Consider the following 144,179-nt stretch of genomic DNA (forward strand, 5'->3'; position numbering starts at 1 on the left):
GCCTGGAATCAACATCGAATGAGATGAGGAAATGAATCGCCCAGGAAACAGACGAACAGCACACTGAACGACTGGCTAAGCGCCGCAACCTAGCTAGACAACCAGACTAATCTGGACTTGCAATCAAGATTACCCAAGGCTAACCGTGCTATGCCTTAGCTTTTGCTACTTATAACCTGGCATAGCCGAGCTAAGCCACTGCCAATTTTTAACTTATTCTCAACAACAATCTAGTAGCCATCGTCATCTTCCTCCCTCATCATTTATATATGACGTGCTCCGAGATTAGAAGGAAATGGAAGCAGAATAAAAAAATGAGCCTCTTCGGCTAATCCATTGGTCCAAATGGTTCTCAGGTCTTTCGCTCGCCGTCTTACACATTGTTGTAGTGGACCTAACCTCGGTCTCTATATGGTGGTGACCTGGACATGATTGTATGGCGAGCACGACACTATGAGCAAGGCCACGAACAAGATATGAACCAGCGCAGAGGGCCCCGCCGCGCTGCAGATTCACCTGCCCTCTTTATGGCCACAAAATCCGGCAGCCTGGTTTACTCAGACGGCGCGCATCTTTGACCATCGGCGTATTACCTCATAGCACGCGAGGTTCCTCCACGCTGTCTCAGCACTATCTACACAGGTGGCTGAGGAATTCCAAGATGTTGCGTATATACCCCATGACACCACCCCCCATGACCACTTCAAAACGACAGTGCTGCAAGGCAAGTCCAGCTCTGTACTCAGGCGCCTCCAGCAGCTTCTCAACGAAGAGCTCGTCGACCATTGTATGCGGCAGCTTCTCAGTGACTGTAGGCTGGCCACAAACAGCCTGATGCTGCGTGAACTGTTCCTTGAGTGCCCGCCGCATAGTCTGGTGGTTTCCTTGGCCACCACACCAGAAGACATGTCCCTCCACAATCTTGCAGAGCTGGCCGACCGCATCACTGACTATTCAGCTAGAGGTACTGTGGCAACAACGACCGTTCAGCTGCTGCACCTCGAAGATCGGCAGTGTCGCCTTGAGCAAATGATTGACAAACTTGCCAAGACCATTACTGCACTATGGTCCTCGCCCGAACTTCGTCGGCATGACTGCGATTACCGTTCCAGATTCTGTTCCCGGTGCAGCTCACATTCTGGCCCTTGTTGCAGCACATATTGCTGGTATCACAACAAATTCGGTGCCAGTGCACGTCAGTGCTGTTCCTCTTGCAGCTGGCAGAGAAACATGCCACAGTCCCTGATGACGATCGGTGACTCTTGCCGTGCAACAAGCCGCCTGTTCTTCAGCACTGACAGGATTGCAAAATGATTTCTCATGGACACAGGTGCAGTGGTCAGCATCGTTCCTGCCACGCGATTAGATCGCCAGCATGCAAAAAAACATGCCCCTTCAACAGCCAACTGCTCGTTGACACATATAGATAGCGATCTCTTGCCATTGACTTGGGTCTGCGACACACCCTCCGATAGATGTTCATTGTTGCAGATGTAGGTATGGCCATATTGGGCATGGGTTCTCTGATCTCTGTGCTCGTCAACTCATGGATACAACTAGGATGTCTATACAAGGCATCTTCGCACCTGTGATATCAACCACTAGAATGGTTTCGCAGATATCATCCGCATTCACCTCAATTCTCTCCGACTACCCATCCATTACACAACCTTCTAATGTTGAGTATATCACAAACGTATATCACAACGTCGTGCATCATGTTGTCACTACACGCACCCCAGTATTCTACCGACCCAGACACCTCGCTGGTGACCGCCTTGCCATCGCAATGAGAAAATTCAACCACATGCTGCAACTGGGTATCATCCGTCCTTCATTGAGCTATTGGTCTTCAGCTCTCTACGTGGTACCATAGCGTGACCCAGGCGATTGGCGCCCATGCGGCGACTACCCTGTGCTCAATGCGTGCACCTTCCCTGATCCCTATCCAGTCTCTCAAATTCATTACATTGCAGCAAACCTAGCTGGAATGGTAATATTCAGCAAGATAGATTTAGTGAAGGCCTACCATAATATCCCTATCAAGCCAATGGACATCCCAAAGATTGCAATTTTGACACCACTCGGGCTTTTGAAGTATGCCTCCATGCTGTTCGGAGTGAGAAACGCTGCTCAGACGTTCCAGAGGTTTATCAGCGAGGTTACCCAGGGACTCCCCTTCGCATGCCTCGATGACCTCCTGGTGGCTATTCCCCTGAGCAGCTTAGCAACCATTGCACCTGCTGTTTTCTCAGCTCCAAGAATACAGCTTTCTCATCAGCCCCGCAAAGTGTGTCTGGTGCACACGACATTTTCTCTGACACCGCGTGGCTCCTAAAGGAATCGGACCGTTAGAAAAGACAGTTGAAGCCTTCTTGCCAACGTCACTGCAGAAGCTCCGTGAGTTCCTTGGGCTGCTCAACTTCCACCATTGTTTTCTTCCCAACATTGCCCGACTCTTGAGCACCACTGCTCTTCTCCTAAAAGGGTGGAGCGCCCTAGCAGCCATTGTCATCTTCGCCGCCTTTTATATATGGCACACGCCGGCGTGTGTGTGTCTCATGCCTCATGCTGCGAGATTAGAAGGAAATAGAACAAATAAGAGCTTCTGTGGCTCCTGCCATATCAGTCCAAACGGTTCTCAGGTCTTTTACTTGCCGACTTGCTCATTGTTGTATTGGACCTAACCAATCCCTATAAACACATTTAGCATATTCGCAGCAAGAAACAGAGGGCACAAAAACTTGAATGCCAAGTCATCCGAGCAGTGCATTTGTTCACACTGGCAGGTATGGCCACCGTTGCTTATTCGCTTCAAGCGTCATAAAACTGCACAGCCATGACACGAAATAATGATGAAATATTGCAAGACATACTACATTGCAAATACGAGCACCATTACATCAGACTTACCATGACGTGCTGCATTACCAGAGTGATTGGCAGCTTGACACAATCTTGGTATGAGAAGGCAGTATGCTTCCTCATACACGCACAGAACCCAAGAAGCATGTGTGGCCATCCTGACGACTAAGCTCCTAAGAACCACCATATCTTCAATGACTATGGCATCAACCATGTCTTCATCGAGATTGCGCCTAGAGACTGTGGTGATCCCAGCCTCAGCGTCCTCAACATCTACACCTCTGCTTCAACCGAATGGATCAACTTCAACCGACTAGATCGCCAAAACGAACAGCTAACAGGCTGTAATGGACAACTCATCCCAGGTGGGTTCCATGCCATGCATGCAGCATGGGGCTTGCAAAGTGTGGGGCTGCACCAGAAGTACGACCAAAGGCACGTCATACAGGAGCATCAACTCACCATTATCACTGATTTGCAACACCCTACAAGAGTGGGCAACAGCATCAATTGAGAAATGCGTCTTGGCAAAGCACTAACTTGCCGATTCCCGCAAGCCGAATGGTGCAACACAAACTTCCCACGTCGAAGAAGCTGCACCACCAAGCTAACAGACTGGATGGACTTCAGACAAGATCATCTGACTACTGGTCTTATCACGATCGAAGACTTTGAGGAATGGCCAACGCCAAAAACATAGCACTCACTACAAACAACCAACAATTGATCCACACCTCCTGCACCTTTGGAAACCTGTTGTGAACAGAAGGAAAAGTGTGCCAGAACCACGTGGCTGCAAATAGAAGAGTTGCACCGAGCAACGGTAACCAACAGGCGTGCAGTCGCTGCGCTCGTTATATTATAGTGCCGTGAAACCAAAAAGGAGACTGCCGTACACACAACCGATCATGGACCGACTACGCTGTCAGCGCAACGTCATTTGAAGCACCGCTACCCCGAGTGGCTGCCACCACAACGGAAGCCTTGCAAGAAACCAAACTGATGCTTACCAACTTGCAAGTGCTTTTAAACGAATTCAACGACAAGGTCCGTTGCCTCACTGAAATTAACAGCCAAATAGAAGAGCTCATGACTGATGAATACGAAGCTGAATTCACCGAAGCACTTGATTACAATAAGAAGATATGTCAAACCATGGCCCGACTTGATTTTTGTCTCGATTCCTGCGCCGACATTGGATAACTATTGACTGCTACCACCCCTTTGTGAGGAAAGCATGGAAATTGACCATCACCGTCTAAGCAGCTTTAGGAACTGCAGCCCCAAATACAAATTACCAACAAAGTTGAGGCCTTCTACAGCATTCGTCTTCAACGACAAAAGATGCAACGGCTGCCACAGGGATGGCTATGTTACCGTTAAAAAAGGCCATCAAATGTGGCTTTGCCTGCAGTTCACGCCACCATAGTACGAGCACTACTTTTCTGCCAAGGAAGACAACCACTACCTGTTGTCCAATTCATACATTCAGCATGTCCTATTCACGACTGAGTCATTTGTGAGAGTACCAACAGCTTCCACCTAATGACTCACCTTCATAGACCTATTGCACTATTTCTTCTCAACTACACCGGCAAGTCCGCCACTGCCAGAAATGCCCAATGACTCCTCATTAGATGACCAGTTAAAGTCGACCGAAAGTGTGCAACGGCTCTGGTACTGTCGTGATCTACCGCATAGCACCGCACCAATCAACCAGAGAATGCCTTCATGGCCTCTGCATTGACAACCAGGATGTTTTAGACGAAGTATTTATAAGATGTGACAGATTCTAGTGGAACATTGTTCAAAAGATAAGTAGGAGAACTGCTAGTGTTTTGGGCGACACACATAATCTTACATTTTTGTACGTTCCATTTGCCATGTTTTACGCCATTTAAGTGCAGCAAATATGTCAGATTGGAGAGTGCTAGTATCCCTATCGGTATTAATTTCACGGAAAATTACAGTCGCCGGCGAAGAGAAGGATGTCAGAGGAAACAATGGAAGCCAGATCATTATAGTAAATTAAGAATAGAAGGGGTCCAAGGATGGACCCTTGGGGAACGCCAGAATGAATGCTAGTGAAGGATGAGTTATGGCCATTAGCACTAACAAATTATAGTCGGTTAAGAAGAAAGGATTCAATCCACTTAAAAAGGTTAGGGTCAAGGTTGAGAAAACTTAGTTTGTGGAGTAGCAGCTGATGACACATTTTGTTGAATGCCTTAGGGAAGTCCAGGAATAGGCAGTACGCACTGGGTGATTCGTCAATAATATGGTGTAATTTATGAGTAAATGACAAGAGCTGAGTTTCACACGAGTATGTTTTACAAAAGCCATGTTGTGCAGATGTGGGAAAAAGCATTATCTTCAAGAAAACTAACTAATGATTTAAATATCACATGTTCAAGTAGTTTACAGCATGTGCTAGTGAGCGAAATGGGGCGATAATGAAAGGGTGAAGTTTTATTGCCGGACTTATGGAGCAGAACCACCTTCAAAATTTTCCAGTCTGTAGGAAAACTAGATGTGTCAAGAGATAGCTGGAAAAATTTTGTTAATATAATGTAACTATAGAGTGACATATTATTTAAAAATTTAGTGCATATAGAATCGTAACCAGGAGATGCGCTGTTACATAATGAATCAGCTAGTTTATTTAGGAACACTAGGAACACCTGGTACATCAACAAAGACAGTATACATAAAGGAAAAATCAATGTGGTACAGATATGGTAGCTGTACATTTAAAACAGGGCAAAAGTTTTTAACAAACACGTCGTTTAATGTTGCAGCACATAAGTAGTAAAAAATGCTATCACCATTATGGCTTTCAAGTGAAATGAATGACTCACATGCTGGGTTTATGAGATGCCAAAATTTCTTAACACTGCCCTTCAGCAGAAATGGAACAGCTGTTGACATGAAGATAGCCTTAGCGGATTTGAGCGCTTGTACGTAAGCCTCAGAGGGTAAGTGATAGGGGCCCACCTGCAGTTAATCTGCGAGAATTTAGCTAAACGAAAAACATAAAATAGGGCGATACTGAAACTTGGTAGCTCCGAGATATCATAGTTCTTCACAAACCTAGTAAAGTGCTATGTTCCAAGATAAAATAATGTGGGGAAGACTACTTTACAGTAGCACTGGGTCGCTTTACTTTGGAAAAAATAAGAACAATTTTTCCACTTATCAAACTGAGAAACCCGTATGGTTGATGAAGTAGTGGTAGGTTTTAAATTGTCAGTGATAATAGAGCAGCCAACAGTGTTCCAAATGTAATTTCATAGTTATTCTCAACGTTGACTGGAAGCCCAGAAGTTTAAAGCAGAGCAGGCAGCGGTAACAGAACGAACACTGCATACATTCTTGCACGTGGTAGCTGCTGTTTGCACTAGACTCCAAAAATCTTGCAGCGCAGACAACAATTAGGCAACATTTACCTGAAGATGCACAAGTTTACTCGCCAGCATGCCTGAAGACTGCCATACGATGCCCGTAATCCTGGTACATAAGTTAGGCCGTATGTAGAAAATCACTATTTGCCATTGCATATCCGTAACTTGCATTTCCTGTAGGTTACTAATAGCAGTAGCCAAATACCTCAATGTTGTTCGCAGTAAAAAATATACCCATTTTGATGCTCAACATTGATTTCAGGAAGTGTTTGCTATTACAATTCAGCTATTAGTAACTGTTGATGGCCTCACGATAAGGTAATACCTAAGACGATAGTAATAAAAATTCCTCTAAATATTCAACTAGGAAATATCCTACCTAAAAAAAAACAATTTGTTAGGTTTGTCTGTCGTCTTTCTATTTCTCAAGACATATATCCAAATGTTTGCATATTATCAATGTTAGGGCCCATATAATTCAGTATTATTTCAATGATCTTGTAGAAGGGTAGAACCTTTCATGTCAGTTAAACATTTTGGCGATGGCACCGTTATCTTTTAATTTTAACTTGTGTCGGTGATCAGATTCTTCTGAATGGAAATATAAGAATGCCAGAAATTTTTTAAAGGGAATGGTCTATGGTTGTAAACATTGATAAGACTCTACTTGTGTGTAACTAACAACATTAAAAACTGTACCTACAGTCTCCATGATTCCAGTTAACTGGGAATTCCAGCTGAACAGCACCTTGAGATAGTACTACAAGAGCGTCACAAGCACACTCACCCTATGAATATATTATTTTCCAAGATTGATCTCTAATTCATGTCCCGAGAATTATGTACTTCTAACTCCTTGTGAATATGTTGTTCAAAGCGAAAAGCTTTATAAATTTAAAACTATATATACCATGGCTGTGTCCCTACTGTGGTATGACGCATCCAGCTTTTCAGATGTGGTAATGTCAGTGTAGTACGCAGTCCAACTAACTAAAATGTTCCCCTCTCCTGTTTGATGTTGGCGTGAGGTCATGTAGATGGAGACCAAACCCTTTAGAAAGGGCTGTTTTATTGGCAATGACACTTATTGTGTACTAGGGTGTTCTGATACGGCAGTTTCAGCAAGTGTATTGTAAAGCAGTGTTCCCAGTCTGTGTACAATATTTCGAATTTAAAGAGGGTCAGGCTGCCTTTCAAAGATGTACATATTAGATTATAAAACAAAAAAGCAAGCAAAATTGCTGTGCTTTAGAAATTCACTTAAAGCAGTGCTCTTAAATTACACTTTTAGCTTGCACAATGCCATTATAACAGCTTTCCACCTCCAACATTTTTTATCCCAGTTGTAAAAAGATGGGAATTTCTTTTTGAACAGAAGTTTTTAATCTATATTTAACATTCTAACAAAATACATTATAAAAGTGGCATTTCGCATCTGCAACACGGCCCGAGAGAGTTCTCTGCAATTAAGTGAAGAAATTGGCACATACCTGCAACATTTATTTATATCTAGAGCGAACTCTTAGCATCCAACACAATATAGGCTCTTTCAGGACTGTCTATAACTTTTTGTGGCAGCGCACATACGTTAAAACACTATTCAGTGCTTTCACGCCGTGTCGATGAATGCCGAATTGTATTAACAGGACGTGAGCAGCACAGTAATCGCAAGGGCGTTTTGTTTCCTCTTGAGGGCATCGCGCTGCATATTATTAGTAGTAGTGGTGGAATACGACTGCATCTCACAAGTTCCGATCTTGTCGGCATGGGTTTCGCCCAGCGATCCTCGCAGCGTAAACTGTCGCACCACCGTAGGTCTCGATTCCGATCAATCGGCAGGACGGAGAGGGCGCTTCGATGGATGGGACGGAAAGTCGCGTCAACCGCTCGGCTCGCGACCGCGCTAGCACACAGCTACGCCAGTTTCGCATAGCCCGCGTCCTGCGTGCCAGCCACGACAAAACGTTGGCCATGGCGTCGGCCACGACCCACAACAAGCTACGAGAAACCGCTGGTGATGAGAGTACGTTGTTAGGCATGACGCCACGGCGCGTCCCCGCAGGCGGCAGCCAATAGCGTGGCGCTGCGGTTGCCATGCGTTGTCCCTGCTGGATGTTCCAAATACGCCGCCCGGCCCGCAGGAACTTTCATGGCGGCAAAGGGGCGGAGCAAGGTCACATGCCACCGTTCAGCCTATCACTGGCGTCGTCGGCTGGATCAAAGCTTGTCGATATTTTGAAATTATTGAAGGATTTTAAGGAGCCGAGCCAGGCGAACATCGGAGCAGACCAATCACAGGTCAAGCCGGTGGGTGGGGGGCGGGAGGGAAAGCGGACTGAGGTATAGGATCAGGAGGTATAGGATCAGGAGCTTTGCTGGCGCGCTCCCTTTCTCCTCATGGCTTCGGCACGGTGCCGGCGGCGACGGGAGCTCGTATGAGAGCGGCAGCACCAACGTCACTTAAATCCCGAGTTTCGACAGCCAGAAGCGCAACCCAAGCACCGGTGGAGGCAAGCCAGCCCCCAACTTCGACAGTAGTAAGACTAGCACAGACGTCGGCGCTGATAGATTCTTCCCACAGAAGGTGCCGATAGATGGTTAAAGAAAGAATTCTTCGGCTGTGACGGCGACCACAGCTTCAAGCTGTGTGATAGACTGTGGTTTGATTACAACTGAACAGTGTGCGTAATCCGGAACCGAAGATCGAATCTAGCAACACGACGATAACGAGACAAAAGACTTTTGTGAAAATCGCGCAAAAGACGAATTAAACTTAAAAAACGACCACCACATTCGCGGTTTTGGCAACTTTTACTGCTTTACTTGTTTTGTAAACGGCAGGAAGTGCATCGAAAACAATTCTAAAAACCGCTACTGATGCGCTGAGGTAGGAATACGTGCAAAAATAGAAAATTGGAGCATTACTCTCAACAATAAGGTGTTAATGTCGTATTGTAGCACACCTAGTCCAGTTCCAGCATGTGTAGCCTATTTGCATCTGAGGGCTTACACCGATGTGGTGTTCTCTGTTTTTTGTATTTTTCGTCTGACATTGTATATATATATATATATATATATATATATATATATATATAGAGAGAGAGAGAGAGAGAGAGAGAGAGAGACTGCAAGCGTGCAGGTTTCCGCGCTTCGTCCTTCCTCGTCGGCGATATCCGAATGTAGCCGCGAGGTAGCCGTCTTGCGATATGCGGTGTGACGGCTTCAACGGGCGAATTTGTGTGAAACGTGTTTAGAAGCGCGAACTTGCGGGCGCCACTGTGGTCGCTTTTTGACGAGTCACGAGTGCTGACGCATCTGCCCGGTGGCGAACACAACAAGTTCTTGTTTTTTCTGGGCTGCACCTTTTCGTGGCCAATCTACGTTGTTTCTTTCTTTTTACGAACGGTGTGTTCTACCGTAGATGAGCGTAGCAGAAGACGCCCTCTACCGAAGGAGACCGGCGAGACGAAAATGGGGAAATTGATTTCCGTGTTATAAACGAAATTCTGCCCGTCGAAGTAGCCACGGCGCATATCGCAAGAGGGCTACCTCGCGGCTACATTCGGATATCACCGGCGCGCAAAGAGGAAGCGCGGAAACATGCACGCTTGCAGTCTTGGAGGGACGCGCATGCGAGCAGGTGTCGGTCTCGACACCAGGCGTTCACCGCTAGAAGGGGAGGATGGTCGATTTGCCACGCGCTAGGGCGTTCCGCAACCTTTTGCTGTTGACTATAGATTCCGTAGCTGCTGTTTGCATATCCTAATAAAAGGGGTCGAGTGCTGGTTAACGCGGTAGCGTTAACGGCTATTTGTAGCAGGAAATCTAGTGTCAACATCTCGCGCCGGGCCCTCGTGAGCAACAATTGCCGTAGCATCATCATCAGCAGCAGCATCATCAGCCCGGTTACGCCCACTGCAGGGCCAAGGCCTCTCCCATACTTCTCAAGCTACCCCGGTAATGTATTAATTGTGGCCATGTTGTCCCTGCAAACTTCTTAATCTCTCCGCCCACCTAACTTTCTGCCGCCTCCTCCTACGCTTCCCTTCCCTTGAAATCCAGCCTGTAACCCTTCATGACCATCGGTCATCTTCACTCCTCATTACTTGTCCTGCCTATGCCCATTTGTTTTTCTTGACTTTAACTAAGATGTCATTACCTCGCGTTTGTTCCCTCACCCAATCTGCTCTTTTCAAGTCCCTTAACATTACACCCATCATTCTTCTTTCCATAGCTCGTTGCGTGGTCCTCAATTTAAGTAGAACCCTTTTCGTGAGCCTCCAAGTTTCTGCCCCGTACGCGAATACTGGTAAAACACAGCTGTTATACACTTTTATCATGAGGGATAATGACAACCTTCTGTTCATGATCTGAGAATGCCTACCAAACGCACCCCCAGCCCATTCTTATTCTTCGGATTATTTCAGTCTCATAATCCGGATTCGCGGTCACTACCTGTCCTAAGTAGACGTATTCCCTTACCACTTCCAGTGCCTCACTACCTATCGTAAACTGCCGTTCTCTTCCCCGATACTGTTAAACATTACTTTAGTTTTCTTTAGATTTATTTTATAACCCACCCCTCTACTTTGCCTCTCCAGGTCAGTGATCATGCATTGCAATTGGTCCCTTGAATCACTAAGCAAGGCAATATCATCAGTGAATCGCAAGTTACTAAGGAATTCTCCATTAACTCTTATCCCCAATTCTTCCCAATCCAGGCCTCTGAACACCTGTAAACACGCTGTGAATAGCATTGGAGAGATCGTATCTCCGTGCCTGACGCCTTTCTTTCTTATATACGTTGCCATACACATTTATATATATATATATATATATATATATATATATATATATATATATATATATATATATAATATGTTACGCCGTTCTGGGCGATAGGCGGCATATGCAGGTTATATTGCCGCACTGTTCTAACACTAAAGTTTCTGATATCATGTCATACATATTGTCAAAGCTATTCTTCGGAATCTTGAGAATGACAGTCCAGAAACCAATGTCATAAAACGAAATACACGCTGGGCAAGTCTCTGGTGTGAAGTATTCTCAAGGTGATATAATACAAGTGCGAAAAATTCACAGAAATTTGAATGTGATGTAATTGTTTGGCGTGGCTGTGGGCAACCTCCGCGATCCGCCCACGCAAGAGTGAGTGAGTGAGTGCATAAAATTTTATTTGGTCCAGCAAAGCGCGATAAAACGCGCACCCGGTTAATCCCACGATGGGACTGCAATAGACCGCTTTTCTATCAGAAAGCTTCGTCTTCGAGTATAGCATTCGCCGCCAGCGCTTCTCGATAAAAATTACTGTTACAGGAGCTGCAGTTGCCGAGAAGCTTCTCATGCTAACGAAGGGTTCTCATGCTTACGAATTTCATGGAGTATTATTTTTATACAACTTTAGGTTTAGCTTATTGCTACGACTCACAGGAAATATTTATATTGCAAATGAATTTTCACTGCAATGATATTGCAATGATATTACAATTTAAATTGCAATGAATTTTGAGAACTGTATGAACAAGTGAATTTGCCTTTGTGTGTCAATACTGGTTACATATTCTGGGCATTCTGAAGTGAAACACCAATTTAGATGTACTCGGTAGTGAAACAGAGTTATAGATTCAGTTTTCTGTTTCTTTTTTCAGAGGCTTCACTTCGAACAAACTCTCACCACGAGAGCAGCCTTGTTTCCTTCCCCATACGATGCAGATATTTGTGGTCAGAGACCTATTGTGGCCTTTCGGCATCTTATGCCTCGGAAATCGGCTCCGTGATCTTTCTGAAAAACCGCCTGCGTCGACCGCTTTAGTCAGAAGGGCTGCCTAGAACAAATGATAAAAGGGTTATAAACGACCTTTATGTCGGTTCACTGCCCACTCTTGTCCAAATTCACCAATAACAGAAATAAAAGCTTCTCCTGACTTAGCCTTAGGGCATGCCAAGCGAGCCTGCCTTTTTTGCCTTCCTTCTTTAGCCTCCCCATCATCTGCGTCACTTTCCTATACCTATGCCTCCGATATACCTAACCACGAATTTCCTGGCCCTGCGAGTGCATTCTACCAAGCCCATTGGTCTCTCAACATGTTAGCGTTTTCTCGCTGAATGCCAGTTCAAATTAATCTAGATAAAATGCCCTAATCCTAAACGCAAATTCAAGGCTCAAGGCTGGAGCACAACAGTTGTAAGCATCCAGCAATGGCAATCGTCTCAGCGGCACCGGCCCGCGGCCACCAGCAACGCAGTTGCAACACCATTCCTAATGCTGCCGGGCGCAGAAGTCACGTGGCGCGAGTTGGCGCCTATGGTGCTCGTTCTGTGCGCGCGTTGCAGTTCATAGCTCTTCTGTCAGTGTTCTCGACTTCCTTGAACGCGTCCGTAGCTGGCGGAGAAGCGGGCATGGACAACAACAAGGCTTGCTCGGTCCCAGACTCTGTCCTATTGCATTGCATCAATTATGGCTGCGCGAGGCACTGCTTACTGCTTTGCTTTGGCGGCAGCGCGAAAAAAAAAGACGAAGAAGCTGTGTGATCCATTCGCTTGGCGGCACATTACCACGCAGCCTTGTGGGAAATCTGCCGTGAAAAGACGAACACGAAAATGGCAGGTCGCAAGGCACCGCACTGCCAGCGTTTTCAAAATACTAAATAATAGGGTTCCGTTAATCATGTTTCCTTTATGCGAAATGCTTTATGGGATAAATGACAAAACGTTTTCTCTGCCTCGTTTACGCAAAAGACGCAAAAATAACGAAAATTTGTTCCATTTCAAAGCTTTATTGCGTATCAACGCGCGCGCCTTAAGGAAACACGCCACGGACGCAGCCAAGAAGAAAACGTGCAGGCTACCTCCATAGCCCGAAAAAGACACACAAGACATCTATTGACCAGAACCTGGGCGTGTGTTTTCACGGTTGTCAACAGTGGCAATCAAGTATCCGTTAGCCAGGGCAAGCAAGAGGGACCTCAAGGCATTTCGATCAAAAGTTAACCTATAGCCAAATTTTGGTTGTAGGCTGACGTATATCCAACGTGGAACAGAAGTCGCGCCGTCTTTTCCGAGTACGTTTATCCTGGTATCACTGGATATGGCATTGTGTCCGTCGGCAGGCATAGGTCCAATACACAAATAAGTTCATTAAAGAGCTTGGAACTTTAGCGCTGAGGGCACTTCATCAGTGGTGATGACATAATATTTAAAGGCTCTTGTAGGATACTGTGGTAAGCTATGGTCATGGCACACTGTGCACGTTGTCTTAAATTAATCCACTAAGGCACTTCCATGCAATGCCCTTCTCCCACCAAGTGCAGTAAATTATTGACACGGCTGAAGAAATGATGACGGATTCACAGATAAATACTAGTCTGGCCTTAAACTATACAGCGCAATGCTCAGTATGTGTTGTACGTGTGCGTCTTTAGTGAGAGAAAAAGTCATTCATTATTAGGCAGTTCGGCTTATTGGTGAAATATTAAAGTTCAAAGTTCTGCAACGCATCAGATGCGTGTCCGCAGTAAACACAGATTCTCACCGTGATGCTTCACCGCTATAGCGCCTAGAATGAAGTCAGCTGGTAGTATTCACTTCCGCAGGTTACCTGTTGCCATGGAGGAAGGAGACCTGTCCTACCAGCTGTGTTGCAGCAGCGAGAGACGCCGCCAGGCGCAAGAGCTCACCACGCTGGTTTGCCACCAGCATGGTGCCTAGGACAAGGCCAGTGCAAGCCACCTATAATTGGCTGGTTTCATGATCTCCACTGACCTGCAAACCAAACCGAGATGGAAAAATATACATAAAGGCAGGAAAAAGAAGCAAATGGCTGGGTTGGAAAGAGGAAGAACGACTAGTGTCGCTCAATTAATTCCCCAAGAAATTCATCCCGTCTGCCATGAAACACGCAAGATGGGCCGCAACGGCTTGGCACGTTCGGCAGCCGAATTTGGTTTCAACGGCAGCGTACTTTGTGTTTGCGTTTATGGGGCACGGGATCTCGAGGGCACGTACATCGAGGCACCCATGGTGCCATAAATCTTGGATACCGTGAAATTCGCTAATACTCTCTTCACAAAAAATTCTTACTGGGACATCCTAATCAATACTTAGAAAAGGTATGGCTGGGCAAATTAGGCAAGCATTTATGCGCGTTTTTTTCTGAAATTAAGATTGAATGCCTTCTGCTGTCTATTTTTGGCCAGCTCCAATTTGATGGCGTTCGTAAACAATCAACGCTTCACTTTCTCTTGTTCAACCTGTTCTTATTTGAGCTTTAGTTCAATAACGAAAGAAGGTACTCCATATTTTTTTTTGCTGCCTTTAATGTCACAGGTGGAAATAACTTTGTCAAGCAAACACGTAACGGAATTTCTTTATACCGCAAGACGCATCAATATGCCCCTGATCGTCGCTGGGAACTGTATCATCGATCATCTGCTAATCTAACGCAAGTGTATTTCCAATTTGATAAAGTACACAGTCATACGGTTCTTGATTTATGCTCTCGTTAATTATGCAGTCGAGCCTTCGCAGTCCTGTGTCAGCTGTCACGTAGTGGGGCAGGTTCCGGAGCGCACCGCCGATGTTCGCGCCGAGGGTAGGAGCGTTTTTCTTGGATTTTGTGCCGAATGGACGTGCTTTTCGGGGCTCCGTGGCAGCGACGATATCAAATTATTGTGCATGCTTTGAGCTTGCTTCTGTTTTATATTTGCTGATTTTTGTGCCTTTAAATAGCGATTGGGTGGTTTTCTTTTTCTTTGCTTTTTTGTCTCTCGTATTTCGGGTGCACGGGTATGCTTCGTGTACAATTGGTTTTGCAGGATGGTTAGAGCGTCCTCTCGTGCCACGGGCCCCAACACGTGCAGCCGGTTGGGACGTTGAGTGTTGGTAGTCTTTAAATGGTAGCTTGGAAGTGGCATGACAAATAGCTATTAGTGGTTATGCAGCGTGTGTTTGGGTAGGAAAGTGAGAGCGTGGCAGCGTGGTTGAACGCGTACGAGCGCGTGTTATACCTTCGGTCTCCGCGGCATTGATTGATTGCTTTTCAGACAGCGGTGAGAGTTTTTGCTAAAACGCACGTGCTACGCATTGATATAGTTCTATAGTATTTGCATCAGTAGCAGCCTTATTATAGTATTATAGTATTTGCGAAACGCCGTGCAATACATGGCGAGAAAGACGGGAAAGCAGGCAGTGCGCCGGGGGTCCCTCAAGGCAGATGAGGAGACGCATGAGAATGGAGAAGGCATCGAATTAACTGGCACACAATGTGATGTCGATACTAGGCGGCAGAAAATGGAGTCTTTCCAGGAAGAGCTTCTCAACCAGGTTCAAGGGCTCAAAAATGAGCTAAACAGGGAGCGTGATGCATGGAAGGTAGTTGAAAAGAGACTTGAAGCAGCCGAGGAAAAGCTGAACAGGGCCGCCATTGTGAACCAGAGTGTGCGTGACAATGGAACGCAGACCCCCGACGCGACAGGCGCGGGAGTGTCAGCAAAGTATGTGGAATGCATGCAGCGTGATGAAGACTTAGCTGGAAAGAATGGCACCTACCTTGAGGCCGCCACGCGGTAAAAGCAGGCGCCCAGGGGACAATGCCCCGTGTCGAGTTCGAATCACACGGAAAATGACAAAGGGAAGCGGGGAGACTTACGAGAGAGTGAAAGGGTGGTTATCGCCGGTGACTCAAACCTGACTGGGTGCTCAAAAGCAATTGTGGAGAGGGTGAAGGGCGATAAAAGAGTGGCGGTAGGGGTATTTCCAGGGCAGACACTGGGTTCTGTCATGGAGCGTCAAAAGAAAAGCTTGCGGAAAATGCCCACGTACGCAACCTTGTCATAGTAGCAGGTGGGCTAAATGACGTCCTGAATAGGAAAGTGACTGGACTAGCCCAGCGCTTGGCGAAGGGGGTGGACGACTTGCGCGAGCTAACCCTTCTGTTGCAGATCGCGGTGTGCACGGTCTCGGAAGTGCCTGTACGTGACAGTCACGTACAAAGAGCCATAGTGGCTGCTAGAGAGGCAATATGGAAAATGAGCCGTGAGAAAGGCTTCGAGGTTGGAGAATTAAACAGGGAAGTGAGAAGGTGTAGTTGTTTTAAACGAGACGGGATCCACTTCAATTACAACCTGGCACGAGAACTGGGCTGGCGACTTGGTGGCGGCGCTGTCACTTTTTTAGGGAGCCCGCGGGCGCTCAGGAGGCGAAAGTAGGTAGTAATGAAGAAGGTTCCCTAGGAGAACCTCAGAAGAGCATCGCCGTGAATAACAGAAAATGGAGGAAAGCAAGAAAGAGAGCTCGTCATGCAATAGGCTACATAAACATGCAGGGCGGGAGAAGAAAGGAAAAGTGGGCAGAGATTGAGGAGCAGTTATGTAGGGAAGAAATGGGGGTGTATGCGGTTACAGAAACGCACCTTCGAGACTCAGAAGAGCCGCCAGTTATTGAGAATTACGTTTGGGAAGGGTGCAACAGAACTAAGTCGGAAAGAAAGGGAGCGAGAGTCGGAATGCTCATTCATCAGGGAGCCAAATGGAAAAGAGTAAATTCAAAATGTCAAGAGCATGTTTTGTTACCAGCTACAATGACTGGGAAAAAAACTTGGCTAGACGTTACGTATTCGTGGAGCGGAAATAATCGCACACAGAAGAACGAAGATTTAGTGGAATGCATAAGCGCTGATAATAAGTGTTTCGGGAATGGTGCTGAAATTGTCCTATTAGATTACATGAATGCCCACATACAGGATTTAGGTGGCTGTACCGACAACAACGGGAAGTCAATGCTAGACCTTTGTGAGCAACATAACCTCGTTATCGTGAACACAGGGCCTAAGTGTGAAGGGCAGATTACGTGGGTAGTGCGAAGCCGGCAATCGACCATTGATTATTGTCTGATGACAGAAGGAATTCATAAGTTAAGAGAAATTGTCATTGACGAGTATGGGTATAGCAGCATAAGGAGTGACCATAAACGCATCATCTCGAAAATGGGATATGTAGTTGGAAAAGAGATCAAGGAGCACAAAATGGCCAGTCCAACTTTGAATGCTGAACAAATAGCAAATATAGTCACTAGACTAGAGGAAGAACTTGGCAAATGGCCAATTAAAAAGTGGGAATATGGTGAGCTTGTTAGTGTGATAACGAGAGAAATACGGAAAGAGAAACATGTTCGTTGGAAAGGAAGAAAGAAACCGAAAAGCTGCTGGAATAGGGAGATACGAGAAGCGAACGCCGAACGACAGAAAGCATCTCGACAGCACAGGTAGGCAAAGAAGGCGCAGTTGCCACAGTATGAAGTAACCAGTAAACGGGAAATATACCGGGAGAAAAAGTCTATGGTTCAAATACTGGTGCAAGCAAATTTAAAAGGTTAAAGGGAACGTTGGTTGACAGAAATACGTGATAAAAAGAAGACCGCAGCTAGAATATTTTGGAACCACATATAACTATTAGGGAGGAAGTCAATAACAATACAACATATCCAAGACGAAAATGAAAACAGACTGGAAGGAGAAGCGACAATAAATTACATCCGAAAACAGAGCCGAATCTTTCCAAGCCAACGACGAGGTTGTATTTGAAGAAAAAAAGAGCATGAAAGAGACCCGTTGGAAAAGGAGCTGGTGCTGACAAATTTCAACTGGAAGAAAGCGGAAGAGAAAATTCTTAAGCGTACAGCCACGGCGCTAGACGAGGTTCCCGTTAGGCTGATTAATGAACTATGACCAAAAAGTAAAGAAGCTCTGGTGAAGGCAGGGGAAAAAAACTTTAAAAGATAGAGGAATACCAGACAGTTGGCGACAAAGTAGAATGAATTTAATTTATAAAGGTAAGGGGGAGAAATGTAGAATTCACTCATATAGACCGTTGACCATTACACCGGTAATATACAGGGAGGCAATGCAGGCAATCAAATTAAAACTTCATGCATGGGCAAAGAATAAGGGCATTTTGAGAGAACTTTAGAATGGCTTCAATATAGGTAGGCGTTTAGATAACTTGTTTGTTCTTACTCAGTGTATTGAAATATCAAATGTAGAAAAGAGACCGTTATATGTGGCCTTTTTAGACATTACAGGAGCCTATGACAACGTATACCGCAACAGTTTGTCGGATATTCTGGAAGGGGAAGGCTGAGGTGACAATTGTCTGCAGCTTTTGAGAGAGATTTACCTAGAAAATAACGTTTGCGTTGAATGAGAAGGGATGAGGAGCGAGGAGAAAGTTCATATAAACAAGGAACTGAGGCAGCGGCGACCTTTATCCCCGCTGCTGTTTATGATGTACATGGTGTGGATGGAGAGGGCGCTAGAAAGAAGTAACATCGGGCTTAATCTCTGATACAAACAGGCGGGTACAGTAATAGAGCAGAAGCTCCCAGGTTTATTTTATGCGGACAACATTGTGTTGCTAGCTAACAAGCAAAGTGATTTGCAACGTCTCGCTAATATATGTGGGCATGAAGGCAACAATTTAGGTTTTAAATTTAGTGTTAGAAAATCAGGTGTTATGGTATTCAATCTAAACAGTGGACAGTGGAGATACAGGGCCAGGAAATACCTGGGGTAACAGAATATAAGTACCTTGGTATATGGATAAACGAAGGCAATATATATAGGGAAATTTAGTAAAAAACAATAACAGGGAAGGGGAAGAGAAATGCAGCCATAATGAAGCAGAGAGCGTTATGGGGATACAATAGGTACGAGGTCCTCCGAGGTATGTGGAAAGGTGTAATGGTTCCAGGACTTACTTTTGGAAATGCGGTTGTTTGCTTTAAATCAGGGGAACAATCAGGACTCGATGGCAACCAAATGTCGATGGGTAGCCTGGCATTGGGCGCTCCCGGGAATACTACAAATGAAACTGTGCAGGGTGATATAGGCTGGACTAATTTTGAAGTGAGGGAAGCTCGCAGTAAAATTGAGTGTGAAAAACGGCTGAGTAATATGGAAGAAAATAAATGGACTGGGAGAGTGTTCAGGCATCTGTACAGGAAAAACATTGATTCACAGTGGAGGAAAAGAAGTAGGAAGCTTACCGGCAAGTATGCGGCCTGTAGGGTGGGCAACACAGCAACAAGGAAGGTCAAGCGGAAAGTCAGAGAGGCTGAAATAATCCCATGGGTGGCGGCAGTGGAAAAGAAACCTGCCATGAGTAACCACTTAATAGGAAAAAACGAAATCATGAAAGAAACAATTTATGATAACTCAAAGGGAAGCTCATCTCTTTTCGAAGCGAGATCGGTCTGCCTTAGAAAACGCACTTATAAAGCGAGATATAAGACGGAAGAAGAAGCATGTGCTTGCTGCGGTAAAGCTAGGGAGACTATGGAGCATGTCTTATTAGAACGTGAAGACCCAGCGGTCGATTTAGGCACCTATGGCCTGCTTGAAGCACTTGGGTTCAGCGAGAGCAGTGGTAAACATGTCCGCAATAGGTATTAGTAAGAGGCTATTGGAGGATGGGTGGAAGAAATGTAGAGAAACGAAAGAAACCTGCGACGTACAAAAGCACAGTTCGAAAAAGGGGATCAGAAAATTTTCGCGTGGTAGTTCACCGTGTTTTTTTTTTCTTCTTTTATTATTTAATATAATAGCAAGAGCTTGGTGGCGCAACCCACCATCCAGTTCCAAAGGGGATGCTTATAACATCCATCCATCCATCTGGGGCCCCGCTGAGATGAGTGCGGACCAATCAGAGGTCATTCCGGGGGAGGGAGGGTGGAGATGGCTATTCAGAGCGCAGGCCGGTGGAGTGGGAGGACCGGGGTATAGGAGCAGCTGTTTCGCCGGCGCGCTCTTTCGCACGATAGATTCCGCTCGGTGCGAGCGGCAACGGGATCTCGCATAAAAGCGGCAGCGTCCGCGTCGCTCAAATCTCGAGCTTCGGGAGTGAGAAGCGTAAGCGAAGCGCCGGTGGATGCAAGCTAACCCCCAACTAAGGCACTAGTAAGAGACGTCAACGCAGAGAGATTCCTCCCAAGGAAGGTGCCGATGGACAGTGGAAGAAATTCGTCGGCTTTGAGTGCGACCACAGCAGCAAGGTGTGTGATTGACTGTGGTTAGATCACAACTTCACATAACTGAACAGTGCGCGCAATCCGGAACCGAAGGCCGAATCTAGCAACACGACGACAACGAGACAGAAGACTTTCATGAAAATCACGCAAAAGACGAATTAAGACTTGAAAAAACGACCACCAGATTCGCTGTTCTGGCAGATTTTACTGCTTTCCTTTCTATGAAAATGGCAGGAAGTGCATCGATACCAATGTTAAAAACCGCTAATGACGCTGCTGAAGTAAAAACACGTGCAAAAAATAGAAAATTGGAGGATCACTCTCTACAATAAACTGGTAATGTCAGATTGTAGCACACCTAGTCCAGTTCAAGCATGGTTAGCATATTTGCATCTGAGAGCGAGAGCTCACAAGGGTGGTGTTCTCTGTTTCGTCATTTTGGTCTAAAATTATATATATATATATATATATATATATATATATATATATATATATATATATATATATATATATATATATATATATATATACATACATACATACATATGTATGTTGTTGGGGACACATGCTAAGTATATTGCATAGATTCTGTTTGCATATCCTAAATTGGTCGAGTGCTCGTTAACGTGGCAGCGTTATCGGCCCACTGTCGCAGAAAAGTCAGTGCCGACGTACGGCGCCGGCCACCGGTGCGCGAAAATTGACATATATATTTAAGTACACCTATATGCCACGCGATGCTATATGATATGCGGTATATGCGGGTTATAATGCCACACCATTCTATCACTAAAGTTTCTCGTGTCTTGTCTTACATTCTTGACCAATTTATTCCTCAGCATTTTGAGAATGACAGCCCACAAATGAGCGTCATGAAATAAACCCCCTCTGCGCAAGCCCTTCATGTGAAGCACTCTTATTCCAAGACTGAAATATTAAAAGTTCTAAACAATAACCGAAATTTGAATATGATGTAATTGTTTTGGTGCGGCTCTGCCCAAACTCCGGGATTGGCCCATGCAGGAGACCACGTTTCTATCATAAAGCATCGTCTTCATGCATAGGGTTCGCCGCCAGCGTTTCTCGGTAAAAATTACGGTTACATGAGCTGCAGTTACCGAGAAGCGCGAGAAGCAGTCAAGGATCTTTGAATGTTATCCCGTTGCACTTTCAAAGGCGAAGCTTAAGAGCCCACTATGCTTTTTTCGTGTAACCACCGCGTCGGCATTCCTATATTTCAACACTGCAACGTGTTCAGTAACGCCAACAGTAAAACAAAAATGTTTTAGGCTTTCGCGTTCTGCCGCGTGCGTCATCTCCCTCTCCAACTACTGACAAAAAATGTTGAATGTTTGTGCTGATTTATATTTTCTTTTTGTCCTTTCTTCTTTCCGCATGCATATGTATAGCGGTGCCTGAAATGAAGCACTTAGTCATAGAGGCAATGCTGTGTCCGCCAGCCTCCTATCTGAAGCGCCGCCCTCTTGAAAATATGTTGTTTACAAAGATAACACGACCGAGGCATGTGAGCACGTGCTTGAGTTACCTTCTATCAACAACAATAGGAAGGCGTCAGAGTCCGCGTGAGATATTTTTCATGTATTAACAGAGTTTCTACAAACACATTTTATTGTAATCATATAACGTATATTGCAGACAACATATCCCTGCCGTTTATTTAAAGCGATAAATACCTACAGCGTCTGAACAGGAGAACTTAACATGAACAAGACATCGAATGAAAGCAAAGAGGAAGTACACCCAGCGCAAAAGCTCACGATCCGGCCAGAGAGGCATCTCAGATCTGTGCAACTCTATAATAGAGCGCTACAGAGGCCTCTCGAAGATGTGCCTGAAAAGCACCCAGATTGCTCCTACAGTTTCCACAGATGAGACGAATAGTTTAATTTGGTGACCGAGAAGACGTTTAGTACCTTAATGTGTACACACCTGTAAAAAATGAGCAAATGCAGTCGTTTTTTTCTCGTTTGTTTGTAATTGACCTATTCAGTTTTACTGAGGCCCTATTTAGGCGTTTCACAGGGATAAATATGTTCTGTTCTGCGAATGATAAACGGCATTTAAAAGGTGTTTTATTCCGTGTAGTGGGTGTCCCAACCCGCAATACAATACCGAGGAACGCGGTATCTCTAGCAGAAAGGTGGCGCGCGCGTGTAGCTCGCTTTAAAAGATTGCTTACGAAACCAGCAGTTGCGGCGGTAGAGTGACGGAGTGTGTACTATAATATAGATAGCTGAAGGCATATTTGTGTGAATGGGAAATGCGAACAGTATTTGGCCAACTGTAGCTAACTTTCGGTAGTTAACATGCGAAGCTCCATATTGAGCTAAGTGTCTCACGTGAGATTCAGTCCTCGAACGACATCACCTACTTAGGCAGGTACTTTTCCCGGAATGGCATTAGTACTCATTTTCATACGGGCTGATGAAAACTTCAGAAAAATCTCAGTTTTGCCTAGTTGGTGTTTACTGCATACCATATGGACCGCAAATAAAGACGGCGACAGCGGATGATAACATCAAAACGACACGGGTGGTATATATATATTGTGAGCATTATTCATACGCTTCATATTCTCACCTGTACATACTCATCATCACCGTTTTGGACCCTGGTGGCGCGGCTCTCACTCGGGAGAATAAAGAAGAGACTGGCTGCCTAAACCTCGTCTCACAAGTGGTGGAGTGTGCTGTCCGGTTCCTTCGCCCTCTCGCTCCCGGTCTCTCTCCAGCTTCACCTACGCTACATCTCTGGAGCTCCGCTCGGGTCGCCGCCTCTACCAACTGCACTCAACCATGTCGCAAGACCAGCAGACCAGTACCACGACATCCACCTTGCCTACTCCTGCGGGAACCCCTTCTTGGACAGTCACCACCCCTCAGAAGGATCCACCGCTCTTTGCTGGGCTTCCAGGCGACGACGTTGAAGACTGGTTGGAGCTATACGAGCGCGTGAGTGACTTTAACCACTGGAACGAATCAGCAAAACTTGCTCACGTCGCCTTCTACCTAACCGGAGTTGCGAAAACTTGGTTTTCCAATCATGAGCTCGATTTGGTCAACTGGAGCATCTTTAAACACCATCTACGCCAGATTTTCGCGAACTCGTCTGTCCGCTCCGATATCGCTAAGAAGAAGCTTGCTGAGCGTGTACAGCACTCAGGCGAGTCCTATACTTCGTACATAGAGGACGTCCTCGCCCTCTGCCGCCGCGTGAACACCTCGATGGCAGAGAGTGACCGTGTACGCCACCTGCTCAAGGGTATTGGGACTGCGGCAATCAATGCTCTTGTAGTGCTGAATCCAACTACCGTCGCCGACATCATCAGTACGTGTCAGCGTCTCGATGACCTTCATATGCTCCGCTTACACCCTGACACGTCTGATTTCAAGGCGTCCAACGACAGCGAGCTACGTGCTTTGATTCGCTCCATCATCCGTGAGGAACTGCACGCCCAAGCTTCGTCAAACCCTCCTGAGGTCCATCTGATGCCCCCTGGTCGCGGCCTACGCCATATCGTGAGGGAAGAGCTAGCTGCCGTGACCTGCCCGCAAATCACGAGCCCGCGCCCTATCCATACGCCAACGTACGCTCAGGTTGCCTCTATAGCGCCACCCTCCCAGCAGCCACCACAACAGGCACCTGCACCGCACATGTCCCTGAATCCTATTACTGCAAGGCCATCGCCTGTTCCATCTTATAACGCATGGAGCCCACCTCGACCGGTTTGTTACTACTGCGGCATCCGTGGCCACATTTCCAGGTTTTGCCGACGCCGTCAGCAAGATGAAAGACGTGGCTATGACGGCTTTGAAAGGGATCAGTTTTCTGGCCCTGTACCACGACGTCGGCGTTCTGACTACGATTATTATCCACGACGTTCCCCATCTCCACAGGACTTCAACACTGCCGGTTCATTGCGTTTCCCGCGTCGTCGCTCTCCATCACCGCTGCGGCGCTCTTCTTCCCCTCTACGACCGGCTACTTCGTCCTCCGATCACCGCCCGGAAAACTAAATGGTGCAGCTTCAGGAGGGAAAGCTGCATCTTTTGGACAACGTGAAACTCCTCCGGAGCGCCCGTCAAATGTACTTTTGGTGTGTGTTGAAGGTGTCCGAATCGAAGCCTTGGTTGACACAGGTGCTTCACTTTCCGTTATTAGTGCTGACTTGTGTTCTCGATTGCGAAAAGTGAAGACACCGTATAATGGCCCTCCCCTTCGTTGTGCTAATACAGTTCTTGTTCAGCCCTGCAGTGTTTGCACTGCGCGCGTTTTCATTGATGGCATCCTCCAACACATTCAGTTCGTCGTGCTATCTTCGTGCACTTACGCGATGATTTTGGGATGGGACTTCCTGTCCTCCGCCTCAGCTTTCATCTCTTGCCGTCAGCGAACTATTCATATGACGGACACTGAATCTTCGTCCGCTGTCAATGCTCATAGCCTGCGTTTTGTCACGTCTACCGACTGTTTCATTCCCGCGGGTAATGAGCATATTCTGACGCTGACTTCCGACACTATTATTAATGGTGATGTGTTCCTTGCACCGATCGGTTACTGCATTTCTGGTGGGCTTAGCCTTACTCCTAGCCTAGTACGGTTTCAGGATGGTAGAGCGTTAGTCGCTGTTCATAACCCTACTTCTTCGCCAGTTGTGCTCTCCCAGGGCTCTACTGTGACATGCTTTACTGACCCCGAACCTCTTTCGCTGGTACCGCTTCACACCGAATCACCACCTTTGTCTACCACAACTGATTATCACACTGCTACCGCTGCTTTAACGGCCGCGATAAATCCCGATTTGACCGCTGCGCAGAAAGAAGACCTTCTGGCACTCCTGCACAAACACAGAGCCTTATTTGACGTCCACTCCAAGCTTCTGGGGCGCACTTCCGTCGCAGTACATCGCATCGAAACCGAAGGCAGTTCGGTTGTACGCCGCCGCCCGTATCGCGTGTCTTCCGCAGAACGGAAAATCATTGCGGATAACGTTGATGACATGCTCAAGAGAGACATCATTCGGCCATCCTCCAGTTCTTGGTCGTCTCCTGTCGTGCTGGTTCGCAAGAAAGACGGCTCTGTACGATTCTGCGTCGATTATCGAGCCCTTAATAAGATCACGCGCAAAGACGTATATCCGCTGCCAAGAATTGACGATGCCATTGACTCCCTCCAGGGTGCAGAATATTTCTCTAGTCTAGACCTCCGATCCGGATACTGGCAAATCCCCATGCACGATGCGGACAAGGACAAGACAGCCTTTGCAACACCAGACGGACTTTACGAGTTCAACGTCATGCCATTCGGTTTATGTAATGCCCCTGCAACATTTGAACGCATGATCGACACAGTTTTACGTGGCCTTAAGTGGAAGACCTGTCTGTGCTATTTAGATGACATCGTTATTTTTTCTACAACTTTTCGTCAGCACCTTGAGCGCTTGGACGAAGTTTTCACATGCATTTCCAACGCTGGACTCCAACTCAACACAAAGAAATGCCAATTTGCCAGAAGGAACATCACAGTGTTGGGCCATCTTATCAGCAAAGATGGCGTTCGACCGGATCCCGAAAAGGTTGCTGCCGTGCTTCGCTTCCCTCGCCCTGAAAATCAAAAGCAATTAAGAAGTTTCTTGGGCCTGGCATCCTACTTCCGCGGCTTTATCAGTCATTTTGCGGCCGTGGCGTCGCCGCTACACAAGTTGCTCACGTCGGGCACTGCTTTCCCTTGGACAGATGAATGCGAACTTTCTTTTCAAGCCCTCAAGCAGGCATTAACCACCGACCCTGTCCTCTGTCACTTCGATGAGAACGCACCAACTTGCTTGCACACCGACGCTAGTGGCCATGGGATCGGTGCTGTACTTTTACAGCGTGATACCACCTCACGAGAGAGAGTTGTTGCCTATGCCAGTCGCGCACTAACACCTGCCGAAAAGAATTACTCGATCACAGAACAGGAATATCTCGCAGTAGTTTGGGCAATCCAAAAATTTCGACCATATCTTTACGGACGCCATTTCACGGTCATAACCGACCACCACGCCTTATGCTGGTTGTCGTCAATCAAAAATTTGTCCGGACGACTTGGTCGCTGGGTGGTACGCTTACAAGAGTACGATTTTGACGTTGTCTACAAGTCTGGGAAAAAGCATCAAGATGCCGACGCTCTCTCTCGCTGCCCGCTGCCACTATTAGCTTCGAGTACACCTCCCCATTGCTCGCCACTTGATGATGAGACTAAGTCGTCACTCCCGTTATTACCGTTATTACCTCTATCGGTTACTGACACGTTATCTTCCAATCGCGTCACTCACCTCGCCTCGTGTCAACGTTCTGACCCCTACTGCGACAGCATCATCCAGCGCCTGTGCGGAACTACATCTGCACCAAATGCCAGATTACGTCGACAGCTGCGACTATTTAAGCTTGACAACGATGTGCTATACCGCTACGTATACAACTCCGACGGACACCGCTGGGTACCTATTCTTCCACGTTCGATGCGCACACAAGTCCTTGAAGCCTTGCACGATGACCCATCTGCTGGCCATTTGGGATTCCACAAAACATACCACCGCGTTAGGAGCCGTTTCTTTTGGCCAGGCATGTCTACCTTTGTGGCCAAGTACGTCGCTTCTTGCGTTCAGTGTCAACGGCGGAAACGTCCGACTTCGCCTCCTGCTGGGCTTTTACAGCCCATTCCATGTCCCGAGACACCGTTTGCCATCGTTGGGATAGACCTAGTCGGCCCTCTGCCCATAACGCCAGCGGGTCATCGATGGGTCGTGACAGCTGTTGACCAGCTCACACGTTACGCAGAGACCGCTCCTCTACGCTCTAGTTCGGCCTCCGACGTTGCCACCTTCTTTCTAGATGCCATTGTGCTGCGCCATGGTGCACCTCGTGTACTGTTAAGCGACCGCGGCAAGACTTTCATGTCAACTATGCTAGCGGAAGTACTCGGAGCTTGTGGCACAGTTCATAAGACAACATCCGCATATCACCCACAAACAAATGGCTTAACCGAGCGATTTCATCGCACACTGATAGATATGATATCCATGTATATCGGGCCAAACCACGACAACTGGGACAAACTTTTACCTTTCGTGACTTTTGCTCACAACACCGCTATCCAACGAACTACGGGATACTCACCTTTCTACCTAGTTTACGGCCGTTCCCCGACATTCACCATCGACGCCGCTTTCTTCAATGCCCCAACTAACACCTCGGCCAGTATACCCGAACAGTTCGTCTCGAGACTTGAGGAATGCCGTCAACGTGCTCGCTTCAACACAGAAGTCAGTCAGCTAGATCGCAAGCAACGTTACGACATCTCTCGTCGCGATGTCTCCTTTCGTCCTGGAGAGGAAGTGCTCCTTTGGACGCCCATTCGTACACCCGGTTTGTGCGAGAAGTTTGAATCCGCTTTCTTGGACCCTATATTATTAACGAACAAACATCCCCCGTGAACTATCGCGTTACTCCCGTAGACGTTTCTTCCGACCATCGTTGTCGTGGTTCGGAGATCGTTCACGTTTCGCGCCTAAAACGATTCGTTCGGCGTTCCCCTCCTGGCTAAGTCGCGGCCTGGCTGGCCGCTTGCGCGTGCGGGGAAATTAGTGTGAGCATTATTCATACGCTTCATATTCTCACCTGTACATACTCATCATCACCGTTTTGGACCCTGGTGGTGGGGCTCTCACTCGGGAGAATAAAGAAGAGACTGGCTGCCTAAACCTCGTCTCACAATATATATATATATATATATAATGCGCGTGTGTGTGTGTGTGTATGTGTGGGGGGGGACGTGAGCAGGAAGTTGCGGACTGAGACAAACTTGGTCGCCCACACACTACCTTTGTTCTTCGTGTACCTCTTTCTCCACTATTACACCGTGCGTACTATTGTGCGGTTCGTCACACGATTTCCCTTCCCGCCGAAAGAGTCGTACGTATACGTACAAGAGCGGACGATGGCTTCATAATGTCCTAACAATTACGTGCAGCAGAGATCAGGTGGCCTCAGGGAGCCGTGGGAACTCAGGTGTCATTGCGGCTTGGAGACCTGCTTGAAGGTTCGGTGGACTGGGTCGTTTACGTAATGTCTCCATTGATTCGGTACGTCCGGAAATGTCTGTGTATTTTGGGTCCTACTGCATGACGTTGTAGGGGGAATCCTTGGCGTGGGAACAGTCCGGATAGGTGGTACTGTATGTGTATTCGACAACGTTTCTTTCTTGCGAAACCTCGTATTCGTTGCATTCGTCTTGGGTTTAGCGGCCTTGCGCACTGACGCTTTGTTTGCTGCATCTGTGCTTTTGGCGATGCACTCCGTCGTCGTGCGGGTAGAATTTGTCTTCGGGGTAGCTGACGTTGTTGCTGCAGTTGCGGATGGTGATCTTTGTAATGTTGTCGCAACAGTTGTGAGGCAGCGTACCTTAGTGAATATGGTTTTAATTGCTGGCGCTAATTGACGTAGACATGAATGAGTGGCGTGTATACTGCTCCTTTTTGTGAGATTTGGCTGGTGGCAAGCACAGTGTGGCAGCTTTCTCAGAGGGCTTTTCTGCGGCTGCCGCAACCACATGACGAATGGGCGCTTCGGTAATTTAACAGTGCGTGAAGCTGCTTTGCGTGTTCGACGCTTCTGCACTCGCGGCGTCTTGTTGCGGTGTAGTACGCATACGAAGGCTCGAGAGTCGAGAAGGAGCTAGATCTCTAGGTGTATATGGCTCCATATTGTCTTCGCCTTGAAAGATATGTGCGTTGACGCTGGCACTTGTATTCCGATTTTGTCTTGGCAGTTAGCAAGTTAATTCTTTAGGAGCGCTTGAGATGGGGCGTTGTTTGACAACCGATGAAGTGTCCCGTGACGAGACACTCGTTGGCGGGCCGCCCGTACACGATAACGGTGTGAGCACGTGAAATGTCGAGAGCGTAGATGGTGAAGATAGTTCCGCGGTCGTCACCGTTATGCAAGGCATGCATTTGTGCATCCTCTTCTCGGTTGGATGACTGCATGGTAAAGTTGTTGACGATGTCGTCATTCGTGGCTTTGGTTGGAACTGATGATGATTGCTAAGTGGAGTATGTGGGGGACTGCGGCGACCCAGTCCTAATGTTTCCAACTATTTGATAATGAGGGAGTATGCAGTGTATACCTTAAGTCTACTAATAATCTATTCCTTGAATTTGTCCCACGTTTTTTTTGCACATTGACGCAATGACCCCTTCCGAACACTATCGCGACAGTGCCGAAACAATAAGGAACATGCTGCGAAACACCCGTCAGCAGGATGATGTGGCTTTCTCTAGCAAAGTTGACAATGTGGACCTTCGAGCACCGCTGGCTGAAAAGGAGAAGTACAAGTCGTTTATAAAACTAAAGGTTCCTGATTGTATTCCAATATACGGATCCGCCTAAAGAAGTCACAGACTACCTTGCTCAATATAGTTTTGCAATTCTTCTTGTGTATAATCCATTCGCAGTATGCCTATTCTTATTGTTGCCGATGTGGCGTCAAAACATGGCACATACCCACGTGGTGGATTGGCTGCACTGGAGGGGATGAACACTAGACTAAACAAAAGTAACTTCAATATAACGAACAACCTATCAGGGAACGTTCCGTAACACAAAATTTCAACATTTTTATAGGACATACTTCACAGACAATTTGTTAGACTACTTAGGCTCCCATGGCAGCGAACTTTTAAATACACTTATTTATCTTTTACAAACGCGCCTAAATAGACCTATGGCTGCAGACAAACTAGCACGAACAGTAGGTAAATGGTAGAGTCGGTCCATGGTAATTCGCGGCCTCTTTTTTTTTCTGTGTGTGCAGTGTCACAATAAATATTCACCTGCGAAGGCCATCGCAACTGGCATGCATCGTTTAGCCGGGATTCTGCAATGCCATTTAGTGGGTATGTGGCATGTTCCGAGGTCATCATCATCATCATCATAAATATGTGTGCCCGCAGCATCAGCAACTGTCAGCGTGGCCGCGCCAGACGACTGCCCAAGATGGGTACACACGCGCGCATTTGTCTGAAGAGGTGACGGGTGTATCGTCCTCAATGCTTCCAGCGATGTGGCTTCAGGCGTCAAGGCATCTTGTTGCTTCTAAGCTACGATGGAGACATTTCAGCGATCCACGACAGCTGTCTACACTGCGGTGAACGAAATTGAGCATCTTGGTTCATCAGCAGGTAGGCAATAGAAGAAGTAAACGGTTACTAAAATTTACGGCATGACAACATTTGGGAAGACCACACATGCTAATGTTCGATAGCCGATTCCTAAGCTTATACACGTGTTTAGGTTTTCGCTGGAGTATAGATATTTTTTTCTTTCACTTCACACGGTGTCTGGGTATGTTTTCAGTCATCCCTCAGCTGCGCTGCATATAGTTCGCATTTGAAAAACCCAGCCACTGCTAGTGTTGCTCGTAAATGCTTTGTGTCGCTAACACACACACGCACACGCACACGCACACACACACACACACACACACACACACACACACACACACACACACACACACACACACACACACACACACACACACACACACACACACACACACACACACACACACACACACACACACACACACACACACAAACACACACACACACACACACACAGACACATATATATATATATACGTGTGTGTGTGTGTGTAGCTCTAATTATCTGTTGTCCGAGAAATGCTTGCGTTTATAAGGGGCGCTATAAGGTAAACCTATTCCTAACTTTTCTATTCCCATTCCCATTCCCATTAGGTGATCGAGTGAGTGGACCAACTTTATTTGGTCCACATTAGACGCGAGAAAACTCAAAGTCACCTGGCTAGTCCCACTCGGGGACCATCAGGTGAAACCTGACTGCCCTCTCGCGAGGCCTCTGATCTGCCAGGATTTGAGAGGTCTGGTCATGGCCCCTAATGAGCTTCATCATTTCCTCTTGGGTGAAAAGGCGACCGGCATAGGCGCGCCCCACAGGATATGCTCGAAGTAAACATAATCGCCCCAAAGATGGCCGTCCGGGCTTGGGAACTGTTCGGGGTACATTGCGTGCAGCGCCGCGGGTCTCGGGGGCTCGGGGAGGGGACGCGTTACCAATCGCACGGTCAGGCAAACCTCGTGCAGCTGAGTGCGCCTCTTCGTTGGGGTTGATCGAGGCACCCTGAATGGTTCCAAGGTGCGCAGGGAACCAGGCCAAAGAGTGATGTTTCATGTCTTTAGCACTTTGGATGATACGTGAGGCCTGGGGAGCCACCATTCCCATCTGAAAGGCCCTGACAGCTGCCTTGGAATATGAATAAATTATGTCATGTACGATGTCCGTCAATGCAAGAGCAATGGCAACCCGCTTGGCAACGCTTAAAGTGGAAGTGCGGATGGTAGCGCAGCTAAGGACTTTAGAATCACAGTTGATGACCACTGAAGGGAATGCTTCTTCTTGAACGGACGAAGCAACGTCTACGAAGCATGTTTGGTCCTTGTTCAAGTGGGCACTGGCGAGCAGAGGTTGACCCCTGGCTCGTCTTCGTCCTTCGCTGTAGGTGAGATGCATATTGCGTGGCATCTGGTGTATGTAAATTTTGGACCTTACGTCGTTGGGCCGCTTCACAGCCTCTGGACGGACGACCGTGGGGTTACATCCCAGCTTGCCGAGTACGGCTCAGCCCGCTGGGTTACCAAAAAGTCTGACAAACTGGGAAAACTCTTGGGCTTCAAAGATTTCTTCGAACATGTAAATTCCCAAATTGAGGAGGTCGGCGGTCGGTAAAAAAATTTTCGGGCTGCCCCCACTGTGACTGTCTGTTGTGCGACTTCAGGAAAAGCGCGAAAATGCCCTGTCTGATATAATATGTACACCCTCATTATGCATGGCTAGACCTAACGAAAGCAACGTAATTTCTTATTCGACGCCTTCCTCGCTAATGGCGAAGAAGGCGTCGTTTGGCTAAATTCTATTGGTCAAATGTTTTCGGGTTGCGCCCACTTCGTCTGTCAGTCACGTGACGTCGCAAAACCACAAAAAACTCACCACGTCAAAGTGACGTGTAAGCGTTAGCGACGCATTATTATGCCGAACAAAACTGAATATTTTCTGTATAGCCAGAGATTGCCCCTTGCCGGAAGCAATAGAGGAAGGCTGCCGGCCGATTGCTCTGGCGCTGGCTACTCGGAACTGCTGAGGGGTAAACAAGTTTGCGTGGAAGCATAACGTTATGAGGACCCTCCGGCACGTATACGATATCGCTCTGCCAACTCTTCTTTGCCCAGGATCAGTTTTTGCAAGGTTTTAAACCTTCTGTTGCACGCCGCCGCGTTTTTTTCACCAGCCCCTGCAAGCTAAGCAAAGGGAAGCGCACCAATTGCAGACGCTGGCACCACCCCCCTTATTCGTTTATCTACTTTTACTGTGATAGCTCGGTCACATCGAAACTCGATCCCCTTGAGCGTTCTCCTCACCTCTTGTCAGCCAATTAGATAACAAAAACTACTCAATGTTGACAATATTATTCGCTTTTAAAGCAAGGAATTAGTTGAATACTATAAACGAGAAGCGCGTTTTATTGGGCTTTTCATGCAACGCTGCGGGATACTGCCCGATGCTCGCATAGCTGGTTACGTAAATTTGACGTTACGAGAACTAAAAAAAAACTGATTGGCAGAATTCTTTGTTATAGTGCCCAAGCGCGCGAAAACAGTCACTTACGCATATTTCATAATTCAAAAAGAATCTTTCTGCATTAACAAAATATGCTTCAGGAGAACGACTTTATATCGCTATATTCTTAAACCATCACCTTGAAAGTTCTGTTTTTCTTCTTTTTTGTGTAGAAAAATATATTTTATCAAATTTTTTCGACGCACGGTCGTCTCCGCTCTATCTACACATTTGTGGGCGATGTGTTCAGTGCCGAGAATGCAAACTAATTCTTGCAGTAAACATGTTTATGTAGACATGTGCAGAAGTAGTCGTCGAACAACGGTCTGCACAACGTCGCTGACGAAGCGGTGCTAATTCTCCGCTGATCCTAATATCTACGTAGCATACTTGCAGCAATTATGAATGTATTTGAGCGGCTCATCTTTTTCTCTGCATATAAGAACATTAGGACTCCTTAAAGCACTTATAATCACGCCCGTTAGCGCGTAAAGCAAGCTGTGTTCTAAAAAAATAATGTTGTTCCCTCAAACAAGTAATCCTGTGAAGCATAAAAATATTCGAGAGAGTTCCGGTCCTGTCTAGCCTCGATGGCGTAGCAACTCAGTCGAGTTGATGAAAATGGTGTGACCGGTTAAACTGTTGCAACCCATATGTGCTTGTAGGTGGAACGCCTGCGTAAACAAAAAAGTGATATATACAGAGAACACCTAAGTTGCTCATCCTAACATAAAGTGTTTATAGCTGGGAGGCATCTTTTATGCAGTATACCAGCACTGATTAGATTTCCTACAGTCAATGTTACTGCTGTTCGTTGTAAAGCACATCTTTGAAGAGATAGAAGCAAAAATGCCGTACTGAAATCAACAAGTATTCTTGCACCACAATTTTCCTGATGTAGCTTGTTAGCAAACATTCAGTGCTGAAATCATGAACTATGTTGCCACCCGATGTTAATATCTTCCTTCTTTTTATAGTCCAGATATAACACGTTAAGTACATTTGTTTTATTAAGCAAAATCGTTCTCTTTTTTTTCCGCACTTAATCTGCAGGACGTCGGCCGCCGTTCCCTCAGATCCGCAAAGCCACGCCATCCGCGTCACCTTCAACTGGGAAAACGATGCCGGCAAATCACTAACATCGAATTTTTCGGAACTGCGGGAATTCGGAGGTATTCAACGGGACGGGAATCATCTGGTGTATATCATGAGTGCAATGCTATTGCAGTTCGTAGCTTGCTGGCTTGTACAAAACATTATCGAGGTACTCTAAAAGCAGCACGCGAAAGATTCGAGCGTGCATGAATACCGCCTTCTGAAGCCAAGCACGTTGCACACGTTGCGCACAAAGGCTGAAGGTGCGTAAATAGGGACGCTCAGACTGCTTCCACTCCTCGAGCACAACCTGTGAACCAACTGGCCACTGGCAGCGAGACTCCATATAAAGTATGGCCCTGCTCGCTGCATTGCGTCGCTCGCTGAGTACAGTGCTCCTGACGACTATTGGTGCAGTCCGCTCCTCTATACTGCTCATTCAGATTGGTCTCCTTATTCTGCTGAAAGGAAGAGCCGCTCTGATGCCTAGAGAACGAGAGGAACCAGAATGTCTCCAAGATCCGGCCTTCGGTGGCCACGACTTCATCACATTTGAGGTGAGCCAGTATTCATATGTGGCTCGGCATAAACAATAAGTAGATTTTCCATCGCTATAACTAAGTCCCCCATTTGCTGCCCATTATCTGTACATTCTCATGTGCATTGTAAGGAAATACATGTTTTTTCCCTCTTCCTAGGCTGTTAATGAATATTTAGCCAAAAATGTCGGCGCAAAGAAATCAGCCGCCCTAGAATGCCAACCTTTTCGGAAATTTGAGAAAAATATATTGGTCCTGTTATAAATGTAATCCCCAATTTTTTCAACATGAAATTATCGGCATGAAATATTCCTGCCGATAGTGCTACTTGACTGCATCTTCCAAAAACATGGTCTGGACGATGATTAGGTCAAAATTACATTTAGAAATTCTGGCATATGTGAAGTCTGTTATGCGCAACATAGCATACTCGGCATAACTATTTGGGTCATTGTCTACTTACAAACAGCACACACATGCCCACTGCTTTGATCGAGGTCCCTGTAGGTATCGCTACAGGTATAGAATACACTTAAATCTTGACGTAATAGTTCTGGTGAAACGCGTAAGGTGGAGAGAACTAATTAGTAAAGTGAAAATGACACATCCACCCAAACTCAGCTAAGTGCTACAAAAGAAGCCCATACGGGTTCCTCGAAAGAAAAGCTTCGCAGTTGAAGAAAAATTCGTGCCGGTGCTCTGAAGCTTTTCTTTCGAGGAATCCGTATAGGTTTGCTTTGAAGAACTTAGCTGCTTCTGAGCGGATGTCTCATTTTCCCTTTATTAATTACGTCTCTCCAGCTTGCAGGTTTCCGCAGAACTATTACGTTAAACTTGCCTTTGCTTCAGAGTTGCTGATAAATTCGACTTCGCCTGCTATCCGCTAGCCTCATGGGTAGCTGAGATGGTAGAGCGGCTGCCTGGGAAGGGCGGTGGTTCTGGGTTCGAGTCCAGGACCAGGACAAATTTTTCTCCAACTGCGAAGATTTTCTTTTGAGGAGCCTGTATGGGTTTCCTTCGTTGTACTTACCTTCGTTTGGGCGGATGTCTAATTTTACCGTTATTAACTCTTACATGCTGAGAAGTGCATCGCACAACGAATCCCGCCACTTTGGAGTGCGTTCTTACATGTAAAGAAGAAAATAAATTAATTCAGAGGTTTTGCATGCCACCCTTGTGATTTCCCTACAGGCCGTGCCGTAGTGGGCGACTCGTGATTATATTGACCAACTGGGCGTATCAAGCTATTTTGGACACGAGGGTTTAGTTCGCGTGTAACTTTTCAAACTTCCTGCGGTGACGCGTGGTGACGTCAACAAAAGTAAAAGAAAATGACCAAAAGCTATCCCTGCGCGTTGAACGACGCCACAATGCTCGCCCCGCCGGCGTTATCAGTGTTCTTGTTAAAGCGTAGCCGGTCGTCGCCTATAAATGACTTATCCTAAGAGCGGTTAGTCGTGACGAGCGATGATTGATTCTGGGCTTTTGATACGGTTATTTTTTTTCTTTATTCTTTTCGTTTTGTTTCTTTTTGATGCCACGGAGTAAACAGGCTAGGCTAACCATCAGAAGCACTCCGTGGCTGCCTTTCTTCATCGGCACACATTGTTAACATCCGAACATCGCACAGTGTCTACGAGAGACGCTTTCTTAGACGGCTTTTGATTTTGACCAATCGGTTTCATTAAGGTGCCCCCAATTATTTCGCTAGCGAATTTGCCATCCGCACCCATGGGTTACCACCGCAGCTACAAATCGAGATGTGCTTAAGTATTAAGCCATATACATGGATATACAAGTCACGACTCAAGAATTGAGCAAACTGTCTCTCTGTCACCGCAGGGTGTGAGACCGGAGTAGTTGGTATTCCGTGCTGAAGTGACTAGCGCAAGAATGGACACGAGACACTGAAAAGGCCACAAGGAGAAGCGCAAACTTCCAACTTACAGTTAGAAGTTTGCGCTTGTCCTTGCCACCTTTTTAGTGTCCCGTGTCCATTCTTGCGCTAGTGACTTCAGTCAGTGTTATCGTCGGTTGGCATGCTATGATCGAACTACTCGCAATATTACGTCACATTTACTGGTCACCGGGTCAAGTACACCCTTGCATATGACATATACAGTTCTTGCAGTTATTTTCCAAAGTAACCTCGCATGACGGTTATCCACCTGCGTGGAGGAAGACCGCTATTTAAAATTATTGTGCAGTAATATATGACGGATTGTATATTATCCATCTTATCTACTATGTGACCATTCTGCATTTATAATATAGCCGCAATGTAAATTATCAGGTATCGGACGCCATAAAGGCTACCCACATACTCAAAGATCTCGCGCACAGCTCCTGACGACACTTGTATTCAAGAGTTGTGCGACTGCAAAGGACATCCTTAACGTATGATACATAACACAAAACCACGATCTCATTATGAGGCACGCCCTAGTGAGGGATTGGGGAATAATTCAGACCACTCGAGGTTCCTTAACGTGCGCCTAACCCTAAGTGCACGGGTGTTTTCACATTTCACACCCATATAAATACGGCTGCTGTGGCTGGGATTCGATCCCGATACCACGTGATTAGCAGGCCAACCCAATAAATACTAAGTAAATTTGGAGAGGAAGGAATGTTGGCAGTTTGAGGAAGCTGACAGCCGGGGGGCACAGGAGACAATTCGTTCCTATCCTCATTGCGCGAGAATCGGTACCAGCCGTCGAAGAATGACACGGTAGAACGCACTGTATTTAATGTGATGGAGTCCACGTCCAATATTTCAGACACGAATCACACTAACGACCGATGACCAGGCATCTAGCTTACACGTGCTGTCGCCTGACAGCTGCCGGGCGCTGGCGTTGGCCACAGGGTCTGCGTAATTCACCTCTCTTCAACACTGCTGACATTCTCGCCTTACTTCACACCATCGCGTTTCAGCTGAACTGCTGCAACAGCCAATTGATTTGTGCCAAAATTTTGCCACCTTGTCAACGTTATGGTTTCTTATTTTTAGGTCATCTTTTATATTTGGGCTGATGCTTTCCTAAGATTTCCAGCGGTATCGCCTTTCCCAAAGTGCCCTCATTTTTGGCGGCCTCTGTTCATATTTTAGAGGATTCTTAATAGACGTTGAAACCATTGCATGGCTCCCTTACTACGCTGCTCAAAAAGTCGTTTTATTTCCCTGATGTCTTGTGGAAGCTTCCGCCTTGTTGCCGTTCATCAACCTCCTGATTTTCCTGTCACGTGTGCCCCATTTTGACGACTACAATCACACGGAAGTTGGCAACGATATAATGTACATGTGATTAAAGCCGTTTAATCAATTCTACCGTGGACACTACAGCCGCTTTTGCTCGCTGGGAATGCAAAAATTGCATTAATGAGTGCCATTCTAAAATATATAAATTGACAGTCTAAGAAATTATGAGGATCCCATGATTAAGCGAATCGATGTAAGCGAAGCTCTCTGTGTTGTTTGTTGTCATTGTTGTACGTAATCTCCATAGAGTAGTCAGGCACCCTCTAATGAAATGCATTCACTGTTTGCCCGATTACACCCGTCATTGTGATGCAAATAGATGTAACTTCAACTAATTTGCTCAGAAATAAATGGTGAATGAAACCCAGACGTTATCCTGAACAAGATCAACAAGCGCCGTAGTGCTCGATCTTATGATGCCCCTATTCGCAATCTTATTTTCGTGTTTGTTTGTTTGTTTTTCTTTCGGGAGGGGGCGGGGCGGGGGCTATGTGCTCTTGTACCGTAGAAACGTCCCTCGGAAGTCTCTAATGTGCTCGTTTTTATTTTCAAGTGCCCAATAAAAACTGTCATCGCTGCTATTTCATGATGTTCTGGTGGCAGGCCACCATGCCGTGTCGCGCAAGTGTGACCACGCGGATTCATTTGGATTGGCATATACTGTATTGTGCGTCATACTTCGCCGCATTAATTTTCAAACTATGCCAGAGCTCGTAAAGGCCAGCCAATTCCCTAGGTTCCTTTCCTCCGTTTACATCCGCAAAGTGTGTGTCTATCGCTGTGATTACCAAATAGGCCCAGCTATATGCTACCACTCAAGCCTTTCTGGCGACCTGAGCAACCGAAGTCGCAGGCTTTCTTCAACACGGCGTCGACGTTCAATATGGCTATCCCCAAGTACTTTTCCTGGACTTCTCTCACCACCTTCTCTCTTGTGTCATGTCTTACACAACTCGCTCTTGCTTGACACAACACAAACACGCAACGACCTTAATGAAGTATCAATTACACGCTAGTTGACATGCCCTCATGGGTATGGTCGACCGAACTACTTCTCACTGCTAACACTGGACTTATAGTAAGAAAATGCTCCGCTCGCAGACACCTCGCAATACTGAAATCAGCAAAACAATATCAGTTTATAAAAGTGCGTGTGCCAATTACCGGTTGTCCTTCTTGTGTGTGTGGACGGCATAAAGGTCCTGGCAATAAAACGGTAGTATCGACGTTTTTGCTGTAGTTGCACACAAACAAAATTCGCTGAAGTGATCGGACAGCGATCTACCAGCCGACAAGACCAACCCGCAAATTAAAAAAAAAATCGCTGGTTTGAGATGTTTCAATGTATTTTGCGCTTAGCTACCAACTGTAATATTTTTCTTTCTGTGCTCTTATGAAGACGGAAACTCCACATGACTGCAATATCAACAACGGTACACAAAATAGACTGGAATAGAAGCTGTGACCACGCACCGCACTTTTGTACATTTAGCCCATGTAGTATTGCGGCAACACGTATGGGCAAAATGATTAGGTTTTCAGTCAAAGCACTTTAACAGGCGGGAAGAAATCGCTGTCATACCCGGCCGAAACAATGCCATCAGAAACCTTATTTACTTATATATTTTTATGAAAATTCACAATAACCGTTTATGCATTTGATTCGTATGAGTTATGTACTAGCTTGCATCGTCAATCTCAAAAATGTATTTACTTTGCGGGAGAAGGCCGTCGTGAAAAACGACGCAACATAACAGTAAAACATCCAGCAAGGTTCCTATCCAGATGATTGGCGAAATTGTGCACTAAGAGCGTGTCGACTAGCGTGCGATTGAAAGTACAATTATGATCGTTGTAAGCTTGTGCTGCGTCTAGCACAAGCGAATAGTGTTAGCGATGACATTGGGTGTGAAAATGGTCAGCTCGATTTGCGATAAGTTCTTGTGGATCTCCACATTGAACGTCGCATTCCTCACGATGAGGGCACACCTGTGACATTATTAGCCCAGTGGGCTGGGAAGGCTCGACTGGTAGCTCACCTGGAGGGGTATTGGCTAACAATTATTAATGTACGTACTTTGCGATGATGAAAAGGATGCAGAAACACTACTGGTGTTGTCTAACTATTCGTAAACAGGCCACCAAATTTCAATTACCCCACCCCCAAATATTAGGTAGGCCCACCCCCAAATTTCAAGTTGGCACACGCTCAAATTTAAATTAGCCCACGCCCAAGTTTAAGGTCGACCACGCCCGATTTTTATTTCGCTCAGCCTTAAACTTCAAGTTGGCTCAATCCCAAATTTCAATTGCGCCACCCCGAATTTCAAGTTGGTCCACCCACGAATTTCCATAAATGGCCCCCGAATTTCGAGTCCACGCACCACACAATTTCGTTTGGCCCACCCCCATATCGTCCCCAAATTCAGATTGGCCGACCCCGAGATTGCCCCCCACATTTAGGTAGTGCCAACTCCATATCACCCCCAAATGCAGATTGGCCCGCCTCCACAAACCCCCAAATTTAGCTTGGCCCACTCCAATACCACCTGCAAATCTAGGTTAATCCACCCCCAAATCCGCCTCAAACTAACGCTGGCCCACCCCTCGATCACCTCAAATTTAGGATGGCCCACCGCCACTCACCTACCAATTAAGATTAGTCCACCCATATATCGCCCCCCATTTCAACTTGGCCCAGCCGTACATCACCACCATGGTTAGCTTAGCCGTCCACATGTCACCCCCAAATTTAGGTCGGCCCACCCCCATATCATCCTTAAATCCAGGTCGGCCCACCCCATATCATCCCCAAATCTAGGCTGCCCCCCCCCTATTCCCCAAAACTTAGGTTTACCCATCCCTCTATCACCTAAAATTTAGGTTGGGCCACCCCCACGTCAGCCTCAAAGTCAGCTTGGCTCACTACCATTTCATCCAAAATGTAGGTTGGGCCACTCCCATACCACTACCAAATTCAACTTGGCCCATCCCTGTATCACGCGCAAATTTATGCTGATACCACTTCCAATTTCAAGTTGGCCACTCCACCCCTTTGTATGAAGACCTATGTATTTATATGAGAAATGCGTCATTTTTTACCGTTACAGACACGATTTCGCACTATTTTTCAACCAAATTGCTAGGGTACTCGCCAATAAATGCTGCGCTATAAAAGCAAATGAACTTAACGAGCGACGCCATATGTTGATACTCAATGCTGACGGCTAGCCAAGCTAGCTTCCCTGTAGAGCGACCGGGGCAGAAACAGCACGGGACATTTATTCAAATGGTTTTTTTACGGCCACATACGGATTCATACCATTTGGCTGTAGGGAACACAAACAGAAGCTATTAGTCCAGACGCTGCACATCTTCTCCTAGTTGGTGCATTTCTTATTTGGATGCATCTTTAGAAATAATTAACGTTCGGGCAGCGACTCAGGCTAGCAGACCCTTTGTTCCACACGAATGTTGCATAGGAATGGCTCGGGCCAGCGGGTGGCATTGTGGCCCAGGTGGACCTGATTCGCTCGGAGTGTGTGCCATTAAGGAAAGCCGAAAGTTGAAGAAAACGGACCTTCCAGGAAGAACGCAATCAGAATAGCCATTTTGTTCTCCCAGGGTCCATGCTACAAAGTAGGAATGTTTTTTTTATTTTTTGCATAACAAAAAGCTATGCGCGAGCTTCTAGCTATGATGTCCAATGAATAAAATCTTCATAAAAGCGATGACTTAACAAATTAACACGATACTGCTATGTTTTAGGAAGGAAAAATAGAAAACATGATATTTCAAGAGCACCACTCGAAAGCCAGAACCGAAAGCAAATCTTGAGTTTTGTGTTTTTGCCATCAGGTGGGAGACTAAGCGGCCTAAGCGGCTTTAAAAAAAACTGCGCCGCTGAAAAACCCGAACCGAAAGCAAATCTTTGGTTTTGTGTTTCTGCCATCTAGTGAGAGACTACAAAAGTAGGTCCTATACGGCTTAAAAGATAGTGCGAAGCGGGCATCGAACCGCGGCCACCGTGACGCGAGACTTAAGGTGCGCGCGATTCTACCACTAGGCCACGACTTCACAGGCTTCCCCAGGCGGTACGCTCATCTTTTTATAGATACCACGTGAATTTTCACGACAGTGTTACAAAAAACGCTTTTGGGAACAGTGTTACGCCATGTGTTGAGAGTCGAGATAGGCATCAATCGCAAGCTGAGTCTCCGGACTACACATGCTGCACTGGGTATTACGATAGACGCTGTAGTTTTATCACAGACACCGTTCTCGCCTTGAAAATCGAGTACGAATTTTCGTCGTTTCCATAGGCTTCCATAGCGAAATCTTTAACTGCTGTGGGAACAATATTCTTACGTGCCATAGCATGATCATTGCATTTGGCTCGTGCGGATTGTCTTCCAGAACACGTCTGTCACCTGCCTTTTTCAATAAACGACCTGCAGCTTTTGTTATTCGCGAAAAACCCGCTCGTTTCATTGAAAACGCGCTAGCTTAGTGCCGGGGCCGCTTGGGGCGCTAGTTGGTACGTGTCCAGGAAAGCTGGATATGTACGTGTCTAGGAAAGCTGGATATGATTGCCTAACATGCACCTAAAGCTAACTAGACGAGACTTGTTGAATTTTGTCCCTATTGATACGGTACCACCATGAATGGGATTCTACCTCTGGCCTCCAGCTCAGCATCGCAACGCCATAGCCATTAAGCTACCGCGGTTATGTCATATGTCAGCATATGTGTTTCATATGTCAAGTTGTCTGTCTGCTTGGACCACAAGATATGTGCTCTTGGTCGAGATACCGTCGCCGTCATTGTACTGTGGTCATTCCACCTTTGTGTTTCCCATTTTCATGATGTTTGATAGGTTAAGCAGGAGATGATATACTGTTGTATGGGCTGTTCAATGCTGATATATTTCGTGAGAAAGTGAAACTGCATTAAACATCATGAGTAGCTTCAGTTCCGCTCAGATTGAGCTTGGGATAGGAGCTAGGATCGCGCGTTATCAGCTTTATGAACACTATTCTCGTGCAAAAACGTCGGAGTAAAGCTGGCGACTATCGAAATCATTGTACGTTTGACGATAATCGTAATCATAGGCGCAATACTGCAGCTTAATTTTTTTAAATACCAAATTCGCCACTTCGTCTAATTAAACTACAATTTAATTCAAGACAGAGTGGACGGAACTTAACGCTAGACCAATTCGGAAATATATATCGAGCTCGGAAGCTGCTAATAGACAGGACAGAAACATACATTTCGCACAAGGGCCACAGAGCGGCAGTGACAAAGAAAAACTTGGTTGCAGAGCTATGACAATAAAGATAAACTGGTTAAAAGAACGAAATGGTGTGGTTTATACCGCTTCATAAAAGTCTCGTGTAGTAATTGACAGTGATGAACTAATGCACTCTGCTTCCTACAAAAACGCAATTGTTTGGTGGCACCGTTGCTAAGCTGGTCATGGAAGAAAAATCATTCTTTATGAAGACGAATATAAACACCATAAAAGGAGCTGGCTCGTTAGATTATTCAAATTAGAGTCGCGCTTGGCTGCCAGCGAATAAGTAATCAACGAGTGTGCAATAATGTATTATGGGTGTCGAAGCCCTGTCTACTTTTGACAGAACTATATTCAAACTAAATTATTTGCTCAAGATTATGAATGTATAAAAAAACACTCACGGATAAGCTTGTGCAGAATGCTGTTTATAGGTATAAAATGCACCGTTGAATATTTTTTTCTGCCTTGTTGAATTATCACCTCATTTATATAGACCACAGTGCCTGTTGCATATGTATATGAAATGTTTGCTATAAATAGAACTGTCGATAAGTGCAGCTATTTTTCTTTTATCATTACAGGACGCCACGTTGCACTATGTTTCAGCTGGAAATCAAGAAAGGCCTCTGGTCCTGCTCTTACATGGATTCCCCGATTTCTGGTTCTCGTGGAAGTACCAGATCCTGGATTTAAAGAAGGATTTCTGGTGAGCGCCACGTAGTATCAGTTGCCCGTCTCCCTAAGTATAAAGAACAGGCTTACCTGCACTGCGAAATGGCTCTAAAGACTGAAAATCCAGTACTTGGAACGCGTTTTTCAAAAAATAAATCGTAGTCATGTGTTTTTTTACGTATAAGATTGAGATCGTGAGTAGACTTCCATGGCCGGCATATTGAGTTGGACCATACACTTGTCTATGAGAACTGTACATGCTAAAGCTGCTCAACAACTTTATAGTGTTTCAGTCACACTGCGGAATTTTTGGTTATTTTTCAATCGTTGCAAAGCATTGAATGCAGGGATCAGATGTCGATATATTCCTTCTTACACTAATTCCCACGAAAAGCAATTTTGCAACTCTATGACGGCACCTTTAAGTGTCGTGACATGAATGAAAATGATGATCTACGAAACACCGTCGATAATATAAGATGAACTATTCCCTTCTTGCTTGGCCCTGCTGCCTATCTCTACGACAACATGGAATTCGAGTGAATGGGTAGATCATTCGGCACATTAGGCCGCGACGCGTGCTTCGTGCACTTCAGGACGTGCCAGTCTTGATTTACGTTAATTTAGGTGCGATATGGTGCATATCAAGTGCACGCACAGCACACACGTTGTCGGAGAAGTGTTCGCACTTCACGTACAGCAAATCCGGCGCACACCATGTGCACGCCTTTATGCACTTGGTCGAGGTGATCTCATGGCACCGAGCTGTGACTGGCGATCCATAGCGTTTCATACATTAATTACCAGATGGAACTGTGGCACTAATGTATACGGAAGCTGCAAACAGGGTGGTTCAGCCAGCTTCAGAATGACGCTTACAACATGAATTTCTATAAACTTTCTCCTTCTGGCTTTTAATGGCTTCTTGACTTCGAAACCTGATTACTCTCAACAACTAGTACGTTATAAATAATTAAAGAAACATTAATGATGTCGTCTAGCGGCAGGATCCGGACACAGAATCTCTAGAAAACAAGTCAACTATTGCAACCATTATGCGATGGATGAATCCGTCGACAGGCGGCACGAACGGCCTTAGGAATTTATTTGCAAGTCAGCCTGATGAGACACTTGGAACGTTTCCATTTGGTCCGTCGACAGGCAGAACCGCTGAAATCAGTAGCGGTTATGTGAGCTTGCTGTGTGTTATTGCCTTCTGCATTTAAAAATGTATATTCCTTTGAATTTGAGGCCAATGAAGACGTGTAAAGTTTACTAAAAGGACACCAAAGAAAAATATTAGGTTGAGGTAGAATGATAGCTTAGCTGCTAGAGGTTTCCCATCGTTTTCAGGCCCCAATACTAGAAATTCTTGCGTATAAATCTGCCACCAAACGGCTTCTTGCAATTGCTCGATTTGAATCGCTCACGCCAAAAGTAAGGCCATCACGCAATCCTCACATCACCACCACTTGCGCTATCTTTGAATCATCCACTCATCTCTCAACTCCCGTCGTCGGCGTTTCTCAAACCGCCTGCCTGTTGCCTCGGCTCGGTCTGCCGGTTATCAGACAGCACCACCAGCCCAGCCTCTCTCAAGTCACACCTCTTGTCACACGAGAGGTACCACACTCCACGACCCGTCGCGTTACTCTGATCATCTGCTTGCGTCATTTTCTCGCTTGGAAAAGCTGTTCTCGCTCCCTATGAGTGACGAATGATGAGAAAATTCCATCTAACGGGAAATTATATCTTCTTTTCGTGCCCCTTTAAACAAATATCACGAATATCACACACATTTATGTATTAAGCACCATGTCCATTATGGCTCAATGAGCAGCACCAGGGTCTTCTCTTGTAATTACCGTGGGAATTCTATGGCGCCCCCAAGCGTCTTCCTTCTTCTATCCTTCCTTACCTGGGTGGTGTATTCGCGAGTATCCTATAAGCGCGGTCTAGTTCCTGCATTTGCGCATCTGCTATTGCCCTTTGTCGTTTATACATTCTGTTACCCTCTTCGTCGGTAGAGTGAGAAACACTACCATCCTGGTAAGTTAAGTAGTTAAAGAAAGCTTGCGCTTTACATAAGAGCCCATACTTAACACCACCAAAAACGAATGGTATGCACTTTAAGAGCTGACAATAGAAACGTCGCAGTATGAGAGACGAGGGACCCTATACCTACACCATTGGATAGTCTAGGCCCTATAAATACAGAATGGGAAAAATCTGAGCCATATGGAAATGCTAAGCCTAAATGTCAATAGTACGTACATTATATGTGCACAATCTCTTGTTTAAATATACCAATATTATATATTCCGTTATGACGCTCATTACCGGTCACGGTATAGCTGAGTAGCTATGGCGCCCCGCTGCTAAGCTTCAGGTTCCCAGTCACGGACACAGTGGCCCTAGTACAATGGAAGCAATATGCGAAAAGGCTTGTGAGAATAGGTTCTGATGTCCATTACAGCACTTCAGGTGGTTAAATATTTTGCGGTACTTTCCTCAAGAGCGTCCTCCATAGCAACTACGTCCCTTCGAGACCCTAAAGCTCATGATAGATAAATAAAGATACTGGTACCTTAGGGTCGATCACGGCCACGGTGGCCCTAGTGCAATGGAAGCCAAATGCGAAAAAGGCGCGTGAAGATAGGTTCTGATCCACGTTACAGCACTTCAGGTGGTTGAAATTTTTGCGGTACCATCCCATAGAGCGTTTTCCATAACAACAGCCTCACTTCGGTACCTTAAATGTCACAATCAATCAATACAGATATCCGTAGCTTAGGGTCGATCCTGGCCTTGGCGGCCACATTACGCTGCTGGTGGAAAGCAAAAACTCTCGTGCAGACTGCATGGGGTGGCCCTTAACAACAATCAGTGATGCGATATATTGCGGTGTACGCAACTACGGTCTGTTTGCTTATTGCAGTTAGCATTATTTCCCTACTATGCCATTGTGCTCCTATCTATACACCCATCTCTGTGCGTCCGTCCGTCACCGTTCGTCCGTCCGGCCGTCCGGCCATCTGTCTGTCTGTCTGTCTGTCTGTCTGTCTGGCGAAGAAGTCGGGGGAAAGAGAAAAAAATATCGACTGAAAACGATTCACAAAGAAAAAAAAAGATACACAAACACTAACACACACGTACTTAAGGGAGATCAATGAAGACGACAACAGGCATACAACGAGCAATTAACACAGGAAATAAAATTTTACACTACACAAGAATACACTTAACGGTGGTCCACTAAACAGAGTTCAAAGAAAACAAATGGTGGCATACGCATGGACGGGCAGTAACAGCAAGTCCATAAAGCGTGGAGTCGACAGCAGAGCTCTCTCGAGAAGACGGCTGGTGAGCCGATCTCGTTGGGGTTGATGCGATTGCTGTGCTGATTTTCCCGCGAATCTAGATCTTATGACGTCCCTCGAGCAGGTTGAGCTAACTTGAGGGGATCTACAGTGAGCTTCGTTGCAGACGTTGGTTTGTCGTCTCCAACGTCAACTAGTTGATATTGGACGGCACTAGCTCCTCGGCGCTTCTCAGCAGATCATAGGTTCAGCTTCTAGACTACTTAGCTCGGTCAAAAACCTGCGTTTAAATATGTTCTCCTGCCCCAATTGCCCCGGGTCGGGGAACGGCATATACACTTGACGATCCAATCAACTTCACCCAAATGCATCCCGGCTCTTCCCAAGGCATTAACCGCGCCCCTTTTATTTAAGGGCCAGGGAACGTGTGATTCCCCCCTGCTGTTAGAGGTCGCGTACTTGCACTGCACCACACAGACGCACACGCGCATTCTTGAGTCACTGGCGAGCCTCTATTTTCCGTTCGCAAACACAGAAGAAACGATGGTAGCCGGTCATACGGCGCCATCCGTCTTACACCCATACACTGTCAGCAATTCGTCGACACGGTATTGCAGAGCCACCGCACATTATGGAGTATTCGCACCCCTGCTGTCTTAAGCAGCTTTTCAGTGCACGCGCGGGGCAGAGAATACACAGGGCTTCCGATAAAAAAACCGTCGTGGCGTCACGGCCGCACCAACAACAACAAAAAAAATTATCTTTCAACCTGCCTCTGGTGTTTTTCAGCTGCTTGCCCAAATGGCCGGCAATAACCGTCTTGCTTGCCGGTTACTATTCTTACGACCTTTTGGTGCTCTGTGTTCGCTGCTTCGCCGACTTGAACAATGCCGCACCATGACACTTTTCTTATCACCACGGTACTTCCCACAGCCTTCAAGCGCCACCGAAATTCCACCCTTAAAGAAACGGGTCCAGAATGATGTGAGTGCGGCACGCTGCCCCGCTGCCTCCACACTGTAGGAATAGGTTGATATGCTGCAAACTTGTGTTCATGGTCACAGCCCACAGACTCACGCAAGCGCGTTGGGGGCAGCACCCGATCAACATCTGAATCTGCGATGCTCGACGTGGCCTTCTGAAATATGGCGCCGCATCAAGTGCAACTACCATCTACGTGCTCCAATTAATCGACCTAATGAAGAAAACATGAGAGTGTTCGTTTCACACGTGCGACCTTCTAGCCACTACCATGCACCTCGGCTCTGCTAGCCGTCTCCATTGCCCCCGTCGTATTCCTGCGGCCACAAACACAAGCAGCCAGGACCTTTTACGCAAGATCCTGAACGTTTACGACACAGTGGAAGCTCTCTATCAAGAGCTCCGGCACACCTACATTGCCCCACAGGATACGGCAAGTTACCTAGATTACACAGGGCCCCCTGAAACAATCGCAATCTTTTGGATCATTTCACTGTTCATGAACACCGCGCAGCTGTTTCAGCGCTCCAAAGCAATACTTGTCCAGCTTAAAAGAAAATATCCAATCGTCACCTTCGCAATCTCGCCTTCTCTGATTACGATTTCCTACTCTCCGTTGAATAACGCCTGGAGTATACCGGGGACCTCCTTTCTGTATGGAAGCATGTCAAAATTATCTTCACTCCCAAAGCAGGGAAACCACCTGCACTTCTATTCCTTCGACCCGTCTCTCTCACCTTCAGCATCGGTAAATTCGTGGAACGCTTAGGACTTCACCTTCTTCAGCGTTTCTGAGAGGATGCATCCAACGTACGTCCTACTCTCATTGGCTATCGTCAACACATCTCCACACACGATGCGTTTTTACAAATACAACAGCACATTCTCTCTGGACGCAGCACCTCGCAACTGAGTGCTATGCCAGCTTTGGACCTCTCAAAAGCCTTCGACAACGTGACAAACAATACAATGCTGCAGGAACTTGTTCGCACAGGCTGTGGCGCACAACCGTACAAATATGCTTCATCGTTCCTCTTTGGAGTCTTCTGCTCCCTGCGATTCACCGATGCCCCGACGTCATCCGCAGATTCACACCCTCAACGCGGCATACCACAAGGCTCATTTCTGTTTCCTCTCATCTTCAACCTCTCCATGTTGGTCATTACCAATACCCTCGAACCCTTAACCTCCATGCGCCATACTATCGATGCAGATAGCATAACCATCTGGTTTTATCTAGGTTCACCATGATGTATACAAGACTGCCTACAGGACGCCCTTGCCACCACTTCGGCTAGCGCTAAAACAATCAGGCTTTCTTGCTCATATGCAAAATCTGCCCTTCTCTTTGTGCACCATCATGTATGGCAACCCACTAGCCTAGAACTACGGCTGAGTCGTCATCTCATTCCGCATTCATCTCATCCATCAAATCATCGGCCTCTGCATCCAAGCCGATGGCGGAGCCCTTTCTTTCGGTTGTCCTCTTCATTCTCCAGCAACGAAAAGTAGTCTTACATCCACTGAGCCGCGTCACCGGCCTGGCTGGGGCCGACGTGAATCTCAACTACATCTTCGTGACGCATTTGTATCACACTATAGCTGCCAATGCCCTCAATTAGCTGTTTGCCAAGAGCACCTTAATCGTCTTGACACGCTCGTACGCAAAGCAACGAACATTGCCTTTGGCCTCCCAATCAGTGCCACCAACGACTGCCTAACTCACCTGGACGCCGCCAGCGCCACAGAAGAGGTCATCCTGACTCACCGTCGAAACCATTAACTTCGCCTGAGCACCACCATTTGCTATTCTTCATTGGGAAATCCACTGGGTCACAGATCCCACAGTATCTGAACTACATGCCGTAGCAGCTGCTGACAGGGAGAAGATAGTGATCTTCATCCCGTCACCCCTCACCTGCCTGTCGTATAACATGCAGTGCACGAAACAGTGTTCCACCTGAGCCAGTGCGCTTCTGTGCCGAACATTCTGGATGCACGCCCCGCGTCTGTAAACCTATTTTCAAGCACTGGAGAGGCTAGGGTTGCCATAGTGGCTGCACACTGGAACTCCGATCCCGCACGGTACAGTCGGCCATGCAAGGTGATGCGGCCCAACAGATGCCGCCACCACCCATTGCTCCGCTGCGCTTCCCTAGAGACCCCGTGATGTTGAGTGGCAAAGAAGACCGCGACGTCGAAGACTGCCTCACATGGTTTGAGAATGTGCGCACGCACAATTGATTTGATGAGGACGCGCCGTTGAATGACGTCTTCTTTTACCTCTGAGACATAGCAAACGTGTGGTAAAAAAAACCGCTAAACGGATTTTTAGACCTTGACTTATTTCAAAGGATATTTCCTTGGCCATCCCTAGCCGCCCTCCCATCCGGAAGTTGCGCGCAGAGCGACACTGACGGGATCGGGCCCAACATCCCTGCAAGACCTTCACGATCTATATCGAGGACGTCGCCGACCTCTGCAAGTCTTCCAATGCTTCAATGACAGTTGGAAAAATGCAGCACATAAGGAAGTGTATTGATGGTTACGTATTTCAGATGCTTTTATCGAAGTCCGCTCTAACTGTGGCGGAAGTTGTAAATCTGTTTCAGAGTTACGACCTGCGCTCTTACCCGACCTCGCTTACAACGGGAGGAATTTCTCCCGGGAGTAACAGTCATCCCGGACTACTTCTCACTCTTTACACAAATCAAAACGATCGGGTAGGATCAAGTGGCCCGTCAGCTTTCTCTGTCGCTTATATATATATATATATATATATATATATATATATATATATATATATATAGTCATATCATGAGAAGCCAACAAACACTGACACCAAGGCCAACATAGGGCAAATTGTGCTTCATAATGGATAAAGAAACGAAAAATTAATGGAAATTAAAGTGGACCCACTTTATTTCCAGTAATTTTTCGTTTCTGTATTCCATTATGAAGCACAAGTAATTTCCCCTATGTGGTCCTTGGTGTCAGTGTTTGTTGGCTTCTCATGATATGACTAATAAAAATCGGGACCCTCGGTTAACCCCCTCTCTTCTCGTTTATATATATATATATATATATATATATATACCGAATGTTCCAGTTAAGCCGGAACAAGATTTGGAAAAACCTATGCGTTCTGCAGAAAAAAGCATCGCGTGGATGTTCGCGTTTGCCTAAACTCACAGTACCATTTTTTGCTCGCCTTTATTTGAGCAATTAGCCGAGATAACTTAATTCACTTGTCAAATATAGCTTGATACGTTCACGTGTCAATAGCACAGTTGTGGAGCTTCACAAATATTGCCCATCTCAGGTACTTCCGACGAGATAGACTCAGCGTAGCCGTTTTTATTCGGGACAAACGAAAGCCCGCGGAGTTTAAAAAAACCACGTGACCAGTGCGTTCTGTGTGCCCGAATGCCCCGCGATTACAGCGCTCTCAAGAGTGATTTGTAAAAACATCTCCAGTGCCACGCCATCCTTTCACTTTCTTTCACATATATTCAATATATGTTGCACGATATATTGAATATGCAAGAAACAAATTAAAAGCATGAAGAACAACTATAGATTTTCTGGCTGCAAGCAAACGTTTGGCATAAAAGTAACACACCTATGCAATTTGGCAGGCCGGAGGCCTACGACTGGTCATGCACAGGAACAGGCCAGGAACGGCTTGATTTTTACAAGTACGCATGTGACAGGTATTTCTGGCTGGAGAACAAAGCCTTAGTTATTAATATGCGCCTGTACTTGGGAAGCAATGCAAAAATTTGGCACGAGCTTGAAGCTTCTGAAAAAGATGAACGCTAATGGAACGAGCAGAAACAGAGCTTTTTTAATTTGCTTCGCTGAGCACAGACTGAGCGCTGGGATAAAGGTATGTCTTACAAGTACAACAGCGGGTCCATTCTTGACTACTTTTTTTTCACAAATGGAGACGGCCGCATGTAGCTTACTTTGCTGTATCCCAGGTTTCACTGGCTCCGCTCATTAGGCTGACACTTCGGGAATACATGCAGTGCAGCGTTCCCACTCTAAGCAAAATTTGCACCCTTTGAGTCGTATTTTGCCAAACAACGATAAACGTTATCTGTCTTGTCTGCATTTCCTTTCTTCAACGCTGGGAGCTCGGTGCTTCCCAGTAACCAACGGCATGCGCTTTATCAGCATGACATAGCATTGCCGACAAGAAAGTGGTTGCCTCGGCGTTTTCAAGAAAGGAAACGCAAGCAAAGCAGATGACGTTTATTGTTGCGTGGCTTTGGGGTGTAACCTTCAGTTAGAGCACAGATTAAAAAATCAAAGAATGCAGAAGAGTTACTGCAAAATGTGAAAGAGCTCTGCAATTATGTTGAGCACACTGTGAGCAGTTATGATATTGCAACATGGTAGTGACGCTGAAGAAAGCAGCGACGATGTGAGTAACGAAACTAGAGTGTTATTGGACGAACCTGTGCGCTCAAAAATAGGCTACACTCAAGGAACAACGACAGCGGCGAACACAGTTGGCGATCATCGAATATCCAGTGAACGGGTAAAGCGCGTCAGCTTTTATAAAAGAGCCATCGAATGTTCCAGAGTAATCACTCGTGCCCCCGTGTCTTCTAGAATGCTCTATACCATTCGCGTCGCGCGTACATGCAATCAGATTACACAAGGTTCGGCGACAACAGAAAGCGGATAGAAGCATCCATAACATTCCAGAAACTTCCGATACATGCAGGCGCGTCCTGCGCTGAGCGATAACATTTGTTTGACGGCAAAAAGCGCTCACGCGTCAGAGATAAACAAGTTCACGTGTCATTACTGTCTGGCGTCAGCAAACTGGCTCCATCTAATAAACAGGTTGCATATCAGGAGGGCCGTAACGCAGCTAACCAGACCTCTGGGCCTGTATTCTGATACGTTCGCCTTCCGCGCAACATTTCGCCTTGGCCACGCCTCCACCAACGGCGCACGCTAATTGGCTGTTTTAGCAAAACCGGAAAATGAACAGCGCCATCTAGTAGTTCCGGCCTACGCCATTCTAACGTCATGGCGTCGATGGGTACTTTCGACATACATTGAATAAACGAACGTGTCTTTTGGCGTTCGGTTGGTGGTGGAGTGTAGCAGAGATAAGATAGGTGGTAGTTGATAGTAGCCTTTCTGCTTGCGTCTCACACGCGTTGTTTCGCTGCGATATTTGGTGATTCAGTTAAAATAAAGCATTTCGCACTTCCTTGTTTAATTTATTCCACCTAAAGCGGCCGTAACCAACCGTAGTCAGTGCGCAGAACCCGTAGTGCGGCCACTACACTCGAAAACAACACACCCGAGCTACTCTGCGCTCGCACGGGCAGCTCTCTTATGCGATGTGAAGTGTTCGGCAGCACCTGCTGGTAGTGCACGCTGACGTCACGGGTAAGCAGTCACTTGATTTATTGAACGTGACTTTCGCGGCGGTGAAACTATCGTGCAAGGCGAACGTTTCAGAATACAGCCTCTGATTTCAAGTCATTGCGACCACAGCATAAAATATTTACTGTAGAGCGTACCAACTCGATGTATGTTCCCATGCCTGTAAATGGAAAAACAGGCCAGCACGTTGGTATACAGCGGAGCTTTCATGATCGTTGTGAATAAGAAACATAGTTCTGACTTGAACGCAGTAAAAGATTTTCCAGTCAGTGTGTATTGATATGACGGCAAAAAGCAAGTGCACAATGAGTGGGTGGAGGTAATGGTCACATGTAATGCCAAGATTATCACAACAAAAGCGCTAGTGCTATATCGAGTAGGATATCAAATGCTTTTGCCATGCCCTGTACGGCAAGAGCTTTGTCTATATATAGTGACATGGTCATATGAGTACTCAATGTGATCATCAGTTGTGATCGTTCTCCCTGCTAAGTGATAGCCTACGGAAGCCCGCTACCGTAGATGTCACCGGGATGTACCCGGAGGTGCTCTGTGTAGGAGGCTGTCCTAAGGCTACATCCAAGTTAAAGGTACCGGTATAGCTGCGAGATACAACAGTTGTGAAACGCAAGCCTTACAACATATTTTGGGATAAAAAGCTATGGCTGAAAGCAGAACTGCAGATGATGCTCGACACTGGTGTTATCAGACTGCCAACGTCTACCTTCGCATCACCCACCACTGTAGCACAGCTAGAAGACAAAACGTATTGACTTTGCGCCGATTATAGGCAAATTAACAAACAAGCCAACCTGTTCCCTTTTCCGATGCCACACAGCGACGAAATTAACAGTGAAACTTGTGGCTGTGGCGTCTTGTCTCGCTGGTATCATTGCGAAGGCTTTTGGTAAGTTCCTTCGGAAGAGAAAAGCCCAACGTTTCCACCATATCTGACGCATTTCGACATATATGAATATAACAGACTGCCTTTTAGTTCCACGACACTCCAGAGTTCAAAGAGCTCGAGTGGTTCCTGGCACACGTAGAAGATGGTTAGAGGTTTATATTTAAACACATGACAATAGACAAGGAAAATTATGTGAGGTCATGACACCTGTGCCAGAAAAATCCAGCCAAGTACTGACCATGATCAGAGAAGCTTGCGTTGCCTGAACAGTCGGACAAAGCGTGCGAAGTCATAAATGTCGGCTTGGCTCAGCTGAAAAAGTCCGGTCGTACGCAAAAGTCAGTCATTTCAGGTCCCAATTGATAAATATACCAGAATGGTGGCAGCACGGCCCGGCAAGGAAGACGCCAACAGTGTTATAGCCCTCCTGGAATATCCTCCGACTTGAAGGTTGTAATATCGGACAATGGGCCTGTATATTTAGCAGAAAATTCAATGGTGGACAGAGAACCGTGGCATTACACTCTGGCGTTGTGTGCCCTAATAGCCGCAGGGAAATGGAGTGCTGGAAAGCGTGATACGCGATTCCGAATAAATTCATGTCGATGTGTCCAAGATTTAAGGGCAGCTGGAAATGTTGCCTAGAAGCGGCTGCGACTCATCATAACAAGACACGCACAATTAGCCTAGGCTGCAATCCATATTTTGCAGCCTATTGCGTGGTTCCAAAGCTAAGCGCAGACAAAAAGATTGGAATTCTCAGTCGTGCAATTGTCATCCTGTAATTACCGATAAATCGATAACATGCATCGACGTAAAGTGCTTCGACCTTCGAACAGGCCATGGGCATGACCTGTAGTCCTTGTTTCAAAAAGGATGGTTCTGTATGGTACTGTGTGCACTTTCGACACGTCGACAAGGTTACTCGCAAGGACGTTTATCCGCTACCGCGAATTCACGACACCACTGACCGCCTACAAGGAGAAGAATTATTTTCTTCTCTGGATCTGCGCTACAGGTATTGGCAGGTACCCATGGCAGACGACGATCTGCCGAAGACAGATTTTGTCACGCCCCACGGCTTGGACGAATTTAATGTCAAGCTGTTTGGACTTCGTAATGCGCCCGCCACTTTTGAACGCATGATGGATACCGTTCTGCGCAACTTGAAATGGCATACATGCTTGTGATACCTTGATGACGTCGATGTTTTTCTCCGGACTTCCCCACAAACCTTCAACCCCTACGACATGTTTTGACATGCTTGCGAAACACCGCCCTACAGCTAAACTTAATATGCCCATTTCCAGCACAGTAGCTGAGCATACTCGGCTAGGTCGTCTCCAATGATATAATTCTCCCCGATGCAGCGAAACTTCGAGCCGTTCCCCAATTCCCTAAACCTGCGTCTGTCAAAACCTGCGCTGTTTGTATGTCTGTGCTCCTACTTTAGACACTTCATCCGAAACTTCGCAAGCATAATATCGCCCCTGACGAAGCTCCTTGGAAGCAACGGTCCCCTCACTTCATGGTCGTCAGAGTGTGACAAGGTGTTAACAATGCAGCGCCGCTTGCTGACGTCCCCTCCAATTTTGCATCACTACTACCTGACGTTCCTACCGAGGTGCACACTGATGCCAGCGGTGCTGGCTTATGCAACTCGCACGCTAACGAAAGCTGAAACTACACCTTGACGGAAAAAGAATGCTTGGCGACCATTTGGGCTCCTAATATCTTCCGGCCATATTTGTGTGGTCGCCCATTTGACGTCGTCGCGGACCATGACGCAGTTTATAGGTTGTCTTCACTGAAGGACTCCACAGGCCGCCTCGCCCTTTTGGGTGGTTCGCCTGCAGGACAACAATATTCGCGCGCTCTGATGTAGCGGCTGCCAGCACTCTGACACAGACGCCTTCTTGCGCTCTCCCTTGCCCCACGATAGTGCCCGCTGCTCCGTAACTCAGCTTGCCATTTCTTCCATCAAACTTCGTACCATAGCTTCCGAACAGCGCAAGGACCACTGGATCGCCTCGCTGATTGACTTGCTCTTTGATCCATCGGCTCAACCAACCAGTCGCGCGTTACGTCGTGAAGCCCAGCATTTCGCCATTCGCGACCACCTACTCAACTGACGCAATTACACCGTCGATGGCCGCAGTGGTTGCTAGCTGTACCCCACAGTGCGCGTTTGGAAATATGCGCGTTTTTGCACTCTGACCTCTAGTGTGCACACTCGGGAGTATTCAAAGTATTCATGTCCGACAGCGATACTACTGGCGCGGGATGTACAGCTACGATCAGAAGTTCGTTCTCTCGTGCCCCTATTGTCGGCTTCGGAAATCTTCGCCGCGCCTCTCGACAGCCAATCTCCAACCGTTAGCGTGTCCTACCCGGCTGTTCGGCAGCATCGGCTTCGATTTGTATGGGCCACTTGCCCTGACACTTGTTGCCAACCTCTGGGCCATTAAAATTAAATTATGGTGTTTTACTTGCCAAAACCACTTTCTGATTATGAGGCACGCCGTAATGGGGGACTCCGGAAATTTTGACCACCTGGGCTTCATTAACGTGCACCTAAACCTAAGTACACGGGTGTTTTCGCATTTCGCCCCCATTGAAATGCGGCCGCCGTGGCCGGGAGTTGATCCAACGACCTCGTGCTCAGCAGCCTAACACCATAGCCACTGAGCAACTACGGCCGGTGCCTCTGGGCCATGGTGGCTCTTGACGACCTCAAGCGATACGCCGGAACCGCCGCTCTCCTAGCGTCTACAGCGCCCGCTGTTGCCTCCTTCCTGCCTCGTCGATTGAGACTGCGGCATGGTTCACCACAGGAGTTGCCGAGCGATCGCGGACGTGTCTTCTTGTCGGCCATCCTCAAAGAGCGCCATGTAGTGCACCCCACAACTACTCCTTACAATTCGCAGAACAATGGCCTCACAGAAAGATTTAACTTTAGGCTTGACGACCTTCTCGCAATGTACATAGCCTCCGACCACACAAATCCAGACGTCATCCTGCCCTTCACAACCTACGTCTGAAATACCGCCAGTCATATCCCCACTGGCTTTTAACGCTTTTCTTATTGTACGGCCAGTACCCATCGCACATAGTCGACACAATCTTTCCATACAAGCCGGATACATCTTAATGTGTGCCTATTTCTGCCACAGCTAGACATGCCAAAGTGTGTGGCGATGTCGTGCGGGCCTTTGCTTTAAATGAACAAGAGCTACAGAAGAGTGTCCGCGGTGACCCCCCTACTACTTCCACGTCCATTCCTGGAGCGAATGTGTGGCTCTCGGTCCCTTCCACTGCACTGGGCTCTCGTCAAAACTACTCCCCAAGGAGGAAGGTCACCACTGTGTCGTCGAACGCACATCTTCAGTCAATTACGTGATCGAACTCGTTGAACCGTCTTCGGACATGCACCGTCGTGGACGAGACATTGTCAACGTCGAGATCCTGAAGACCTACTATGACCCACTCATAATGACAAGCTTTTTGGACGCCTGATGGCTCCCTTTTTGTTCCCAGGGGTAATTGGAGAGAAGGATTTGAACGATATTTAGGTATGGTATAGAATAGTTGAGTGCCTCCGCCTTCGTTATGTTTGTTATAACAGCTGCACCCATATACTCAGTCAGTCAAAGTGTAGGTTTTTCTCTTACCACCTGAAGTACACTTTAGCGGAATGTACACTTTATCTGTGTACGCAGTCGGAAAGCGTGCTGTACATTTATGAAGCCTAAGACATCAACATACTTTTCTAAAGATGATGATTTACTTACAATACAACGAAGTGCGCAGCATTGTTTCAACATAAATTCTTAACGCAGAATGAGGACCTATGTATACCAAGCTCTGACAGTAAAAGTAAAAGATAAACTGCATGGAAATAAAAGAAGCAGATAGGCAGTGGTCGCGGCTACGCCTTTTAAAGCGCGCAACAAGCATAACGCATGAACTTGCACCAACTTCAAACGGTCGTGAGCAACAAAAGTTGGGCCTCTCTCTTCGTCGTTTTTTTTTTGTTCGTTAAAAACTGTTTAGATACAGAATTGTGTAAAATGGCAGATAGGTGCAATATCAGGAGCACAACGCACATAAGTCCCAGACTTAGTGTAAGGCGACATTTTCTATATATAGGTTATCTAATGAGGAACCTAAACAGCGACGTGCTTGCGGCTAATGATAAGATCCATAACTACACCCATCACGAGCAAGAAAATGTACGTATTTGAATTGAAGAATTATTCTGGGAGTCCTGATGGCCCCTGGACCTGTAGGGTACCGTCCTACCTGGAAGGAAAAAACCACTCAACGTTAGACAATTCCAGAAACTGCTTCCCCTTGGCCCTGTTAGGGCAGTTCTTTTTCTAAAGTTGTTTAAGGCCAATATACTAGTGATATTGAACTAAACAGGTCTCACTGTTAACCATAAATTTCTGACGCTCCGATATAATGATCCGAGAACTTTTATTCGACTACCCTCGTTGTGGTGTGGCGAGAAAACCAAACTCGACTGCACTTATTTGCACATTGTTGAGGAGAGAACATTGTCCAGGCTGTGTTGAATACCCTTGTGTTGCCCTGTCTATTGACATACAGGCTGTTGCCAGAGTGCGCTGCATCGCAATGATGCGCACACATCAATTTCCTTTTTATTTTAAATATCAGCTCTCCTGTTCCCTTTTGTTTCCTTTATACCATTTCCCTAGCACGGAGCTGTTCACTTGTATTTAAGCTGGCTAACTTACCTATCTTCCTATCTTTGTTCCTTCTTCCTCCGAGAGTACGTGTCAGCATTATAAAACTGCTCTGATGCGAAAGCCGCGATGACGACGACGGGTAGTCTAGTCAAGCCAGTCTAGTCCATCTAGTCAAGGTAGTCAAATGCAGCATGGCTAAGAAGTGTCGTCTAAACGTTTTCATGTCTTACCCACAACCAGCTGCGGAGAATTTTCCTTAAGAACATTCAACGACTTATATAGGCGGGCTACCCACAACTTGTGCCACTTTCCGCAGCAGAAAAAAATCATGAAGAAGTTGTGAACTCACCGACTGGTCCAGGAGCCACCTCGCGAAAAAGAAAAGGTAGCCGTCATACCTTGCTTCCGCCGCATATCAGTTTTTTTTTTTTGAAGAAAATTGCCGTGCGCGCTATTGTAAAGGTGGTGTTTTGTGCCCCGTGCATGCTTTCAAGGATCGCCAGAATGACCCCACTTTTTTTGCGAGGCAGCGGCCTGTGTATCCAATCACGAAAATAAATACTTCGATTGTCAGGAGTCGTTTATGAAATTTTTTGTCATGTGGTAGAAAGTAAATAGGACAAACCGAGCAATGTGTGAATGATAGGCCAAGACAAAATCAAAAGAGTGTTAGTAATGGGAGAGAGGGCCACCTGGCAATCGAATATAGGGATTGCGATTGGAAGCCAAATTGTTACACTTGCCATGAGCCTTGACAAAAGTGCTAGATGAGTAATTCAGGCCAAAAGGATGATTGATGCAGGCAATAGGTGCATGAGTGTTCCATGAATCTCATTACCCCGAAAAGAACTGCTTTGCGAGAAAGCGAATGTGCACCGATGGACTGTGATAGCGTACCATGCATAAAATAGTGCCTTTTTTTTCCTCATTGAACATTGTTGGGAGCAAATAAGGCGCCCAGTGTCTGTATTTCTCTCTTTATCATCTTTGCGCCTTTCACATCAGATCATGCCCAATCAACACGTCGAATTTTCCTGATTAATATTATCAAATTATGTGGAGATGATTTACTACAGAAAGTAGAACATTATCTATCACACACTTCACATGTGCATAACTCATGCGAATGTGCCCAACATTTCATGCTACAGCACTGTGTTTAAAATTTCACTGGCATTACTATAACCAAAATGCATCCCTACTTATTCTGAATATATTGAGCACATGCATAGTGTAAACAAAGTATTCAAGCCATGGCAACAGACGAACACACGTAATCCTCCCAGCAAGCAATGAAAGCGAGCAAAATACGCACGTTACCGTTGTCGACATTCTGCACGAGCACATTTCACACATACTTGTCCTCTTCCAAATCAACTCAACAGGCTTCAGCTTGTGGTTTGTTTCCCATTCACATTTCTTTAGATCTTCAGGTAATCATTATTTAACCCTAGCACTCATGGCACCGTACACTTACTGTCATCCAGCTGCACTGCCATTAATTTGCACTCCCCTCACCTCAGTTACTTTCCACTCTTGCGAAATAAGTCCTGAAAGTATGCTTTCGTCCCGGACCAGGACGAATTTTTCTTTAACTATGAGGCTTTTCTTTCGAGGAACCCGTATGGGTTTCCTTTGTAGCAATTGCTACGAATGGGTGGATGTATGATTTTCCCTTTATTCTCGATTAGTAGCGGTGCGATAAAACGCAATCCGTTATAAAAATTCGCCCATGAAATTTCAATGAAAGGAAGCCTGGCTACATATCACCCTGTGGTCAAAGTGGCAGTGACTTCTCACAATTTTCTGCAACATCGGCGGAATTGAACATCACTGACATCGCGAAGAGCATTCATCAACGTGGCCAGATGCCTTCACAACGCGAACACAGTCATATAGTGTCGCTGGTACAAAGAAATGACAATAATTACCACTGGAATGAATGGCCTCGTCCGCCGACTGATGTCATGTTTTTGCTCCTTTCCGGTGGCGCAGTCTTTCCTCCTCATTTTCCATCAAAGCTACGCACAGAGGCAACGACTTATATCTTAGTCAATTAGCTCTCTCCCTTTGCCTTTCACTTTTCTTTGTCCCCCCCTCCCCTCACAGCTTCTCCCTAATCACTGCTTGCAGATTTCGCTTTGTACCGCTCTCTCAGCGCTTCTGCGGACGTTTTGGGCGCGAAATTTTCAGGGCTGCATATAAACGTTGCGCTTGCTCATTGGCCACATACAGCCGTGAGCAGAGAGTAGCCGCCTTTTGCCACGCATGATCTTGCTTGAAAGTACGCGTATGTGCAGTGGTAAGGGATGAACTGAGAACGTGCCGCTTATACGGAGGATGTTATGCGGGACTCGACCAACAGCATATAGAGTGGAGCTAGCTCACTATCATGCTCACTATTAGTGAGCCATCATATATTTATATGGCACGGTGCTACAGGCCCTGGGTGTTACGTAACGGAGGGTTTGGACATAACTTCGCACGCCAGACGGAGACCTAGAAGTGGTAAGCTGTCTACCGGAACTGAGCTGTGTGTCAAGCTGCGCAAATGTCACTCAACTTTAACATGTGAATAGCTGTATACATGTTTGTGTTTTACTTTTCATCTTTGTGGCAATATGTAGTTGAGTTGTCACAGCGATAGGTTTGTTAGATTGTTACGGCTATCCACCTCTTGTCGTTAAGTTGATATGTGCAAATATTTGGTTCGGAAATACGCGTGTGTGCTTGTGCATCAAATTTGAGTTTGCGACCTACTTTGACCACGGCGGTTGGTTCCGACAATATTATTGTTTTTGCCAAAGCTGATGAAAAACATGCGAACGATTTTCTGATTATTGACATAGCATAACAATATATATCCGTGTACGCGTAGACAAAAATATTGCAAGTCACTGAGAGATCACTCGCTTGTAGTTTGATTCCCAGCACTGGAAGAAAACTCGCAATGACTGGGTATTATTTTAAGTTTGGAATCTCAGTTTGCTACATAAAGTAAGTCACACTTGCATGTGGAGACACAACTGCATGTGTAGAACTTGCGTTGTTATCGAATCTCATAATTTAGTGATATTGTGTGCTCGTGGTGAGTGTAACACTGTGTTCTTGCTCAAGGCAGTGTTCGCCTGGTAGTCATTGCTGGCAATCGGTTGCCGGTTTTTTCCGACAATCTCCTATCCAACGCAGGTGTTTGAGCTTGTTGTGCTCGCCTTGGATAAAAGGGTGTATGATTAATAATCATAAACACGGGCGTTCATTGTGCAGCCGAGGCGAGTGAACTTTGGGCATTCTCTCATAGGCCCACAACAAGTTTCTGACGCATTTCTTGCAGTTCATGGCACGGAACGTCTTCCTTCTGCTCAGTCACATGCTGCACAAATATCGTTAAGCTGTCCACGGCCACTCGGCGGAACGTTGCGAGAATGGCCAGTGGTGGCTGATTCCTGCTTTCTCTTGATTGCTAAGACGCCCAATGGCCATTGGCCAGTGCCGGCGCCAGGTACATGGTACACAGACTGCTCGCTGTAGAAGGGCGTCTTATCGGACGGGCAGGGAAAGGGGGCGCTGCGTCTTTTCGTCCTCTATGGCTTGTGCAAGCAGCTGCGGCGCTGCTTGAATGTGCGGACGTCGCGTGCTGCACGACGATTCGGCTAGGTTATTGCTCGTTCTCCAATATATTTTGTGATGTCAGTGCATCTAAGGTCGTCGAGGAACCGCTGTGTAGGATTTAAGTGAAGCAGTAACTACAGTATTTGGAAATACTGTTTCTTGGCTGCGCAAGCATTCGACGTACATCATCAGCAGCAGTGTATGTACGTGTTGCCAACTATTTCGCTGTATGGGTTTCCACTCGGGAATAAACAGCGGCATCTGTGAATGGCTAAGCATCAATTGTAAAATCTCATAAACTGATAGCTCGGCGTGGGAACTAAAACATCAGAGTCTTCGTGTGCGGCCAACCCAGTGCAATACCGTAGCTTCTAAGCACCGATCACAAGTAATTTGCGTCAGCCACCGGCATCGTTCTCACAAATTCCAAGGATAGAATACTTGAAATCACAAGGCTACATCCCCGTTAGTAACCTGTATGAGCCCAATAGGATGCCCCAGCACAGTGATCACTGCAGTTGGTAAACGAGCATGACAAAAATAGGCCTTGTGCGGTGGCATTGCATTTCGCCCTCTAAAGGAGTAATCATGCACGCTTGTCTGGAGTGACTAATCGGCAGATTTGGTCGTCTTTGTTCGCGAAAAGAAAGCACGCCCGAACGACGCAATAATGCCACGTGTGGTGATTCCACATCTAGGGGACATTCGCTATAAAACAAACAGATAAAAAAACCCGCAGGTAAAGTGGCCCTAGACACCGGCGTGTCGGCAGCCAGCCGCTCGAAAACTCCACACGGGTGACTAAGACTGTACTCGGTGTTCTACTATTACTAAGGAAAACTATTTTATTCGTAGGCGTAAAACGCACCTACCAAACAAGGCACACGTGCAATGCATCTACAGATAGCAATTTCAATGTTTATCAGTGGAAACACCAGAACTTATCGTTTCATATCTTTCTTAACTACTCATTGTTGCTAAACCACGTTTTAGAATTGCAGTAAAATGTATCAGTAGGGCCACATTTGTGAGGGAAATCTTCAGAGATACACAATGAGATAATTTTGGATATACGCAACACAGAACAGAGGCGGATTGTACGCTAAAACACGTGCGTACACATTGTCATGGGGGCTACTCCCACCTCAACACTTGCCGAAACTACGGTCATGCAGACGTGATACTTCAGTACTCCTCACAAACTTGCATCCCATGCAGCATACTCTACGTCATACTAAATAGACCGCGTGAACGTGAAAGTAAACACAAGTAACTCCATGAACATAAAGATGGCATACAACACTGAGCGCTCGCACACGACAGCATGCTGACGGCTCATAAATCGCGCCACTCAGCACGGTGGTGCCAAGATCTAAATAAGAACTGTTTAATGGCTTTGTTCTCTATGGAATTGCGCAATGAAGTAATACAGGCTAACTGAATATACGACTTCAAAAGTATCCCTCCTTTAATGAAGGGAGTAGCTTTGTACAAGCGTTCTGCTATTCGCTTATGTTGACAATTATGCGCCTTTATTTTTTTTCATTTCATTTGTTGGCAGACAACCATTCTTTCAACGGAATCAAAACAAATCTCTCAGAACGCAAGAATCTTTTAATGATTAATAGTTGTTAAAAAAGCTTCTACTCACACAATTTAACCTTGTTTATGACAAGTTCTTACACAGCGTGGGTAACATAATTTTAATGTTCGACTTTCTTTAATTTAGAATTTTAATGTACAGTATCTAGAATACCTTTATCTAACTTACTTTCAGGGTTGTGGCATTGGACCTCCGGGGCTATGGGCGCTCTTCAAAGCCCAGCCTTGTCTTCGACTACCGCGGACCCCGGCTCGTGGAGGATGTTCATGGGCTCCTCGTATCCCTCGGTGAGGTGAATGTTCAGCGCCATTGATTCTTTATGAATATCGCCAAAACTGCATGCCGTGCCATTCGTTGTGCATTGCGGTGAGCAGGTTTGTTTAATGCATTGCTTAAGTTCAGTATGCACAACAAACGTTCCTAAACGGTTTCCTGCTAACATTATTTCAGTATATAAGGCGAATTGATTTTCACTAGTAACCTCACGAAGCGAAATCACTGCATAGAAATTGGTCGGGGCTGACTGTGTTGTACTTTGATGCTGTAAATATTCCGCAATAGTTTCAGAGGCGAACTATAATAAAATGCTTGCAGCGATTTAAACGTCATCTTTAGATTTGGCGATAACACCTTTTTTTAGAGGATGCAGATTAAAATGCTTGTTGTAATCACGCTTATGCGAGATACATATAGAGCCATACACCTCGACACTTCTATTAACACGCCTACGGCATGGAAACGTCACTCCGCATATTCGAACTTATGAACGTGTATAGACAAACTGAAGGTTTGATGAGCCTTGCTCTTCACGCCTTCTCTTCCGATCTGTCTCCTGCAGGAAGTTGTATCGACGAATGAGATACAGATTGACTGAAAAAGAAAAGAAGATGGAAACCTACTGAACACGCCTTAACGTTCTAGAGCGCGGCTGAAAGCTGAACATCCGTCAGCGGTGTGGTGGCGAAATTTGAAGGTGGAACGGAGATATGACAGGAATGTGAGAGGAGAGAGCGCTCGGAGCTGACATATCTGCTGGCGTGAGATGCTTTTGGAACGTTTAACGCGTTCAGTAGGTATGCGGAAAGGCACGTAACCTGCTGCGTTGATACGTTACGCGCAGCAATCTTACTACTTTGCGAACATTATGCAGGCCATCAATTATGAATGATCAGTGAAGTTGAGCAGTCTACGATGTGCCTGATCTCGCACGCAGGTGCGTCCGCGCGACCGGGTGAGGCATTACCCTGCGTTTCCCGGAGTCAAAGCACGGGTCATATTGAGGTCGACGGGCTATCGTTTAATGCTGAACGGGCATTTTAATAACAAATACAGAAGTGTCATCACGAGGTCTTACAAATGCCACATGAGTTTTATAAACGATTGCTATGATATTACCCTGCAAATTGGTCCTCCACTGTCAATTGCAAGATTATTTTATTTCATTGCAATGAGAAACGAGTGACGCGTTTTACAAGGTCGTTTCTTGAAAGAACATGTTCTTATGCAAGTGTAGCCATTTTAACCTATATGCGACGAGTTCCCCTAAAGACGTCTAACGTTGTGAAGGCTGTGACGTCTCAAAACCGCTATGTACGTACTTAGGGCGCTTCCCACTAAGCACCAACACCCCCCAGCAGTCGTCACCAACACCGGCGCAGTCTATTCACGGGTCAGGTGACAGGAACCATGTAGGAAGCGGTAACGACCTACACAGCCAGGATCCTGACGCTAACAAGTTGACCGTCACGGAGAGCCCACTAATTGCGGCAAGTCTGCAATGTCGACGACTTCCGTGGAGCTGCGTAGACCCTTCTTTACCGATTGCTGCTCATTGCAACGCAGGCGAGTTTGGAGGTTGTACATCAGAGCGCAGTGCAGCAAGATGGTCCGACCACGGGTGGAGTGATGTGAACAGTTTCAGCCTTATGATTGGCTGAGAGATGGCCATAGCGTTCCCTCGTCTAATTACCTAGGGAGAATGACTGTTTTAAGAAAGGACATCTTTTGTCTAGCGGAGTGTGCTCAGTCATGCAGTGAGATCAGCCAAGTGATGTGCACCGACATCCATGGAATGTTTGTTCTCTTTTGTCCATAGAGTGTTGTGGGTGTGTGTAAAATAAACCCATTTCTCGTTTCCTTGAACCTCCCGACTTCATCTCCTCACCAGCAAGCAACTCTCGGCGATACAGACCGACAACAGCGTGGGTCCATTGAAGAGCGACGCTCCGATATAGCGCACGCAGTCCAGCCACCATGTTCTAGGGGCACAGGCAAGCGACCCTCTTTGTGGCGTCCGAGTCCGAACCAGTGACCCTGGAACCGCATCCCAACAAGGCGTAGCATGACACAACTGTATATGAAAGAAGGAAAATTACGAATGACGCGAGCTCGTCTTTTTCTATTCTCGTTAGTGCCACATTACTTCGCGCCTACAGCTATTTACAGAGTTCTAATATATGCGCTGAAGAAAAATCTACGTGAGAGACGAAGGAGAATCGCTATTGCATTGCCAAATGTGCTATAAGTTTGCTCCGCAGAGTTAAAAGCGAATTCAACGTCGCTTTCATTTGGCGGAACCTTTTTGAACAACTTATCGAGAATGCCTTGCGCGGTTCCCAATACTTCACGGCGTGTGAGCGCGGCGCGGCCCCTGAGCGCCTTTTTGTGAATGGCGAATTGAGGAGAAAAATTGCGCCATCCTAGAGCTCTGCCGTCTGCTGCGGGTGGCTAAGCTTTTTCGTTAAATGCTCAAGGAGCAAGAGCGAATGAATACTTCTTGTTTTTCCCAATAACATCTATCGTGAGAGCACTACCACGTGCTAATCGAATGACAGCATGGATTTCGTTTTCTTTTTCTGCAGCCGAGTGAAAAGCATAACATTGAAAGCAATTTTCCTCTTTACAATTAAGTCTGTACTATTATACAGCCATGCAGGCCTCGAACTTGTGTTTACAGCCATACAGCCTTATGCTAGACATAGCATAACTGGAGTAGCCAAAGCAGGAAACATTCAGATCCGCCAACCATGAATCAACTAGCGCGTCTGTATCTCCCTTGCTACCGAGAGCTCCCACGACGCTTGACCTACCTAAGTAGTAGCCAGTGTATAGGAAAACCACGAATTCGGGCTGAACTAGCCTTGCACGAAGTCATATGGGAGAAGGCAGTGTAGGCGGCGCGCGGTTCACTTTCATTTCGGGAACAAAATTGCTGCAATTCCTTGAATATTGCCGGAAGTGTAGGAAAATCGAAGAGACTATAAGCAAAGGCAATCTCGAACAGTTTGCCAACAAAATGCGTCTCAGGTGTCGTGTAAACAGTCTTAGAACACAAAGGACACTGCACAGGACTGAGTCACCGCGTTCGTCGGAAAATATATATTTTATTTATTTATTTATTTATACCCGTAACCTCGCCGGATCCGATATCGGAACGTTGTTTAAGAGGGAACGAGTCAAATTTTGCTGTTAAAAGCAGGAATCAAAACTACATATAGTAGACAAAAAGACAACGCAAGAAATTTTCGCTTTTACACAAGTGCTTAACAACGTAAACAGAAAGCGAAACAATAAGCACTACTAAGGACGACGAACAAAATGCTGCATCTACAAATATGTCAACGTTAGGATAAAATACATTTCAAATTCCAAAGCAACCGCCTATATTTGGGAAGGTTATTCCATAATCAAATGGCTCTTGGGAATGCACATCTGTCAAATGTTTTGGTTTGGACGTAAGGACGTGGACATGGAGATGGCTGGACATTTGAAGCAGTCGAAGAACCGGTAATGAAAATAGTATTTGCTGTTGAAGATTATTGCAGAATACAAAAAAAGCCAAATGTCTCCGCGAAGGAACTGATGGTGATTGTTTGGTACTCGTCCCACTAAAATATCTGCTGTAATTGTGGACGATGAAGCGTGGTACGTGATCTTGAACTGAGCCTAAACGACGGATAAGGCAGGCTTGTTCTTGCGACCTGATAGGCAACGCATACATGTGTTTAGGCCCTACAATTGTTTGGTAGGTTATTTTGCACGTGGAATGCGGAGCGTCCTAAAGATTACGTTTTAAGTATACTGACATGTCAGATGCGTCAGCTGTTATCTTTCAATATGACTAGACCAAGACAATTTGGGTTTGAGGTAGGCAAACACGTATTTGTTAGACAAAGCTCGTTAAAACTTACAACGATGAATGAAGCATTCGAGCGTACAGTTTAATCGCTTTTAAGTAGTTGTCATTTGATTTCAGTTTTCTGCTATGAAGGACATCAGCCAAGAGTAGCGATAGGTTGTAATGCAACCTAGATCTTGTGAGAGAGTAATACGGTATGATTGTGAGTAGATTTTGCGATAGAATATGAAATCGCACGCAAAAAGGCGACAAGACAGCGTGATGTCCGACGGAAGGTTATTTATAAAAATTATAAAGAAAGGACCAGTGACGCTTCCTTGTAGATAATTAGACATCATTTCATTGAGAACCAAGCAAGTGTCATTATTGAGAACAAACTGTCTTCGAGAGCAATGAAAATTTCTAATCGAATAGGCCGTAAGAGAAGCAATATTAAGGGACGACACTTTACCTAATTACGTGCAATGTGCTACGGGACTGAACGCCTTGGCGAAATGAATGAATATGCAGTATCGCAAAAGAGCCCGTTGAGAAAGCGCTACTGGATTTGAAAGAAAAAGAAGTTTTTTTTTGCTTGAAGTGTGATGACACATGCAGTGGAATAATGTGCCCAGAGTACTCACATGGGATGCTTGTTAGAGGTATGGGCCGAAATGTACCAGATAGTAAACCGGATCTGAAGAAAGGGATGACTGAGAATTTTCAATATTTGACCGTGCGTAGGGATCCCTGAAACTGAGGTTTTTAGCGCACGAAAAGGGACGAAAGACAGTGGCGAAACGAGGACACAGCGCTATGTCCTTGTTTCGCCACTGTCTTTCGTCCCTTTTCGTGCGCTAAAAACCTCAGTTATGGAATACCAACACGCCCTAACCTACGCTCTTTCAAGATCTCTGAAAGTTTGTAAGTAATTGTAGCGAGCATCGTCATCAGCCGCACCACCCATAAAGAAGACAGCCACGCGGACTTTTGGTCAACCGGTTCCTGATCTATACTTCACAAGAGGTTTGTCCCTACAAGATGAAGATTATTATTATTATTATTATTATTATTATTATTATTATTATTATTATTATTATTATTATTATTATTATTATTATTATTATTATTATTATTATTATTATTATTATTATTGGTGGTGTTGCTGTTGTTCTTGTTGTAATTTTGTTATTGTTATTAGTATTACGTTATTACTTCAGCAACCGAATTCAAGTGGTCGCTACCAATGATAAGGGCGTTTTTAGTTCTAAGCTGTCGTTGGGGAGGGGAAGCTAGAGTTCCTCGGGGATCCTTTTTATCGCCATTGCTGTTTAATATCTTTGTTAATAACTTTCCTTTGGCAATTTCTAAATGTTCCGTGTTCCAGTATGCGGACCACACTGTGTTACTGCCAAAACATATTTGTTGCAAAATGTCCACAGAAATTTTGCAAAAGGACGTGTACAAGGCAATCATTTGCTTCACTAATGGAATTGTTGTTAGTGCCCAAAAAACACAACTTGCTTGTTTTCGCTCTCCAGCCAAGACTACTGTAATTAACATGCTTCTCTACTTCAACCAGTCAGACTGTGTTCCTTGTAAATGTGCGCCTATCCCATACGTGGACTGTGTGAAATATCTCGGAATCTATTGCGATAGTAACTTATCGTGGCAGCATCACTTATCACTTGTTTTTTTTTCTAAACTGAGGTCAGTAGCTTGGCTGTTGTTTAATATCAAATGTTTGGCACTATTGTCTGCAAAAAAGAATATTGTACATACACTAGGCTACAATGTGTTGAGATACGGTATTACAGTCTTCGGCTTCTGTTCGGATCGTACGAATGCAGGGTAGATCGGATTATAAAAAAAATGTTCTTAAAAATGTTGTCTACAATTCCCCAACAGCAACAGCTGCAAATGTGTTCCGTGAACTTGGTCTACTGAATTTTTATTCATTGCTTATGGAAACAGTTGCCAAACAACTTTGGAATTCCGCATTCCAACAAAGAAGTGCTGCTACAAGAGAACTTATAAAACACGTCCGATATGTAGTTTCCCTTTTAGCCACATGGTATGGTGCCGCAAGACGCTGTGCATATGTGCCGACCATATTTAACAAATTACCAGATGAAATTTTTCATGCGACATCGAAAAGCACGCTGTAAGAAATATTAAGACAGCGGTGGTTAAAGTAACCACCAGAACATCTTTGTATCATAACATTTACTTCAACTTCCTTCGCTTTAAGTAGAGTAAACAAATGTTATCTTGTTCTTCTCCATTTTTTTCATCCATTTTAATTATTCTACATGTATCCTCAATTTTTGTATTTTTTTCCTTTTCCCCATGTGTATTATATATGCGCAAGCACGGTCCGACAAGCCAACTGAGGCTTAGACCGGCCTGTTTATGCTGCTTTGTTTTTTTGATGGCAATAGAGATTATTATTATTATTATTATTATTATTATTATTATTATTATTATCATCATCATCATCATCATCATCATCATCATCGTCGTCGTCGTCGTCGTCGTCATCATCATGAGGGCTGGAAGCAACCGTTCCCATTCCGTGCCTGCCACTTTCTGTGCTCTTTATCAATGTGGTGGTGTTCGCCTTGACGACAACCTTCAGATGTTTCTGTACCTGAAGAGCCTAACCCGCGCACGATGCGACAGGCTGTCATGGATAACTGACCGGAGTCGCAATGCAGCCTACCTTTACCGCCATTCCGGTCCCACTACGTCGGCACAGGCTTTCCGCACTTTGGTCGTCATGAAGCTAAATGTCTTGATCCCGGAGGTTAATGACAAAGTAATGCTCTACGTTTTACCTCTAGATTTCCAACTCCACCTCATGGTTCCCCCGCCAGAGTCACGCCTCCAAGACGAGTGGGAAGTTGCTGTGCTGAATATTTTAAGCGCTACATACTGCCGGCTCCCAGACTTCTCATGCGACGTTCCAGGCCAGCCGTTGCCAGCTCAATAACCTAATAATATTAATATTTGGGGTTTTACGTGCCAAAACCACTTTCTGATTATGAGGCACGCCGTAGTGGAGGACTCCGGAAATTTTGACCACCTGGGGTTCTTTAACGTGCGCATAAATCTAAGCACACGGGTGTTTTCGCATTTCGCCCCCATCGAAATGCGGCCGCCCTGGCCGGGATTCGATCCCGCGACCTCGTGCCCAGCAGCCCAACACCATAGCCACTGAGCAACCACAGCGGGTAGCTCAACAACCTACACCGAACACTAAATCAACAGTGAACTCTGCCTTAGCGTTGGTAGTGAATCTAACCGCGAACTTGCTTCGCCCACTGAACTCCATGGTGTTGTTCCTGGCGTAATGGGCCGCATCTGTCCTTCCGCTCTCACTCCTAGCCCACTTAGCGCCTCGACCCTTTCCGCTTTCCTCACAGTGCACATACGTAGCCCCAAGGCTCAACGAGGACTTTCGGTGAGCCTTGGGGCTTCGAATGCGCGAAGGATTGCGTCGTTCAAGGCCCGCCGCATGTTCGAGTCTCTCTAGACTCGATGTCAGCTTTGCCGCTTGTTTCTCCGTCAGTGTCGCAGCACCTGGACATGCGCACCAAGCATTCCGTTTTCTTCAACACCACTGGACCTGTAGAGGACCGCTGTTCACCGCCTGCCCTCTCCCCTACTATTCCCTGTCAAAACACAATTATATACTTTTTCTAAAATTAAATACACATTCACCGTAACATTATCTCATAAATTGAACACTTCTTATCCAATAGAAGACAATTTGTTTCAGCTAACAATTTTGGCTCTTCATGTTGTCCTGTCAGTTCCGGGGTGCCGCAAGGTTCCGTTCTCGGACCCTTGCTTTTACTCATTTATACTAATGATTTGCCTTACTGTGTAGCGTCCTCCATAAGGTTATTTGCAGACGATTGTGTCATTTACAGAGTAATATCATCAAATTCTGACACTCTAAAACTACAATCTGATCTAGACAAGGTAACTAACTGGTGCGACACTTGGAAAATGCGACTTAACAGCCAAAAGTGAAAACTAATGAGGATTTCCCGCAATACTGCTTCGTCTAACCTATCCAACTATCACTTGAACAACTCTGTACTCGAAGAAGTCAGTTCCTATAAATAATTAGGCATCCACATAACATCTAATTTTTCCTGGCAAACACACGTAAACCGCATCAGTAACAATGCTAACCGTACGCTTGGTTACCTCCGTCGCAATTTATCTATGGCACCCGCTAACTTAAAGCTACAATTATACAAAACACTAATACGTCCTAAGCTTGAATATGCCTCTTCTGTATTGGACCCTCGCTTGGATTACTTAACAAACGCAATAGAATCTATAGAAAATCGTAGCGCGCGTTTCATTCTTGCTAACAATGCTCGCACATCAAGCGTAACATCTATGAAGGCTACTTTAAACCCCCCTCTCCTCTCATCCCGTAGGAAGTTAGCACGCTTATCACTCCTGCACAAAATTTATTATTACAATCCGGAATTAAAAAGTGAACTTTCGTCCAAACCTGCTTATATATCATTTCGTACTCACCATCGGCATAAATTGCGCGTTCCACACTGTCGCACAAACCTATTTCTTTATTCATTTATTCCTAAAACTACCAATGAATGGAATCATCTGCCGGCCTCAATTGTTAGCATAACCGACACATCTGCTTTTATAACTACTATTGAAGAATACTTTTGTTAATCCGCACTTTCTAATTTTTTTCCTGTTATTATTATATCCTGTTATCTGCACATGCTCTGTATTTAGTGCCACTCCCTTCAGTAACGCCTTCGGGCCTTGAAGGTACAATAAATGAAATTAAATGAAAGGGGAACCTTCGCTGCACTTTTTCCGTCCCTACTTATTCCGACGGACACAGAGCGTCATCAAGGGTGGCGGTCACAACCTCAGCCACTACCTTTTCTCAACGCCGTCTCGTCGCCCCCTCGTCAAACTCACCGGAATATCAGCAGCAATATTGTTGCCAAGCACGTCTTCGAACAGCGTCAATGCGGCGTCCACGAGATTTCCGTGTGACAATGAGAAAGTACCATCCTTGGTGTCCTTGACGAATCATCAGTTGATGTCTCAGCGTGCAAACACACTCGAACACGTGCGTGCAGCAACTGCTCGCGACCTTTCCTAACTAAGACCGTGCTGAAGCTCGACCACCGTTATCGGTTTATGAAGCCCGTGCTTGCGCCTGTACTAGCTTGGCGCTCTTTGGCTATACTCGGCCTTCGCGCCACATAACATCAACCACCAAATTCACCATCATTGCGCCTTGTCGCGCAACGCTGCTTCCCTTTGGTGTCGAGAACTGCCGCTCGCGTGCCTGGCGTCCTGCTCGTGCCCTACATGACCACCACCAGGTACAGACACGGTACCTACATAAAAGACGGGCTGAACACAAGAGATGCCCCCGTGTTAAAGGAAGTCTAGAGCGACTGCAACTCCCGGCCGACCATGCTCGATGTATAGCACCGAGCAGATGACATCTCGATCGGTTTCACAGGTCCTGGCGTACCTCTGCCTATTTGCATACGAACACAGCAGAGACTTGATCGTTCTACCCTTTCGCGCTCCTCAGCCTTGTCCACCCGATGGTCTCACGCGCCTCTCTGGAGGCCGCCTCGGCTGACCTTTACTGCCCGTTTAATCGTCTGTATACGCTTCCGTCCATGTTACTCACACTCACTTCACTTGTAAATCTGTACATATGTAAATATTATAAGATTATTACTTGCCACAGCATCACGGCGCTTCCCCACTGCAATACGCGCTAAGGGTAAAGCTGTAGTATACGGCATTGCCAGCAGACAGGCCACCGATCACGAAGAAGCAACCGATTTCGCTCCCCGCCTGTTATCATCTGCGATCTTCATTAACTGTGGCCTCGGTCAGCTTTTACGGCTACCTACACAAGAATTATGCTTTATGAAACAACAGTGTGCTTTAGAATCGGCGATGTATTGATGTTCACACAAGAACACGTTGAATACTTCAGGTTACTATAATGATGAGATAACAGTAGGCATAACATCAAAAGCGTTCATAAATTCATAACCAAATATTGCAGGTAGAGGCAGAGGGGTGCTGTCTTCCATTGTTAAAATTGTGCGGCATCTATTGAGAGCTGATACATAGTCCACAGAAGCGATTAGAATGCAACATTATTTAAAATCAGTATAGCCTCAAAAATGACTGAGGGAGATATTACATTGAATTATTCATTTTCGTCGTTGTTTGAAACAGCATGAGGGTGTTGCGAAAATGATTTGTCTTTGACTTGTACTAACGCATGATAGTAAGATAATAAGTTTTTTCTTAATGTTTGTCTTCGGCCAGTGCGGCTAGATGTTGCTATACCTTAGCGGTTCTGAAATGGCACATTTTTGTCTTGTTTCTACGGGTCCAAACTATTTGTTTAAATGCTGGTTTTGAAAGATCGACCCGAATGTATAAGCATGATAGAGGGTCGCGTACCGGCTGTGGCAACCTATGTTTAAGACACCAATTTCATTTAACAGACTGGAGGAATAAAGAAGCTAATTAATTGCGTGATAAATTTTGTGCGCCCAAGTTTGTGACGGTAAAATTAGATTTTATATAATTGAGTATGTGTCCGAAAAGTCAAGTGACACGTCCATACAGCGAGAAGAAAGGGGGTTAACCGAGGGGCCCGATTTTTTATTAGTCATATCATAGGAAGCCAACAAACACTGACACCAAGGACAACATAGGGGCAATTACTTGTGCTTAATAAATGAAAATGAAGAAACGATAAATTAATGGACATTAAACACGCCAAAGGTTGTGGGTTCGGTTCCCACCTGCGGCATGTTGTTTTTTCATCCACTTTAATTTCCATTAATTTATCGTTTCTTTATTTTCATTTATTAAGCACAAGTAATTTCCCCTATGTTGTCCTTGGTGTCACTGTTTGTTGGCTTCTTATGACATCCATACAGGTAACTGAATAAGCCGATGGGCACTGAAGCCGTGGACATATACGGGGTGTCCCAGCTAACTTTAGCCAGAGGTTAAAAATATGCCGATGCCACGTAGCTGCACAGAAACGAGGTAGTATTGTTGTCCGTCGCTTCAACATTCTTTGATTATTTATTTCATTCTTCCTGATTATATAATTAGTCCTCATTATTTATTCAAATCCTCAAATATTATAATTAGATGAAAAGCGTCATGAGAAAATTGTAGAGCAACATGAAAAACTCCCGATAAAGCTTTCTGTTCCTGAATACGTGCTACACAAAATGTTTTTCCGAGCGTGAAAGAATCCCGCGAATACACGCAAAGTGCTTCGAGCAGCATGTCGCGCGGCAATTTTGCGCGCATTTGCGGACTTCTTTCGCGCTCGGAAAAAACACTTTTATGAAGCATGTATAGAGTAAGAGAAAGCTGTATCGGGAATTTTTTATGTCGCTCTACAATTTCCTAATTAATATTTTTCATCTGAATAAGATATTTTTAAAGTCAATAATTAAGATAGGGTATCTAAATTGGCGGAACAGAAAAATAATCTGAGTACCTTCAAGCGATGGCAAGCAAATTACCTGGGATTTATACAGCTACGTGGCATTCACACATTTTTAAGCTCTGGCTAAAGTAAGCTGGTACACGCCGCATACTACTGTGCTGCTTACTATTAGGCGCCGATGATAAAATGGCGTTTGGCTGATAAATTATCTGAAATATTTATCAAGTGCTAGACCAAAGTATTCTTTGCAGCTTCGAGAATGAGAATTTAGTTTTTGCCATTCAATGTCAGGGTACGGAATTTCTCCCAATACAAAAAGTCGGCTTTCGGAACCTTTCAGCCTACTATCGTTGCAGGCAACACACGGTGAAAATATCTTCTGACGCAACTGAAAAAAGTGCAGACCCATATAATTTCTAACCGCAATTCAATGAACTCCACGAAGGATGTGTACCTCTTTCATTACTTCTGCAATTAACTGAATCTGTATCTGGAAACTGAATCTGGCGACCTTTCCAACGCGAACCCTATTGATTGAAGTGATTGAGAGCAGCATTCCGGGCAAGTTAGTAGTCCATTACTTAAATGATATTGCGCGACAAAAAAAAAACGACACGGACGTGAGAGAAGACGACTCACCAAGCGCTTGGTGAGTCGTCTTCTCTCACGTCCATGTCAGTTTTTTTCTTGCGCAATATCATTTAGGTATTGAAATTATCTTACCAGCGCTCTTCGACAAATTTTCAAGCATTGCCTGTGATATTGTTGACCTTAGAGAGTTCAGAAGAACTGGTGAGGTTTATAAAGTGCTGACTAACGGCCACGTCCAAACGTTTGTTAGATAAGACAGAAAACGGGGTAGGATTTCCAACCTACAAGGATATAACTTGTGACAATTACGTATACAATGGCCTTAAAGAAAGGGTAGCAGTCATCGTAATAAAGCTGAATAGGAGGTATAGCATAAAGGCATTACAAGCCTACAGTCTAGTCTCCGGTGACGATGATGAAGAAATATAACAGTTTTATACAGTTTTATGAAGATGTTGAATTAGCGATGACAAAGGCGCAAACTCATCATACTGCAGCCACGCTGACTTCAGTGTAAATGTAAGGAAAGCAGGCTAGGGGAACAATCATTTCGCAACTATGGCATCCATTCTAGGAACATTCGAAGAGAGGTGTTGGAAGAATTCATGGAAAGGAAAAGGCTCCGAATAATGAAACCTTCAAGAAGAGCAGTAAGAAATTAATAGATTTTATGCGCTCTGCGAATTCCTGCAAGTGCAGTGACTATAGGTTAAGGAAGTTGTCTCAGTTTCAAGAGAGAAAGAGTAAAATTAGCGAAAGGGAACGAGGCCAACCTAGACGTAGTAAAGATGAGAGCCGACAAATTCAGGCTCGTGCTTAAACAAATATGTAGCTTTAGAACTAGCTAGAACCAACTAGCTCTGCAACAAGTATTGTTGGAAGAGGAAGATGACAATACAGTGCTATGACTGAAACAGTAACTAGGCTGATTTTAAAAGTAGCAATGGGAGATAAAGCATGTGGTAAGGTATGTCGGAGGTTAGGCACCAAGTAAACGTGCCGGTAAGCTCTCTTTAGGCGTCCAACTCAAGAGAAGATAGAATTCGCTGAAGTGTCAAAACTGGGGAACAAGAGAGAAAAGGATATTCGAAATTATAACGTACGGATTATTCAGTAAGAAGTAAAAATGGCTGCAGCATAATATCAGTCAGAAAGGAGCTTGGAATAGGGCAGGAGAATAATTATGTACTGAAGAAAAAGCAGGATGATGACATCAGCAATTTTAGCGATACAGTAAAAGTAGCAGAAAAATTGTTTACTGACCTACACAGTACCCAGTGCAGCCACGCTACCTTCACACGAAATAGTGATAAACAGGACAGAGAGGCCCCTTCTATAACTAGCGATAAAATCAGAAGGGCTCTGCAAGACATGAATGTGGGAAAAGCGGCAAAAAAGATGGAATAACAGTCGACCTAATCAAATATGTGGGAAATGTCATGCTTGAAAAGCTTCCCGCTCTTTCTACGCAGTGTCTCACCACTTGAACTGTACCAGAGAGCCTGAAAAATTCCTACGTTACACTGATCCATAATGCGGGAGATTCTAAAAAATTGAATAATTATGGGTTCGTCAGCTTGCTTTCAGCATTCTGCAAAATATTCACCAAGATAATTTCCAGTAAAATCAGGACAACACTACGCTTCAATCAACCAAGTGAACACAAGGTTTCCGGTTCGGATATTCTATACTGCGTCACATTCATGTTGTTCATCAGGTAATTGAGAAATCTGTGAAGTACAATCAACTTCTCTGTATGAATTTCATGTCATTTGAGAGGACGTTTGATTCAGTTAGAAATACCATCGTTAATTGACGCATTGCATAATCAAGGAGTACAGGAGGCATACGGGAGTATCTTGGCAAATGTCTACAAATATTACAGAGCTACCTTGCTTCTCCACAAGAAAAGTAGAAAGTTACCTATTAAGAACGAGGTCAGGCAGTAAGACACAATATCCACAATCCTATTCACTGCATTGTTGGAAGAGGTATTCAAGCTACTACACTACGAATGCTTAGGGGTGAGGATCACCGACGAATATCTTAACAACCATCGGCTGCAGACGACGTTCTCCTTCTCAGCAAAACTAGGAATGAACTACAGCAAATAATTTAGGACCTTAAGCGAGAAAGTGTAAGATATGATTTGAATAATCGTGTGCAGATGACAAAGATTAATTTCAATAGCCTGGAAAAGAAAGAAGGATTCAGGATCGGCAGTCAGCCTCTAGAATCTGTACAGCAGCACGTTTATCTAGGTCAATCACCCAAAGGGGCCTCTGATCATGAAAAGCAAATTTACAGAAGAATACAATGGGTTGGTGTACATAAGGGAAGTATTATCTAATACTGTCATGGCAGTACACCGGTGCTAACATACGGGCCAGAAACTTGGAAGTTAACACAGAAACTCGACAACAAGTCGAAGACCATGCAAAGAGTGATGGAACAAGATATGTTAGGCGTAACGTTAAGAAACAGGAAGACAGCAGTGTGCATCATTGAGCAAACGGGGCTACCCAATATTCTAGCGACCGTTAAATGAAATTTGATCTGGGAAAGGCATGTACTGCGTAGCATAAGTAGGAGGTCGACCATTTGAGTTACAGTATAGGTACGGGGGTTGGGGAAGCGCAGTCGAGGACAGCACAAAACTAGATAGGGTGATGAAATCAGGAAAATTACAGGCGCAATTTGAAATCTGTTAGCGCAGGACATGGTTAATTGGAGATCGCAGGCAGCCGACGAAGGCCTCTCCCTGCAATCATAAAAGAGGGGATAACTTTTTTGGAAGATATCTTTTTAGATGATTATTCTTGAGTTGATTGATACTGTGCAGGTTGTCTGCGGACTTTGCTATATTCTTCATTCTATGACTCTGAAAAGTACGGGACGTTTCTAAGGGCCATATTGCATTTCGTGGATGCATCCAAGATTTGAGGGGAGAGGGGCATATCTGCTGTTCTTAGAAGTTATAAGTTAAGACTGAATCCAGCGGTAGATTTTGTTCCAGGGGTATGTTTTTCTGCGGTACGAACAAACACCACAAGTACTCAAATAATGTAGCATTACAGCACATACGACGCGTGAAATACGACAACGACTGTCTTTTTCATTACAGAATCGGCATGTTAGCCACGATAACTTTCAGTGGTCCTTGCTTAGTGCCAGATTGCGCCGGCGTTTATGAAAGAATTTAACAGAGAGAAGGTGTAATCGTATCAAATATCGATGCGTTTTTTTTTACTAATAGGCAAGAAGAAAGCCAGTATTGTGGGCCATGACTGGGGCGCGGTCATTGCCTGGTGGGTCGCCACAAAATACGAGAGCCTGGTGGACAAACTGGTCATCATTAACGGGCCTCATCCCCTGGCTCTAAGCTACCAGCTGGAACACAGCCTCAGTCAGATTCTGATGTCCTGGTGAGTGCCCGCTCGCGGTGTTCGACCTCTCTCCGCTTCGTAGCATTTGCTACGGCTACAGTGTCGCTTGGGCGAAATGTGGTGGCTCTATTAACGCTATCATTTGTATTTATCGATAACGTTTACGGGTTCTACGAGATAGGAGGCTGCCAATATACGATGAGGTTCAACTCATTACGTTGAGTAAGGATGTCAATGGTTTAGTGGTTTATGTAAACTGAATATTTGAATATACCGGTTTCATTCTTCGTTTCTTTTTATAAAATTTGCTACTGTTTATTATATGTTTCTTGTTTGATTTGTAATCTTCTTTTACCCAGCATGAAAAGTAGCAAGTTTTGCATGTACAAAAGATAACGTTATCAGCTTTGAGATATGCCCGTCTGTGCTACTTGCAAGGAGGGGGACAATTTTTTAAACCATGCCATTCATGCCATTCATACCAATACATGAGCGCTGAGAAATCCAAGCCTCTTTGCCTGTAAAAGAAGAAGGTTGCACTCAGGAAGCTATTTGTCATGTCATGTTTGTTAACATTCATTGTCATTCCGAAACTGAAATCCGGCAGTAGCACAAGTTCTAACAATGACCTACCTATATCACTGACCCGTTTTTGCCGTATTTGACCCGTATTTGCCGACTGAGCCGTGCGCAAGCGCTCAGCTCCAATTTCGAGATCACATAGAGTACAACAGCACCGCAATGCATTCAATCTGTCATTTTTTTTACACTAATGCTTATGAAATACCCCAAAGAGAGAATTTTATGTAAAAAAGCGAAAGTATTCAACCATTCCTCATAATTAGGTTTAAGTTAGAAACGCATGTTAAATATAAAGCAGGCCTTAACACTTTTACTGTGGAAGGTTCCCGATACAGTCGGCGTAATCTGCCTCGTCCGGCGGAGTGGGATGCGCCATCTGCTGGCTACTATAAATGCGCACCGTAGGCTATAGGTGTGAAGGGTAGCAGTTGTTATTGTTCTTAACAACTGTACCAGGTACGGACAGATTAAAGACGAGGAGTTCCCAGTTGCTGGTGCACACCGCGGACCATGGGAAAAGCGTGGAGCTTCCAATAGACCCTTCCAAATAAGTCGCTGCCACCAGCAGTAGCAAGTATGCAAAATTGTACGTGGTCCGCGTGATGGTTGTGCCGATCGTGTGCGCTACTCAGCAAACACTGTTTGAAGAGCGGATCCTATCATCAAGTTATCTTTATGTACACTGCAGGACAAGGCGATCTCCAATTACCCCTGTCTTGCGCTAGTTGATCTCCAGTTCCGCCTGAAACTTCCCTAATGTTACCACTCCCCCTATTTTTCTGCCATTCATGACTGCGCTTCTCATTCCTTGGCAACAATTCTATAACTCTTATGGTTCACCAGCTAACTAAACTACGCTTCACACGGCCTGTCGAGTTCCATTTTTTTTTCTCTTCATGTCATCAAGAATATCGGCTATCCCCGTTCGCTCTCGCATCCACACTGCTCTGTCGCACTCTCTCATCCACACTGTCACTTAACGTAACGCCTAACAGTTTTCGTTTCATCGCTCTTTGTGAGTTTGTTAACTTGTTGCGACCTTCTTAGCTTGTTAACATCGTGGTTTCTCCGCCATGTGCTCACACCGGTAGAATACAATGATTGTACACTTCAGAGAAAGTGGTAAGCTCCCCGTCAAGATTTGTTAATGCCTCCCGTCGGCAAACCCATTTTTATTCGTCTGTAAATTTTCTTCTCATTGTCAAGGTCCCGTGTGAGTATTTACATAGATAAACGTACTCCTGGGGCCCTATAACATAAAAGCATCCCAATATGTTTTTATTCCAATCTCGCGACGTCAAATTTGCGTAACCGTCGACGCAAGCATGACGCGGTGACCCTCACGGTTCTCTAACCAGACCAATCAAGTGCTCTCCTCGTTTATAGGTTTGTTTGCTTTAAAAAAATAACATTTCCTACACTGAGCCACTTGTCTTATATAATTGGCTGACAAGAGGCGAAGAGCACGCTCAAGTGGATAGGCGTTCAATGGGGCCGAGCCAGTGCACTGAAATTCAATAAACCGATAAATAGGGTGGAGCCGGCGTCTGTGATTAGTCCGCTTTCCCTTACTTATCTTTCAGTGGCTGTTCGAAAATCGCGACGCCATGCAGGGGAAGGTTAAGAATGCCGCTATACCGGATCCTCAGCAAGGAATAGTTGGCAGAACGAGGTTGGAAACTTGCCGAAAGTGCTCGAAAACGTTACACGGCCACGCAAAACGGCTTATTGTATGCATATAAACCCATGCTCTCCGGCTGATGCGAGTAGCCAGTGCCTGAGTGATCGGCGGCAGCCATATCTTATTCCTTTCGGATCGGGACGCCCTGCAGCTATTCAGAAGAAAACCCATTTTTGTTCGGCATATTAATGCATCTTTAACACAAACACGTCACTTTGACGTGGTGAGTTCTCGCGGTTCTGTGACGTCACCTGACAGGCAGGCGAAGCGGGCGTCGCCCGAAAACTTTTGACCAATAGCCGAGCTCTAATTCTGAAAAGGCGTCGAATCCTAAACAACTATTTTTCTCTTGTTCTTTCCAGTCATGAATAATCATCGCGTTCACGTCATATCAGCTGGGAAGCTATCACGGTTTTCGTGACGTCGCAAGAAAGACGGGCGAAGTGGGGGTGGTTAAAAAAGTTTTCGACTGATGACGGAGGGCTGGTTGCAGAATTGGAATAGAAAAGTTTGAAGTAGCTTTACGTTATAGCACCCCCTTTTTTCGGTGGGGTATTACGTGTCAAAACCACTTTCTGATTATGAGGCACGCCGTAGTGTGGGACTCCGAAAATTTCGACCACCTGGAGTTCTTTAATGTGCACCTAAATCTAAGCACACGGGTGTTTTCGCATTTCGCGCCAATCCAAATGCGGCCGCCGTGCCCGCGATTCGATCCCCTGACTTCGTGCTTAGTAGCCCAACAGCATAGCCACTAGGCAACCACGGCGGGTCACATATATAGCGCCCTTGTAATGGCTCCAGAGGGTGACTTGCGATCATGAAATCTTTGTTCCTTGCCAGGCTATTGAACATGACCTTTGTCTTCTGCATAATATTCTGCAGCCGCAAACTTCCACTTTCTCGGTTAAGGTCCTCAATCGTTTGTTGGGATTCGTCCCAAGTGTTGTTGAACAAGACGAGGTTATCTGCAAACTGAAGGTTGCTGAGATATTCGGCATTGATCCTCACTCCTAAAACTACTCAGTCTAATAGCTTGAATACTATTTTAGGATGCAGTGCATTTGATTGGAGAGAATATGTATGTTCGCCTAATTTATTCCTTCTTGGATAATTTGGAGCTTGTGGACAATCATAGCAGCTCTGGAACCTTTGTGCATATTCCCAAAGATATTTACGTATACCTCTTGTACTCCTTGATTATGCAGTACATCCATGACTGCTGGTGGCTTTACTGACTCTAGTGGCGACTCACAATTTATGAAAACCATATATTGAAGTTCAGTGTGTGACGGAAGCCAGTTTGGTCGGGGTGAAACATAGTTGAAAGGTACACAAAACCCGGGGCACTACGCCATCGAAAGTAAAATTTAAAATAAAAGAAGACGTTGCGTCTCCCACTAGGGAGCATTGTTCACAGGCAAAATTTTACCTGTGAGCGAGGATACCAGCTGGGAGCCGAAACGTCTTCTTTTATTTTAAATGCTACTTTGGTACGCGCAGTGCCCCGGGTTTATATACCTTTTCACCAAAACCACATATTGCATGCCGCATATTTCTCACTCAGCTGACTAGTGACATGGATGTGCTCCATTGTAGAATATCCCTTCCGGGAGCCAGCCTGTGCCCTTGATTCAGTAAAGTCAAGTGTTGCCCTGATTCTATTGTAACTTATCTTTGTAGATCTATTTTACAATACTAAAAGAAAGCTAGCGAGCCTATATTTCTGGAGTTTTTCGACGGCTCCATTCTTGTGGATCAATATAAAGCCATTCTTCCAGCTCTCTCGTACACTTGAAGTTTGATGCATTGCTTATAAAGGTCAGGGGAGCTTTTAGCGCATAATGTATGCTCCATCTTTGATTAAGTTCACTATTATTTAATCTTCTCTTGCGGCTCTTCTCCACAACATGCCTTGCAAGGCTTTTCTAACATGAGCGGTAATTATATAAGGAACCTCTATATTCATTTTTTCCTTCTTTCAATGAAGGCAGCATGGCTGCTCTGTGTACTGTACAGCCCAGTATACGACTTGCGCTCAAACATTTCGCGGAGTCGCTTTGCGGACGCCGAACGAGCGATAAGATAGGATGCGCACGCTTGTGTAGAGGGCTAAGTAGGTTTGCGCGCGGGCGGGGCAGGTCTCTAGATGTTTCAGTGCACAGTGATATCACAATGCACAGTGGGACGTGAACGTGACTGGTGGACAGTAGGGGCAATGTCGCTGTGCGAGCAGCGTGCGATCATCAAGTTTATGTGCAAACTTGGAAAATCAGCCTTATAGACGCAATCGGCCCTGAAGCAAGTGTCCGATTATAATGCACTAAGAAACCGCGGTTTACGACTAGGCAGACGAGGTTAGAGGACGACGAGTGCTGCAGGAGACCATGGGCATCACGAAACGAAAAAATTATTACCAAAGTGTAACAACCGATTCGCTGTGATCGAAGAATAAGAATCGAGGAGTTAAAGAAGAAGTGGGTATCTACCACGGATCAATTCACGCGATTTCACCCAATTATTGAAGATGGGACGCGTCATTGTGAAGTTTGTTCCGTTGCTTCGAGGCAGCTTAACACTGTTACGGCTCACTTTATGCGGCAGTGAATGGAACAGATGCCAAACACCTAGGATACAGCGTGCCTAGCCATGCTCGTGAAGATGAAAGTACTTGTCCCCGGGTGTGTGCGACGGCATTGTGCGCGGAATGTGCAAATCCTACTCTCCTCTCTCCTATCTTCATTCCCTCTACGCCAATGAGTGGTTTCCCTCCCATGATCCTCTCTGTGGGTTGACCATACACGACCTACGTTCAGCCGCTTTACGCCAAGGAGTGGTTTTCCTCGGTGTAAGGTGACCCGACATGCCGTGACAAGGCCCTCTACCACGGAACAGGAGTGACTGAAATTGCCCGGATGGTGCAGGATATAAGAAAGCGAGCGAGCCACCACAGGGAGATACATACCCTTGCGTGCAGGCGCGCGCAGGCTCAACGTTTCTGTATTTTTGTCTTGAAGCGCACCGTTTAATTGTAACGATGTATTAAACTTCTGTTATTCGTTTCTACATCACCTCCTCGTCCCTGGCTAACCCTCTCCGATGGTCAACCTGGTTTGAGCTCCAAGCAGACGCTGTTGAAGGCCACAAAACCCCCGTCTCCTTAACAACATGGATCAGATGGACTGTCGATTGACAATCGCTGACGAGTTCCTTCAGACCAGTACGCATAACCTAACGTAGCTCTATCCAATTGTCGCTGGTTATGTGTATTGGGTGTTTGCCTATGACTCAGGGACGAAACAGCAGTCATCGGGGTGGCATACACCAGCATCTCTGAGGCCAAAAAAGAATTGCGAATCATTATATTCAAAGACAATGTGATGCTCATTGCATTCTTTAACGTCGGCGGTTTGGTGCACAATGAGTTCACACCGCCTGGACAGCCTGTTACTGGTCATTTCTACGTACTAGTATTGCACAGGGTGTGCGATACGGTTCGAAGGACGCGATGGGACAAGAGGCAAGGCAAGTGTTGTCTGCATCACGATAACGCAACAAGCCACAAATCGCTTGTTCTGCAGAAATTCCTCCCCCAGAATAACATTCGGGTCGCCACTCCAAAACCGCACTCTCCGGATCTCGCTCCAAGTCACTTTCATTGTTCAGTAGTCTGAAATCGAGCCTTAAGGGGACGCGTTTTGGAACCGTGGATGACATCAAAGCGAATGCGACAGTTAAGCCCCGACCGGTTCCCCAAGAAGCATCCTACTTGGAGATCATTTGGCAAGCATCGCTATAGGACTTAACAATAGCACGCTGAACTGCCATTCCGGGAACTTTTTGACTGCCACTCGTGGAATACTGCTGATTTCTCTTTATCTTTATCTTAACGATTCCTGGTGATATTACCCTGCTTATCTTTCAAAGCATACTTCTTGCCTTGTCCTATGTGAAGTACTATTCTCACTTATTTCATGCTGCTAACGTATTTTACTGCTTCCTCAATCTTTTCCAGGATGAAACTTGAAATATCCCTTACTTTGTTCCTGTTGATCAGTTCTGACAGTTTAGCGAATTCCACCTGCTCCATTGAGTTGGATACGTTCATGCTTTGTTGTTTATTAAGTGCTTTGTTACTTGAGAAACCTAACCTATTGGCTACCTTGGTGCCTTACCTCAAGGGCTCCTTCTGAAATAAGCCCAGTTACTCTTTCACGCATTATGTCTATATTACCTTCATCGTCCTGTCGTGAAGCTCCATATTTAGTTGCGGGTACCAGCCTGAATTGGTCTGCTTCTATTCTTAGGGCTTCCAGGTTGGCCTGTTTCTTCTCGACCAATTTTACACTTTCCCTCTTCAAATTGACAGTCATCCCAGACCTCACTAAACTTTGGTCACTGCACTTCACCCAACCTAAATCTTCTACATCCTGCACTATGCTGAGATCGCTGGATAGCAAATCATCTATTTTATTTCTTGTTTCTCCATTAGGAGCCCCTGCAGTTCCACTGGCTCTTATGGCACGTTCCGAAGAAGGTATTCGTTATTCAGATTGCATTAATTTCTACGAATTCTGCCAATATATCTGCTCTAGCGTTGCTAGAATCGATACCGTAATTGACAAGTGTTTGTTCCCCAACATGCGTTTCCCCGCTTATGCATTGCAGTCCTAGATGAACACAGTATGTAGTTTGCCCCTTTCTAATTACTAATTCCAGATATCATAAAAGTTCAATTTGTTCTTTATCATGATTACACGAGGAGCGTTCGCTAGTAGTACCTTTATTCTATGTCTCCCATTATGCTTGATTACGACGACTGCTACCCTCTTATTATTGCTGTAGAATTCATCAATATGGCTCGCTATATCCTTGTAGATCAAACATTCTATCCTCTATTCTCTCTTTCCTGGACGACCTCTTTTGCAGAGAACCTGGCCGTTAATGAGCCTTTCTGACGCTGAGAATGCCACAGGCAAGGATTATTATTCTAGAAAGAGCCCTGCTAAGCTACCCTGATTCCAGAGTCTTTGCCCGTTAAACGTGTTTAGGTTAAATTTCCAGTGGCGGCCTAAGCGGATCCCAAGATTCGCAAAACCCTCTGCCTACTCTGGCTCTGGGTTCACGCTACCTGCCCTGGATTTTCACCCAAGCTTGTTTCCAAGTACCAGGTCCCCTACTGTGTCGTCAGTCAAACGTCTCCTGTGAACTATTTGGTAGAAACCCTTGAGCCGCTTCCGATAAGCGCCTCCAAGGGCGCGAAATCGTGCGCGTTCAGCGGCTCAAGCAGTACATTGATCCACCTGTGCTATCCTGCTCGTACGTCAGCGACACGGCTCCTCTTCTCCGGGGAGGTAATTGTACTGGTTAAGAACGAGCAGCAGGCATTGCTACCAGAAAGGCAACGACGGCGAGTTGTTGGAAGTCTTGTGCCTGTGTTGCCGAAGCTGTGTGAGCACTCGCTGCGGTGCTCTACTATCTGAGGGTTTCATCAATTAAACCATGATGCCTCTTGACAATATAAAGAAGTATATCATGGTTGTTGGTAAGCGACGCACTGCGTGAAGAATATAAACGAGATCTCTTATTTATTTCGAATTCATCTTGGGACTACAAGCCATCTACATGTAACTGCAGTAGTTATTGCATATTTAGAAGGTTTAACAATTATATAACTTGGCGTGTTAACGCCAATTGCATCGCGTTAGATATCCATTTTCAGCCACTGAGGGGGTCTCATGCAGTATGTATTCTAAGTACAAAATGCTAAAGGAGTTGATGGATGTACTAGTGCAAGCAATGCGGCTATAGATCAGCAGTACGAATGCAACACCTGATCTCTGCAGGTACTTCGTGACATTCCAGTTACCGTGGCTACCGGAAGCCAGTTTCTGTGCCAACGACCTCCAGCTACTCGACACATTGCATGGCGCATACGATGAGCAGGAGCGGGAGGCCTTGAAATACGCATTCAGCAAGCCGGGTACGCATTATATCGTGACGACCGTTGGCTCACATTGTTCGTAGCTTGAATTTTAAGATATAATGTTCAGTTTATCTGGTTAATAATGAGCAATTTAATCCAGGTTCAAGTGCCATCATGGTAATCTGGAATTACTAATACAGCCTTTCGCGTCACAATTTTATTAACAAGCTTGCTGTTTCATCTCGCCAGTGTGAAGCAGCACGCAATAAATGTTTGCTTAACCTAACAAGGTTCACTGAAACTCACCGATTTCCCAATTCAGTCGGCGACGCACAACAAAATACACACGACTGCAGGCTTCAGACAGTTATACTCGCACGCCAGCGATGCGCGTGCTACGACACAGTTAACCAAAGGGAGCCGAGTATCCGAGGTGTCCATAAGGCGGTTCACTACAACTCATAGAAACATACCTGGTATTGTTCTAATAAGGCTTCAAATGTGGTGCACCGTTTCAGACAAAGACGCTCGCTCGAATACCACCGCGGCGCTTTCAGGGGGGCTGTAACTGCCTAACTCTGATAAACTTGCTGAACGCCATGCCTTACGCTCAGTAGCTCTCTGAAACATGCTAGAAGGACGCCTAAGCCTTTCGTATTCATTGCAAGTATTGGATTTCAAAGGCCTATTAGGATGCTGCTTCTGGTGCTACGGGTGCCGCTAAGCAGAAAATGAGTAGAAAATGCCTTTTTATCGTGTATAGCTCTAGGTGTGAAGCAGTAGAAGCGGATTCGAAACCAGACCCCACCCCCCTACATTATGTTTTCTAAGTTCGCGCATAGTCGATGCATAAGAACGAACACACAGGCTTTCACACACACCAATGTGGTGGACTGTGGAACAGTTTTCACCCTGGGAATTACATAGCGAACACCCAATGCAACGCTTACGAGTACTCTTGTGTCTCACCCCAGTTGATAACTAGGCATTTTATGTTGTTCTGGCTTCATGGGCCATTACCACTGATTGCCGTTGAAAAATATGGCTCCCCTTGGTCACTGTTGATGTGCAGCCGTAAAATATGTTGCATAACCATGTATTCAAAACTGCCACTTTATTTAGGAGTTCTCGGAAGACTACATCATTACTTCGCTGGCTGCCCCCCCCCCATATATGTGCGACTTCTCTCATAATATTACTTTGCTGTAATACTACTGAAATATTTTTGCGTGTTCGCATCGCAAACGTGCCATCATGTGGCTTAACTCTATTATTACGATGATAACACAAAGTTGTCCTAGGAGAGTCGCAGCACATTACCGTCAAAAACTGCCTGCATGGTCAAGGAAACTAACACAGACGTTCATTCTTTACATTAAAATACTGGTGTATTTTTTGATAAATCCTACAAAGTGCCTTGACACCCAAATATGTTGTTGACTTCCGTACCGGCCCTCTGATTTGAGTAGTCGATTCTATCACTTTAAAAGTTGGCCTCTGTGTTGTACTTCTGAAAGCAGGGAATACTGCACAGCGTCAGGTTGCAGTCGTCACAACGGGCCCTGGTTTGGTTGCGACTGCTTATCTTCCAATCATTTGACGATCGGTTGGAGCCTTGTTCGCTTTTAACATTTGGTAGCTTGCGGATTGTACTTGGGGAAGTGGCGAGCGACAAGGCAGGGCATGTTAGCAGCTGAGGAATTTCATCCTTGGCGAGGTCGAGGTCGGCAGCTCTCGCTAATCACATATTCTACGAGACTGAATCAGAATTCTAAATTGGTGTCATTTCTACTAGTAGCCTTCCTGCTGGAAAGAAAAGCATTAAACATAGCCCTATCTTAGACGACCAGGGATATTTGTTGCAAAAGCTTTCTGCTGTTGCCGCACAGACGGACAGTGTGGTTGTGATCAATTATGTCAACAGTACCCATAGTGTAGTTGTAATCTAGTACCAACTCTGGCATCTGCAATGCTTCTTGGCACTTGTTTCTTACTTCTTTCGTTGCCACCGCATGGGCAGTTCCATAAAGGCACACGCATCTTTTATCACGCCTTTGAAGCGCCAGGCACTTCCCTCGTTGAAATGCAGTGGCCTTTCCTTTCTTGAAATTTAGACACTTCAGAAATAGCCGTCATTTACCAAGCACTTCTATGCCTACCCAACTATGAAACCTGTCCGCCCGTCTCGTAAGACGAATCGCTGTAAAGAAACTAACGCATCAAAAACACGATCAATTCGAAAGTAAAAGCCTTGGTGGCGGTGACTTTCAAAACTGCGACCCCATGCACAGAAGCCGCGTGTGTTGCGCACTGGGCAAAACACCCACTTTCTTTGTCTATTACACGGGAGCAGGCTTTTCAGAAAAACAACAATAACAAAGCAGTACGGAAATTAAGGTGACTGAATACACATTCAAATGTCAGGCAAGCACGTGCAGGCGTCCAATGGAAGCATCCAGACCGATATTGTTCCTTGTGAAACGTACACATTACGAACAGAAACAAGCTTTCATAAAAAACGACCGAGTGCTTCGCGCTGGTTCAGTGTGCCTGTCGCATATTCTACAGCGTCAAAGGCTATGTAGACCAAGTAAAACGAATATGTCATATGGTGGGCCACAGGGATCTTTAAAATGTAGGAAGCGAATTATGCATGGTGTGATGTCTAAATCTAGAAGAGTTAAGGATTTTGGTTTAGTCTATGGTATACGATGCCAATTCACTCCGCAGGTATTCAGTGGATGCAAGACGTCAAGTACCCTCGTGTACTCTTCTTTCAACATTTCAATAGTAAACCTCACTGGCGAGCAGAAGTTGAAGAAGTCCAACATAAGTTTAACAAGTGGTAGGGGAAGCAGTTGTCTGTATTCAGACGGGCCGAAGCTCACAACGTGTTCCTAGCAACTCGAATAATGTATGTCCAGCAAGTATTACATTGCTTGTGGCTTAGGTTACAAGCCATCGTTTGTTTGCTACCAAAGTATAGAGTTCCCGTTTTTACCCCATGCATCGTGATAACTTTTTTTTTCCTCTTCGGAGTTGGGGTCGTGGCGTAGTTTACCTTTTATTAAGGTAACTTGTCTCCCTGTTATTATTATTTCGTGATGTAAACAGTCCATTTCTAAGACAGGTGTTGCAACTTCCAATAATCAATTACCTTCCAGAAATATTTGTACTAACCACCCACGCTTGCATATGGTGAATATATCTGAACCCCATGAATGTGTTGTACAGGCGGCCCAAAACAAATGTCAAAGGTGAACAGTTTAGTGAAGGCTTTCATGAAGTACTTGGCGATGGTGCAATAACAGCCATGTCTAGGACCATATCTAGACCCGAGTTCGAACATTGTAATGCTAAGAAAATAGCTATTTTGCTAAACTTTATGCCACCGATGAGTTTCTGTGGCCGGGTGATGTATCTTGGGTTGGTGCCTTACTTCACCGACCGAAATGCCACCGATCTTTGAGGGCTCATGCACTTCGAGTCACAAAACACAAATACATAACCAGTAAATGAGTTCATAATAATGATAGGGAGTGATGATGGGTTATATGGCTCTGAATAAAGCCCCTCACACTTCGTAAAGTAGAGATTTTGCTCCTCTGCCTTCACTCCCCCTCATGTATTCCCATTTTCTCACTCCCTGCTCCACCGTGGCACCGCCTATAATGCTTTAGCGTGGCACATCACCTTTCGCAGAGTGAATGCATGCATAGCGAAGCAGTGCACTTTAAGCGTTCGCATTGGCTTTTAATGCGACAGCGTTGAGGAGCCTGTCTCGCAAAAAGATCCGGTTCTTCTGACAAAAGTTATTCCGGCAAAAATATTTTTGAACCACGCATACCCAGGCCTTCCATGTGACGCAAGGAATTGACTGAAATAAATTTCCAAAACGGACATACCTGGGAAAATCATACCCTACTACTTACGCACAACCTACAGACATGATAGCGGCCACGGCGGCCGCATTTCGATGGGGGCGAAATGCGAAAACACCCGTGTACTTAGATTTAGGTGCACGTTAAAGAACCCCAGGTGGTCAAAATTTCCGGAGTCTCCCACTACGGCGTGCCTCATAATCAGAAAGTGGTTTTGGCACGTAAAACCCCATATATTATTATTACAGACATGATAGCTCTCGAACTGTAATTTTATTATAGGAGAAATCTTGATTTTTTTACGCGCAAGCGCACCCCTTTCCCAGCGTTCCTGCAATGCGAAGACTGGAGAGGGCGTCCGTCATTTGCGCATTCCGGCACGTAAATATCTCGGAGTTCACTTCTTTGAAACACTTTGAGATTGCAGTGGCCTCCGCCGCATCGCGGCCCATGCAAGAGGCCCGGTTTCTACCAGAAAGTTCGCCTTCGTTCCTAGTGTTCGCCGCGAGCCTTTTCCGGTAAACATTACGCTTACGTATACTGCAGTTTTCGAGAAGCGTGAGAAGCAGTCACAGATTTTTTAATGCTATCGCGTTCCACTCTTAAAGGCGAAGCTTAAGCGCCCCCCCCCCCTTTTTTTTTTGAGTTCTGAGTAACTTCATGCACAACCTAGAATTTCTATACGGAGAGTTGCACAAATTTAGTGACGACAGCTTTTATTTCCTGTTTTGATAATTATTTTTTAATCGGCTGAACAAACGCTAACCCCATATCATGACTACTTTGAATGCATGGTCTGCGCTGCAATTATGTGCGCAACGTTTGTGAAGCGCGTGTGGCAAGATCTTGCTGCCAATGTTTGTAGCAACACGTTTACGATCGCATGCGGCCATTCTGGCCTAAATATTCCGCGCCGTCCTTAGCATATGAATTCACGACGCGTATCAGCTGTGATAGAAAAATACTGGGAGCGGGCAGGAAAGATCGCTGCTGTGAAGGTTCCATAGAGTATAACGAGTTACATTGCCTCCAATAAGCGAACTTACCAAACTTCTAAGCGCACCGATTCAGAGGTGGGCGCTGGTTCTATTGTGTTTATCGTGCCTCAAAGTCGACAGAGACGCGCGCGGCAGATCATCGTGTCGGCACTCTGCGTTTATAGAAAAGGAAATCACTTTTTTTTTTAGAATTAGCTCGCAAAGCGGGAACGCGGTGTCAGCGCTTCACTCAGTCTTAAGCAAGATCATAGTGAGCTTACATTGAGGAAAATAATTTTTATCAGCTTAGTGACTGATGATGAATAACATTTCATCGCACGTTAGCTCATCAATTCATGAAGTGAGCTTCTTCTCGCAAACCGAGTTGCACTGAGGTAGATGCATTGAGGACGGTTGCGCTCGCTCCGAAATAATATTTGCGAAATATAACTTTACTGAACTAATGACAGCGCGAAGATATGATGCGGTGGAAACTGCGTTAGACAAAGCAGTAGATGAAATTTAGGCACCATTTGGTGCCTCATTACGTAATTAAGCGCGCCTCCTAAGGTGACTACAGATGTTCGCCTCAAAGAGGTGGTGGTGGTACAAACTAATACTTCGACTAACGAGAGGGCGAACGACCAAACGAACAAATATAGCAGCCAATGCACGAGCTGGCAAATGCACGTTTATTTCTTTTTTTGCTAGTGCTCCACCGCCACATCTTAACCTTCACAGATGTTAAAGCTCACGCGAATAATCACGTGCGTCGCAAAAACATATGATGCTGTCGTTCGGCCAAGAACGCGCCCCTTAACTCGGTTTCAGGAGACCGCGCACGCTTTAGATCGGTGCCTTTGTATCGCTAATCCACTGGGCGACCGCCAATGACGAACACAAACAAAAGAGGCGGATAAAGTTATTCGCTCTAAAGAGGGCTAGTAAGTAACCACAAAAAGCGAAGTGCTTTCCTGCAGTGAGTTTTCATGTTTTCACGCTCGAGCCTGAAATTTTGTCAAAGGATTGTGCTGAACCTTGAAACTTTCATAATCACGTTTTCGCGCGGAGCCTGGCGTGCGCGCAAGCCTGGTGACGTAGAGAGCGATCAAACACCCCGAGTATGGCCACGTAGCGCTTATATAAACAAGCACACGTCACATACGTAATCGTGTTAAAGCGTTCAGACAAGTGACAGCATGCTAAGTGAACTGTGCAATATCTACTACGGTATGATATCCAGTAAATTACGCTAGCCGGACACATACTGTATTGTTAAGACTCGCAACTTACCTCGCATAGTCGTGTGGAGGATATAGTCTGTTGTTCTCCCTCCCATTTCGATTAATCGATGTCTTTCTTCTTAATGCGTTGATCTTACCGGAGGGTATTGAGATGATGTTCTTGCCTTTGCTGAAACTATTTTTGGCATCCCAATGCGCAGCAGGTCTGGTGATGAAAAAAGCCGGGAAGCGTGCCGATCTACGGCAAGTTTGACCTACTTAAACAGAAATGTGAAACGGTTCCGATGCGTAGTTGTGCCAAAAACGTTCCTTTAGGGAATGAGCCCGGACAGCATAGGTAGCGACAAGAAGCAAGGTGAATGGTGGAGGCTTTTCGCATGCCTAAAACGATGCCTAAGTATTCCCAGCCCTTTTGTGAACGTAACCGTTTAGTTATCTTAAAAGCAAGCGGTCGGCGTTCAACAAAGTGAGAACATCCGTCTGAACATCGTTAATACAAAGTAGCAAGCTGGCAGCAGTCCAGCATCAAACTGCGTTGCTCCACTATACCTCGCGGCCATGTTGCCGCACTTTGGCTGCAAGAAAGGCCTGTACCGAGCGAGTGCGGACCTGTCGTCAACATGACGAGTACTCAACGTGTACACTTCCGAAAGGAACAGCAGACGACAAAAGTGCTGTACTATCTGAACTAGTGCCGAAAGTACTGCGACACCGAGGCAATTGGGCCATTGATGTCAGAGGTAAAGGCTTCGGCATGAATGGATAGCCCATCAGAACGTCATGGAAGATGCTGCCTTGTGAACAAGCCGCAGAGGAAATATCGGACAAGTTTAACAATCATCCTTTAGGGAAGTACAGCAATGTCAAGGTAGAAGAACTGCGGAAGCGACTACTACAAAATATGTGCGTAAGGGGTGATGCAGGAGCAGTGACGCACACGCACGTCAATTCGAGGGTCAGCGAGGAAACAGAGACACCACACAAAAAAAATTCAACGACGACTGCTATACTCCCGAATGCGAAATTTGAGCGCAGCTTTATGCGTGTTTTGACTTCACGATATATTGGCTGACGCAGCTACCTGTCTCTTACGGCAAGTTGCAAACGAAGAGAAGTGCGACGCGACTGCCTCGGTAATTGGCAGATCGCGAGAGGCAACGCCTGGGTGACGCGCGGGCGCAATTCACAGCAGCCGCTGCAGAGACCGCCACTCTTGCATTGCTTTCTTTTTATATATGAAATCAATGGCGTCATTTTCGAACAGGCGATGTGTGCTAGACGGGCGCCATCTCGTAGCCATCATCGCCGCAAAGCCTGTCTTGCATGGCACTACACTTTTCTTGTCGTACTTTCATCATACCCTCCTTCTCTGATTTCCGCTGTATGGTGAATCTGCACCACTCTCCTCCTTCGTGTTCCTGCTCGCGGTCTCTTCGCTATTGTCGTCTTTTAACCTCGCTCCCCGTTGGCTCTTACATCCTTCGCGGTGGTCGTTCAATCGCTTTCCAGGACGCCGAGGGACGACGCCGACGTTCGCCGCTGGGACGGGAGCCAAAGATCTGCGCTCTAAAGCACGCAAGCGTCGAGCGTTACGCTTTTGCTGCGGTAGCATCGCAAACCAGGAAAAGCAAGTGTTCCGAGCAGTAACACTGCAACGTGCTCAGTGCCTACAAAATGCCTCCTTTGTTTTTCACACATAATTGACACATGTTGCCAGCAAACGTATACATTAAAGCTAGGCATATCACTTCAATCCTAGAGGCTTCCCCTCTGCACGTACTGAAAAACAGTTCATGCTATCAAATGTGAATTCAGCGTAGGCCAATTATCTGTTGCATCATGGTAACTTTACTTCATAATTACGCGTCTTTGTGGGCGAACCTTAGATGTCAGGCGCAGTGAAAAGCTTCCTTTTACCCATTGATATTCAGCGCTCTTAGTATTGCGACGGAAAAAAGCGACCCTATATTACAACGTATTGTGAAATGCGCAAATATTTCACGACTCAGTTTAGTTATGTAGCCATCACGACATTTCTGAGAAATATAACTGACAAGTCGGGCGAAGGACGAGATCTCACTGGCCCTAATTTGTAATGCGGCTTAGGCATTTTGTTGCGCGAGACCACCCCTGTGCGGATAGAAGTATCAGTATTGAAAGTTTACAGAAGGGGTGAAAGTTAATCACCTTTTATGGCTTATGCGTGAAGTTCTTGCTGTATTTAAATAAGCATCAATGAAACAAGAAATGACAGCTTTTTTATCGCATGTGCACAAATGTTTACAAATGCACCAATCGTTCGTGGTCTCTAATTCGACCTCACGGTCGGTCCAGCACGCATCGTCGGAGCCATATACACAAATACTTCGTCTAGGGTGGACCAATCACAACCATAACATTTGCTCAATATTTCTCTGGGGTTTATCCCACAACATTTATCCAGTAAGTCAGAAAAAGGTCGCGGCCCAAAACACTCTCATTTACGTACTGTATATGGCGATATTCCACATTTAACGTTTTGCGATAAATAAAAAAAAATCATGGGGTTTTACGTGCCAAAACCATGATCTGATTATGGCGCACGCCGTAGTGGAGGACACGGGAAATTTTGACCACATGGGGTTCTTTAGCGTGCACCTAAATCTAAGTACGCCCATTTCGAAATTCGGCCAGCGTTGCCGGGATTCGATCCGGCTACCTCAGTGCTTAGCAGCCCAACACCATAGCCACGAAGCGAGCGCGGCGGGTTTCTTCCGATAAATGTACCTTGATTTCCCAGCTATTTTACAAAAAGACGTTTCGAGATAATGTGCCTAACTGCATTGTTCACGGCGGCGCTAATGGTGTTGGAATGCGCTGCCGAGGGTTTACTTATTCAACAGAATTGTTTTCTTCGCTTTCTAGGAGTGTTTAAGCTGGACTGTGGTGGATGTACTTTCACCAAATTTACAAAAGCATGAATGCAAGGGACGCGTGCTCTTGCGCCACAGAGTTTCAGGGCACATTCTTCGCTGAACCCAACGCAAACTATTATGCACTTTGCTGGTTAACGCGCTGGATCTTTGGGGTGTCTTAAAATTTGGAGTCGTATTTGCACTCACCATGCCGCTTTTCTCTCCTCTCGAGACAACACACATATGAAGGGATGGGCCTGTGTGTACAGCCACCGACACTAGCGTTTAATATGTGCTGTTTAAGGTTTGTTTTTTCAACAGAATTAAGCAATACCACAACAAACGCTACCTAAACACCCTTCCTACTATAAATATACGCATTTAGGCGAATAATCATTTTTCCATGGAGAATAGCTCTCTAGAAGGTTTCACGTGTACGCTTGATTTTAGAGTCATCCTCAATGGTTTGCGCAAAATTTAGTAAGCAAACGTTTCTGATGGATTACTTTCCGTAGGTGCTTTCACTGGACCCGTCAACTACTACCGAGCGTCATTTCGAGTAGAGTCTGAGGATCCATTCAACTACCGGCAGCTGTATGTTCCGGCGCTGGTTTTGTGGGGCTGCCAAGACACGGCCCTGACCAAAAATATCGCAGCGCTCTCCCTGCAGTACGCAGGTAGTGGGCGCGTCGAGTACGTGGCCGACGCCGGCCACTGGCTTCACCGCGAGCGGCCCATGCTCGTGAACGACTTGATCAGGCGTTTCCTCTCGAATAAGAAATAAACGCGTTCGCAGGTCAACAATACTCTTATCTAGTATATTGACACGTGTACATGTTTATCTTTCTCGAGCAACTACGCTTCACCGCTTAACAAATGTTATCACGCAGCGCAGGACGCGCCTGCATGTACAGGAAGTTTCTGGAATGTTATCGATGATTCTATCCGCTGTCTGTCACCGAACCTTGTGTAATCTGATTGCATGTATGCGCGACGCGAATAGTGTAGAACCTTGTGCAAGACACGCGGGTCCCATTGACTAGTCTGGAACATTCGACGATTGTTGTATAAAAGCGGAAGCGCTTGACCCACAGATCAGTGTTTCGGCGATCGCCGACCGTGTTCGCCGCTATCGTTGTGCTGTAAGGGTAGCCTGTTTTGTGGGCACTGGTTCGCCTAATAAAAGTTAGTTTTGTCGTTCACAGTATTGCTACTGTGTCCTTCAAAGTCACCACCACGTGACATCTGGTGGAGATGCTGGTTATACGTCCTTCTTCGTGATCTTATTCAGACGATGATAATCTACGCAGAAACGTAGGGTTCCGTACTTTTTCTTCACCAAGACTCAATGAGATGCCCAAGGGCTTTTTGACGGCTGGATGATGTCGTCGCGCAGCATTTCGTCGACTTGGTGCCTTATAGCTTCACGCTCTCGCGTAGAAACTCGATAAGGGCTCTGGCGGGGTGGTCGAGCATACTCTTCGGTTATTAGGCGTTGCTTTGCGACTGGTGTTTGTCGAATCCTTGATGACGTCGAAAAGCACTCCTTGTATCGTCGAAGTAGACTTCTGAGCTGTTGTTGCTTAATCGTGGGGAGACTTGCATTTATATCGAAGTCTGGCTCGGGAACTACGGTCGTCGGGGTAGATGCGACAAAATCCGAGAGGACTAACGCACTGCTGGAGCGAGGCGGTATGCTCACTTGATCTTGGAGCACACTCAAGGCGTGGTGACTACGAGGGCTCTCCGGCGGTATCGCTTTATCTTGCGACAGCGTTATTCACTTCGACTTCAGGTCGATAATTGCGCCGTGTTGGTTCAGGAAGTCGATACCGAGTATGACGTCTCGTGAACACTGTTGGAGGATAACGAAGGTGGCAGGGTAAGTCCGGTCATGAATGGTTATTCTTGCCGTGGAGATTCCGGTCGGCGTAATAAGGTGTCCTCCAGCGGTTCGAATTTGAGGGCCTTCCCATGAAGTTGGGCGGCGATGTGTCCACTCATTACGGAGTAATCGGCCCCTGTGTCCACTAACGCGGTAACTGCGTGGCCGTCGAGAAGCGCGTCGAGGTCGGTGGTTCTTTGTCTGGCGTTGCAGTTAGGTCTTGGCGTCGGATCACGGCTGCATCGCGTTGGCCTGTGGCTGGTATGTAACGTCGTCAGGTCGTCTTTCGTCGTCGTATTCTTTGCTTCGGCACTTCGTCGGGACGGCGGCGTGTCGTTATGTCGTGAAAGTAGTTGCTTCGGCGTCTTCGTCAGCGGCGGAAGATCTTCGTCAGGTCGACGAATGGCAAGCGCAGCTCCATCGATTGCTGCTTTATTTTTCCGGATATGGGCTCGCTGACCGATCCCGGGCTGGGCCAGTGTATGGTCGGCGCTGCGGCGACAGGTAGCGGCCTAGTGACGGCGAACGGGACGGCCGTCGAGCGCACCACTGAGTAGCGGCAAGGTAGTCGGCGATGTCACGAGGGTATTCACCATCCCGAGGACGCGGTGCGTTGACGGCGAACCCTTGCAATCCCAGGTCGCTGTATGGGCATCGGCGGTACACACGGCTGGCTTCCCCGCAGTGGTAGCCGAGCGGGCGGTGGTCAGGAGCGCGCCAAACGTCTGTGTTCCTCGGGTGGCTGCGCTGGGCGACGGGTCGGCGTGCTGACGGCGGCGGCGGTGGTAGACGGAATTGGGGCGTTACAGGGCCCTGGCGGGGTCGGGGATGGGGACCTTCACGGCGGGCGACGGCGGCGTAGGTCATCGCTTCTGGCTGGGGCTGCGATGATGGTGGTTGCTCCTCGGGAACTCCGAGCTATCACTGGACTTCTTTGAAAATTTCGGCGTTTGAGGCCACTTGAGGTTGCGATGAAGAGAAGATTATTTGAAGCTGCTCTCGTACGACTGCCCTGATGGTCTCGCGCAGGTCGTCGGTGGCCATTGATTGAAGTCCGGCGCAGCTTGTTGGCTTGGTGCGGCGGTCGAATTGCCGCTTCCGCAATTCAAGTGTCTTCTCGATGTTCGTGGCCCCACGAAGAAACTCGTCGACAGTCTTCGGTGGGCTTCTTACTATTCCCGCGAAAAATTCCTCCTTTACACCACGCATCAGTAGGCGGAGTTTCTTCACCTCGGACATTTCCAGGTCGGAATGAGGCGTTCGTGTACATGTTTGTCTTTCTCGAGCAACCACGCTTCCCCGCTCAACAAATGTTATCACGCAGCAGAGGACGCGCCTGCATGTATAGGAAGTTTCTGGAATGTTATCGATGGTTCCATCCGCTGTCTGTCACCGAACCTTGTGTAATCTGATTGCATGTATGCGCGACGCGCAAAGTGTAGAACCTTGTGCGAGACACGCGGGTTCCAGCGAATAGTCTGGAACATTTGACGATTGTTGTATAAAATCGGACGCGCTTGATCCGCAGATCACATTTTCGGCGATCGCCGACCATGTTCGCTGCTATCATTGTGCTATAAGGGCAGCATGTTTTGTGGGCACTGGTTCGCCCAATAAAAGTTAGTTTTGTCGTTCACAGTATTGTTACTGTGTCCTTCAACGTCACCACCACGTGACATCTTGTGGCAAGACTTATCTATGTAATTTAACGGTCCCTAAAATATTATTCGGTGAGTGCCTAAAATCGCAGTGCAGAGCAATTTCAAATGCCAACAATAAATCGTAGACTTTCACGACGGTGGTGAAAATCCAAATATGCTTTGTTTAAAAAAAGAGGACAGACATTCTACTGAATTTAAATACAAATCTTAGGTACCCTGACATATAGGTTCACACCAGTTTTGCGAGTATTCACATACTGGTGGTCAGAGCACTTGAATATGTTTATTAATACCACTATCATAATATGTCACGTATTTGAAAATTCATAGCACAGAGATTAACATTTATGTTCCTTAAGTATTGAAATACATATCTTCAAAGCTTACTTTTAGGATACATCGAACACGACTTTTGTACAAATGGAAATATAAATCATCAATAGAAAATGGGAAGAAAACAGGATATCTGTGAACTTTCATATCGACGACAGACATGCCACATTTAGGAAGGCGGCCCGTCGTGTATGTGACTGCAGGGTGGGGAGGAAGGGGGGGTGCAATTCTCTAAGCGTACACCTATTGGAGATGTCCACTGCATCTGCTGCTGAAGCTCTGATTGGCTGGTCTGGGGTATGCGTCACAAGGAGACAGGCGCCCCAGTCAATCATTACATCCGCGGCAGACGAAATGGGCATGTGCACTAGGTTGATACTTACAGATTACTTCACCCCCCCGCCCATGTGGCTGAAGGGCCGATTGGTTTAATAGCATCATGTACTAGTAAGAAATGAACGGCAACCATCCCCTTATAAAACCCATTGAAATAAAAAGTATTGCCGGCGAACTCCTGTCGCTGTAGATATACGAGCAAACGAAAACAGCAGCAGTGTCGCACGAAAGACGAAGCATCGACTGCGATAGGAAATTAGTGGACAGTTAAACGAACTAAGGATAGTAGTTTCATCGGTCGTATCAACTTGGAAACATTCGCTTACTAGCTGAATTAACAGGCATGGTGTCAGCGCTCAAGCAAACATGAACACATCACACTCGATAGGCGCGGATGCTCGCCGTCAAAACGCTGGTGTGAGCAAGCGCGGCAGCAGCAGCGAGCGAAATGACCTTCGCGTGGTCTATCGCTTCAAGGGAACAGTGGCCAGAACAATGCGTTGAAATGTAGAAGTATCAGCCGTCGGCAGATCTCTGGTGCAAGATACGGCGCGCGCTGGCACGCGTGGCCGTGGACCGAATGCGCCTGTCGGCGGAGTCAAATGCGTCACCCCCTCCCTCGCGTGCTTTATCTCCGCTTTCCTGCATATATGACACGCGAAACTGAGCCGTGATCGTCATTTCCCCTTGCGTCTGTTCGCGAAATGCGCAGTTGCTGCCGGAGAACAACGCCGCCCCCTCCTTCCCATAGTGCCACCAGTCTCACGGCCTTCCGCGCGACGGAAGACGGCGCGTTTATCACCGCTTTCTTCCTTCGCGCGCGCCAGATTGAGCCGCGATCGTTCGTCGGCGTCCCTCGCGTACTTTCCCTCGCACGTACATGATACCACGCACGCCGACGCTGTTAACGACCTTCCAATTTACAGTGTGCATCAAGGCGGCGTTGAAGGCAAAAATGTGTGTGTGGCGTCCATATTTTGAATTGCTATCGCAATTAAGAAGAAATATTGTAGAAGTGTTCTTAAAATTTGAAATGAAAATGTCGCAGCGAAGTCCAAGCCAGGCCACAAGCTCCTTAGAAATATCAAAACTTGAAGTTTAAGGTTGTATTCGCAGCATATGTGTAGGTTATTTCAGCAGAGTAGACAAGGCGTAGATGGAAAACAAAATAGGGAAGCTTGAAACATGAAGAAAACGGGGAAGGAAAGCCATTAGTATTCGAAAAGTATCGATGACAGTGTAACGTTGCGTGGCGTTCGAAGGATTACGAGTGAGAAAAGGAAACCACTGCTGTGCTGCGTTCTGTCTCTCCCGCTCATGTGCTCGAACAGTGACCCGCCACGTTGCCTAGTGGCTTGGGCGCTGCATTGCCTAGCAAGACCTCGCGGTATCAAAACCCTGCCACGGCGGCAGCACTTCGATAGGGGCGAAATGCGAAAGCGTCCGTGCACCATTCATCCCCTACATGTTAAACAATCTCAGGCAGTTAATCCTAATGCGTAGTCCCCCATTACAGCGTGCCTGTTAATCGCATGGCGGTTACAGCACGTAAAACATCAGAACTTTTAATTTTCTTGGAGGGCTGCTGACCTAAAAGCTATCATCGCGTCCGGCCTTCCAATCATCTCATGCGACAAGCTCCATGCAGTCCTCTACTTTTAGCCTCTACCAAAAAAAAGTTATTACACAATAAAACTAAGCGCGGGACCTATGAATGACAAGGTTTGGGGTCCACGGCTCCTAAAAACAACCACCGAGTACCTACACAAATAAAATGCAGTTCTATCAGGCGGGGGCCTTAGTGCTACAAAATAAATACCTATGCAGACTGATAAATCCGAGTGGAAAAAGACAGCAGAGATTGCTGTTGCAACTACGCAAATTTCTGTCCTACGGAAGAAATTCCTAACGTTCTTTTAGTTTCCACAGAAATTTCTGATGTTACGACAGCAAATTCTAAAGTCTTAACAGAAATATTGTGCCGCGAAGACCAAGTGTTTGGAAGTGGCAACAGGAACGTCCTGTCGCCACAACAAGAGTTGTGAAGTAGCAACAAATTTCCATCGCGACAGCGATTCTGACGTCGCAACAGGAACTCTCTGTAGCGACGGCACACACTTTCTGTTATAGCGTTAGAAGCGTGCCACTTTCTATCGCTACGACAGTTCTGAGCGCTTTGCATCACGACGCTTTAAAATTGTATGTCAGTTTCACATCGGCGGTTTACGCTGTATTTTTCTCTTGCGCGGTATTCAATAGTGAGTTCTCTCAATTCGGCAATGCGGGTAGCCGCGACACCCGTAATAAAGCCGACTTGGCGAACTGTCTTAATTGTGCCGTGACGACGCGGCACCAACAATGCCCTACCCGCCTCCTCAAATTCGGCAGCTGATCAAAATCATAGCATCTGGGCGACGGATGCTTATCGATTTTGTTTTATTTGGTAAGATGTGGGACACATGCCTGTGGACTTGCACGTGCCGTTACGCTGACGCATTTTATGTCTCACAGAAATATTGCATAAGCTTCTGCGAAGCGAAAAAAGTTTTTGGTTGTTCCACAAAGTGGCGTGAAAAGCTGTCTCACTCGGGTGCCAGAATTCAGGCAAAGCGCTGCCAAGAGAAACCGGTATGCTGTATAAATGAATACTTATCTATAAAAGTTTGTGTAGCTTTTTTGTACTGAACATACGAATTATATGCGCGCTCAAAAGTTTAAAGAGCGAGAGACAGCTGCAGAAATTAGCAGAACAACCCTAACAGTGTCCTCGGTCACCTTTGTGTATTTCTGAATTTATTTAACACAGATGTCGCAACGCAAATTTGATGTTGTAGCACTCCGCGATGCACTTGTCCATGGTAAGAACACTTTTGCTCTTCTAGAGAGGCGTCAGTTGACGCGGCGAAGTGAAAGCGCACCTTGGCTCTCAACACACAGATGTAAACGTGAACGCACACAGAGATCCTTACTGTTTACATGACTAAAATGTACAGGTACCGAGGCGTATTGGTTTGACACTACTCATAATTCTGTCCAACCAAGAAACAAAACAAACGCAGGCATTCAATGGAAAGAAGATCTGCGTTATTTAGGTGTGCCTCTCTCACAGTATAGAAATAGCAACGCTCATTGGTAGAGAGAAGTTGGCAAAATTCAACGTAAAGTGAATTCATGGCAAGGGCGGAATTTTTCAATGTTCTTTCGTGCTGAAGTGTGTAACGTTTTCTTAGCTTCCCGTCTTATGTATGTGCTGCAAGTACTGCACTGATCACGACTTCGCCTTCAGGCACTGCATCGCGTATTTGCAACAATTATTTGAAGTTCGAGTTGTGAACCGATGCGGCGCGACGATCTGTTCCTCCCCCTTGAACGTGGTGGTCTAGGATTAGTCCACCTCTTCGTCAGGCAAATTGTTTCACGCCTGTTTTTCTTTCGAGACAATGACCATCCATTCTTGCATGAAATGTTGCAACTCCGTTTGGTTCATTATATTCCTAATATAGTAGTGCCATCAAATGCCAAAGATGTCCCACAGGCTTCTTGGGGCTTTCTTAAGGAGGTTGTTGACACATTTCTTTTCTTGAAAGTTAGATTCAGCCTGGGGAGTACGTGTTCACTGCGAGTCGAAAAGCAATTTCTGCGGCACTGGTCGACTATATTTTCTCAGATCCTTTCTATCGCGCTCCTTATTTAAGCCGACCTTATCAGGATGTACTTAAGCGCGTCCGAAAAATGTGTGTACCTCCTGGAGTAAAAACATTTTTCTTGAAATTACATTCGGAAACACTCCCTGTTAAAACTTGGTTGAATTCGAGGGGTGGCTTTGTGCCGTGGTCAACAAACTGTCGGCTCTGTCCACGTGCCGAAACAATAGATCAGTCCTTCATAGACGGTAGGGACGCTGTATTTTTTGGGGGACATTCTCCAACGGACGCTTAAAAAGGACATTAACATGACCCCATATACAATTAGGTTTTTACCGTCTAAGGTTGCTGGTGGTCCTCCCTATGACATGTTCATTGTACTTGGTTTACATAGCCTATGGAGAAGTAGACTGTGTGACCGCCGTGCCGAAAGCCCGCGATCTACAATGTCCTTCTTTCGCGAAAGTGCTGCTTATGTAAGAAGTGTCTACGCTGCGCAAGAACCTCAGCCAGACTGGTTGCAATTGTTGGATGCATGTGTGTGTTTGCCCGAGTTTTAAGTGTGTAGTTGGGTCCACTTTGTAATACACCTTCAGTTTTCTTTTCCATGTAATGACGAAAAAAAATTCGGCGTGGTGCACTGGTAAGATGCTGGGTTCGGGACAGCGGCGTAGCAACAGGGGGGGCCGGGGGGCCGTGGGCCCCGGGTGCAAGGGGCCAGTGGGGGGGGGGGGGTGTCATACGCCTGAAGCCGCCCCTCTTTCCGCCGGCTTGACTGGGCGCAAATGGCAAAGAATGCTCCGGTATCAAAAAGCCCGAGCTCATGTACCCGATGCGTTGCGCCGAATTGTCGGCTGCAGCTCTATCAACACCCCACGAAATAATTGCACGAATGTGCGGGCTAAAAAATTTAATTCTCAACATGGTCGCTAAACTATTCGCCTTAGCGGAACGTTTCGTGTGGGGTGCGCTCATGCCGTGCGTTCATGCTGGGAGCAGGAGTCGCTAAACATACAGTGAGGCGTTGTAAGGCGTTAAGGCTCTTGGGTCCCTCTTCCGTTCAGAACGCGCAGCGAAGACGAACAAAGACAGCAGCAAGAGGACGTTCAACGAGCGCGCCCGGCGCTCGCGTTTACGGCTAAGCGTTCGTTGAGAGCGACGTTGCATAAGTGCGGCCGTCAAAAGCCGCGAATAGGATTTCTGGATCGTCTTCAGACTCGGTGCGGCCGAAGAGTTTGGCGGCGTATGATTCGACAGGCTGTATACAGTCGCGGGCGCTGCGATGTTCAGCTCGCTTTTACTTCCCCTCTCCCGCTCGCTCCGAGAAGCCGCTGCGAAACCTGCCGTTATGTTTCACGCTTTCCTTCTTACCCTCGAACGTTTAAGAAAACTATTGTGGTTGTGTGACTTCATGTCACAAGTACAGTGTCTGTGCCAGCTGCACAGAATTTTACAAAAGAAAAGAAAACGTGAATTTTCTAAGGATATTTCCCGACATTCTATGAAGTTATGTGTCTGTGATTACTAGGAATTCGGTAGCGTGAAAAATATGGCAGATAAGTAATAACCATATCCTTAATAATCCCTCAATTAGTACTTATAGAGGAAGCACTTCAATTCCAGAACTTAGGACTCAAAATCCTATTATTAACTCAACAAAAGCTTCTTAAACAAAATCGTTTTGGTTGCTACAACCTGCAGTACTTTGGCACTGCGGGCGGCGCCCAGTATGGCAGTAGCGAAAGAAATATGAAATAGTGGACCAGTGAGGTTGATCCCTCAATCCTCTCCATTGCGAGTGCAGACCAACAGGTTTCGCTAGCACGGACTTCATCGCGGTCTTTTTTTTTTCTTTTTTGTATGGTGACGTCAAGAATTCTGCTCTATTCTGTTCCCAATCTTTTGTTGGTACCGCAGTTCGGATAATCACGTTTGTCGGTATAGCAGCCAATAAAAAGGCTTTATTGATGAGAATGAAGAGAAATCGTAGTTGTCATAACATTGGCGCCCGCGCAGCAGGGAGGCAGGTGGCGTTTTCCGTTTTTCTAATATGGTGGGGAGATCAGCGTCACTCAGACACAATTTAATTTTTGTTTTCGTTCGGGCTGCCCACAGCCAAAATACTGCAGGCCATAGTACCTACGACGATTTTTGTGAAGTTGTTGTTGGGCAAGATATGAATGTCGGCCTTCAATTTTGTAAATGAAATGTTGCCGCTAAAATTGGTAGTTAAAACATGGTTAAAACTTCGTAAATTTTTTTTACTTGTGACGTGACCCGTATTTTCTACGATGCCACATTTGTATTGGTTGCCAAGCCTTACAGTTTGACATAAGATGTGCACATGCGCTTATTACAAGTTATCAGTGCAGCACCCTGTATTATTTGGCGCAGAAAAAAACTGCGTGTACTGGCCTCGAGTTGCACCACTGGAAAAGCTGGCGCCACCGTCGGCGTGACGTGCTATTAGGGATCACGTGGACTTAGCGGCCGCGTCGGCTGCTTCGGAAGCTCCGAAGCGAGCGGAAAACGAAAGTTTAAGTTCCCTCGTACGCTGCGGTCCTCATTTAGTGGCGAGATTTTCCCGCTTCGAGTGTCTCTTTTACAACAATTGAAAGCACTACAATAGGTAGTGGCTGCCTTTTAAGGCGTGCAACAGGCGTGCAAACTACTGCTCAGTGCCGCAGTGCCAGACGTACGCAATGAAGCCCGGTGTCAGCCTTATTCACAAGTAGCCGCAGGACAAGAAGCTGCGTGAAGCTTGGCTCGCGAAACATAAAACCGCGAACAGTCATCGGCTACAACTCGGGTATGCAGCAAGCACAGACACGAGGAAGATTTCTGCTACGGCGCCGGGTCTGCGATGTTCGAAAAACGCGCACTGAGACGCTCGCCCGAGTCCGCTGCGCGACTAATGTCATGACGGTTTGGTATATGAACTTGTCGATGCTATAGATACTTGCAAGTTCATTGGAGGAGAAAGGGAGCGGTAAGAAGCACATTAAAAAAGAAGCATGGCATATGATCATGTTTGTGTTATGAATTAAGGCACTGGATTACAAAAAAAGAAGCAGCGGGAAATCGCACGCTGAGAACACTGATAAACATATAGTGCGACGCAACTCGAGAAATAATATTGAAACGTCCAATAATTAAGAAAACAAAAAAGATTGAATCGTCGCGACGGCAGATCACAGTCGCCGTAGGCGTCGAACACTCTACAATTAAATAATTTTTGAACTGCTCTGAGAGCGCCCACGCGACAATGGTTGCTTGTATACTGTCAAATGACCATATTCTGCGGCCTAAAGCTCATGGCAAGGTGCGAAAACGCGCACACGGCGAAAGCGAAACAGTACGCGGACAAGCATGCAGACACGCAGTCGGTCGCTGCGAAGCTGTGCGATCGCTGCATTGAGGCTTCATTTTATTACGCTCCATTTAGTTACACAAACACTATAAGAACATATTTCACATAGTTTGCTCTCAGCGTTTGCCTATCTTTCACGCAAGAAGCCGGTTCGGGAGACTCCATCGCGTCGACCATGCACAGTGGCGTTCACTGTACGTATTCGGTAAAGAGATAGCGTCTCTAAACGATTCTGGGCCGCTATTTTGTAGCGATGTCTTATGCCTTATTCTATGCTATTCTTATCATCCACCACGCACGGCCGCCTGATCGCGTTGATAATGTGGGCAGACCGTCGCTCTGACCAGTGGCCAAGCGCGAAAAGCCTAAAAAGCATAGAATCGGAAAAGGCATCGCTACAAAATACCGGCCCTGTGCTTTCAGTTTGCCCAAGATTATTATTTAGACAGTAAAAAACTTCTCGTGTTTCGAAAGTACTTACAGAAATGTCCGGGAGAGCTCCCGCGCTGTGTTTTCAGTGAGCGCTGACAGCAAACCCTGTGAGGAGCGCGCCGCGTGATCCTTCATACTACGCCAGCGAGGAGCTTCCGATAGATGGCGACTCCGTAACTCCTCGCCCCCAATACCTGTTGCATTCGCGATCTCTGGGAAAGAAAGCGAAGGAGAGGGGGACCCGGGGGACGTGCGCGGTATCCAAGGCGGCTGTACTGGTGCTGAAACCCGGAAATTGTCGATATCCTCGCCTTCCTCTACTACACCCGGGAGGGGGGGGGGTGACAGAAGACCTATGGGCCCCGGGTGCCAGATGACCTAGCTCCGCCACTGGTTCGGGATCATCAGGTGGCAAGTTCGAAATCGAGGCGGGAAAGTTTTTTCTTTTACTTTTTTTGCACTAACAAGTTGACATAGCCCTAAAGCGGCCCATGTGAATTTTTAATGAAACATTGATGAAGAACTACAGAACGTCCGACTACAGGACTTCGCACTACAGGCAACAAAACGTCAGAAAGGGAACGTTCAAAAATACGACAGACTGCAATATCCTGTTGTGTTTTCAACTGGGATATTACTAACTACGTGTGGTGCAGTCGTTTTGTGAGAATATTTCACTTCTATAAGATACCTTGACCGACATCAGATATCTTGCCTTTAATGTCAGTGTTGGCGGAATGATCAGAAAATCAGCCTGTTGCAGAACACAATTGGTATGCCTGAGGCAGAGAAGGGTTTAACAAATAATCGTCTAGCAAAAGATTACAGTAGAAGAGTGGCCACACTTGCCCACGCAAAAATTTAATGTCCAACGACATTTAGGCACCAAGTGCGAGTGGCCTAATCACCCCCCCCCCCCCCCCAAAGAAAAAAAAATCTCACCAACGGCGTTCGTTTGCAAAGTACCTTACTCTGCACTTCGTTTTTGCAAGCGAGACTTGCAAACTCAACGCCGGATGAAGGCTGAATAGATGTTCAGCCCCTCTCTCCCTAGGTGCGACACGAAAAGTAGTTCACCCGTCGCAGCAGCTGAGTGGCTGTGGTGTTGCGCTGCTGAACACGCGGTCGACCGTTTAATCCCAGCCACGGCGAGCGAATTTCCATGCGGGCGGAATGCGAACATTGTCACGTAGCGTGCATTGGGCACATTATTTAAACGCAGATAGGCAAGATTAGTCCACGACATCTCTACACTGTCCCTCGTTATCATGTCGCGAGTCTCGGCTGTAAATTTCAACAATGAGTTCTTATCCTAAATATTTGAGGAAGTAAATAGCAGGCGAGTTAGTTTAAACGCGCTCAGGGGCACGATGCAAGTGCTAGGCGGCAGCCTGTCTTCCGGAACCCTACCGCCATCTGGCGAATAGTTGCGTAAACGCGGTAGGATTTCTCGCGGCGTCAGCAGGTCGCGCTGCGTGTTTGGCCCCGTCTGAAACTGTAGTGATGGCGCGAAGTAGTGTTCGGATATTAATTTTAGCCGGCTTTCGGGAATTACGAGAACTTGACAGTTTTTTATTTTTTTTTATTTTGCGGAAAGAATTCGGAGAAAGGAAGTCGTCCATTTGTAGCTGGGCACGTGTACGACGTGAGGGAACTGCTGCACTCGCACGGATCGGTAGTGGCTGCAAGGTGTATTCCGCAAACGAAAATCAACGCACCAGTGAGATGCGTGAAGCGCAGCGTAAGTTACTTCGTTATATACTATGTGAACGCATGAAATTATAGGTGACATTGATTCCTGCAGGTCAGCGACAGCAGAGATATCCTGTCGGGGGGCTGCGATTGCCGTGCTGGCATAGCAGAGAAGTGCAAGCACGCCGCGGTAGTTGCCCTGTACATACATAACTGTAAATGCACTACAAAACATCTCATCCATGAACGTGGGGCGAGCCAATGTCTCGTAAGGCTTACCCGAGGTAATCTAGCGTTGCCTTCCCCAAACAAAACAAAAAAAGCTGAGGAACTTAGCAGTTGTGTTAGATTACGCTGGGAAAATATTTTCGCCCAAGTTACTGGATATCCGAAACTTTTTAGGTTGTTGCGATTTTTGAGTGCGCGCAAAGGAGGTTCCGATAAACCACGTCGCCAAATATTTCGTGATCGCAACCGCCGCTTAGTCGATATGCTGGGCGCAGAAAGGTGTATGCCAGTTCAGCCAGCTGCAACGCCTCCTTGTAGCTCTCAGCAAGCCCGGGCGCTGTTTGAATGGGAGACGATAAGGAAAAAGTTCCACAGCTTTAGTGTGGTACAGTGTGGAAACAAACTACTTTGTTTGCTGCGTATTCTGATACGCACTGCAGGGGTCCAGTTGCCGCCATCATTGCTGTAAAAGCAACGAATTTTGCGTTAACGCACTTCGCATAACTCCGGAACATAGAACAGCTTGCTTCTGTCGTCGAACGAAGGCTACCCAGCGTTGACGCCTTTCTACTTCATACGGTCGGCTCAGACACCTGTAAAACATCGTTCCTGGTGAGTTGCCGTACGAGCTGTTGGAGCGCACTACGGAACAATTCGTGCTGCATTTCGGCATAGCTGAGAAAAGGCAACAACTACGCGCGAAACAGTGCACAGACAGGCTTTCCGAAGGCATGCGGGCGGGTCGTATCCTGCCAAGTGTGCGCTCGCCGCAGCTAGGGGCACACTAGTAGGTGCGGGAACTTCGTTCGCAACCTGCCTTCGATAAAGTTCACCGTGCCTTCGACACTACTTCACTCGACGGACGTTTAAGCTGATTTTGTGGCCGCGCCTGTAGGGTTTTCTACAATAATTACTAGAGGGAACTCTGGCGCTGGAATCGTTCAGCCGCCATTGGAATGTGGGTAGTACATGGATGTGTCTGGACTTCGTACTTGTGGATTCGGATGTTCTTCTGACTTTGATTTGCTACGTTTTATGTGCCTTCATTGACATAAATTTCAAGGAAATCTATATTTTTCTAAGCGCAGAATTGTGCGAACACACACGATGGCTACTAATTGGAGTGACTCAGCCTGCCGCCGCGCTCGCGGTGGCCAAATCGACACCCGCTGAAAGACAAAACGAGCTGGCTTGCTGAAGATAAATTCACTAGAGCGTTCTCGACCGTCTGCCGATGTGTGCGTCCGTTGCGTACTGAGGCCCTGTAACGTAAAACTATTCCAATGTTCTTATTCCAATTTTCTGACGTCATGTTTACGTAACCGCCGACGCAAGTATCGGGCGGTGACCCACAGCGTTGCCTGAACAGCCCAATCAAACGCTCTCCCCGTTTATAGGAGGTCACTTTTGTTTGCTTTCAAAATGAATGACATTGCCTACATTGAGCCCTTTTCTTATCTAACTGGCTGACAAGACATAGGGAGCACGCTAAAGTGGAGAGGGCTTCGGTGAGGCCGAGTCAGCACACTGAAAATAGATAACAGGACGAAGAGGGAGGTGCCGGCGTCTGCGATTGGTCCGCATTCCCTTATTTAGCTTGCGTCTAAACTCACGGTGGCGTGCAAAAGAAGATCAAAAATGCCACTAAAACGAATCGTCAGCAAAGAAAATTTGGGAAAGCGATGTCGCATACGTGCCGAGAGGACTCCATAAAGTTATACTGCCACGCAAAAAGTTTTGTTACAAGCAAACAAACCCATGCCCTCCGGCATGTGTCAGTGGCCAGTGCCTGAGCGATTGGCGGCAGCCATCTTTTATTCCTTTCGGATCGGGGCAACCTGCGGCTATTCAGAAGAAAATTCAGTTTTGTTCGACATATTAATGCATCTTTAACGCATAGACGTACCTTTAACGCAATGAGTTTTCGCGGTTTTGTGACATCGAGTGACAAACAGGTGACGTGGGTGCAGCCTGAAACCTTTTGACCAATAGCAGAGGTTTAATGGCAAAAATGCCTCGAATCAGAAATAATTATTTTGCTTTTGTCGGTAGAATCATGCATAATCAGTGTGTACACGTCATGTCAGATTGGGAGCAATCGCGGTTTTCGTGGCATCGCATGATACACATGCGATGTGAGAGTGGTCCAAAAAAGTTTTTGACCAACCGCGGCGGGCTGATTGAAGAATTGGAATAGAAAAGTTTGGAATAGCTTTACGTTTTAGCGCCCCTGGTTACTGGTTCTCTGCTACAGAGGTCCTGTGTTCGAATTCTGCAGTAGGACACTTTCAATAATGTTCAATTCATTATTTATTACACAGCAGTACGTGAAAAATGAATAATTCCGAAGCCCTTGGAAACCAGTAGAGCGAAGCATAGGCAAATCCATCTTCTACCCATCATTCACATGCTGGTTGAACTGCCCCGCTTGTGGCTCCCGTACGCGACAGCGCCCTAGTTTCCTCTATACTACATTCCATAAACGCTGTGGAGGCTAGAAAGACTCGTTGCAGTGGCTTCGCTCACACTGGGATATATTTCGATGTCTTTTGACCGAACTTGTTCGTAACCGTTATCTATATAGGCTTAATATTGAATGAAACAAGTTTTAATCCTCAGAAATAAACACACTGTGGTATACGGCTGCTAATGCCTCGTTTTAGATAATTTTTTTTTTATTTTTGTCACCCTTTATGGTGTTTTTTTTTGCAACCTGTTTAGAAAAGCCTCACACGCATTCTCGCGATAGCGAGCGATGTTGTCGTGCAGCGGATCATGGACGGAACAGCGAAGCATAGACGCAACGCGCTAAGTGATAACGTTTCTTGACCGAACTTCTTGCGTAACTTCCACAGCGTTCATTGCTATGTATGAAACAGAGTATAGTAATTATTTATTATTGTTTGTAAATACTCCAGTCGAAAGTGGCGATTTTTGCATGGTGGAGTACAGCATGGTGCGCATTTGATAAGCAACAGGAGAAAACCATAAGGTACAATAATATATACAAAATTCCATACTAATCATCAAAAGAAACACATCTTGTTCATCCTAAACAAAATATAGATTTGCTACAGCAGAAATCACTGATCCAGATGCGAGCAAAATAGATATCGAGAAGGCAGTGTTACGAACGGCCTGCAACGGTACCGACCTACAAATTTTCGTTGCCAGCTGCAGCCGCGGAGGTCGCGAGCTTCTGAGAAGCGTCGGTGGGATCCTTCCCCACTGGCTACGGCGATTCGTATTGTAGGGGCGACGATGTGCCGCATCAACAACCCCTCGGCTCCGCTATGACTAAACGCGGTCGGCGGACCAAGTATTGTTAGTGGATTCGCCGTAGCCGTCATGGCTTGTTAGAAGCGGTGGAAATCCTTGGAGAAGATGCCTTGCGGCCGTCTCACGGAGCTTAGAAGTCAAGAACAGACACGGCGGCGATTGTCTGCAGGGTCAACACTGGGATGGAGGGGCGCCTGCTCGGGGCAGGACCCGTGTCTGCGAGAACCCTCTCAACTTGGTGTGGTCAGTGAAAGCTGTTGGAAATGAGTGCGTAAACCCTCCCCCACAAAGGCTACGGTGACTTTGGACGCTCCGTTTGGTCGAACGGCTGTTTTCCCTCACCTAGGGATATAGGTACAACAGAGTGTATTTAAGGAGCTGTTGGCGGCTCCTCAGTGTGCATTCCTCTTTCAGTCATGTTAGACTGGTGAACTGTAACGTTTTCATGTCAATACTGTAAATAAACCCATATTCCTCGTTCTCGATGAGAACAAGCCTCTCACTTCAACAACGTTCTCAGCGTGGATAAGCTGGACGACGGCATGGGCCAGCTACCTTCTATTTCATGCCCAACCCCAAACACTGCAACTGGCTGACAGCGGTGAGACGGACTTTACGACGTGGTGCTGTGTCTGCGGTGAGTGCTTGGTTCTTGCTTTGACTCTATAGCCTTCATTTTGTGGTTGTTCTGTTTAGAACAGTAGGAAAGCAAGATTGTTTATTGTTAGCTAGGTTGTGTTTTCCTAGGTAGGTTTGGCGAGCAGGACCAAGGCAGTAAAGCAGCAAGTATGGAGTTAAGCACACTGATGAGAGACGAATTGTTGATTGTTGGTGAGGATCTGGCCCTGGAGGTACGCAAGGGAATGCTAAAATTGCAACTAATTTCCGAACAGGCCAATGACGAAGACATTGAAATAGGTTTACAACTGTTTAGGAAAAGAGAAGAACGGGACAGAGAGAGAGGAGCGCTAGAAAGATCCCGAGTTAAGAAAAATGCAATTTGAACTTGAAAGCAAACGTTTGGAGTTGTCTCAAGGAAGTGAAGGGGCTCTGGGATGATCAAGTGAGGCATAATCATACCGCATGGACAGGCTGTTAAAGCCATTCGAGGTTGCGAACGACATAGCTTTGTTCTTCTGAAATTTTGAAAGGACTTGCGAGAAGATGAACTTCGGTCCTAGTACATGGCCACAGCGGTTGCTGTCTATGTTGCCGTGTGAGGCTGCGGAAGTAATCGCCAGACTCGGTGCACAGGATGCATATGATTATGCAAAGGTTAAGGCTAGTCTTTTGAAGAAGTACCGTCTTTCATCCAAAGCTTTTCCGCAGAGCTATAGAAGCACAGGCAAAAACAATAGCGAGGGATATCCGGAGTTTGCATATAGCTTAAAGGCCAACCTATTCGAGTGGTTGAAAAGCGCGGAAGCGTACGAGAGCAGAGACATGATTATTGACTTCATGCGTCTAGAGCAGGTTTATAGAAGCATCTCACAATCTGTGATGCTGGAGGTGCAAGACAAAGGAAATGTAAACGCTGTGGAAAGACCGGCTGAATTAGCCGAAGAGTACGCAATGCGTAGAAAACTAAACGCCGAGAATGGAGATTGAGATGGTGAATTGAACCGCGGAAGCCATTTCCGTTCAAGAAGTGTTCGCGTACTAGACGATTGGAGTCTGTAGACGTGGAGGAAAAGCCCTCAAAAAAGAGATAGGGGAAATCAAACGGGGAAACCGTACAAAAAGAACAGAAACGAAAATGCGAATATTTTAGACCAATCCGCTGCTGTAAGCGCCACCAACTGGGACATATCGTTGTAAACTGCGGGAAACCTAGCGCAGTTTTCTCCTACGTGGATGAAAAAGACGAGAATATGAAACTTTTAAGCCCATATCTTCACAACTTGCAAGTTAATGGCAAATCATACAGGGTGCTGCGAGACAGTGCCGCCACGATGGACATTGTCCACCCGTCTTACGTGACGGTAGATGTCTTCACTGGAGAAGTAGCATGGATTAAACAGGTTCTAGAAGAACACAGCGTGTGTCTGCCTATGATCAAAGTCAAAATCAGTGGACCGTTCGGGGAGCTCGTGACCGAGGCTGCAGTTTCCAAATTTTTGTCGCTGCAGTACCCTTACATTATTTGGAATCAGTCGGATGAGTTACAGCATGGAAAAGGGCTTAAACTGGGATAGGGCGTAGTACAGGCGTTGATCAAAGGCCCAGTTCGTTAAATCGCGTCGTAACAATTGGGGTTACCGGTACTTGTTTACCATGCTGTGTCCCGCTACAATGTTTCCAGAAGCAATCCCTCTGAAAGAGCTCAGCCCCACTGAAGTAGTAGACGCGCTTTTGACAGTATTCGCACAAGTTGGGTTACCAGTCGAAATTCAGGTGGATCAAGGGTCAGTATTCACCAGGGCACTGACTTTCAGATTCTTACAAAAGTGCGGGGTAAAGTGGATACACAGTTCCGTCTATCACACTCAGTAAAATAGTGCAGAGAGGTGGCATTCAGTGCTAAAGCGAGCTTTGCGGGCGTCCTGTTACGAGCACAAGGAGGACTGGGAGAATCGCCTTCCGGCCACTTTGCTTTGCGAACGGTTCCTATGAGGCTACAGGGTTCTCGCCTGCAGAACTAGCGTATGGGAGAACACTCCGTTCTCCACTGAGAATGTTAAGAGAGATGTGGGAGGAAAGAGGAGAAGGTCCAGCAGCAGTAGAATACCTGCTAAATCTGCTAGAAATGCTAAGTGCAACCCAAGAATTAGTAGAAAAGAGCATGGGAGTAGCTCAAAAGAACGCCAAGTTCTATTATCGCAAGAATGCGAAGCTTCGTGCGCTTAATGCCGGACACCAGGTAATGATCTTCAAACCTTCAAAAAAGAAAAGAATAGCTTGAAGTTCACTCGGACGGGCCCGTTAAATTGTTGCACAAACTTTCAGATATTAACTATGCTCTAAAAATGCCCGGTCGCAGGAAAGAGGTGAGGAAATACCACTCCAGTTTGATGAAGCCGTACGTAGAGCGGAGCGGAGTAGTTAACTGTACCATCAAAGAGCAGGATGACACTAGTACCAAGTTTAATAAGTACAAGGCGACCTCCAACTCTGAAATCAGCCTAGAAGGAGTGGCAAAACATTCGGTAATCAAAAACGCTCTTAGACCTGAGCAGCTAGATGAGCTAAAAGGGATGTTAGGGAAATATTTCGACAGATTTAATGTTCGGCCAGGTAGAATCGAACTAATAACACAGGAAGTAGAGCTGACATCAACCGAACCCGCAAGATCAAAGCCTTACAGGTGTCTCCATGACAGAAAGAAATTATGGAGGCACAGATACTGCGCATGCTAGAGTTGGGAGTTGTTGAGCCCGCTGAGAGTGACTCCACGTCACCGCTAATACTTGTCAAAACCCCTAATGAGGACCCTCATCCGTCTATTGATTACAGGAAGTTAAATGTCATCACTAGGGATCAGCTGTACCCGATACCCAACATTGAGGAACGAATTGAAAGAGTTAGTGCTGCTAAATATATTTCAACTATAGATCTGCTGCGAGGATACAGGCTAATTTCCCCTTTCGGAAAGTGCCAGCCGCTATGCCGCACTTATTTTACTTGTAGTTACTTGTAGTTTTACGTTCTCAGCTTGGGGCTGAAGAACGTGACCTTTAGCTTGTATAAGTTAACGGATATTGTCTTGAAAGACTTGCCGGGGTTCACCTTGCCCTATCTTGATGATGTGGCAATTTTTTCGAACAGCTGGGAACAACACGTGTCGCACCTCAAACAGGTGTTCTCACGGTTCAGGGAAGCCGGCTTAACGATGAAGCCCGAAAAGTGTAGTATTGGCTGTTCGCAGGTTACTCATCTGGGCCATGTTGTCGGTCAGTACATGAGACGGCCGGCCGAGCTGAAAATAGCGACAACTGGAGATTTTTCTCAGCCGCGCACGAAAACAGACATTCGTTCATTTTTGGGACTTGACGGGTACTATCAGTGGTACATTCCGAATTACTCGCAAATGGCAAGCCCTTTAACGGACGCCCTCCGAAAGGGATCACCAAGTAACGTACACTGGGATAAGGGCGCAGAGAACGCTTTGCAAGGTTTGAAAACGCTATTAGTTTCTCGTCCTGTGCTTCATGCGCCAGACTACACAAAGAAATTCATACTTCAGTGCGACGCAAGCGACAGAGGTATGGGCGTGTTGCTTAGTCAGGTCGGAAGCACATTTCTTCTCTGAAGCCTACAGCGCTTCAGAGAAGAAATGTGCTTGTTTAGTTTGGGCAGCCCAGAAGTTGTCGTGTTGCTTGTACGGAACGAAGTTCATCTTCGAGACCGACCACTGTCGTCTGACGTGGCTCAATCAAATGTCACACAAACATGGCCGCTTTCTCCGATCATATCATGATTATGTAATTCTTCAAACACTTAAGAATTTTTTCTACAATAATTGCTTTTGCTACACAGACAGTTACCTTCGCCACACACAAACATTCCCTGCGCTCCTAGCCGCACCTCTCGCATTAAGTTTGATAGAGTTAGGCCCGGGTAGCGGTATAAGTTTTCCACCGCTCACATAACACATAGAGCTTCGCAGCATTTTAATTCCTAGTTTATTGCGAAAACCGCCATTAACTCACTCCATATAGACTTGACCTACAGATTACCCATAGCGTGCCCCTTACGCAGGCGCAAGCCTCATATGTCTCATCGGTCAGTGGAACGTGAGTGAAAACGTGAGATGACACAAATTGGGATAAAAGTTTACGAGCCCTCAACCTTTGGTGGAAGTCGAACCCTGGGCATTTGACGCGGATCGAACTCACAACCTATGGTGGTAATTAGGGTTAAGGTAATGAAGCAGAGGTAATAAATATATAGTTAATTAGGGCACTCGCGCCAACGATCCTTGGTGATAGTTGAACCCGCTACCTTTGTTGTTAATTAAGACTAGGTTAAATAAGGCTCCGGTAATTAAAACAGTTAATTAGGGGTACTCGAACCAATGACCTTGTGTAGGAGTCTAACCTTCGACATTTCGAATTAAGGCGGATAACTAATCGAATTAAGTGGTCTGACCAAGCGAAATAGATTAAGCGAATTTTGGAGGAGTCTAGGTCATGTCTTCCTCTTATGGCACCGGCACTTGGGCTTGCGCCTTCAAGTCGTCTTAGGGATAACAGAAGAGACCCTGTTAATTAATATATTTTCTGCCAAACATCATGAAGGTGCTTTGTTTACTGTTCACACCTGAGGAACCAACGACGAATGTTGTGTAATGCGTGAAAACTTGAAAAAAAGAAAAGGTTTTCATAGTTATTTGGCACACTGTTTATAAACAGAGGTAACACAGCGGTTCGTCACGCATTATACGTAATATGCCAGCAACTTTCATCAAACTAAGAGATGGTGCGTAGAACAATTGCGTTTTGACTCTGTTTTAACGGTCGTTGACAGGCTGGAACGCATCAATAATAAATTCTCTACAGCCGAAACAAAAAAAAATTATCTTTAGTCGTTTACATCATACTGCATACTACAGCGAAATATAAACAGTCTGCATTGTTCACCGAGGAGACTGGACAAATCAATTACACGCCTCGCATATTGCCCAAAGATTTCGGAAAAACAGTCATTCCATGATTATTTTTAACACTATTACCCTACAAACATCTAGAGTTCGGTATACGCCACTGTATGGTATGGCCCCTGTTTCCTCTAAATGTCAAATGGTTGCGGTATTAGTCTTTCTAGGAAAGCGAGGAAAGGCTGTAATCACTACCGACAACGCCTCTACAACGGCCCAATATGAGGGTTACTTCCTTTCACATAACCACTTAAAACAACGATCTTAAGATTTGCTTCAAATTGCCACTAACATTTCCTGTTTCTTCTATATACAAACTTAGTGAGCGTTCTAGTTACTTAGCTTTTTTTAAAGAAAACCGTGACTACAGGAATATAATGTTCCAATAGTTTCTTGTAGCTTTACGAGCTTCGCCCTAAAGGAATACGCCAGTCATGAAAGGGGATGTATTTTGCCACAAAAAAAAAAATTCTTGACCAATTGCCAGCATCACGTTGTCAGAAAATTGTGACAAATTTAATGTTTGAAATTTATCTGTACGCACGCGTCATATCCGATGTCATGAGGCAGAAAGTGCCCGGGCAAATCGCCTAATAGAGTGGCAGAAAAGAGTATTTCTTCCTTCAATATTATTTGTTTTAGTACGTGTAACCAAGCCTTGCCGCCATGTAATAAGTAAAGTAAGACAGCTATATCTAATTTGGCGTGCATGCCTAGAAAGCGGAGATATTCAGACACAACAATCTCGCCATCTTCTGCAATCCACTGTTGTATGCGGAATACCTAAATTTCTATGTTCCCTTTATTTTATTATTGTCACTTTGTTCCTCACTGCGTCATCTGCAGTCTGATTAGAAAGCTTTACGTCTAAAACAACACCTGCCTTCGCAAACATAGACAGGACGATGAAGAATGGTAAAATGATACAGGCACCGTGACACATCGTTACAAATATTTATTTACGTAAAACATTCTTAATTGCGTATCTTCTCTTTATTTTTTCAATGAATTGCCTTTTCGCGTCTAGAACTGCACAGCTTTGGGCCACCACCTCGTAGTGGGTTGTGCCTTTTAATTTAGGATCAACCAACCTGCGCGAGATGCACTGTCATCGTTTCATGTCGACGCTCTCACGGAATACGACTTAATTTGCACCCTGTTGCTAAGGAGCGTTTCGCAAAGTCCATTTACGCGGGGAATACCTTTTCCGCGTAGTCTACGGGATGAGGGCTGTGAAGCACAGTGGTTCACAACGACAACTGAGCGGCTTCGGTGGACTACTGGACTGGCGACCGCTCGACTTCGCCGAGAGCGTCCCTTACGTATTCTGTTGCACGCTCTGTGGCGTCTTGGCAGCGTTTCCAAAGAGACTCACGCCGTGCTGTCACGTATTTTGCCCGGCGTGCTTTGACAGGATTGCCGTGGGACAGCGAGTATGTCCCTTGGACCAAACATCCTTCACGGACAGCATGATCGAATCACTGGACTCTGTTCACAGTGGCGTCAACCGGCTGCGGGTGCGTTGCCCGAACGCGACTCACGGCTGCACCTTCGTCAGTGCACTTGGTGAGCTCAAGGATCACTTCCCGGACCGATGCGACCAGCACAGCGTGGTGTGCACACGCTGCCGTCTCACCATACTGCAGCGTAATGCACTGAGCCACTACTCACGGGACTGCAGCGGTGTGCGCAAAGTTCTATCCGCATCCGAAGACGGGAGCTCCTACAGGGACGTTTCCTGCAGTCCTGGCCGTAGTCGCAAATCTCGGTCAACGAATAGCCTCCTGGGTTCCCCAGGCCCTGTAGGCCGTTACGCTGACGCTCGCAAATCAACTTCAGCCGATACCGCAGCAGATAAGCCTCACAATGGCACCGCCATCAGAACATTGGCTCAGAAGAAACCAGAAAAATCCGTTCCTTCAGTCTCCAGCAGCAACAGCTGTGAATCCTCCGTAGAATCGTCGCTGATAAAGAACCAAGACGACGGAGCATTGAGCAAGCAGGACCGCCAGCGTGATACCAACACTACGAGCCCACCAAAGAGAGCAGAAGGCGCCACGAAGAAATATGACAGCCTCTCAGAGATTCAGCTCCTGGATAAAGTGGAATCGATGATAGCGCGGGCTGCTCAAAAGGCCGCGGACCCTGCCGCCATCGTAGAAGTTGACGTGCAAGCACCGACCAGAACCAGAGAAGGAATGAGCACCTCTGGTGCTGAGGCTCATAACAAGGCGTCCGGCATAGAGGTCCCGACATTATCATCGGCAGAATGGCTCAGCCGCTCGTGCAGAGTGACGCTGCACGATAAGGTCGACAAGCAGAACAGCGAAGAAGGCGTCGTCGCCGCTGCGTCTGTGACCGGCTTTGCGTTCTGCTACATCACGGGTCTTGTAGGCTCCGAGTCTCGTCTGGTGTGCGGAGAAGAGTTGTACCTACGCAGCGACACCTCGAAACTGGCCGAATGTGCATTCCGAGTGCACGCAAGGCTTCGCCGTGATTCAGACGGGAACGTGCTCATCTGCTTCACGCTCTGCATATGCGGCGGAAGTTGGCGCCAAGTTACCGAACTTGCTCTCTCCAAAAGAATGAACCTTGTTCTTGTGCACCCATGGAACCAAGCGCAAAACGAGCAGCTGCCGCTGTGTCTAAAACCGGATGCGATGCCAAGACGCAAGGAAAGAAACCCTCTTGGGCGGTGGGACTTCTGGACTCCCACGACCGAAATGAAGCTAAGGGAACTCGCAGCCCGCGGGTTCGTCTCCAGTGGTGCCCTCTGTGTGGCACTAGAGATGGAGTGAGCAACGTAGCATGCGAATGTGCAAGGGCGAAAACTAGATGCGGCCACCATGGAGGAAGGGGGAGGGGCGGTGTCATCCATGAATGCTTTGTTTCCTCCACAATAATTCAAGTGACCACAGCGTCTAGGAAAAGCGATAAATATTATTTACATTTGGATTTTTGTTGACATGATTTCAGGCTATCATATGCAGTGTGTATGAGTGCAAGTGATTTTAGCGCTGTCGCTGTACTATACTGATGCAGAATTTTTAACATGATACCTAAAATGGTGAGCCTCGCTAGTTGTTTTGACTGAGTACACCGTGTCACAATATAGCATAATATCACTTGTGACCTCGGACCGCTTTAGAGTCGAAACATTTCGTTTATTAATATTCCGACGTAAAAGACTCATTAATAGTAACTTATATAAATTAGTTCGTGTAATGAACCTCTGGGTTGAGTGATATTTCTCGCGTTTTATGTCAGTTGTACTAGTGGGTAGACAGTTGAAAAATAATTTGTGCACATTGCTTGTTACTGCCATCATGATCGCGCTTTTTGCTAATACAGTTTATTATTTATATTTTGCGATACCACCACGAACCTAAAGGAGGGGTATTAAATGCTTCGTGGGCTATGAGCGCACTGTTAACTGTTATACATTAGCACAATCCTCCTCCTGAAGTTGATACTTAAGCAAAACATCAGAGGGGCGGCCACGCGAATCTTGTGACATCTTGCTAAAAACGCAGAAAGACGTGCTCTATGGCGAGCAGATGGCGGGTAAACAGCTTTTTAGCGATTGAGGCGATCTGCTTGAGGACGAGCTGGCCTAATGAGTGGAATACACGGTTACACGTAATAACCAGAAGAAATTGCACAGATGAGCAATTGTGCGGCGTAATAAAAGGCTTGCAAGGTTAACACAGGACAGTAGTTCGTTGATACTTGACCGATATGGTTCATCGGAGAAAAAGAATTGTGCACGGTCTTGTGTCGTATTAGTATTGAAGAGAGTTGAACTGCGCAATATTTAGACAGGGATTCGCTGGAAAGATTCGTGCAATATGAAAACATGCATGGAAGTTTCTGCAAATGTAGGCACTATTGCGTGTGTTGCCAAATTGCCAAGGCGGGCTGTATATCTTACTTTGAGTGCGACTTGGAAAACAATAAAGAAATATAATTCCATTAGGGAACACACAAAATCGATTTTATGAGTCGCGCATGGCTGTCACTAAGTAAAAGTACAAAGTAAACTCCTTTGTCTAACAATTTGAAACACTATTCATAAGAATAGGAAGTCAGTAGAACACTGTATGTACCTTTACAAACTTTCAGGAACTCTTCGTCCAATGACCACTGCAGTGTGTGCAAAAATAATAAAACGTGGACGTAACAACAATACAACCAGCACTTATATGTATATCGAACGCAGTTTTTTTTTATCATTACAGCTGGAAAATATGCATGAGTAAAATACGATACAATGAGTAGTAAGACGAACAAAGAGGAAGTGCAGTGATCAGAAAGTACGTGCATATGAAAAGTAAGCCATAATCGCAATTATTCGTATGCACATAGTTTATAGGGAAATGTCCCAGGAGTACCGACGAGTTAACACCCTGACGTTGACAAGGCTATCATTACCGACCTTTGGTGAGCAATTGCCTTAGTCATCTTCACTGTGGACTAAGATCGTTCTTCATATATTTACAGAGGTTATCATTGCGATAATATGCAACGTTCAAGTACCATGAAACAATCGCAACTTTCACGTAAAACAAAGAACGAAAAAAAAACATTGCGTGGAGTCCCAGTTCATATTTCTAGGCCTGGGGATCTACGCAAATGGAATAAATATACAACTTACCCCATGTCAATTACCTTCCACGGCCACTTGGACCATAAAGAACTGCAGAGTTGAAACCCGACAGAAACTGTTCATCTGGCTCACAACTGTGCAGCGGTACCCACTCCCTGCCAGATCAAAGTTAACGTGAAGGAGAGCTAGCAGTGTCTTAATCGACATGGGGTTTCCAAATCAAGCCTGGCTGAACACGCGAACGGCGGCTGCATTGGAAAGAGGCAGCGCAAGTAGGGACAAAGCAAGCCACACAACAGAGGGAACAATTCTCGTTGAAAGCGACTGGCGGATTTTTCCGTGAAGTCACTCGATACAAAAAAATAACTTGGCGATTTGCTGGAACACCAAGCAATAGGCCTCGAGGGACCCGTGATGAAAATTGAAAGACCACGGGTGAAAATGACGCCCCACGACATGCGTCGAATACTTGAGCTGCTGTGTAAGTCCACATAATAGTTTTCTGCATAGCAGCCGGCACGGAACACGTGGTCGACAGCTGTCATGCCCACTGTTTTTCTTACTGAACCACACGTGAAATGGCAGCATATCGCGCCTATACCAATGCAAAAATAAGAGTTTAGCGCTCGAATGATGTATAAACATGGCAGCCATGACATAACGGCGTCCTCCAGGCTCCGGCGTTGCCTAAAAACAAACCTTTGAGGTTCCTTGTATATCTTCTTTAGCAGCAATGAGCTTTCGGTTTTGATTAACCGGCGTTCCTGAATGTTGTCAGTATTGACGTGGTCAGGCCCCGCACACTTTCAAGTTCCAGCAATCGCCACGGAGGGCGAAAAATCAACCGCGGCGCGTTCCAGCATGAAGCACGTGAGTGGAGCTACTGTATCTTGGTCGTATACTTTAATTCGTAAGATTTGTTCTAGGGGCGCTCAACGCGGCTAAATAGGGACGGAAGCTTGCAGTAAAATTCTGTATGAAGAACGACTGAGGAATATTGACGAAAACAAATGGGCCGGTAGAGTGTTAAGTTATCTGTACAGGAAAAACATTGATTCGCAGTGGAGGAAAAGAAGTAGGAAGCTTACCAGCAAGTATGCAGCCTGTAGGGTGGGCAACACAGTAGCAAAGAACGTCAAACGGATAGTCAGAGTGGCTGAAATAATCTCATGGCTGGCAGCAATGGAAAAGAAACCTGCCATGAATAACTACTTAAGAGGAAAAACCGAAATCAGGAAAGAAACAATTTATGATAACTCAAAAGGAAGCTCATTACTTTTCGAAGCGACATCGCGATGCCTTAAAATACGCACCTATGAAGCGAGATATAGAAAGCAAGAATAAGCATGTGCTTGCTGCGGTAAAGCTAGGGAAACTATGGAGCATGTTTTATTAGAATGTGAAGACGTCTCCTCAGCGGTCGACTTAGGCACCACTGGCCTCCTTGAAGCCCATGGGTTCAGCGAGACCAGTGGAAAAGTAAACATCTCCGCAACAGGGATTAGTAAGAGGCGATTGCAGGATTGGTGGAAAAGAGTAGGGAACAGACAAAATACGGAGACGTACAAAAGCAAAGTTCGCATTTGGGGATCAGAAAATTTGGTTGTGAGAGCTCATAGTGTTTTTTTTTTCTTGTTTAACTTAGCACATGGTATAATAGCAAGTTTGGTGGCGCAGCCGACCGCCCCGTTCCAAAGGGGACGCTCATATGACTCATCCATCCATCCATCCATATTCGCTCTATAAATATACATATAACAAACAGCAAACAGTTAACGTGTCATTGTTTACAAAATAAGCAGAGCATTGTTTTATTGTACTTGTGTAACTAAAATATGTGCTTTAGTACATGAATGAAGCTCCTACTTGCTAATGCACAACCTCTTTCATGTGCTCTTTGCAAATCAGCTTGATGGGCATTATTGATATAAAGTGCTGTGCTAACACGTCTCAAACATAATTCGTTATTTCGTGTTACGTCATAGGCAAGCAGCCTATATATATAGTTCGTTGTCTCTGAAATAAACGTTGTTGCGCGTTTGCTCTTGAGCCGTCACCGTCAGTCTGTCACCCGCTAATTAAAACAGTGGCGACGAGAGTGACGACTCCGCGGAGCCACCAACAGTGGCGTCTCGGTAGCGCTGGGAGTCTCGCTCGGTACTGGAACTAATCGAGTCTATGTAGCGTCGGCGGTCATGGCCCTGGCTATGAACCTCGGTACCCCAAGTTTCGACAAAAGTCAAGATAAGTGGGACATTTACTTGACTCGACTGGATGCATTCTTTGAAGCAAATGATATAAAGACAGCTCATAAGAAAAGGGCGCTCTTGGTTTCAACACTGTCAACGAAGACGGTAGGCATTCTTGCTAGACCCTGCGCTCCCCCCCTCCCCAGAAAGTGAACCGCCTGAGTTACATGGAAGCACTTACCTTCCTAAATGACTACTTTGCGCCGAAGGGTAATGAGGTTGCCGTAAGTTACAAGTTCTTTACAAGGGACCAGGCTGCAAATGAATTTACGCAAGCATGCGGATAAGTGTAATTTGGACACCAGTTTAGACCACACGTTACGGGACCACATTGTTTGTGGCTTCCGAAATCGTGCTGTGCAGCAGATGCTGCTTCAAAAAAACTGAGCTCACGCTTGCCCAAGCTGAAACTATTGCCACGGTGGCAGAGAAAGCCGCACTGGAATTAAGTGTCGTGACCAGACCTGATATCGAAGCAGTGATGTGCACTTGCTTCGCGCCGATATTAGACCTTTACGAAAAATAAGCAAAGTCATACTGAGTACGCACGCTGCACAAACTACGATCACGAAGCAAGAGACTGTCCGCACGAAAGGGAGCAGTGTTTTCGCTGTTGGAAGACCGGTCATTTCACAAGGAAATGCCGCGCCCAATCGGGGTTTTGGGCTGGTCGCAGGCGCGATGGCGTGGCTAATGCAGTTCATTATGAGAGCGCTGCATCCGAAACGAAGGAAAGCGATATTTTAACAGTCTTCACATTACAGGAATCACGAGGAAAGAAATGTTTCCTCCAGGCGTTCCGCAGAGTTATCCGCTGAGGTCACGTGCCCTTGAACGTGATTATTGACACGGGATCACCGTTTTCTATCATTTCACAGGAGGTGTATCAAAAGCACCACCTGAGTTCGCCACGCTTATCGAAATGCAAACACACGCTCAGCTGTTACTTGGGCAAGCGACCCATTGTCGGTGAACTGCACCTTCAAGTCCATGTTGCGGGGAAGGCAGTACCTGCCACTCTGAGTGTTACAGGCTGTTCGGGTCCCAGCCTTTGCGGAAGGGACTTAATGGAAGCGTTTTCTCTTCCGCCGTCCGGTTTTCTTGCTACGGTTAAGCGACGTCAGCAGATCCCGACAGCGTCAGCACTGAGATTTCTGCCCTTTTGAGGCAGGGCTTGGAAACATTCAGGGGCCACCTGTGAAATTCCACATTCGAGACGGCAACAAACCGAAGTTCCACAAGCCGTGGTCTATCCCTTTTGCTCCCCGTGAAAAAGTGGAAAGGGGGCTGGACGTTCCACTGGAGCAAGGCTTATTATCGCCCGCAGCACATCCTGAGTGGCCGGCGCCAATCGTACCAGTACTGAAGAAAGACGGTTCCCTTCGTATCTGCGGGGATCTTAAAACCACAATCAAAGCAGCTGCATAACTGAGCAGTACCCTTTATCAAATATTGAAGAGATTTTCGCGTCGCTACGTGGGGGATCGTTTTTGACACCATTGGACCTTAAGGATACATATAACCAACTCCCTTTGTATGAGGAGGCGAGGAAGTTGGCCGTGATAAACACTCGCAAGGGATTGTTCTGTTATGACCGTCTTCCGTTTGGAGTTGCCTCGGCTTCCGCGATTTTCCAGCGGCGCATGGAAACGGTCCTGGCCAGCCTTCCAGCCTTGCAGGTGTATTTGGACGATGTATTGATAGTGCAACATCAAGACCGTAATGGCTCAGTGCTCCGGGACGTTTTGCCCAGGCTTCAGGTGAATGGTATCAAGCTGAAGGCCGAAAAATGCCATTTTTGCAAAGACTCCATCGTCTACCAGCTCCATCGCATTACACAGACGGCTTACATCCGCTTAAGAAGAGCCTAGCAGCAATACGCTACTCACCACGGCCTACAAATGTGAGCGAACTGCGCTCGTTTTTGGGTCTGTTGACTTATCATCACCAGTTCTTGCCAAACATGTCAAGGATGTTCGCCCCGCTGTATCTTCTGCTTCAAAAAGAGCATAAATGGCAGTGGAGAGCGGTGCAGGAAAATTCATATCTCAAGGCTAAGCAAACACTTCTGAGTTCGTCTGTTCTAACGTATTTAGATCCCAAGAAACCTGTGTGCTTGGCATGTGAGGCATCACCTTCGAGTTTAGGTGCCCTAATCTCGCACCGAATTAGGAAATTGGATAAGCCCGTTGCCTTCCGTTCACGGACGTTAACAGACGCCGAAAAGAATTATTCTCAGCTCGAGCAGGAAGCTCGAGCACTGGTGTTCGGACTAACAAAGTTTCGAGAGTACCTTCTGGGCTGCGAGTTTATATTGGTCACGAACCATCAACTACTAGTGGGACTTCTACGAGGAGATCGACCTGTGCCCCCATTGGCTTCGGCATGTATTCTCAGATGGGCTCTGTTTCTAAGCCAGTATCGGTACCGCATCGAGCACAAGACTGGCAAGGAAAGCGCCAACGCGGACACACTCAGCCGCTTGCCCATGCCGATACCAGATTGCCTCCATGAGTGCTGAGGTTTCGACTGAATGAAACGTTTCCTCGTAATCAATGAAGGCTATATATAAGGGTTGGTTTTATTCCGCACATTTCACTATCAGCTGATTGATACTGTGAATGTGGTCTGTTGTTGCGTAGCCTTCACCAAATCCTGCCTGGTCTTTTGGTTGACAAAAATCTAAGGTGTTAATGATTATATTTGCAATTACCTTAGTAAGTACATTGTAGGCAATGGGCAGTAGCTGATCGCTCTATAATTCTTCAAATCTTTGGCGTCGCCTTTCTTATGGATTGTGATTATGTTGGCGTTCATCCCAGATTCCGGTACCTTCGAGGTCATGAGGCATTGCGTATACAGGGTGGCCAGTTTTTCTAGAACAATCTGCCCACCCTCCTTCAACAAATCTGTTGTTACCTGACCATCACCAGCTGCATTCCCCCTTTACACAGCTCCCAAGGTTTTGTTTACTTCTTCCGGCATTACTTGTGGGACGTTAAATTCCTCTAGTCTATTATCTCTTCCATTATCGTCGTGGGTGCCACTGGTACTGTATAAATCTCTATAGAACACTTCAGCCACTTGAACTATCTCATGCATATTAGTAACGATATTACCGGCTTTGTCTCTTAACACATACATCTGATTCTTGCCTATTCCTGGTTTCTCCTTGACTGCTTTTAGGCTTCCTCCGTTCCTGAGTGCATGTTGAATTCTGTCCATATTATACTTCCTTATGTCAGCGGTCTTACGCTTGTTGATTAACTTGGAAAACTCTGCCAGTTCTAATCTATCTGTTGGGATAGAGGCTTTCATACATTGCCTTTTGTAAATCAGATCTTTCCTCTCCTGCGATAGCTTACTGGTATCCTGTCTAACGAAGTTGCCACCGACCTCTCTTGCGCACTCCTAATGATGCCCATAAAATTGTGGTTCATTGCTTCAACACTAGGTCCTCTTCCTGGGTCAAAGGCGAATATCTGTTCTGTAGCTGGATCCGGAATTTCTCTCTTTTGCCTCTTACGGCTAACTCATCGATCGGCTTCTTATGTACAAGTTTCTTCCGTTCTCTACTAAAATCTAGGCTAATTTGAGTTCTTACCATCCTATGGTCACTGCAGCGCACCTTGCCGATCACGTCCACATCCTGTATGATGCCAGGGTTAGCGCAAAGTATAAGGTCTACTTCATTTCTAGTCTCGCCGTTCGGGCATCTCCACGTCGACTTTCGGCTATCCTGCTTGTGGAAAAAGGTATTAATTATCCGCAGATTATTCCGTTCCGCAAAATCTACTAATAACTCTCCACTGATATTCCTGGAAACTATGCCATATTCCCCCACAGACTTGTCTCCAGCCTGCTTCTTTCCAACCTTGGCATTGAAGTCGCCCATCAGTGTACTGTATTTTGTTTTTACTTTACCAGTCGTCGATTCCACGTCTTCATGGAAGCTTTCGACTTCCTGATAATCATGACTGGATATAGCAGCGTAGGCCTGTACGACCTTCAATTGGTACCTCTTATTAAGTTTCACAACAAGACCTGCCACCCTCTCGTTATTGCCATAGAATTCCTGTATGTTACCAGCTATATTCTTATTAATCAGGAATCCGACTCCTAGTTCTCGTCTATCGGGTAAGCCCCGATAGCGCAGGACGTGCCCGCTTTTTATTACTGTATATGCTTCTTTCGGCCTCCTAACCTCACTGAGCCCTGTTCTAGCCCATTTACTCCCGATAATTCCTCCAATAGCACTGCTAGACTCGCCTCACTAGATAACGTTCAAGCGTTAAACGTTGCCAGGTTCAGATTACAGTTTTTAAAATTGCTAATGAATACAGCGAGGCGTGGTACCTTCGGGGGCGCGCGACGTATCTGTGCAGGTGCGAGTATGGGTAGGTACAAGGGAGAATATCTGGGAGCTTTTGCTCTTTGAACATCTGGCTTTGGCTAGGGACTACGTAGGAGACGTTTCTTTGCCCGTGTTGTATGCGTTTGTCCCCTAGGCGTGCTGATACTGCAGAGTGGGGTCGTGTTTACGATCCGACGCTGGCTGCCTGCGCGGTGAGGCAGTGGGCACGGACGCCCCATGCATGATCGCTGTGCCTGAAGGTACGTCGGAGAGGCTTTCCCGCGCTTGTGGCGCTGATGCTGAGTTATTCGTCCGGGATTAAACCTTTCTCGTCCCTTACGGCGCTCTATCTTCAAATAGCATCACTGATTTTTCTGCGGAAGCAGTAGTTTCCGTAGTAGAGGCCCGGCCCGCTCTTCTGGTGCAGTATCTTCGCTTTTGGGAGGCTTTTTGTATGCCGCTGTCCGCGACATTACAGGAGCATTTTATAGCGCAGCTCGATACCTCTGCCGTCGAAGGAAATTTTCGTGTCCTAAGCAACAAACTCCCCGTACTTGCGCTGCTCCCAAAGATAGTGCGATGCTGGGCCGGCCCGCGGCGGAGGTGAAGCAGGTGTAAGCGCTCCCCATACGTTGGCCGATGCCGGAGATAGTGCAGCGCCGGGCCCACCCGCAGTAGAGGTGATGCAGGCGTTATGCACTCCCCATACATGGGCTGATCCCGAAAATAGTGTTATGACGGGCCGGCCCGCGGCGGAGGTGAAGCAGGGGATAAGCACTCCCCACACGTGGGACGATACCGAAAATAGTGCAGCTCCGGGACTACCCGCAGTGGAGGTGAAGCAGGCGTTAAGCATTCCCCATACATGGGCCGATCCAGAAGATTGTGGAATGCCGGGCCGGCCCGCGGCAGAGGTGAAGCAGCTGTTAAGCGCGCCCCGTACGGGGGCCGATCCCGAATGTAGTCCAATACCGGCCTGAACCACGGCGGAGTGAAGCAGGCGTCAAGCACTCCCCATTCATAGGCCGATTCCAAAGATAGTCCAATACCGGCCCGACCCGAGGCGGAGTGAAGCAGCCGTTATGCACACCCCATATGTGGGCGGATACCGAAGATAGTGCAATACCGGCCCGACCCCCGGCGGAGTGAAGCAGGCGTCAAGCACTCCCCATACGTGGGCCGATTCAGATTAAAGTGCAGCACCGGGCCAACCGGCGGTGGAGGTGAAGCAGGCGTTAAGCAGTCCCCATACGTGGGACGATCCAGAAGATAGTGGAATGCCGGGCCGGCCCGCGGCAGAGGTGAAGCAGCTGTTAAGCACGCCCCGCACGTGGCCCGATCCCGAAGAAAGTGAATACCGGCGCGACCGGCGGCGTGTGAAGCAGACTGTATGCACACCCGATACGTGGGCCGATCCCGAAGTTAGGGCAGTGCGTGCCGGCCAACGGCGGAGGCGATGCAGGCTCAAGCACTTCCCATAGGTGGGCCGATCCCGAAGGTAGTCCAATACCAACCCGAACCGCGGCGGAGTGAAGCAGGCGTCAAGCACTCGCCATACATGGGGCGACCCCGAAGATTGTGCAATAGCGGCCCGACCCGAGGCGGAGTGAAGCAGGCGTTATGCACACCCCATACGTGGGCGGATAAGGATGATAGTGCAATAGCGGCCCGACCCCCGGCGCAGTGAAGCAGGCGTCAAGCACTCCCCCTGCGTGGGCCGATCCTTTTAAAGTGCAGCACCGGGCCAACCGACGGCGGAGGTGAAGCAGGCGTTAACCAGTCCCCAAACGTGGGACGATACCGAATAACGTGCAGCGCCGGGCCGACCGGCGGCGAAGGTGAAGCAGGCGTTAAACACTCCCCATACGTGGGCCGATATCAAAGATCATGCGTCGGCCCGACCTGCTGTGGAGGTGAAGCCGCAGTTAAGATCTCCCTATAGACGGGCCGATCCCGAAGTTTGTGCAGTACCGAGCTAACGGACGGCGGAGGTGTAGTTCTCCATTATGGGGCTCACTACACAGCTTCGCTGGTCATCCTTCTTCACAGAGTGGTAGGGCACTGAGATTTTTTTAGTGGCCTCCTTTGAGTAAATATTTGCACAGCGTCTTAGCAACCACGTTTGAGCGCAACTGCCTGATGTCAAGCCGTGAGAATGATTGGCTTTGTTTCTCGCCCACGTTAGGATAGGTTAGCTTAGGTTTATGACAGGTTTAGGTTATCTTATGTTAGGTTAGCATAACGTAACTGGCGTTAGAGTGCGCGAGGTATTCTCACAGCGGCTACGCCATGGGGACTTTTCTATTTAAGTCTCGGCCATGTTTGTTTAGGTTAAAGTTACGTTAGAGTAACATTAGGTTAGGTTAGCGCAAGAAGTGTTACGGCGGCGCGACGTATTCTTATAGCGGTTATAAGGTCGTCGAGCGTCACCGGCCGCCTTTTAGCCACTTGCGTTCAACCGCGGTTGATATGACGCTCTCCTTTCTAGATTTTCAGTATACGCGCCCGAGACTTTTATGCGGTTCCTACTGCTCGCACAGAAACCTCTGCGGTGTTATTTTCAGGTTACGTAGCCGTACGGCGCGAGAAAGCATTGATCCGGCATGACTTACTTAGCACGAGCGCCGCAGGTGCGAGAGAGTCTGTCCGACACAGCGCTCGCCAAATGGGGCATCTGTGCCCCCTGCTTCACCTGCTTCACTGCGCTGGCAGCCAGCGTCCGAGTGTTAACAAACTTAACCCTCTCCGCAAGGCCAGCACGCCTAGCGACAAACGCATACAATACGCACTAAGAAACTCCGTAGTGCCTAGACAGATTCACGTAGTCAAAAGGACTAAAAGCCCCTACATTATCTCTCTCGCACCCGCTCCTACTCGTGGATGCGCACAAACATGATCCAGAATTTGTTCCAGAATTTACGTTAAACGTGCTCACGTGACAACTCCTCCAGAACACACAACGTGAAGTACTTCTTTGTATGCTGTGTCAGACGTAAATAATTAAAGTAGCATAGGTACCATATTCCTGGAAATGTTCAGAGCTTGGATAAAGGGCGCCAAAAGTTAATGCTACATAAGAAGGATTCGGGATCGCTGCAGCCATCGAACTTTCGTAAATTAGGATGTCTGAAGAAAACTGAGCCTCAAGGTGCTAGGAGACATTCACTTTACCGTCAATGTTCTTGGGAACAAACCTGAAGATCGTAGTACTCGTCGAAGACTAGGGGAAGGAACCTTACAAAGTCAGTTCGACGGCGTTCTTCATGTGATTGAAGCAATAGAAATAGTGAAGTCCTCCTTAAAGTGCCAAAAGATCACGAATTCATCAGACGCCTACAACATCGCGGCCGACGATAGGCTTATCCCGTTTGCTTCCGAAACGTTCAGCAAGAAGGCATTACATTATTATTTGGATCAGGTAAGCTCAGGAACCCGCTTGGAAAGGGCGTCATTTGGGATGAAAATCACAAAAGTCTCCTTCCAACTGACACTGTGCTTAACTGGACATTTCAAATCCCTTCATACAGCAGTTAGCCCGTTCACCCGCACAGAAAAGCAAATATATGTATACTTCAGATGAATTGCTGCGTGAACGAAGATGTATGCTTAGAACCGCGAAAGTTTGGGCAGCTCGAAAGCTTAGTGATTGCAGATGATATTGGACCATCCGACAATGATAAGCTAGTTCTGAAACGTTTCAAAGAAACCAATGAGCTGCGCCATAACAGATATGAAGTTTGTCTGCCTTGGAAGCACGTGCAAGCTGACTTGCACGATGACACGCGCTGCAGATCAAAGAGCTTCGCTGCCTCTTTTATTGGCTATCTCAGAAGAAAGAAATTCTGCTTGGCCACGATACAGCATTCAGTTAGTATCTTAAGGTGGCCATGTGGACCCAATTCCCATGATCAAGGATGGAGCTATCATGAAGTACTATATCACCCATCGTGAAGTAATCAGGGAATCATCCACCACTACTAAGGTGAGAGTCGTCATCGATGCGTCGTTCCATGGCACTGGAATGACTTCGTAAACGACCGCATGGAAAAAGCTTTGAACCTAAGCAACGATATGTCGAACATGCTGCTACGCTTTCGCCAGCACCAGTTCGGAGTCGTGGGCAACGTCCAGAAAGCCTTCTTGGAGATTGGAATCAAGCCGTGGGATAGGGATGCCCTGAGATTCCTTTGGTTGAAGAAACACCAAAAGGAATGTATTAAATGCATCAGCTTCGTGATTACCGCATGAGCCACGTGCTACTACGTCTACAACGGCAAGCCCCTCTCTACTGACTGTGACATTGGAGTAACACTTCCATCACGTATGCAGAAAACACTGTGGAACAACAGCTGAGAAGTTGGCGAGTTGCTTTTATGTGGCTAACGTCACCACCACCGTTCATAATACCCAGAACGACTGTCAACTGTACAACCACGCTGCAGAAATATTCGCGGAGGCCGAATTAGGTTGCAGAAGTAGGTGACTAATTTCGCTAACCCGGAAAAACGCATGCAAAATTAGTAGCAAACGAACACACTCAAAGTACTGTGGAAAACCAGACAAGACAACCTAAGTTTTAACCTCCATCTACCTTTGTCGATCACTGCCCTCTTTGTCAGCTTGGTTTGCCGATGTCCCTGTCGAAATCTTCATTGAACAACTTCTATTCCTTAGAAAAGTGGAATTTATCCCGTTGCTCTTGGATAATTATAAATGCAAAGCGGGACGAAATTTACATATAATGGCGTTGTTTTCTCTCTGGCTATAAATTTAGCCGGTCGCTTTAAATTTTAGTTGGACATCAATGCTTTTGTCATGTGTTTCATTAGTGTTAGTCCCGTCCTCGTGTTGTTTGCAACTGGATGAATTATTGGTTCTGTAAAAACTGCTTAAGAAATCCTTGACAGCTTCATCTGTGGCTGTTTTAAACGGACTTTTAATTTGACTTAATGTATTAAGGTATGTGATTAAACTAAAGAGAACTGAATTTTTCATAAGAACTGTTAAAAATAAACAGCTTCGCTGGAAATTGCATTGTGATTCTGCATGTTGGCAAAAGTGTGCTACATTCTTTTGTTGCAGGTAGCGTTTAAGTTTATACATTATATATACATATCAGGGCAGTTTTTTCTTCATTAAGTGTTTCCGTAGAAAAGAAAGGCATTAACCAGTACAGCTGAACCAGTAGTATAGATGGCTGCACATATAAGCCGATCATCATATGCGTGTTGCTTCCAGGGGCGCGGGCCGGGCCCCACAAGGCGGCTGCTTCCTTCTCTCCCCTACCGCATCTCTCTCTCTCTCGCAGCAGCCAGTTCACCACAGTATGTACACTGCGACGCTCTAAAGCTTTCGTGGGACAGGACGTGCGTATTTGACAGCTATAATACGTACAATACAGATCTGTAATTGTTTGACAGCACGTGCACTTCTCGTGCATTTTGTATGGGCACCAATGTATAGGCGGTGAAAATGTGACTGCCGGCGACCGCCGAATTCCAGCGAAAGAAGAAAAAAATATATATATTTGCTGTAAAAACTCAAATTCTTTTTTTTTTTTGCACAGCTGTGCGACGTGAAAATCTCTGAATCACATTGCAATGCTAGAACAGGTACACATTGGCTGTGGCATCGCGACATATGTGGTCACAAGACGTGTTCGTGACTACATTGAGCGTGGTCAGTTACACTTACAAACAGTGCTTTGGTTTAATCCGTCGAGATTGCCCAGGCGCACGCCGCACATGCCCATGGGCTTCTCCGAATGATACGTCAGATATGTAGGTAGAAAGTCTTCCGCACAGCTTCGCTACAACAAAGAGAGGGAGAGAAAGACAACAAGCCGAATGAGCCGGGCATCCACTTGGCCATCATTATGAGGGGAAATGAGATGAGGGAAAAAAAAAGAAAGTGGAGACAACTGTCGCGCTGCGTGAAGCTACAAATTGTTAGGAATAGGCTTATTGCGTTCCACGTCCGTGACGTGGCACCCACCAACGTGAACTTCTGTCCCGTTCACCGGGACGGCGCTTGTGTAAGGTTCTGCACGCCATCTAAGCCATATATACCACCAAAAATTTGCTTAGCTTGTTCGTTGCAGAACGATTGATAGTGAGTTCCGTGCTGTCACAATTCACAGAAGAACGAACGCGGCAGAAACTCCTGCGCTAAGAGCCACCGCTTATTCACTGATTGCAATTTGATACAACGAAGAGCTGCCGTATATTTCTGCGGCTAATAACAAGCTGCTATCGAAGAGCTTACATTTCGGTGGGGATCACAATGACAATTTCCAGCTTTCTGCATGTTAGACATAACAGGCGAGAAAACATCTTTGCCACCTTATCCAAAGAATACCAGTCAAGTGAAAGCACAAAAACAGTGGCGGAAAGCTGGTGCATCAAGCAATAAAGCCGCTTACAGTATTTGTGTAAGGTTACACCCGTGATCTACCAGTAGAAAATCAGTATATGACATCGCGTTGCAATTATTAATCGTTGCATGGGCACCAGACCACGTTCCGTTGCATGGCTCTCGTTGAATCTTCGGTTTGCAAATATCCGTTTCCTACGCAGCCCAGACAAATTCTGCGCGAGTATTGCATATTACACACATACAAGTTCAGAACGTCCCTCTCGACACAATATTAAATGTTAGCTTTAGTGATGTTGATTGCCGTAGAAAAGAGCTACCGTACCTTAACTATTGCAAATCGTTGCTCAACGCTCAGCACCACGTCTGTGGCGTTATCCGTTGGGAGTAACGAAACACAGCAGCTTTATTTTACAAATACGTAGCTAGCCAGCGGCCCTTACACTTTAAATTTGCAGAGAGGCTGCACAGCCCGTGAAGTGATGGCCCGTGAAGTGATGTGATAGAACATCGCCCTACCGACATGCCCCAGAGGGTAAACAACATAAAGAAAATGTAAGGACCGCGCCCCTGTATGTGATGCATTCCGTTGTTTTGTACAAGCTATTCCTCAATTTATTCGTGTAAAAGCAGTACCCTGTTAAAAATTTTTTAAATTGCCCGCCAGACGCCGCCGCACCGCTTAGTTTACTTCGCAGCCCGCCACACGGCGCGCGCATCATGGCCGATGCAGAATGTCCTGAGAAGCGGTTGTTTTCGTTTGTGTCCGTCAAAATTGTGGCGCCCACTTGCTATCGTAGATTGGTAAAGAAATGGGTGTAGTATTTTGAAGTTTCCCCTATTTTTTCTCTGATCTACGTGTGTTGGCTAGACAACACCTTGAACCTTGATAACGACACATTAATGGATTTTAAATAAAGTTTTATTCTGTCTAGCAGCATGAGAATCTCGACGTCGTCGTCATCTTTGTTGTAGTTGTCGCCACCGTTCACATGTGGCACATACCGACAAGGGGGGATTGCCCAACGTCCGCAGTGGGAACGATATGCCGATACTTCCTTTAATATGACCAAATGCTAATGTTAGGTATGCTAACGTATAACAAATGCTGCATAAATAATGAAATCGAACATGCCAATCTTTGAAAGTTTGGCCACACAATGAAGAAGGGAAAAGAAAACCAGCGACCGAGCAGTGAGCGACTGAAGAAGAACGGGCCCTTCTCGAAAAAAGCGACCATTTGCGGCCCTATATGCGACTGTTCGCTTTGAGGCCAACTTGGTCCCGTGACCTCTGCCAGCCGCCATTGTGAATCATTCCTCCCAGTTTATTTTCTTTTACTTTTTCTTTATTGTGCCCCTTTTGTGGTGCCTGAACGGCTCACGCTGACGCATGCCTGGGCTCCATTCGACTTGTGTGCGCGTTACCTGACTGCCTTGCAGGAACGGGGAATACCGTGAACAGCTACATGACAGCGTCTAAACTGGGTTATTGACGGTGGCAGGTACGTCTATGTTCATGAAAAATGCTTATACCAAGAGGTGCAACAACAAAAGTGCCTTCGCTAACACCAGCCGAACAAAACTTGCTCTTCCGGACTAAGCGCTGCTAGTCGCCGGAGCTTGAAATCTAACTCCTGAGCTACGTTCCCGGAAGTGTGGAACAACTACTTATTTCTGCCGTCTGACAGGATGAGGTTCCACCGGTATACCAAATCCTATTGATGGTACAGATTATGACCTTGTCTTTGAGAAGTGCGCTTGCAAAGAAACGGACAAGCCTGACTGCAGCTTCGAGGACACTGCCAACGACGATGACTGGAAAGAACATCAAATGGAGGAAAATTAATTTAAGCGATTTTTATAGGGCCGTAATTCGTTTTATCTTAATGCAAAGAAAAAGATGTGCGTATGTTGGCCTGATTTTGGTAACTCCCGCGCAAATGAAAAAAGATGAGAACTCATCCAGTAACTTGGCACCTATAATTCCTTTTCATGTGGGGTACAAAACCATACTAGCAAGAAAGCGAGCAATGAGAACGATGCCCCATTTGGGGTTTAGTAAGGTATCACGTCGGAAAAAACACAAATGGATTGATGGGGAAATGCGCTATTACAGTGTCGCTCGCATAGAGAAGCATTTAAAAAAAAATAGCGTTGATTACTCTTTCATAGGAATTGGTAGAATACGAAAGTCAAGCGTGTCTTTACAGAAGCTGTTGCGTGTTTTCTTCGTGTACTCACGCTCCGCTGCAGCGAAAGGCGCACGATTTCCGGGTCTAAAAGTGTGTTGCAGGCTTTTTTGGCGTGCGGCGTCCAGTTGGCCTGCCTTATGTTGGTCCACTGCCCAGTCGCTTCGGCGACGGTACGAGTATTTTGGTCTGACTCCATAGTGTCTTGGGCAGCCAGTCGAGTTGCGACGGACATAACTTCAGCCATGTGAGTGGCAGAGTTCGCAGCGTGCGCCGCACACGTGCGGAGGCGTTCTGCTTCACGATGGCGTTCTACTTCACGCTGGCGTGTCTCTCGCTGGACAAAAGCGAGATTCGCCCATCGACGCCGTTGCCTGTCTGCGCCGCATCACGCAACAGTTTTCTTACTTGGTGCCATCGCAAACGAAGAAGTAGACTGCGTGTAAGCACTGCTGATCCATGTTGAAGCTGCACTCCGTAGGAAATGAGGTGCGACAGGCTAATCCGACGCGAAAGAAAGCATTTGCCCAAAGTTCCAACACCGGCGTTAGAGCCTCCGCTGCGCTGTGACTACCGAAGCGCTCCCTTTCGGCGCTCGTTAGTGTCACGATGCATTACTTCGCTTCGCCGGCCCTATCTCCATCTCACAAGCTGGTTGCAGCACTGCCGAAGGTACGAGGTGTACACAAGTAATATCCTCGCGCAACGGCATATAGTTCCGGGCGTAAATGGCTGAATATTGGGTACACACTTGAGACTTTTGTTTTTTATCGCTACGTGATACGGTACAGCGATATGTGACATCGTAGTATGTTTCCGCATGCAAGTCGTATTCCAAGAATTACTGAGGCAGTTTCCGCCTGTAGTCATATTAGCCACCCTAACCGTCTTCAACTATAGCCACATGACAGCGCCTCTACAGCGTTGACCACCCACATCGATTCGTATTTACGCTTGTTACTAGCTCTCCGCCCTGTCAGCAGGCCCAATTCTCACACTAGTGAACAATATCTGTGTTTGCCAGGGTCAGGGTTGAAATGCGTCTTTAACGCCACCCGAACACGTCCGCAGTAGAATTCTGATAATTCTGAAAAGTCTATCGCACTGACGAAGCTTAAATGCCGCACGCAGACGTAGCATCTTCGTCTCTTCGGCCGTGTTTGGCGTTGGCGAGTTTCTGCCGGGAGATGGGAGGGCCAAGGTAAGAAGCGAAAACAGCAAGAATATTTACAGGAGAAAGAACATTTACAATGATCACGGAAAAATTCGGCGTTGTCACGGCTCGCCCCAATGACGACAACGTCTGTGGCGAACTATGTCAAGTACTTCATCCCCCAGGCAAGCAGCAGCTGAACTTTGCAATACTGCGTAAGGGGAGCCTCTGACTCATTCCGGATGAGCTGTACCCCGTCGACCACTAAAAGTGCATTGACGGAACTCTGTTCAGCGAATAATTGAAGAATTTTGACGGCCTGGCTAGATATTCATCGCTCCAGGTGGCAGTGGCCAGATTGTCGAGCTTGCAATGGTAGGAAAAGTATCCGATGAGCATTGCGACTCACTCGTCTAAAAAGCCGAAGGCAATGGGGCCTAAAAGAATATAAAACAAGTGGCCCTCGGTTCGTGACATTTACAATGCAAATAAACTATTTTACCGAGTTAAGCGATGTCACTGTATGGCGTCTCGACTTCAGATAGCGATGTCTAGTCTATCTGTACACCGCAAAACATATTGAGAATCAAATGAGTAACTGATTTCAAACTTTATGTATCACTGTTTGAGGGACAGACAAAGAGAGATAGAGAGATAGCAAAGAGAGGAAAGGCAGGGAGGTCAACCAGACGAGCGTACGGTTTGCTACCCTACACAGGGGGAAGGAAAGTGGAAACACAAACAGGAAAGCGGGAAAGAGGGAACAATGTGTGTGCACGCAGCAAAGCGACTTGAAATCAGTTAAGTCCAAGCAAGTGCCCAGCCGATACTTTAGCCTGCCGTCATTCTGTTGTCTAAAGCTAATCTTGGTGCTTCCCTATAGCTGGTGATGCTCTTTGAAGTCACCTGTGAAGAACAATGAGCCGGTGGGCGTCAGAAGTACGTTTCAGGATCTCCCACAAACAAACAGTGACAAAAAGAGGCATTTAGAACTCAAAAAGCCGTGTCCACAAATGCGCGCACAAGTTGAGAAATTATCTGAGCTGCTTGCAGCCATATTCTTTCTTGCAAATGCCTCACCTATGAGAGCTTCAGCCTCAGCCGAAATATGGCGAGTTTCTTTGGAAGATTGGTAAACGATAATGCAGGCTTATCTGATAAAGGCGCAGGATTTGAATGCCTTATAACACTTCTAATGAAGAAGGAGATTAGCGAGAACGTCATGCGTACAAGAAGGGCCTGGAGTGGATGCAGGCACCACAGCGGTAGGATGGTGGTGCTGCAGGTGTGTGGTAGGACGGTGAACTTCCGTGGTTGGCGGCAATAATTTCCGCCTAATCTGTCACTATCAAATTCAAGACGTCTCACGTTACATCATCGACGGCTGCAGAACTCGCTGCTATCCGTGTTGCTCAGGAGTTTATTGGTCCCAAATCACCACATTCATGGTCCGTCTCTTGTTGTTCAAAGGCAGCTCTCCAGTGTCTGGTGTCTCCTTTCAACCACGGACCAAATGTGTAATTAGTCGCAAACATCTGACTACTCCACCATTACGGAATCGACAAGGGACACAACATCATCTACCAATGGATATCGGGTCACTGTGGAATTTCGGGAAATGACAGTGCGGATGACGCTGCCCAGTCAGCCCATGATGGTGCCCAGATTGTACCCATACCACTGTCAAGAACAGATGCCGCTACAAGTCTTCGCTCCCTCGCACGCGAGCTTGCACTAACTCTGTGGAACACCAGTGAATTCACGAACACACGTCTTCACAGATTTGATCTAAGTTTGCAACTACGCCTTCCACCAGGGTTGCCACGAGCGGAAGCAACACTTCTGTGCCGGATATGGCTCGGCGTGGCATTCACGAACTCCTATTCCTTCCGCATTGGAATGGCTGACAGCCCTACTTGCGACACCTGCGGCTGCGAAGAGACGATCGTGCACCTCCTCTGTGACTGTCCACGTTAAAATTTGCAAAGAAAAGTGCTCGTGACCGTGCTCGAAAAAACTGGAAAATCGCCCCTTCACAGAAGAGAAAGTTCTAGGACACTGGTCCGGACGAGTTTCGGCACTCAAGGCCTTAAGGGCTTTGCTCAAGTTCTTAAGTACATGTGAATTGTGCGAACGCCTTTGACTATTGTTGCGCGTAACATCGCGCTACTGTGTGCATTCTTCTTGTGTTTTTCTCTCTTCCTTCTCCTTTTTCCCTTTACCCCTTTCCCCAGCACAGGGTAGCCAGCCGGTATTTACACTGGCTAACCTTTATGTCTTTCCTTCCCTTTTCTCTCTCTCTCTATGTATATATATATCTTGAGGTTACCCCTCCTTGCGCTTGTCCAGCGGGGCTTTCCTTTCGGCAATTATTACTCGAATGCGTTTGCGCTTTTTCTATTACATGACTCGTGTCACGCTATGATGCACAATAGCTTCACGATGCAGGTGACAAACAGCTCTCTGGGTAACGCATTTTTAAAGCGAAACTTTCTTTTCAGACCTCCGTACGCAACTCTTGCTTATCGTGGCTGCCGCCTGCTGCTGCTGTCCCGCCGAATAGCTGACACTCGGCTGAGGGACGGCGCCACCAACAAGTACCGATGGCTCACACTACTGCGCCCGCAGTAGAGGAAGAAAGAGGGTAAGCCGGCCTCCGCGTGCAGGTTGCTTGTTCCTGGAGGAGAGGGAAAGAGGTCCGCGACGCGGAGATCCGCGATGAGACGGGATAGAAAGCACCACAGGAGACCTCAGGAGGTGGTTTCACCTTGTGCATGAGTTGCGTCCCCTGACAATAGCGCGGACGGTCGCAGCTGTGCCTTCCATGGGAGTTCACTTGTTCCAGAACACGTGGGGTAGAAAGCCTGATTGCCTCTTTGAACACCTATAACGTTGGTCGCGTTCGAAGGTGCGCTGCATTGTAGAGGTCCTCGTTGGGGTCATCCTTGAGCTAGATGAGTAGGTGTGCATGAACACTGCCTCGTAAGCTTCGCTGTATATAGATTCCAAGAAGATACGTTGCATCTACTGCATCTATTTCAAACAATCGATGTGTTATCTCAAAATGCCGCTGAAGAAAAAAATAACAATCCCTGTCTCTCGTCAGGGTTCGAATCCCTAGAACATTGGAGAACGGCAGTCTAGTGAAGAACAGGATCGCCAGGGCGTTCCGAATGCCATACTTGCCGAAAGATCACTTTAAAATCATACTCCGACCACGCGGCGGACTGAATATCAGCAAGATTGGCTCCACCAAGATAGGTAAAACCATCGTTCAAGCAGCTGGTCTGAGCTCGGACCACATTGCATCAGACATCATATGCACGAACGTCAACCAAAACATAATTGTGGCTAGTACGCCTGAACGAGAGAATGCTGAGAAATATGTGAGAATAAGGTCAATTAACCTGGATGGATGCAGCTTCGAGATCAATGCGTATGAGGCTGCACCTCACAACACGTGCAAAGGAGTGATAAGGAACATTGACGTAGCAGATGGTCCGGCAGAGCTGGAGAAGAACATAGTCAATCCAAGAAACCCTTTGGCTCTCGCCGTTAAACGAATCA

General features: G+C 46.3%; 1 protein-coding gene and 1 pseudogene across 1 annotated transcript; both read left to right on the forward strand.

The window, feature by feature from the left end:
• The window catches only part of LOC142588619 (uncharacterized), an 11,049-nt pseudogene extending 7,670 nt beyond the window's left edge, over window positions 1-3,379 (forward strand).
• Window positions 3,380-34,398: 31,019 nt separating this feature from the next.
• Window positions 34,399-98,015, forward strand: LOC142588620 (epoxide hydrolase 4-like). The gene is made up of 6 exons (XM_075700453.1): window positions 34,399-34,674; window positions 43,799-43,923; window positions 64,611-64,723; window positions 79,917-80,085; window positions 88,156-88,292; window positions 97,747-98,015. The coding sequence occupies exons 1-6, from the start codon at window positions 34,471-34,473 to the stop codon at window positions 98,013-98,015; spliced, it is 1,017 nt and encodes a 338-aa protein (XP_075556568.1). The 5' UTR covers window positions 34,399-34,470.
• The last annotated feature ends 46,164 nt before the right edge of the window (window positions 98,016-144,179 follow it).

This window comes from Dermacentor variabilis, chromosome 7 (assembly GCF_050947875.1).
Source record: "Dermacentor variabilis isolate Ectoservices chromosome 7, ASM5094787v1, whole genome shotgun sequence".
Lineage (NCBI taxonomy): Eukaryota > Metazoa > Arthropoda > Arachnida > Ixodida > Ixodidae > Dermacentor > Dermacentor variabilis.

Coding starts and splice junctions, on each gene's coding strand:
- LOC142588620 (XM_075700453.1), top strand. CDS start 34,471: ATGGCCCTGCTCGCTGCATTGCGTCGCTCGCTGAGTACAGTGCTCCTG. Junction 34,675..43,798: donor ACGACTTCATCACATTTGAG/GTGAGCCAGTAT, acceptor TTATCATTACAG/GACGCCACGTTGCACTATGT. Junction 64,724..79,916: donor TGGGCTCCTCGTATCCCTCG/GTGAGGTGAATG, acceptor TTTTACTAATAG/GCAAGAAGAAAGCCAGTATT.